We start from the raw sequence: 106268 nt of genomic DNA, 5'->3' as shown, positions 1-106268 counted from the left end.
TTTTTTTTATTTTTTTTTTATTTTTGGATAAAGTACAGAAGGGTAGAACATATGTCAGGTTGCGTTGCTGTGTCCCTGCTGTAGAGACTCACCCTTCATTTGTTCTGGTATCCATTGTCACTGGCACAGGTATTGATGGGAAATCTAATGTTTTGTAGGTCTACCAGTTCTGGTGGCAGCTCTGTCTTAAGGGTAATCTCAGCAGAGCACAGACCAAAAAATAAAATTTGACAGGGATTTTAACAATTCCTTCTTTTTTTTTTTTTCCAAAATGGATTGTCAACATGGTAGTAACTTGGGAACACTATTTGACCCCACACTTTGTAATGTTGTGTTGTGCACTCACCTTGGCACTTAGTGCAATGTGTGTAGTTAGCCATAGGATGCTATACAGGTCCAGGGCTATGATCGATTCCTATGGTTCCCAGACCCTAAAACCCATTTGGGGGTATGCCCACCTTGATGAGTGAAGCCTGCACCCTTAAAAGGACATGGAAAGGTAAGATAGGTTTATCTTGTTATGAGAGCAGCCTTATAGCAAGTATGAGAATGAATACCTTTTGTTTGCAGTTCACTTATTTAAAGTGGTTCTCCATGTTTAATGTCCTTTTTAAATAGTTTGTTTGGGCCAAGGTGGCCCAAATTAACTTTTTTACTGCAATAAGATTCACTTGCTGAGCACGCTGCATTAACTGTGCTGTAGCCTCAGGTACATACAGTGTACAATGCTGCATTCCAGTAGTGGAATGGAAACTTCCCCTCTTACTCACAAAACAAAATCAAGTCAGTCAAAGCTTCCCAAGAATGTCTGAGTGCCGCTCAGCCCACCTCTGTGAGTGAGATGGTTAATTCACATCCCACTGCTGCAACACAGCGCTGTATACTGTATGTAGCTGATGCTACATACAGTTAATACAGTGTGCCCAGTAAGTGGTGAGGTAAATAGTTAGTTTGTTTGGGCCAACCTGGCCAAACAAACTAAAAGGATGTTAAATGTAGAGATCATCTTAAAGAGGAAGTAAACTGCTGCTTTTTTGTTTTTTTTCTTGTCTGCAAAACAAAGGCATAATGTGCTAGTGGTGCGTCGCATACTAGCACATGTGGCACTTACCTGCAAACGAAGCCCTCATCGTCCCAGCTGGAGGCCGCATCCATCTTCGCCCTTTCTTCCATGTCCGCGGACTCCAGCTCTGTGACTGTCCACCGGTGCCATTCGTGACTGGCTCATAATCGGCGCAGTATACAGTAAATATTTCCTAAACGGTGCAAGTTTAAGAGATTTACAGTACCTATAGGTAAGCCTATAATAAGGCTTACCTATAGGTACAAACAGAGGGAAGTTTACTTGCACTTTAAGTGATACCTGAATCCCAGGATTGTCCTTCTGCAAAAACTGTCGGGAAACCAGGAATGTTAAATTAGTTTATGCACTTATTGACTGTTAAAACTTTTTCAAGTTGGAGGTAAAATTCCACCATTCAGAACTTAGTCTCAGGTGGATGACTAGGCATTGCATCACACCACAGGTCACGCTATTATCACAGCCTCCAACCACAGCCCTCATAAGGTACTCAGGCACTTCCTCCCGCCTTTTTGCCAAAGTATGGTCAACACCTGGATTCCTGTGTATTTCTCTCCAGGCAAGTTTTTACCCGATTTCTGCAACCTACTCCATGAGGAGTACTCCGATGGCAATGGCAAAAATTCAGACCCACACTCGCTCCTGCCAAAGGTGCAACTGATTTTTAGCTCTGCAAGCAACAAACATTCTTATTTGACCAAGGCAGATTTCTCTGCAACTCTGTCAGTTGCAAAATGCCAGGCTCCTTCTCCATATACACCTTTTCTGAGTCTCTCCCATTCTTAAAGTATCCACCGCTCTACAAGTGGTAGACACAGAGGAAATTGAAGAGGACCTAGAGTCAGTGCTAGAGAAGGCAGCAGAAGAATTCTACTTCAGGCTTCTTTACACCTGATACCCTAGCTTCATGTAAAATGCTTGCCAATATAGACATGCTCACTTCTGCTGTGTGCAAAAGCCTCAGCATTGTTACACTTGAGCCTATCCCATCTTGTCATTCCCCTTTGTAAATATAATCAGGTATTTTAGATTGATAAACCGCCCTTCAAACCAAAACACCTCCACCGCGCTCCCTATCCTCCACAGATAAAAGTAAAAATAATGTGAGTATAGTAAACCGTGTGGTGAAAAATCTCTCCACAATCAATGTGAAGCGGCCCCTTTCAATTTATGGTGCAACAACTAAATATTTGATCAAGGGTGCCTGTGACTAACACACTCCACACACAGGCATCCAGGAAAAAATAAGAGGCGCTTTGATAAAGTGTACTAGTGCCTTTAACACAGTGATGGTGTGACCCTCTATATGTGTTCTATACACTATCCCAGAGTTATCTGATCTCACTCTGAACAAATCTATAACGATAAATGATAAGCGTACATATCATAACCCTATAAGTGTGCAAGTGTCCTTAACACAGTGATGGTGTGACCCTCTAGATATATATTTCAACACTCACATGCATAGACAATTAACTATACGTCTCCAGTGTTAAATAAATGGAGTCACCACATGTACAATCCGTATAATAAAGTGCAATAAGTCCCAACATTAATAAAAATAATAATCAGTCCAAAAATAGACGTGACATCACACGTGATAAAAAAATGTGTCCAAAGCAGGTGATATTGACTCTTGATCTAGGTAAAGGTGATACTGTGTCTCTTCCACCTTTCCCCTCGTGAACAGTGATTCCACTCCCTCAAGAATTGCACTCACCGACTTGTTTTGCCAGCATTTTCATGCAAGGCAAAAATCGCTTAATTACCACACACCAGGGTAAAAGGATCAATCGTTGTTCCACAGTGAATGTATAACATGAGGTCTACATGAAAAAAATAAATGCTCCAATAGTGTAAACCAGCAACACACATTTATTAAAACACTGCAATCTTCTAACAATCCACTCACATTTAGAACAATAAAATTCAGCCAGAGTAAAGTGCAGATCACATCAGACCAAATCCAGTGAAACCAAACATAACAAACGGTCACGGCGGACCCGAGGTGTGCTGATGCCGATTTTCGATCTAACCCCTCCCTTGATGGTCCTCTGTGCTGCTGTGCAAACAATGCTCCCTGGGGCGTGGCTGTGAGACGTGACGCACAGCGCTGTTAACTACACTATAGGAAAGGAGCATTAAAGGCACTAGTACACTTTATCAAAGCGCCTCTTATTTTTTCCTGGATGCCTGTGTGTGGAGTGTGTTAGTCACAGGCACCCTTGATCAAATATTTAGTCATTCCCCTTTTGTGTATTAAGAGGCCTGGAAAGTCTCAAAACACATTCCTCCCCATTCATGCGCAAAAAGAATGGGCAACTTATGAGGATTCGAGTATTTCTTTCCTCTGTGCATGCAGCCTTTGGATGCAAGGTTCTTTCAGCAGCATTCTGAGTTGGGTCTTAGACCCTTGTTTCGTTTGGCCTGTTGTCACTGCTGTGTTTGCCTTGTTCTTGCCCACCCTTCTGATTCATTGCTTGGGGATGTCCTAGTGTCTATGAATATCTAGTCCGTGTCCTGTAAAATGAAGATGTAATTTTGATTTGCCTCTAAATTCCATAACTTGGAATATACTATGGGACACAGGACTCCCTCCCCTATGTTCCTGTGTCACTCTGCATTGCTTGTTAAAAACCGGTCTCGCAGAGTGTGGGTACGCCCAGGGGGGCGTGTCCAGCAAAGCTTTTCCAGTGTCCAGTCACCTGAATGTAGCCCTATAACCCAGGGTCTATGACTTTCCAGCCTGTGTCATGTACTGTACTCCAGTATATGGTGTGATATTGGGGTGTTTAGCTCAAGTGGATAGATGCATTTTTGTGCAGTGAGTCTAGATCAGACAGGCATTTATAGTTAAGGGCCTGGTAGCCCATGTTTATTAAAGGGGAAAAAAACAAAACAAAAGTCCATCCAGAAATCCCACGCAGGGATTTAACTTCATTAAGCACTCCATAACTGAAAACATACCAAGCCACCTGGCTCTCTTGTCAGCAGTTCCTCTGCTTGCTCTCAACAGAGTTGATTCTTTCGAGCCCCCTGGACTCACTGGCTTCCATAGTCTTCCCGACTCTCAAGGCTGGCCAGCCTTTCCCAGTCCCTGGGCAAAGAATCCCCCTTACATGGGCTACAGTCTCCCACAGGGCAGACCACTCTCCAAACACAGTTTCCTCCACCTTCCTTCTCTCACCAGTCCCTCGTTATATGGGCTGTGTGCACCTGGGCACACACCCTGCTGGCTATCCACAAGACCCAGACACAGGGTTGGAGATCCTGTCCCACCCAAGACTCTGAAGGATCTCCAAACTACACAGCCCCATCCAGAACTAGCAAGATCCGGAGAAAGCTGCCAGAGCAGTCCTCTCCTTTTCAAACCTATGCTCTGTAGCTCTGCAATCCACAGATACGCAAACTCTGTGTCCCTTTTTAACCCCCTTTTCCCAGAGACAGGGACTCTCCCTATTACAATGGCTATATACCATTTATACAGTAGTGTGAAAAAGTCTTATGTGGGTGTGAAAGAATGCTGTAAATTTCAGAAATAGAAGTGTTGATTATTTTTTTTTTACCAATGAACAGAAGAGAAATCAAATCAATATTCCGTGTGACCACCCTTTGCCTTCAAAATAGCATCAATTCTTTTAGGTACAATTGCACACAGTTTTTGAAGGAACCGGGCAAGTAGGTTTTTCCAAACATCTTGGAGAACTAACCACAGAACTTCTGTGGATGTAGGCTGCCTCAAAGCCTTCTGTCTCTTCATGTAATCCCAGACAGACATGATGGATACGTACCTGCCTGTATTTCTCAGCATTTAGGACACTGTTGATCCTGACCAAATCTCCAACTCTGTTTGCAGAAATGCAGCCTCAAACTTGCAAGGAACCTCCACAATGCTTCACTGTTGCCTGTAGACACTCATTATTCTACAGCTCTCCAGCCTATTGCAAACAAACTGCCTTTTGCTACAGCCAAATATTTCAAATTTTGACTCCTTGGTCCAGAGCACCTGCTGCCATTTTTATGCACTCCATTTCCTATGTTTTCAGGCATAGCTGAGTCACTCAGCCTTGTTTCTGTGTCCTATGCATGAAAACATAGGAAATGGTGCAGAAAAATGTCAGCAGGTGCTTTGGACTGATGAATCAGAATTTGGTGGCGGTTCCTTGCAAATGGAGTTGAAGATTTGGTCAGAATCAATGGTGTGCTCAATGCAGAGAAATATGGGCAGACACATATCCATCATTATCTTGTGCTTCCAATGGCACTGCCCTTTTAAGATACCCACTCACCAAAATACATTGACCTCTTATTTTTCAGGTTTAAATGCGCATCAGGATATAGGCTCCTCACTCTCTCTCAAATCCACCTCTCTTGTTCTCAGCGGGTTAGGGGTTATTATTAGAGTTATGTCACACTGGCAGATCTTCCTTCTTGTGCACACCTCAGGAAGTGTTCCTAAAAATGGGCCACCCAAATATCTCTATATCACTCCATAATCGCCATTAAATCACATTGACCTGCTTTTAGACTAGTACAATTTTGTTTGAATGTTTTAGTTTTAAGAATATTCATTTGATGATTATTTTTTACCGCAATGATAAGAAAATTTAAAGAAGCCGAATGGAAATTTGTTCACCAATAAGCACATTTCTAACAGTGACTGGTTTTCATTTGAGAATGTCCATTCAGGGGGGCAGGAGGCAGAGCCTAGCGGAGCAGACATGCATTGTTAGAGCTCCACACCGCTGAGGAGAAAAGAGAAGGACAAAGCGGAGCCTGCAGGCTCAAAAGGTATCCATTTGAACCTTTTTGCCCCAGGGAACAAACTGTGAAAGTTTGGGCAGGAAATATGGTACTGGGAGGAAACCGTGGCAGAAATAAAAATCACCTCACAAAGAGCTCACAGGCACTCACTGCAGCTGAAGCAGCTCCAGTCACCTCACAAGATACAGCATCAGGGCGCTCTCACAGACAGAAAATGTCACAGCAAGACTCTCCATTTGAGTCAGATACAGAACAAATCCTCTCACAAACTTCTCCACAAGCCTCCTCAGTATCCCCAGTAATATTATTACAATTTGAAAAGATGCTTCATAAGGCTTTAAAACAAACCTCAGACCAAATAACAAAAAGCCTAACCAAAGAAATAAGAGAGCTGGGAAACCGCACCGCAGCCTTAGAAATAAAAATGGATGAAATTGAAATTACAACCCAAGAAAATATAACAGAATTGGAACAATTAAAAAAAGAGAATTTAATACTTCAAACTAAGCTCGAAGATTACGAAAATAGAGCCAGACGTTCAAACTTGCGCATAAGGGGAATACCTGAAACTGTGACAGACCTGCAATCTACTATTACTGCTCTATTACAAGAACTAAAGCCAGATATCCCTATTGAACGTTTAGAACTGGACAGAGTACACAGAGCCCTCACAGCCAAAAAGAAAGATGGACCCCCACGTGATATAATCACAAAATTTCATTATTACAGAACGAAAGAACAAATACTAATTTCTGCAAGAGAAAAAAAAGGAACTTAATTTTCAAGGACACAATTATCAAATTTTTGCTGACCTATCCCAACTTACTATTACTAAAAGACGATCCATGAAACCCCAACTAATGGAACTGCAACGCCACAACATTATGTATCAATGGGGCTTCCCCTTTTCAGTCAGATTTAACTACCAAGGTACAATTTACAGAAGCAGATCAGCAGATGAACTACAACAAACCCTTTTAAAATTAAATCTGACAGAACCCACAAGCAGCAACACCCCCACATGCAGAAGAATGGCATCATCTTCACCTTCAGGCAGCACCCAGAAAATTTCAGAACAAAATGGGAATCATCATTCTCACAAAAGAGGCCGTTATGCCACATCATCCATGGACCAAGAAGATTCAATGGACTGACATCCTAATTCCTGATATCTCTTCATTTATTATACTAAGAGATGGTTCTCTATAAAAAAACCTATATTTATAACTGAATGTAACTGCATTCTGATAGTCACACACTGTATGGGATCATGTTACATTCCAGTTATATTTCTTATTACTTCTGATTCATATAGCCTTAGAATATATAAGTGAAATAAGGAAATTCTTGTTCAGTTATATATTATCAGGTAATAACAATAGATTTATTACCTTTTAGGACAAATATGTTCAATAATCCAGAAGTAATGGAAGCTTTTTCTTTCTTTTCTTAAAACAAATATATTATTACCTAACTAGTTCCTAGAATTATGTTTTTGTTTATTCTAATCTGAAGCAATACAACCTCAATTTTATGAGTTAACATATCTAAACAGTTACATATGAATAAAATATGTAATTGTTTACTCTAAAAGGGTTAAAGTCCCAAAATGATTCAAACTATCTTCATCAATACCAAAGTTATTAACAGTACCTTTCTAACTGAATTATTTAGCCTAGGGCAAGACTAACCATATACAACCACCCTGGAATAAATAATTTCAACAAAAACTATATTCTGCACTCCAATTAACCACTTGCCGACCGCCGCACGACTATATACGTCGACAGAGCGGCACGGGCAGGCAAAAGGACGTGTATGTACGTCCTTGCCTGCCCGCGGGTGGGGGGTCCGATCGGACCCCCCCCCCGGTGCCTGCGGCGGTCGGCAAATCTCCCCCGGCGATCGGAGGTGAGGGGGAGGCCATCCATTCGTGGCCCCCCCCTCGCGATCGCTCTCAGCCAATGGGATCATTTCCCTGCCTCTGTATTGTACACAGAGGCAGAGGAAATGATGTCATCTCTCCTCGGCTCGGTATTTTCCGTTCCGGGTCGAGGAGAGAAGACTGCAATGTAAGTGCACCAACACACTACACACAGTAGAACATGCCAGGCACACTAAACACCCCGATCCCCACCCAATCACCCCCCCCCCCCGTCACAAACTGACACCAAGCAGGTTTTTTTTTTTTTTTTTTTCTGATTACTGTATTGGTGTCAGTTTGTGACAGTTACAGTGTCAGGGCAGTGAGTGTTAGGCCCCCTGTAGGTCTAGGGTACCCCCCTAACCCCCCCTAATAAAGTTTTAACCCCTTGATCACCCCCTGTCACCAGTGTCGCTAAGCGATCATTTTTCTGATCGCTGTATTAGTGTCGCTGGTGATGCTAGTTAGGGACGTAAATATTTAGGTTCGCCGTCAGAGTTTTATAGCGTCAGGGACCCCCATATACTATCTAATAAATGTTTTAACCCCTTGATGGCCCCCTAGTTAACCCTTTCACCACTGATCACTGTATAACCGTTACGGGTGACGCTGGTTAGTTTGTTTATTTTTTATAGTGTCAGGGCACCCGCCGTTTATTACCGAATAAAGATTTAGCCCCCTGATCGCCCGGCGGTGATATGCGTCGCCCCAGGCAGTGTCAGATAAGCGCCAGTACCGCTAACACCCACGCACGCAGCATACGCCTCCCTTAGTGGTATAGTATCTGTACAGATCAATATCTGATCCGATCAGATCTATACTAGCGTCCCCAGCAGTTTAGGGTTCCCAAAAACACAGTGTTAGCGGGATCAGCCCAGATACCCGCTAGCACCTGCGTTTTGCCCCTCCGCCCAGCTCGGCCCAGCCCACCCAAGTGCAGTATCAATCGATCACTGTCACTTACAAAACACTAAATGCATAACTGCAGCGTTCGCAGAGTCAGGCCTGATCCCTGCGATTGTTAACAGTTTTTTTGGTAGCGTTTTGGTGAACTGGCAAGCGCCAGCGGCCTAGTACACCCCGGTCGTAGTCAAACCAGCACTGCAGTAACACTTGGTGACGTGGCGAGTCCCATAAGTGCAGTTCAAGCTAGTGAGGGGGCAAGCACAAGTAGTGTCCCGCTGCCACCAAGAAGACAAACACAGGCCCGTCATGCCCATAGTGCCCTTCCTGCTGCATTCGCCAATCCTAATTGGGAACCCACCACTTCTGCAGCGCCCGTACTTCCCCCATTCACATCCCCAACCAAATGCAGTCGGCTGCATGAGAGGCATTTTTATGTCCTCCCGAGTACCCCTACCCAACGAACCCCCCCAAAAAAGATGTTGTGTCTGCAGCAAGCGCGGATATAGGCGTGACACCCACTATTATTGTCCCTCCTGTCCTGACAATCCTGGTCTTTGCATTGGTGAATGTTTTGAACGCTACCATTCACTAGCTGAGTATTAGTGTAGGGTACAGCATTCCACAGACTAGGCACACTTTCACAGGGTCTCCCAAGATGCCATCGCATTTTGAGAGACCCGAACCTGGAACCGGTTACAGTTATAAAAGTTACAGTTACAAAAAAAGTGTAAAAAAAAAAAAAAAAAAACACAAACAAAAATATAAAATAAAAAATAATAGTTGTCGTTTTATTGTTCTCTCTCTATTCTCTCTATTGTTCTGCTCTTTTTTACTGTATTCTATTCTGCAATGTTTTATTGTTATTATGTTTTATCATGTTTGCTTTTCAGGTCTGCAATTTTTTATACTTTACCGTTTACTGTGCTTTATTGTTAACCATATTTTTGTCTTCAGGTACAGCATTCACGACTTTGAGTGGTTATACCAGAATGATGCTTGCAGGTTTAGGTATCATCTTGGTATCATTCTTTTCAGCCAGCGGTCGGCTTTCATGTAGAAGCAATCCTAGCGGCTAATTAGCCTCTAGACTGCTTTTACAAGCAGTGGGAGAGAATGCCCCCCCCCCCCACCGTCTTCCGTGTTTTTCTCTGGCTCTCCTGTCTCAACAGGGAACCTGAGAATGCAGCCGGTGATTCAGCCAGCTGACCATAGAGCTGATCAGAGACCAGAGTGGCTCCAAACATCTCTATGGCCTAAGAAACCAGAAGCTACGAGCATTTTATGACTTAGATTTCGCCGGATGTAAATAGCGCCATTGGGAAATTGGGAAAGCATTTTATCATACCTATCTTGGTGTGGTCAGATGCTTTGAGGGCAGAGGAGAAATCTAGGGTCTAATAGACCCCGATTTTTTCAAAAAAGAGTACCTGTCACTACCTATTGCTATCATAGGGGATATTTACATTCCCTGAGATAACAATAAAAATGATTAAAAAAAAAAAAAAATGAAAGGAACAGTTTTAAAATAAGATAAAAAAGCAAAAAAATAATAAAGAAAAAAAAAAAAAAAAAAAGGCACCCCTGTCCCCCCTGCTCTCGCGCTAAGGCGAACGCAAGCGTCGGTCTGGCGTCAAATGTAAACAGCAATTGCACCATGCATGTGAGGTATCACCGCGACGGTCAGATCGAGGGCAGTAATTTTAGCAGTAGACCTCCTCTGTAAATCTAAAGTGGTAACCTGTAAAGGCTTTTAAAGGCTTTTAAAAATGTATTTATTTTGTTGTCACTGCACGTTTGTGCGCAATTGTAAAGCATGTCATGTTTGGTATCCATGTACTCGGCCTAAGATCATCTTTTTTATTTCATCAAACATTTGGGCAATATAGTGTGTTTTAGTGCATTAAAATGTAAAAAAGTGTGTTTTTTCCCCAAAAAATGCGTTTGAAAAATCGCTGCGCAAATACTGTGTGAAAAAAAAAAATTAAACACCCACCATTTTAATCTGTAGGGCATTTGCTTTAAAAAAATATATAATGTGTGGGGGTTCAAAGTAATTTTCTTGCAAAAAAAAATAATTTTTTCATGTAATCAAAAAGTGTCAGAAAGGGCTTTGTCTTCAAGTGGTTTGAAGAGTGGGTGATGTGTGACATAAGCTTCTAAATGTTGTGCATAAAATGCCAGGACAGTTCAAAACCCCCCCAAATGACCCCATTTTGGAAAGTAGACACCCCAAGCTATTTGCTGAGAGGCATGTCGAGTCCATGGAATATTTTATATTGTGACACAAGTTGCGGGAAAGAGACAAATTATTATTATTTTTTTTTTTTTTTGCACAAAGTTGTCACTAAATGATATATTGCTCAAACATGCCATGGGAATATGTGAAATTACACCCCAAAATACATTCTGTTGCTTCTCCTGAGTACGGGGATACCACATGTGTGAGACTTTTTGGGAGCCTAGCCACGTATGGGACCCCGAAAACCAAGCACCGCCTTCAGGCTTTCTAAGGGCGTAAATTTTTGATTTCACTCTTCACTGCCTATCACAGTCTCGGAGGCCATGGAATGCCCAGGTGGCACAAACCCCCCCAAATGACCCCATTTTGGAAAGTAGACACCCCAAGCTATTTGCTGAGAGGTATAGTGAGTATTTTGCAGACCTCACTTTTTGTCACAAAGTTTTGAAAATTAAAAAAAGAAAAAAAAAATTTTTTTTTTTGTCTTTCTTCATTTTCAAAAACAAATGAGAGCTGCAAAATACTCACCATGCCTCTCAGCAAATAGCTTGGGGTGTCTACTTTCCAAAATGGGGTCATTTGGGGGGGGTTTGTGCCACCTGGGCATTCCATGGCCTCCGAAACTGTGATAGGCAGTGAAGAGTGAAATCAAAAATGTACACCCTTAGAAATCCTGAAGGCGGTGATTGGTTTTCGGGGTCCCGTACGCGTCTAGGCTCCTAAAAAGTCCCACACATGTGGTATCCCCGTACTCAAGAGAAGCAGCAGAATGTATTTTGGGGTGCAATTCCACATATGCCCATGACCTGTGTGAGCAATATATCATTTAGTGACAACTTTGTGCAAAAAAAAAATAAATAAATTGTCACTTTCCCGCAACTTGTGTCAAAATATAAAATATTCCATGGACTCAACATGCCTCTCAGCAAATAGCTTGGGGTGTCTACTTTCCAAAATGGGGTCATTTGGGGGGGGTTTGTGCCATCTGGGCATTTTATGGCCTTCAAAACTGTGATAGGTAGTGAGGAGTAAAATCAAAAATGTACGCCCTTAGAAATCCTGAAGGCAGTGATTGGTTTTCGGGGCCCCGTATGCGGCTAGGCTCCCAAAAAGTCCCACACATGTGGTATCCCCATACTCAGGAGAAGCAGCTAAATGTATTTTGGGGTGCAATTCCACATATGCCCATGGCCTGTGTGAGCAATATATCATTTAGTGACAACTTTTTGTAATTTTTTTTTTTTTTTTTTTTTTTTTTTCATTATTCAATCACTTGGGACAAAAAAAATGAATATTCAATGGGCTCAACATGCCTCTCAGCAATTTCCTTGGGGTGTCTACTTTCCAAAATGGGGTCATTTGTGGGGGTTTTGTACTGCCCTGTCATTTTAGCACCTCAAGAAATGACATAGGCAGTCATAAATTAAAGACTGTGTAAATTCCAGAAAATGTACCCTAGTTTGTAGGCGCTATAACTTTTGCGCAAACCAATAAATATACACTTATTGACATTTTTTTTACCAAAGACATGTGGCCTAAATGTATGACTAAAATTGAGTTTATTGGATTTTTTTTAGAACAAAAAGTAGAAAATATCATTTTTTTTCAAAATTTTCGGTCTTTTTCCGTGTATAGCGCAAAAAATAAAAACGGCAGAGGTGATCAAATACCATCAAAAGAAAGCTCTATTTGTGGGAAGAAAAGGACGCAAATTTTGTTTGGTTACAGCATTGCATGACCGCGCAATTAGCAGTTAAAGCGACGCAGTGCCAAATTGTAAAAAGTGCTCTGGTCAGGAAGGGGGTAAATCCTTCCGGGGCTGAAGTGGTTAATGAAACATCATTTTGATGTCTTTTGACATAGCACTTCTCTCCTGTAAGCGGAAGATCCGTGTACCCCCATTAGCCCTCCTCATTCTCCCAACCATATTATGTGGGAGTGTGACGAAGGCACTTATTCCCCTGAGAGAGATATTAATTCTCTTTCACGGGTAAATTGTGATTACTTGCAAAAAATAATTTATACAATGTATCATCTAATCTCATATGTTCTTTGTTTACTCTTTACTCCAGAATTCACTGGTTTCTTTTCTATCTATTCATCTCTTCAGTCCACACAGGTTGATCAGCGCAGTCAGCTCTGCATAACAAAAAGTAAGTCAAAACTATTTGATCTATTGCCATGGCACCACTGAATATACTTTCCCTGAATGTTCAGGGAATAAATGTCCCTCAAAAAAGGACCAAAGCCTTCCGTACTTTCCATAACAAGAAGGCTCACATAGTATGCCTCCAAGAAACACACTTCACCAAAGATTCTACTCCAAAATATATTTCTCCTTTTTATCAACAAATTTACACGGCTTCTGCCTGTACCAAGCAAAGGGGAACTCTAATTGCATTTCACCGATCCACACCATTCACCTTATCATCAGAAATTAAAGACCCAGAAGGTAGATACCTGATACTCATGGGTTATATAATGGATACAGCAATCACGGTGATTTCCTACTACGCTCCTAACAAACAACCTACACCATTCCTCTCACATATATTACAAGTGATTAATACACACAAAATAGGAACAGTGATAATGTGCGGGGATTCGAACCAGGTCCTCCTCCCATTTCTAGATAAATCACCTTTTACACCATCCAAAGTAACCTCTAGATTACCTTTTTCTCAACTTCTTTCCAAATACAATCTGGTAGATTCATGGAGAGAAAGTAACCCAATGAAAAAGAAATTCACTTATTTCTCGCACCCTCATCAAACCTTCACCAGAATAGATCATATTTTTCTAACAATAGGAATGATACCAGAAATTATTGCATCAGATATAATTCCGATTCCGTGGTCTGACCATAATGCGGTATACACTACTATAGCCTCAGCCATACCAAAAGCACATGACCCAACGTGGTACTTACCGGACATAATGCTCAAACACCCACTACATCAGATGGCCATTGAACAAGCTTTAAAGGAATACATATCAATTAATAATACAACAGACATCTCCCCAATAACACTGTGGGAAGCTCATAAGCCTGCCTTGCGTGGTACAATACAAAGACAAATGGCACTATTTAAACGGGAACGCAAAAATCTAGCAAAAAAACTAGAACTCAATTTTAATGCAGCCTACATATCATTTCAAGATAATCCATCTCAGAGTACAAAATCTCATCTGGAAAAATCTAGATTGGAATACGATCTATTTCTCACTGAGTCAGTTGATAAATCCCTCAAACGCTCCAAACACAATTTCTACATGAATACAAACAAACCAGGTACATATTTGGCTCGGGCATTAAATTCAACTAACAAATCTTTCAAACCAATACGTTTGAAATTATCAAAAAATGTTTACACTTGTAATCCAGTTAAAATAGTCCATAAATTTCACTCACATCTCGCAACTTTATACAAGACAAACAATGAATTTAATCCTACAGAGGCTGAATCCTTCTTCTCAAAAATAACCTTACCTGAGTTATCTCAGAATCAAAAAAGCAGTTTGGATGAGCCTATAACTATAGATGAAGTTGCTAACGCCATAAAAGACCTAAAACTTAACAAAAGACCAGGCCCAGACGGCTACTCGGCTTTATACTATAAAACATTCTCAGAAATACTCTCTCCCATTCTCACTGAAACTTTTAACAAACTTCTAGATGGACATTCTTTTCGGCAAGAAACACTAATGGCAATTGTTTGTATGATCCCAAAACCCTTTTCTGATGATACTTCCTGTGTGAATTATCGGCCTATCTCTCTGTTAAACCTCGATATTAAATTATTAGCAAAAATAATAGCAAAACGCCTCAATAGCATTATAGGAAAATTAATACATAGAGATCAAGTAGGCTTCATGCCAAATAGACAGGCAGGCGATAATATACGCAGGGCAGTGTTATTGGCACATATTGCTAAAAAACGGAAAATCCCTTTGTTTTCTATCTCTCGATATTAAGAGGGCATTTGACACAGTATCCTGGCAATATATGCAATATTCATTACAAAAATGGGGTTTTGGACCCCACTTTTTAACATGGATCAAAGCATTATATAATAAACCCAAAGCCTATATAAAATATGCTGGATACAAATCTGAAGCCTTTAATATCGAAAGAGGTACCCGACAGGGTTGCCCATTATCTCCCTTATTATTTGCCCTTATACTCGAACCCATGGCCCAATACATCAGAACAAACCAAACTATAACTGGCATTGAAGTAGGAGGTATTACACACAAATTATGTATATTTGCAGACGATATATTACTTTTTCTATCATCACCACAGGTCTCTGGTCCTAACTTAATACCAGCTCTTGATGGATTTGCAGCCCTATCCGGTCTTATGATTAATCCTAAGAAATGCCTAGTGCTTAATATTTCACTCACAAACATGGAATTGATCCCGGCTAGGGCTGCACTCCCATTCACATGGGCAGAAAAATCAATCCCATATCTTGGAATTCATTTAACAGCATCTCATTCTGACTTATTCTCAACCAATTATCCTCCTGTATTAAGACAGATCACAAATCTAATAAAACAATGGTCGCAACTTCCTTTATCCTGGATAGGGAAGATTAATGCAATCAAAATGACTATTCTACCCAAATTGCTTTATCTATTCAGAGTCCTCCCTATTCCAATTCCTTCCTATTTTTTGAGAATAGTACAAAAAAGAGCAACTTCGTTTATATGGGGCTCTTCTAAACCACGTATACCTATACACACACTACATCTTCCCAAAAATAAAGGAGGCCTGGGATACCCTAATTTTACTAACTACTACAGAGCAGCACATTTGGCCAGTCTGTCCAAATACCATGCAAAACAGGAAATCCCATTATGGGTATTTATAGAGGCTTCAGAAAATGACCCTCTATTAATATCAAATTTATTATGGCTTGATCCTAAAGACCGCTTTAAAATTCATAATCCCATAACTAAACACTTCCTATCTCTCTGGGATAAACTAAAAACCAAATATCAGTTACAATCTCCACACAATCCTCTCCTTTCTTTTATCAGAAATCCGGCCTTTTATCCGGCATGGATCTACCCAAATTCTTTTAAAGCTTGGACAACATCAGGCATTCAGACACTAAATGACTTCATAGCATCTAAATCATTCCTTTCATTCCCATCGCTTAGAGAAAAATATGATCTACCAAACTCTGAGATATTTAGATATCTCCAAATCAAAAATTTCTATACACCATTCCTAAAGGGGGATACACCATTATCCCAATTATCCATTTTTGAATCAATCTGTACAAAAGATCCATTTGCTAAAGGTACAATTTCATCACTTTATAATCAATTATATGGAGTAGCAAATCTTAATAGACCCTCTTACGTTCAGCGGTGGGAGGAGGACCTGGGACGAACTTTAGAAGACACGGACTGGTCAAACATATGGCTCACATCTAAGTCATCTTCACCCAACATCTTAGCACTGGAGACAAATTATAAAGTCCTAACTCGCTGGTACCTTGTACCCGCTAGAGTGGCAAAATATTCACCTAATACCTCAGCTCTTTGTTTTCGAGGATGCCCAGAAATAGGCACATATTTACACATATGGTGGACGTGCCCAGTAATCCAAACCTTCTGGAAGGAAGTCTTCGTGATTGCATCTAAAATATTTAAAAAAATAATACAACCAGATCCATATTTAACTTTACTTAATCTAAAACCAGCATGGTTAACACTCTCTCAATTCAAACTTATGATCCAACTAATAACGGCTGCAAAACAAACAGTGGCCAAGGCATGGAAATCTCCTACATTGGTACTAGCAGAAACAATTCACAGAATGAATAATACAATGTCCCATGCTAAGATGGTAGCCATCGATCAAAATCAAATTCCAAAATTTGAAAAACTTTGGCATCCTTGGATAAAACAACAGTTCCTGTCAAACTTCAATGACTCTGTCCTGTTGCCATGGTAACAGATTAAATGACTTACAGAGACACCCATTCTAAGGCTTCAAAGAGAACTAAAAAGAATAATAAACTGACGAGCGGGACAACCTTGTGGACCATACCTCTACCTTTCAACCCTTTTTCTTCTTTCTCTTTCCTTTTCTCCACCTTACGATTAAAGCTCATTATCAGAATTTATTTGACCTATATACACTCTACTTGTAAACAATATGTATAGTAGGTATAAATCATTTAAATACCTACAAAAGTAACTAAGGAAATGATATATATCTTTAATTTAGGTTTACGTGAACCCAATGTTTAATATTTGAAATTTCATGATATTTACCTATATAAACCCTACTGTAAAACAATGAGCTTACTTTATAGATCCTTGTAAACTTACTTTATGTATCTTTATAACATTGTATACTCAATAAACTTCTTTTGACAAGGAGAATGTCCATTCATTCCAAAATTTAAATGTTAAAGGGCAACTCCCAAAGAGAAATCGTGCCTAGAGGGATGCAGGCCCTGTCACTTTTCTCATTAGAGCCTTGCAAGTGCAGCAGCTGATTGATAATTCTAAAATCACTTCCAATACAGATTTACTTAGCACATGGACACAAACGACTATTACTTCAAAATAACAAAAGGTAGGAACCTGTAACAAAGTGTGTTAAAATCCTTGCGATGCACATAGATCACCCAGAGGGGAATGTGTTTCACCACCACCCCCCCCCCCCCGCGCAAAAATGAAATTTAACAGGTTCCCAACTGGCAACCGGTTCGCGCAGGGGAATGGCTCCCCTGCGCGAAACCCCGAACGGGTACGAGGTTACTTCAAAAGTCGCCAGAGGGTAAACACACAAACACCTGTGCTGTCGGTGGAGAGGTCGTTTGTTCCTAGTAAGTAGGAACAGAAAAATGTCTCCCCTCCTACTCAGTCCTATCCCCATACAGTTAGAACACACTGAGGGAGCACGCATTTAACCCCTTCCCTGCCAGTGTCATTTACACAGTAATCAGTGCATTTTTTATAGCACTGATCGCTGTATAAATGTCAATGGTCCCAAAAATGTGTCAAGTGTCCCATCTGTCCGTCGCAATACTGCAAAAAATCGCAGATCACCGCCACTAGTAAAAAAAAAAAAAATAATAAAAATGCCATAAATCTTTCCCATAGTTTGTAGACGCTATAGCTTTTGCGCAAACCAATCAATATACGGTTATTGCGATTCCCCCCCCCCCCCAACAAAAAATATGTAGAAGAATATATATTAGTCTAAACTGTTGAAGAAATTTTGTTTTTTAAAAACATTTTTGGGGATATTTATTATAGTAAAAAATATTGTGGGGTTTGTTTGTTTTTTCTCCAAAATGTACGCTTTTTTTGTGTTTAGCGCAAAAAATAAAAACCGCAGAGGTGATCAAATAGCACCAAAAGAAAGCTCTATTTGTGGGAAAAAAAGATGCAAATTTTGTTTCGGTACAGCGTTGCATGACCGCGCAATTACCAGTTAAAGCGATGCAGTGCCAAATTGTAAAAAGTGCTGTGGTCAGTAATGGGGTAAAACCTTCTGAGGCTGAAGTGATTAAAAGCTATTTTTTTTTTCTTTTTTGCAGATGATAATATTTATATAAATGTTTGTATGAGTCTATAGTGTATGGCCAGTTTGAGTTCCATCCACACTGGGTGGGATCTGCATTCAGCAGGTTGTTCAGATTCCACTGCCCTCTGTCCCCAGTTCCACTTCTGTCCTAGAGCAACACTCTGCAAGTAACCAGAGGAAGCTCCAAAAAAGTAAATACTCCAGTGGCCTCTACCATACCTCCCAACATTTTGAGATGGGAATGAGGCACACTTACTAGCAAACCTATGTAGGCATAGGCCACACCCCCTTTAAGGAGAATTAACCAAAAAAAAAAAAGATTAATTAAATTCACAAGGGATTTTTTTTTACCACTACTATTCCTTTATATTGGCTTTTTAAATTTACAAATGCATCAATTTAGAAATTGGATGAAAGGTTTAGCACTGGGAAACACTTTTTTTAAAGATACAAAGTGCATTTTATATACAGATCAGACCAAAATGAGGGGGGAAGAAGGACAGAGGGACATTGCTCCAAATCAGGGACAGTTGGGAGCTATGGTCTCTACTATTTTTAGTTAGTGATCGTTAATATCATTTTGGTCTGCTTGCCAGTATTTTTTGTTTACTTTATATCATAGTTTCTTCTTTCTACTGGTGTACTTAGAAGTTTGTTAGATTTGCATTGGTATTGTGTACAAAAATTTTGAGGAATACGTGTTTCATTTAGAACACGAGACGTTGGACTAACTTCTACCAACTTTACTGAGATAATTTATAAAAAAAAAAAAAAAAAGTTTTCACCTTGCTTGCACAATCGTAGACATGAATTGTTCTGCTGCTCCAGTCTAATGCTGGCCATACACTATACAGAAAATCGGCCGAACCCATTTTCGAAAAATGAACGTTCGACCGTGACCGCAAACGATCGTGCCATCATATAATGACCGATAAATTGTTCAGTGGACATGAATAAATAAATTTTTGTTCGTTTTTTTACATATACCTAGTGCAGACAGTTCGGACGGGAAACACATTAACCTTGCAATTTATCGTACGTTCGGCAGAAATTTTCCAAACTTCCCGTTCGTTTTTTTACCACAAAAACGTCACAAACGATTATCGATTTGTGCCCATTAACTTGCCGAAAAACGAACGAAGTGTCTATACGAACGATTTTTCGGCCGATTTTTCGTATAGTGTATGGCCAGCATAACAGTACCCTCTCCCCAGACATACAATGCTGCTATCCAAATGTGTCCCTGCTGCTACTCCATCCCAAGTACAGACAGGAAGTGTGATACTGGCTGGATCACCAGGTAAAAATGTATTTTAAAAAAAGCCTAAAAAATAAAACTAATACAGCAACCATGATTAAAGTGGAAAGTTGCCTAAAAAAAAGCGAAAAGGCAGGATTTTTACTGCAGAAGAGATATGCTATATCTCTTCTGCATTATAGTTACTTGCCTGTCTGCACTGAGCTAAGTAAACGCAGCTTGGTGTGAGATTTTTTGACAATGCCAGGATGACTGAACTGCACATGGGTGGGAGTGTCTTTATCTCGGCCCACCCAATGGAAATGGATGGGGATCCATACCCTGAAGCAGCCAGGTTTAAAGTAGAACTACAGGAAAGGTTTTTTTTTTTTTTTTTTGGACAGAGTAAGCAAGGTTTATAACCCCTGTAAGGTTTATTTGTCCCATTGGGGAGATTTACCCTCACTTCCTGTCCCATAGCCAAAACAGGAAGTGAGAGGAAATTCTTGCAAACAAGGGGATCTCTCTAGCTTACTAGAACAAGTGTCCTCATAGCAAGATTTCCCCTCGCCTTTGGAGACCACTCTTTACTTTGCTCTTTTTAAAAGTTCATCTATGTCACCCAGGGATGCTCTTTTTAACCAGTTGCCGCACGCTGATATACGTCGGCACAATGGCAGCGGTGGGCAAATGGGCGTACCTGTATGTCCCCGGCTATAGACATAGTCACAGCGTGACTCTATGTCCGCCAGTCTCTCGGCGATCGTGTCACAGAGCCTCAGAACAGGTAAGTGCCTATGTAAACAAGGCAATTCCCTGTTCTGGCTTGTGTCATGACAAAGATCACTGCTCTCTGTCATTGAGAGCGGTGATAACTGTCATGTGACTTAAAGCCCATCCCCCCACAGTTAGAATCACTCCCTAGGACACACTTAACCCCTTGATCGCCCCCTAGTGGTTAACCCCTTCACTGCCAGTGTCATTTACACAGTAATCAATGCATTTTTATAGCACTGATCGCTGTATAAATGTGAATGGTCCCAAAATAGTGATAAAAATGTCTGATGTGTCCGCCATAATGTCGCAGTCCCGATAAAAATCCCAGATCGCTGTCATTACTAATAAAAAAAATATTTAAAACTATCCCCTATTTTGTAGACGCTATAACTTTTGCGCAAACCAATCAATATACGCTTATTACCATTTATTTTTTTTTTTTTAACAAAAATATGTAGAAGAATACATATCGGCTTAAACTGAGGGAAAAAATGTTTTTTATATATATATTTTTGGGGGATATTTATTATTGACGCTTTTTTTTTGTTTATAGCGCAAAAAAATAAAAACCACAGAGGTGATCAAATACCACCAAAAGATCGCTCTATTTGTGGGAAAAAGAAGACATCAATTTTGTTTGGGTGCAAGGTCGCACGACTGCGCAATTGTCAGTTAAAGTGACGCAGTGCCGAATCGAAAAAAGTGCTCTGGTCAGGAAGGGGGTAAAATCTTCCGAGGTTGAAGTGGTTAAAAAGAGCAAAGTAAAGAGTGGTCTCCAAAGGCGAGGGTCTGTATACTGCTGTACAGTGGCAAACATTGAACGTGAAATACCCCTTCGAGGGGTGAGTATCTCCGGTGCGTGCAATACCTATAGGGGGCACTGTAAGAAGCACCAGCACAAAGGATACATGATTGAAGAGCACCTGTCACTTTTTGAAAAAAAAAAACGTTATATTTATAAAAGGACTGTATACATCAGTTGGTTCACGTTAGCGCCAGTCGCTTTAAGACTGCACTTTTTTTCACAGGATGCCTATGGATTTATGTTAAATTATAGGACCCACAAACCCACAAAAAAAAAAAAAAAAAAAAAAAAAAAAACAACCTGCAAGACAAAAGCATAATGAGTTCGTACGAATAGCATACTAGCTCATAAAATGCTCTCCTTAGATTGAAGCCCCCACAGAGGTCCTCGTACACCACTCTGGCCGGCGACATCGCTCCCGGAGTTACTTATGGGTATCACAGGCTCTGGCGCTGTGATTGGCCAGAGCCGCGATGATGTCTCTCGTGCGTGCGGGAGCCGTCGGCAATGGCATACTAGCTGAAGCAACGACACGAACAAGCCATCGCTTTAGTGCGCATGTGCCGGTGACGTTTAGGAGATATCCGGGGTAGCTACGGGTAAGCCTTATTATAGGCTTACCTGTAGTAAAAAGTGGATTGTAAGGGTTTACAACCACTTTAAGGGCGGCTTCACACTGCCCTGCTGCACTTTTGCTAAAGCACAGCTAAATTGCTTTTTTTTTTTGTGCAGGTTAGCTGCCCTTTCCCATAAACTTCTAAGAGGTCCTGTGCGTTTGGTGTGGTTTCAGAAAGCTCACCAAAACTTCTGCATGTTGCATCTTTGACATGCTTTCTGAAATCACACCAAAACTGATGGACATCATAGAAGTATATGGGAAAGGGCAGCCAACCCGCATGAAACCCTCGGCTTAGCTGTGCATTGTCCAAAGTGCAGTGGAACCACACCGGAGCAGTGTGAAGTCACCCTAATGCATTCCCTGCATTAAAGTAAAAATGTCCCACTGCTTGTTCTGCTCCCCCCAAACACTTACCTGACTCCCCAACCAATTCAGTGCTATCTCTTCTGCAACAGAGCTGCTCCCTATTCCTGCTCTTATGGGAGACACTGAGAGCAGCGGGAGTCTGTCAGTCAAATCTTGTGCAGAAAGAGCAGAGGGCATAGCTGAACTGCACTGTGTGTGTCTAGGGATGCACACAGCCCGTCTCCGGAGTATGCCCACTCACTAAGCTGTGAGCTGAGGGGGCATTTGGAGGAGAGAAGCAGTGGACAGCACCAGACTAGACTCCAGAAGCACACACACACACACACACACAACAGGTAAGTGAACATCGCTTTTATCTTAAAGAGAAAAAAATATATATCTTTAGTCCTGGTTCACACCAGTGCGGCTTTGAAGTCACGCTACTTCAGCAGGAATTCAAAACTATCAGTGCGATTTCATATGCAGCTTGCTGACATCCGTGCGACTTCATTTAACAGTTGTCAATGCAAGTCGCACCTAAATAGTGCAGGAACCTTTTTCAAAGTTGCTGCCACTTGATCCCAGCAATTTGAACGGCTCCATTGCTGGAAATGGGGTGTAACTTGTGCGACTTTGAACTGTCAAGTCACACTGGTGTGAACCAGAGCTAAATATCAATCTGAAAAAAGATGTCCGGGGACGTAAGAAAAATAAACATACTGTACACCTAGATGGCTGCAGCATCAAACCAAAGCTGCAGCTACCCCTGCTGGCTTTACACTGAGAACTGAATGATCAAACACCATTGATTGCTCAGTTCTCCACTCTGAGCAGAGAGCCGTGACTGACAACGTCCCTCTTCTTTGGGTCACAGTAAGGTTTTCATCTCACCCCTTTAACCACTTCAGCTCCGGAAGGTTAACCCCCTGCATGACCAGGCCATTTTTTTTTTTGCAATACGGCAGTGTGTTACTTTAACTGATAATTGTGCGGTCGTGCAACACTGTATCCAAATAAAATTTATGTCCTTTTTTCCAACAAATAGAGATTTCTTTTAGTGGTATTTGATCACCTCTGCGGTTTTTGTTTTTTTGCGCTATAAACAAACAAAAAAAAAAACAATTTTGAAAAAAAAACAAACTATTTTTTACTTTCTGCTATAAAACATATCCAACAAAAATGTAAAAAATCTCATTTCTTCATCAATTTAGGCCAAAATGTATTCTACGTATTTTTAGTAAAAAAAAAAAAAAATCCCCAATAAGCGTATATTGATTGGTTTGCACAAAAGTTATAGGGTCTACAAACTATGGGATATTTTTATTTATTGTACTAGTGAAGGCAGTGATCAGTGACTTATAGCGGGGTTACGACATTGCGGCAGACAAATCGGACACAAAGCGTTCTGTCAGGGGAGGACAGATAGATGGTCTGTTCCTAGTGATTAGGGCGGGTGATCTTTCTCCCCCAGTCACTACATTTCCCCCACAGTTAAGCATTCCCTAGGGAGGGGTTTCTAACGCCTTGATCACCCCCTAGTGTTAACCCCTTCCCTGCTAGTGACATTTATACAGTAATCAGTGGCTATTTTTTACCTCTGATTACTTTAATAATGTCACTGGTCCCAAAAAAGTGTCTAATCTGCCTGCCACAGTCCCACTAAAAATCGCTGATCACCGCCATTACTAGTAAAAAAAAAAAATAATAAAAATGCCATAAATCTATCCCCTATTATGTAGATGCTATAACTTTTGTACAAATCAATATATGCTTATTGCGATTTTTTTTTTTTACCAAAAATATGTAGCAGAATACATATCGGCCTAAACTGCTGAAGAAATTTTGTTTTTTTACATAATTTTTGGGGATATTTATTATAGTAAAAAAATATTTATTTTCAAAATTCTCACTTTTTTTTTTTTGTTTGTTTTATAGCGCAAAAAATAAAAACCGCAGAGGTAATCAAATGCCACCAAAAGAAAGCTCTATTTGTGGGGAAAAAAGGACGTTAGTTTTATTTGGGTACAGCATCGCATGCCCGCACAATTGTCAGTTAAAGTGACGCAGTGCCGTATCTCAAAAAATGGCCTGTTGTGAAGGGGGTAAAACCTTCCAGTCCTTAAAGCGGTAATAAACCCGCTGTCTTTTTTTTTCCCCCTACACCTGTAAGGGAAGAGGCATAATGAGCTAGTATGCACCGCATACTAGCTCATTATGAGATACTTACCTTAGAACGAGGCGCCAGCATCTCACCCTGTCCACGCCGAGGGAGCTGACATTTGCCCTCGGCGTATCTTCCGGGTATCGCGGCTCCGGCGCTGTGAGTGGCCGGAGCTGCGATGTCGTCACTCCCACGCATGCGCGTGGGAGACTTCTGTCCAGCAAAGTCCCAGCGGGCTTTCAGCTGAGAATCCCCTGTGCGCATGCGCCGCTGCAGTCAGCGGCTCATTGCGAGGGAAATATCTCTTAAACCGTACAAGTTTAGGAGATTTTTTTTTACCTACAGGTAAGCCTTATTATAGGCTTACCTGTAGGTAAAAGTTTAAAAAAAAAAAAAGTATACAACCGCTTTAAGTGGTTAACATCAGGTACGGTATTGGCTAATTCTGATAGGTACCGGCAGTCGTGGGGGCGGCGCTGTGCTTCACAAAGCCGACATGGATTATCTCCACATATCGCTGGTCTCCTATGTCACTTCCCTCTGTACGTGAGGTGACGCTAGTGGAACAAACGTAATGACGTTTGATGGGCGTATCTCGGTTGCCCGGTGGATGACAGTGGGATGAACCGGAGCGAGGAAGGGGAACGACATAGCAACATCCGGGATCCTGGCAGGAATTAGCGGTCAGTGAGAATGCTATGTGGGGAGGGGGCAGTCTGTGAACTCGTACTCAGCACGGATTGGGGCAAACCATTGTTATAGAGAGGGGGGTTGGGCACCGGGGTGAGCGCTGCACATAGGTGCTTGTGTATATGTGGTTTACCGTAAAGCGGCCAGGGGGCGGAGTATCCGTTCCTCCAACACACACACACACTCTCTCCCCGTCCTGTCATCCCCTTGTACGGAGTAGTGGAGGGGCTCTTCCTCACAGGCCGCCGGGCTCATTAGGATGGCTGTGACACTTTCTCGGCATACAGCGCGCACGTTCAAGACAAAGAGGCCGAAGCGGCCTGAAGACAGCGTTACGTGGACGTGATGACGACACGGGCCTGGAGAGGTTCTGTTCTGTTTGTTTCTTGCAGAGAGAAGCTCTCCCGGCACTGATGTGCTAGTGCCTGTCAGTACTGATCACCTTAGTCTGTGCTTATCTGTCAGTACTGATCACATTAGTCTGTGCCTGTCTGTCAGTACTGATCACATTAGTCTGTGCTTATCTGTCAGTACTGATCACATTAGTCTGTGCCTATCTGTCAATACTGATCACATTAGTCTGTGCTTATCTGTCAGTACTGATCACATTAGTCTGTGCTTATCTGTCAGTACTGATCACATTAGTCTGTGCTTATCTGTCAGTACTGATCACCTTAGTCTGTGCTTATCTGTCAGTACTGATCACATTAGTCTGTGCCTATCTGTCAGTACTGATCACATTAGTCTGTGCTTATCTGTCAGTACTGATCACATTAGTCTGTGCTTATCTGTCAGCGCTGATCACCTGAGTCTGTGCCTATCTGTCAGCACTGATCACATTAGTCTGTGCCTATCTGTCAGCACTGATCACCTTAGTCTGTGCCTATCTGTCGGTGCCGATCACTTTAGTCTCTGGCTGCCTGTCGGTGCCGATCACTTTAGTCTCTGGCTGCCTGTCGGTGCCGATCACTTTAGTCTCTGGCTGCCTGGCAGTGCTGCTGAGTGACGATCACTGTAGTCTCTGGCTGCCTGATGATTTGACTGGGACCAGTGTGTTCATGTTTTAGCTGACTTACACCTGGCAGCCAAGTACAGGAATATGGAACAACTGTTATCATATAGAAGCACAACTGTCACTTTCTGTCCTCTTGATCAGTTTACTTAGTATCACATTGCTACCAAGTCAGGTTTCGTTTTCAAACTTCTGCAGTGTGAGGTCATTGCAGTAACTGCTCATATTTTACTGCCCCGCAAATAAAGCTAATTAGTGACATTTACTAAAACTGGTAATACACTATACAATCGGATTGTACAGTCTCATTTAGATTTACCAAATCTATATAATATGAGGACAAACCTAAATGTAACCATCTCCCGCCTGGCCATATTACAGTACGAACTGATACGGTGAATATCATGACGTTTTCACCTTTACGTGGCTCATACATGCCCTAGGGGCCATGCAGCTGCGCTGTCTGTGACCCACTGGGGGAGAATTTCTAAAACTGGAGCACACAGAAACTAGTGCAAGCTGTGTATGGTGGCCTGTCAGCTTCCAATGTCAGTTTGTTTAGTTAAGCTTTGACAACAAAATCTGGGAGCTAATTGGTTTGTATACAGAACTGCGCCAGTTTTAGTAAATTAACCCCACTGTGTCCACAAGACACAGCCGAACAGAGATCCTTGTATTGGGCCACTGTGCGTGGCCCTGGTACCAAGTGATCACTGTCACCAATCACAGCAATCACGTCAGTTGTAAACAATGGCTTTCCTTCATAGCCATTGTGTACTATTTTGATGCACTCTGTGATTGATCAAAGTGGTTGCATGGTACAGGACCAATCACAGCAGATCTGGCCAATCACAGCTATCACAATTCGTACACAATGGCACATGAATAGATGCTATTCAGTTTCACAGTGTAAAAAGAATTGCTCCTACACTGACCATCATATCGTACAAAAAAAAAAATCCTGATCACCTTCCCAGAGCAGTATAGTGTCACTAGTATGGTGACATTGTACTGCTCTAGTGAGAGTATGTTTAAAAAAAAATACACATTTTATTTAATTTTTCAAAAAAAATTGTGACAGAAACGTACAACTTCAAAAAACTTGCCACGTCTCTTACTAAATACCTTGGACTGTCTATTTTCCAAAAAGGGATAATTTGGAGGGTATTTGTACTGTCTTGGCATTTTAGGACCTTAACCACTTCAGCTTTGGAAGATTTACTCCATTCATGGCCAGGCCTTTTTTTGCGATACGGCACTACGTTACTTTAACTGACAACTCTGTACCCAAATAAAATTTGTCCTTTTTTCCCCCAAATAGAGATTTCTTTTGGTGGTATTTGATCACCTCTGCGGTTTTTATTTTTTGTGCTATAAACAAAAAAAGACACAATTTAAAAAAAAAATAAAAAAAAAAAATTTTTTTTGGTTTCTGCTATATAACCTACCCAATAAAAAAATTTAATAAAAATCAAATTTCTTCATCAATTTAGTATGTGTTCTACTTTTTTTGTAAAAAAAAAAAAAAAAATCCCAATAAGGGTATATTGATTGATTTTGCACAAAAAGTTTTAGCGTCTACAAACTATGGGATATTTTTACTTTTTTTTTTTTTTTTTTTTTTTCTAGCAATGGCAGCAATCAGCAACTTATAGTGGGACTGCAATATTGTGGCAGACAAATCGGACACCTAACTGACACTTTTTGTGGCCCAGTGACACTAATACAGTGATCAGTGCTAAAAAATATGCACTGTCACTGTACTAATGACACTAGCAGGGAAGGGGTTCACATCAGGGGCGATCAAAATCAAAGGGTTAAATGTATGCCAAAGTTGTGCTTGCTAACTGTGGGGGAGGTGTTTTGACTAGAAGAAGGTAAAGATCAGTACATTCCCCTCACAGAACAGCGGTCTGCCTTGTTCACATAACCAGACTGCCATTCTGCCTGTTTCCTGAACGATCGGCAGGTCCCGACGTACATCGAGTCCGCCAGACCCGCTGATTGGCTCCTGCTGTGTCCAATCACAGCGGGAGTGGGTCGCCGACGGTGCACGCCCCCAGACCTGGAAGTGTCAAATCACGTACTGGATACGTGATCTGGCACAGAGCGGACGCCCTGCTGCAGTTTATGTGCGTGGGGCGGTCTGCAAGATGTTAAAGAGGAGTTCCCATTAAAAAAAAAAATTAAAAGTCAGCAGCTACAAATACTGCAGCTGCTGACTTTTAATTGGACACTTACCTGTCCCAGGGTCCAGCGATGCGGGGGGTCGAAGCCCCGCCCGTCTCCCCCTCCATTCAGCGGCGCCGACATTGCAACTGTGGGCGCCGGGCTGTGGCTTCACAGCCGGGCACCCACTGCGCATGCGCGAGCGGTGCCGTGATTGGCCGCTCAGTCATTTGGGACCTGTAATAGGTCCCAGATGATTGACAAGAGGGAGGGAGCAGAGCTGAGCCCTTCCTGTGCCGAGGGGAAGTGATGTCACCAGCCCAGGCACTGAAAGAGGCAGACTACGTGGGACCCCCTAGCAACAGGCATTTAGAGGTGAATTAAAAAAAAAATTCCAAATTTTTTTTTTTTTTATTTTATGCACATTCATGTATTTTTTATTTTTTTTGGGTGGAACACCACTTGAAGAAATGACGACATCAGGATTGATCAATTTTCAACAGTTTCATAGTTTGTAGACTAACTTTTACACAGACTAAATAATAAATACAGATTTGGGTTATTTTTAGCAGAGAAAGTTACCAGATTATTTATTTTTACAGAAACTAAGAAAAACCTGTTTTTTTTTTCAAAATGTTAGGTGTTTTTTTTTTTATCTATATAGCAAAAAAGTAAAAATAAATAGTGGAGATTAAATTCCACCAAAAGAAAGGTCTGAAAAAATGCTAAAAATGTAATTTGGGTACAGTGTTGCATGACTGAGTAATTGGTATTCAAGCGTGACAGAGCTTAAATCTGAAAATTGGCCTGGGCAGGAAGTGGGTGAAAGTGTCTGGTAATCAAATGGTAAATGGCATCAAATCAGACAGACCCTTGCACCACATAGCTTTTTTTTCTTATTAAACTGCTCTACATAGTTGATGGAAGATCTAAAGGAGATTGTATAGTGTATGATCAACCTAAGGGTCATCATACACATTACAGTCTGACAATACAATTTGTGCGCGCACACTATCGGCTTTTGCTTTACTAAAACCTTTGAAACTTTAGAGGCAACTGGGCAGGCCCTTGCACTATATAGCTGTTGGTGGATCTAAAGGAGAATGTGCAATTGGATTGTAATGTGTGTGTGTGTGTGTTGAGTTTAAGACTGGAGCAGCAGTGCATGGCAACTAATCAGCCTCTAAGCTTTTAAAATAAACGATAAAGGCTAAGGCTGGCCATACATGGTTGCATTTTCTTTTCAAAATCAGAAATTTTGTGCATTTTGTGATCCGATAGTACCACGATTGATTTCGAAATTCGACCAACCAAGCCTTTAGTTTCACCTCCTGTTGCTATAGAAAATAATTTTCGTGGCTGGGAATCATCTTTTCCTTCTGGGAATTTTCTTTTCTTGCACATGCGCATTTCTTTTTTGATTACATTTCTCGCACGATTCTCCCATCATTGATTAGAAAATCGTTTGTTTTTCAAAACATTTTCAACATGCCCGATTTACTTAAATTTGATGACCGCACGAAAATCGGCTGTTGCTGCAGCCCACTAATGGTGGGAAATTTGAACGAAAATTCTTAGATAAGATTTTCGAAAGAAAATTCTTTCGAAATTTGACCCACGTTAGTCTACTCTCTGGAAGGTCTCAGGACCTTCCTAACCCACTTGTATTGAGTTGTATTGATATAACTGTACTGTCCCTCTTTATATTGTAAAGTGCTGCACAAATTGTTGGTGGTTTGTAAATCCTGTGTAATAATAATAATAATAATAAAGTCCACCTTTAAAAAAAAAAAAAAAAAAAAAAAAATCGTCTATTTTCTGCAGGGGAAAAAAAATGCGTTTTTTTTTTTTTTTTTTTTTTTATTTCCCCAGAAGCCTGCAAAATACTGCGTCCACGATCAGTGGATAAAGGGTGCAAAGCCGGGGCTCCTGCAAGCTCTTTCTCCATCTCCTTGCCTGTACAAGAGGTACAGACTTTCAGTTTGAGCCTGGGTTCACACTGATGTGGCGTGGGACACAGCATGTAATTTGCACAGGAATTGCAGCACATTCCTGTGCGAATTACATTCAGTGTCTCTGGGATGCGATTTGAGCCATGGATTTGTATGGTGGAAAGATGGCGTTTAGCCTTTAACTGAACAGGCTGGAGAAGATGGGAGCCAATTGTTGAGGATTCACTCCAGATTCTGTCTGCTCCAATTTTAGTAAATTCCCCGTATTGCCTGCTGAGACAGATATTTTATTTTTATTTTTTTAATTTTTTTTTTTTTTCGTTATTCTTAGTTAATATCTAAATGTTCATACATTTCCTGCTTTGAAAGATGAACTCCAAGATAGAGATGTATGTATGTGTGTGTGTGTGTGTGTATATATTATATAAAAAAAAAAAATGCGTGAATGATGGTAGTTACATTTACTAGCGTGCTTATATTTGCTCTCACCTGCATTTTACTTGCTCTCATTTCTGCCCTCCTTTGCCCACAGATTTCTGGAACGTCACAGGTCCCAGAAGGCTGTGGGACCATTCAGAAGACACAGCGCAGCTCACTCATGCGCAGTGGGAAGCTGGCTGTGAAGCCTCAAGGAATCCCAGCCAACTTCCCTTAGTAAACATGCCGGCCTTGGGGACCCGAAGACTGGTGAAGAACCAGCCCAGGTGAGGACGGCGCGGGATCCATGGACAGGTAAGTATCTTTTTATTAAAAGTCTGCAGCTTCAGTATTTGTAGCTGCTGAATTATAACTTTTTGAGGAGAGACTTAATCCCCTCTCTATGGACTACTGGTTCACAGATCTTATGCAAGGGATGTGTATACATATTGGCTGTGGGATGGGGAATTCCTCAGCTGCCTATAATTGGCTATCCACAGTGACAACTTCCTGGTGGGATAGCTCATGAAGGTTTGAACTCCTGTCTGAACATGCCAGAGCTCATTTTTGCTCCTCACCCCCATCCAGCACTGCAGTTACCTTTACTTATGTTTGCTGTGATTTTTGCCCAACTTGCATTTAGATGTTGACTAACCACAGTGGATGCTGTATAGTAGACCTGATAATCTTGATTGGTATTTTGGCACTATTTTTCTTCTGATTTGTTGAGTATAGCTGATTCTTTGTAGTTAATACGATTTGTATTTCTTATGTAGTCGGCTGATGCTATGGTTAATATATTTACCAATACAGGTCAAGATTTTGTGTATATGTTGGACATAGCTACACACAACTGTACTCAGAAGATAACTTCTCTGCAACCAGCTCTAAGTTTACACTACATAGTCTAGTTGTAATTTTAGCTTTATCTCTGAAAGACGTCACCAACATACATGTGTTTTCATGAAGAGGGTGGAGAAGCCAGAGGGATACAGGCAAATGAGGCCCAAGACATTCCCAGCAAGCACATATACTGGCAATAGCAGACAGATGCTGCTGGAAATTCGTGAAAGCCTCCGTCATCTTCCTAAACCATCAGATGCTGCTAAGGTTGAACAGCCACTTGCCAAAACTGAAGATCCGAGGCAAGGAAGGAACCCACCCAAGTTTGTCACATATCATAAAGCCCTGGCTGAGATTCGCAACTCCCTACAGCCTTTTAAAAATTCCTCAGGAAATGAAGTCAATAGAAAAATGCTTCATGATCTGCAGACTGCTGGATTTGATGAGGTAGAGCTGGTAATTATTGAATTATTAATGTGTAATTTATCTAAGATGCCAAAGGCCTCATTCAAAGCTATCTATTAAATGTTGTTTTTGCCTAAAGCAGACCGTTACATTTTTCATTCTCCCACACTGTGCTGGGGGGAGCTGCTATTTTACGCTTTTTTACCTTTAAAGTGGTTGTAAGTAAACCCTTGCATATACCCAGTTAAGTGACTAGCTTCGGGTGATACACACAGATGAAAAAGCCTTCCACATCAGTTGTACCTGTTTATCTGCAGCAATTCAAAGTCCAGAATGTATAAAGCTTGTCTGAGATATCAGAAAAAAAGGGGGCAGAGAGCTGACATTACACACTGCAGAGCTCAGTTTGGAGAGCTCTGCCAGGTGATTGGAGGGAAGAGACACAACCCCTTGTACACAGGAACAGAGCTGAGGCTGCCAATCGGCTGGAGCACTCTCCCCTGTCACCTTTTTTTTTCTCTTGGTGTCAGGAAAGATTATCAGAAGTGATAAATGTTGATAGCAGAGGTATGAAGCAGCAGGCAGAAATTACATTTTGTGCTCTTAAATGAGACAAGAGGAATATGCTTATTTCATATTTGATGTTTACAACCACTTTAATGCGTAAAACGCATTAAAGTAAGAAAACCTTTTGCTTTTTAAAACCACTTTAGGGTTTGGGCCTTTTGTCATCCTCAGACTGGCTGGTCTTAACCCCTTCCCAATATCCACCTCTCGGCCTTTAAGGTTTCTAAAAGCCGGGAGGGGTGCATTCAGATGATGTGACCGCTGTGATTGGCTGTCAAAGCAGTCACATGATTGGAAAGCTTCCGATCGCAAGTATGCTTTGGGAACTTACTGATACCCGCTGGCTACTGTGCTGGGATCGTGCAAGGAATGCACTCTCAGCAATGTAAGTTGCTTACACAGGGCCACGTGTACGCGTCCACTCGGTGTTAAGGCCCACCTGCCGAGAGGCTGCATATATGTGTATTGTAGGCGCCAAGGGGTTAACCTAGTGGACCTTGTGTCCATTTTTCCCTTAGGGATCGTTTTTAGGGCTGGTAACCCACCCAGTGTTTAATTTTATTGACCCTTCTTGGTTTTGATCTGTTCTAGTTATATTTCTTGACCTGTTGATGGTTTTCTTTAGCTCACAGCTTCTGTTGTTGAATCAGTACTTCAAGGTAGTCCCTTTCTTTTGGCAAAATTCTTATCCAGGTCTGAGCATTAGATTTATCCTCTCACCTCCCGTGGGTCATTAGCCATTCCCCTGCCCTGTAGGTTCGGATGTAGTCAGTGGATCTTCGGGTTGTTGCAGACAGTACCTGGTTCTGTCTTGGATCTCTGTGTCTCTTGCCTGTTGCTCCCTGCTGGACTGCTTTTGATATCCCATTTGTTTCTGAATTCATGAATTGTGCTCCAGTCCTCAGTGAAGAAAATTTAAAATTTTAGCACTTCTCATGAAATTTTTCTCTTGAAGTCCATTGAGGGACAAAGGTACTGCTTGCTTGGTCATTAAGATGAGGTGGGTTATACAGGGGCTGGCTGGGTTTAAATTGCCATAGAAGTAAAACATTTCAAATTCAATTATTTTGTTAGAGAAGGGGAGGGTCAGTTGTGTGATTTTATTAATTTTTTTTCCCAGCTGTGTCCTATTGTGGAGATTCCCCTTCACTTCCTATCCCATAGCCAAAACTGGGTCTTCTTAAGGGGGACCCAGTCAACAATTAAAATCTGACAGCTTTTCTAATCACTCTCCACTCTATAACTAAAAATGTATTCTTTCACTTTCTTGACCCTGTATATTTATATTAGAAAAAAGTTTGGGTATTTGTAAATCAATGGAGTTTAAAGTTAAACTCATCCTTTGTAAATCAGCTTCTATAATTTTTTTTTTTTTTTTTTTTTAAATAGGATATGGTGGTCCGAGCCTTACAGCAAACAAACAGTCATAGCATTGAAGCTGCAATTGAGTTTATGAGTTATCAAGAACCCTATCGAGAGCCACAAGTTGCTGCTGCAGCAAGACCCCTGCATTCTGGCATGAAACCTCCAGGTGGATGACGAACGTTAATTTCTTGTGTGTCTGTATGCTCTGGACGAAGCATCAGCAATACAGTAGTTCTTTTGCTTTTCATGCATTAATATTGTGTGTACTTACACCTACTTTTCTTGGCATGTGCAACAATGCTAAGAGCTCAGTACTTTAGGCATTGTTTCTTATGGTCGGAACTCATGTGCAGAGTTTTGTACCTGGGAGTGCCAGAGGTGATAGCCATTGTGCTGACTAGTGGTGCTGATTGAAGGGCTGTCAGTCTGATTCTGGCACTAGAGTGACCTAGATCAGTTCAGGCTTTTCAGATTTTGCTGGCTACATGTGTGTTTTTTTTCTCCCAATGTGAACATTGTAAAAAATGCCTTCCACAAGAAGGCATGATTATGCCACCATAGGTCAAGAGGGGAGTGTAAATGTGTTCTGTAGTCATAGGATTATTCATTGCATAGGCAAAATATAATTTTGCTTTTTAAATATGGAATCCTTGTCTCCTGTGTATATTAAAGGTAATACTATGGGATTTCAATGCCACCAGCTGCTGTAATATAGATTTAAAGTACAGTATTTTTCCCCACAGATTCTTTAAGGATAAGTTCACCTTTTTTGAATAAATAAATGCCCATATTCTTGCAGGGAAAAGCATGTGATTTTTTTTTTTTCATAGGAGCCTGCAGAGCATTGCACGCATGATTAGTGCATTGCATGTGCAATGTCAAGCTCCTTCACACATTGCCTGCAGCTCTAATGCCCATAACTTTGTATGGGTTTTCTGTTACAGAGCTGTAGGAAGTGTGAATGGACTACGAGCGTGCTGATCGGCACAAACGCAGTCCATTTAGGACTACAAGCCACAAACTTCCTTCCTTCAGGATGATAAGCTCATGTGACCGTCCTGGAGGATTCCTGGAAAAGGAGTTTTCTGGTAATAACTATGTTATGAATGTTTTTCTCATTCACAGATTCTTTGGAATGAATGGGCTGTGGGGGCAGAACCCTGAACAGCTGCGCTGTTTTCAAAATGACAGAAGGTGCTGGGACAGGATCCCGGTGAGGATGCAACCGGCAGCATGCGCTTCCTGGGACACAGTGAGAGAAACTGATGTTCCTCCCACTGCGTGATGTCAGAAACCTGAAGCAATGAGAATTTTGTCACTTCCGATTTCCATCTCATGTAACCGGCTTGTGAGAGCATCTGATCAAACCGATCTCGGTTTAATCAGATGCTTTAGTCCAGAAAGAGGACCTGTCATGACCCATGTTCATCCCTTGTGATAGCAATAAAGTTGATCCAAAAAAAAAAAAAAAAAAGGGGACGTTGTAAAAAAAAAAAAACTAAGCAAAATAAATAATATTTTGTTAAAGCGCCCCATCCCCACATGCACATAGGTCCTGCACGCATATATAAATAGCAATAGCACCACACCCGTGAGATATTGCCGAAATGTCAGAACAAGAGCACTAATTCTAACACTAGGCCTCTTGTGTAACTCTAAGCTGGTAACATTTACAGGCTTTTTAAGCATTGCCTGATATTTTTAGGTACTGTAGTTTGGCTCCGTTCCACGGGCGTAAGCAATTTAAAGAGTGACGTGTATCTATTTAGCGTAACATCAGCTTTTATATTTTACCAAACCATTGGGTATTGTGTAGTGTTTTTGTGCATTTAAAATTCAGTGTATTTTTTCCCAAAAAATTTTCCTTTGAAAAACATTATAGAGAATATAACGGTGGGTGTTTATGTCACACAATATTTGCGCAGCAGTTTCTCAAACGCAATTTTTTTTGGGGAAAAAACACTATTTACATATGCTTGCACAACTTACTTATGTGTTCGCCTTTGTGCGCAAGCACGGGGGGACATGGGCACTTTAAATATTTTTTGTTTTTGTTTATTTTATTTAAAAAAGAAATTTGCACTGTGTATTTTTTTTTTTTATCTCTTTTGTTGCTATCAGAAGGGATGAACGGCATCCCTTCTGATAGCATGGGCCATGACAGGACCTGTTTATGGAGAGTATATGACACAAAAAATGGTCCAGTAGAAATCCACTGGGACCACAGCACTCCACAAAGCAGCCCTTGAATGGTTAGGCGAAAACAAAATGGTAAAGCCAAATGGTTAATTTGTGACCTCAGCATGGTAGTATAGCATTTAATAATCTCAAAAAGGAAGTGTGATACCACAAATCAATATATAGTTAAAGTGTTTGTTAACCCAAAAAAAAAAAAAAAATGATCCTGTTCCCCTAAAGCATGTTTTTCAGCGCAGTGCCTGTGCTGTGTCATTTGGCCCCCTGTAAAGCTTAAAAAACCTGGCTGATCCTGCCAGTTTCTACCTTCACCTCTCTGCGCTGACTCCCATGTATCAGGGCTGCAGAGCCCTGACACCGAAGTCATCAGTATGTGCCTCCGTCATCCGAAGCCTGCTCTGTGTCTTCTGTGTGCTCTCCCCCCTCCCCTGTCTGCCTGATGGCTCCCTGATCCTCTCCTGCTCAAAAAAAAAAAAAAAACTTCTTTTTTTTTTTCTACAGTTCCCTCTGATATAGATCAGTAAGCTCCCCAGTGAATGTCTTTTTTTTCAAAATGTGCTGTATAATAGCTTACATCAGAGCGTCATTCAGCGCTGATGTGACTGCCCACCGGTCTCCTCCCCTCCTCTCTTCTTCTCAACTGACGTCAGCGGGGGTTTCCCAGCACCTCCACCTGCAGCTATCGCATCGGGACAGGAGAACAGTGGGCAGTCAGCTGAGCGCCGAACGGTGCTCTGAAGTAAGCTATTACAGTGGGAACGGAAAGTATTCAGACCCCCTTTAATTTTTCACTCTTTGTTATATTGCAGCCATTTGCTAAAATCATTTAAAGAAGTGGATGTAAACCCGAAATTTTTTTTTTTATCATGCTGTAGAGTATAAGATTTCCTATTATTTGAGCCCAGTCTTGCCACACAGAGTTAATCCATCTCTGAGCAATCCTCTTTTATTGTTCAGTGAGAAAAATCTTGACAAACTGAGAAAAACTTTGTCAAATCCTCCCCCTTGCTGTGAGTGACAGGTGATTTACATATCTCGTGCACTAGCCTAAGACACAGGCATTATTTTTTAATTCCCTCCCACTCCTTTCTTCAGCAGCTCTGCAAGGATTGGCTGTTCCACATCTCAGCATGATTTGGCATGCTGAAGTCATGTGATTACTTTCCTGTCTTTTCACTGGATGTTAGAGATCATAGCAGAAGTTCAGCAGAAGTTCAGTGTTAGAAATACACAGGAGAAAATGCATATTGACAAGGAGTGTAGAGGTGGGCGGGGAGTCTACTGACATCACGACTCCACCCACGAGCTCCAGACAACAGACCCACCCACAGAATATGCAGTTTTTCGGGTCTAATAACGGACAGAGGGGAGACATTTGACAGGTAAAGATACATGCAGGAGGCATGTATATCCTTATAGATAACCCCTATGGCAGTAGTTTAGAAAGGATGACATTGGGTTTACATCCACTTTAAGTTCATTTTTTTTTTTCCTCATTAATGTACACACAGCACCCCATATTGACAGAAAAAAACTGAATTGTTGACATTTTTGCAGATTTATTAAAAAAGAAAAACTGAAATATCACATGGTCCTAATAAGTATTCAGACCCTTTGCTGTGACACTCATATATTTAACTAAGGTGCTGTCCATTCCTTCTGATCATCCTTGAGATGGTTGTACACCTTCATTTGAGTCCAGCTGTGTTTGATTATACTGATTGGACTTGATTAGGAAAGCCACACACCTGTCTATATAAGACCTTACAGCTCACAGTGCATGTCAGAGCAAATGAGAATCATGAGGTCAAAGGGACTGCCTGAAGAGCTCAGAGACAGAATTGTGGCAAGGCACAGATCTGGCCAAGGTTACAAAAAAATTTCTGCTGCACTTAAGGGCACAGTGGCCTCCATAATCCTTAAATGGAAGACGTTTGGGACAACCAGAACCCTTCCTAGAGCTGGCCGTCCGGCCAAACTGAGCTATTGGGGGAGAAGAGCCTTGGTGAGAGAGGTAAAAAGAAACCCAAAGATCACTGTGGCTGAGCTCCAGAGATGCAGTCGGGAGATGGGAGAAAGTTGTAGAAAGTCAACCATCACTGCAGCCCTCCATCAGTCGGGGCTTTATGGCAGAGTGGCCCAACGGAAGCCTCTCCTCAGTGCAAGACATGTGAAAGCCTCCATGGAGTTTGCTAAAAAAACACCTGAAGGACTCTAAGATGGTGAGAAATATAATTCTTTGGTCTGATGAGACCGAGATAGAACTTTTTTGGCCTTAATTCTAAGCGGTATGTGTGGAGAAAACCAGGCACTGCTCATCACCTGTCCAATATAGTCCCAACAGTGAAGCATGGTGGTGGCAGCATCATTCTGTGGGGGTGTTTTTCAGCTGCAGGGACAGGACGACTGGTTGCAATCAAGGGAAAGATGAATGCGGCCAACTACAGGGATATCCTGGACGAAAACCTTCTTCAGAGTGTTCAGGACCTCAGACTGGGCCAAAGGTTTACCTTCCAACAAGACAATGACCCTAAGCACACAGCTAAAATAACGAAGGAGTGGCTTCACAACAACTCTGTGACTGTTCTTGAATGGCCCAGCCAGAGCCCTGACTTAAACCCAATTGAGCATCTCTGGAGAGACCTAAAAATGTCTGTCCACCAATGTTTACTACCCAACCTGACAGAACTGGAGAGGATCTGCAAGGAGGAATGGCAGAGGATCCCCAAATCCAGGTGTGAAAAACTTGTGGCATCTTTCCCAAAAAGACTCATGGCTGTATTAGATCAAAAGGGTGCTTCTACTAAATACCGAGCAACGGGTCTGAATACTTAGGACCATGTGATATTTCAGTTTTTCTTTTTTTAATAAATCTGCAAAAATGTCAACAATTCTGTGTTTTTCTGTCAATATGGGGTGCTATGTGTACATTTAATGAGGAAAAAAAAATGAACTTAAATGATTTTAGCAAATGGCTGCAGTATATCAAAGAGTGAAAAATTTAAGGGGGTCTGAATACTTTCCATCCCCACTGTATACAGCATATTTTTATAAATTACATCCACTGGAAAGCTTACTGATTATATAGCAGAGGGAACTGTAGAAAAATAATTTTTACAAAACAAACACTTTAATACACAAATGAAAACTGTTTAGTGGGTAGCCAACATTTTTTAATTAAATGCTACACTGACAGGTGGGTGCTGCAACCTGCAAATCAGGAGGGGATACTCCATCTAGGATGCACACAATAACGCTTTATTAAAAAGTTGTAAGTTGCACTCATGAGCAAGTAGGAGACAGGCGGAAGTGACAAGATTCGCAGCATCGGGGCTTGGCGTCCGACCATAAGAGAAGCGGACAGTGACAATAAAAGAGTAGGTCGCCGGGTGTCACTGTATAGAAGCCAGAACTCATCCAGTGGGGAAGCGTCTGCGATGACTGAGGAACGTCCTCTTCCACCTGTTGCCGACATCACACAATGAACATGCACAGTCAGTGGATGCTTCAAGCTATCAAGCCAGTCAAGCTGATGAAAAGGTGACTTGGGCACCCTGCGGAGGAGGACGTTCCCTGTCATCACAGCCGCTTCCCGATTAGACGGATAAGTCCTCACTTCTATACAGCAACACCCTGCGCCCTACACCATCTCTTTGGCTGTTACCGGTCAGCTTCCCTTATGGTCAGACATTGAGACTGTCTTCCACTTGCTCTTGTAAATGCAACTTACAGTTTTTCAAAGTAGTGTTTGTCTTATATACTACACTATGGTGGCCATTGCACCAATTTGCTCTCTCCCCTCTTTATGGAGAGATCTGCAGTCTTTTAATCCCCAGATCTCTCCTCCTGCCTGCCAAAGTAATTGATCAAACTAAGATCGGTTTGATCAGATGCTTGTTTACGACAGTAACAGCTTGTTTACATGAACACGAAACAAGTGACAAAACCCACATCGCTTCCAGTTTCTGAAGTCACATAGTGGGAGTAACAACATCAGTTCCTCTTACTGTGTCCCAGGAACTGGATGCTGCCAGTTGCATCCTTACCGGGCTCCCCGATCGCATAGGAGAGCCCGGCGGAAGGAGGGGGTGGGACCCTTTTCTGCCACCTGTAAAAGTAATTCAGCAGCTTAGCTGCTAGGATTACTTTTACATTTGAAGGGAATCGCCGGCCCTAAAAAAAAAAATTATATCGTGATCATTGCTGCAGCAATGACTGAAATATCACTCTTCCTATCCAGCAATGTACCGGTACTTCGCTGGTCGGCAAGTGGTTAAACTTTAAAAATATATTTTTAAATTGAACTTCAGACACACAAACATTGATTCCTCAATAGAAACAAATGGTATAGTCCACTTTGTGTTCACCAAATTCCAAACCTTGGGAAGGTTGCATATGGAGTAGGAGCAGCAGTTTTTTTTATAGGAATCCCCTGTAATAAAGGTAAAGTGCATGAGTTGTTTTATGCTGGACTATTGCACATATCTAAAAGAAATAAACAAAGGAAATGAAGATTGTACAGGGCTCTTGTATTCATATAATATTTGTTTAACCCGTTTCAGCTGATAAATATAATTTAAAAGTTCCTTTAAAAAAATAATAATAAATAATTTATAACACCAAAAAATGTCCCATAATTTGTTGACATTATCTGGCATGTTTTATATATATATATATATATATATATATATATATATATATATATATATATATATATATATATATATATATATATATATATATATATATATATATATATATATATATATATAATATATATTTTTTTTTTTTTAACCTAAGCCTACTTGCTGTTTTTTTTTTTAAACTGCTGGCTTCTATAATGTAATCTATTGGGCTTTTAATTAAAAATATTTTAATATCAAATAAAAAAAAAAAAAAAACACAACATGTTCACTTTATTGCCTGCATGTGCAGAGTACAGGTTGACTTCAAGGATTTCTTAGTCCGCTGCTGCTTCCAAGATTGTGCCAATGCATATGCTGGCACATTTCTAGAATATGGCAGAGGCATCCATACACATTTGTAAATAGAAGAGGCAGCAAGGAAAAAAGATGAAGTCCTGCTCAAAGTTTTATACTTACTGCTTTTGTGCATATGATTAATACATTATTTTATAAAATCTCCTTACTCCTGGAAAATCAGTTGATGTCATTGCAGTTTCATAGGGTTTTGTGTGCATGTGCTTTTTCTAACCTTTTTTTAAAAACATTGTTTCTACAGGCAACATCCAGCATTCTGTGAATCGCAGGCAGAGCTGGAAGGGTTCAAAGGAGTCCCTGGTTCCACAGAGACACATTTCACCCTTATCTGATAGTGTTATCTATGGTGGATCAGAAATGCCTGGTTCCCAGTCAGAGATGGGAAGGCCATTATCTGGATCAGGCCTTCCAGCCTTTGCTCAACAGATTCCAGTCAATGGCCATAGAGTGAACCCACCTCCTCCACCACAAGTAAGAAGTGTTACACCACCACCACAACCTCCTCCTAGAGGAACTACTCCATCACCACAATCTTGGGAGCCCAACTCCCAAACAAAGCGTTACTCTGGTAATATGGAGTTTCTTGTTTCCCGCATTTCCCCATTCCCACCTGGAGGTTGGCAAGAGGGATATCCATCTTCTAATATTAACTCTGCACAGATGATGAACCCACAGCCTCAGCCACAGAGACCTATGAATGCTGTTCCTGTTGGAAGACAACCCATTATCATGCAAACCTCTGGCAACAGCAAGTTTTTTTCGGGGAGAGCTGGCATTCAGAACGGTAATGGACAAACTGAATATATAACACATCAAGCGGGTAATGGTGTTGGAAGACCACAACCTCCACCTTATCCTATGTCAAATGGTCAAAATAATACTGCATTGCAGATGCAAGGCAATAATGTACCAATGTCCCCTTCTGCTTATAATAATGGCAATTTGCCACAGTCTGTACTAGTACCAAATAGAAATAGCCACAACATGGAGCTATATAACATGAGTATTCCAAACCATCCAACTTCTTGGTCTCAGTCCACCTCTACGCAGTCACCTCCTGGGAATCATGAGATGCCATCATGGCAGAATAATATTCCGGTTAGGTCCAACTCTTTCAATAACCCAATGGCAGTTCGCCAAGTGCATCCTACTAATTCACAAGCTTCTGCTACAACTGTGACTGCAATAACTCCTGCCCCTATACAGCAACCTGTAAAGAGCATGAGGGTTTTAAAGCCAGAACTTCAGACTGCACTGGCACCAGCACATCCATCATGGGTAACCCAGAATGTACAAGGAGGGCTTTATTCAGAAGGAATCCCTCACAACAGTCCTTTGTTGCCTACCCAAACAGAAGCACCAAATTACCAAGGACCACCACCACCATACCCAAAGCACTTGCTCCAACAAAATTCTCCCAGTTATGAAACTGGACAAAAATCCAACAAAGATGATCTGTCTCCAGGAACTTCTAATTTTCAGGAAGAAGGAGAAAAGGCATCTGAATCAACCGTGGAAACCACTGAGAAAGAGAAGAAACAAATAACTACATCACCTGTGCCAGTCAGGAAGAACAAGAGAGATGAAGAGAGAAGGGAGTCTCGCATCCAGAGCTACTCACCACAGGCTTTTAAGTTCTTCATGGAGCAACATGTTGAAAATATTCTAAAGTCTCACCATCAAAGATTGCACCGCAAGAAGCAGCTGGAAAGCGAGATGATGCGAGTAAGTGCCATTTTCTTATGTCTTTTAAGAGTTTCTACTTCGTTGTATGAAGCCAAAGTGTATTCTAGTCCATCGATAACAGCAGAGACCACTTTTATATGCACAAAATCATGACTGTATCTAAGGGAGGGTTATGACTAGGGTTGCACCAATACTGAGTATTTTCACGAGTACTCGTGAAAATGCTCCAATACCCGAAACTGATACCTTTGTGGTGCTATTTGAGCACATACAAAATTCCTGTCCGAATCGCATGCTGTTCCCCCACCGCTCCTGTGATTCAGTGGCAGAGGTACCAGGGTTGCAAAGGTCATACTTGCGACCAGACCCTGGAGTTCCGCCACTGTGGGGGGAGGGGGGCCAAGGCAGGAAGGGGGCCGCTGCAAGACAGACCATGGAGCACATCACAAGTTTACTCTGCACAATCTATGGCTCTTCAAGTGGAAACTTTGCATCTAGCAGGGAATTCCATGTGAGACAGCTCCCCCAGCTGGGAGGGCTCAGAGGGCACTCTTCCTGGGTTCTGATCTGCCAGCAGCCATGTGTCAGTGCGATAAGCCAGGGAGGTGTCCGCTTTATTTCCCGGTCCCTCTGCAACAGGTGTGAGCTCACTGACCGCTGTGTGTGTCAGCCTATGGGTGTCCCAGCTTCTAGGAAATGTCCCTGGCACTCAGCAAAGTCTTTCCACTATGAGTCTTTCTCCTCCATCTGGGAGGGACTGTAGTACGAATCTCCAATACAAGCAGATTGTGTACACTTTACTGCTCCACCCACAACTCCTTGTGTCACCCGTCTGGAATATACCCACAATTCAGACTGTGGTCACTGCAAACCAAATCAGGGATCACTTCACTACTGTCACCTGCTGCTTCACCTCTTTTTTTTTTCTATCTTTCTTTCTTTCTTTCTTTCTGCTCTTCCGCTTATGCAGAGCGGACACAGCCCATTCTTCTCTATGGGTGGTCAGATGTAAACGGGACCACCTGCCCATTTACACACTACTGCCATTGGGAAAAGCTCTCTGTCTCTCTCTCCTATCTAATTCCCCCATTTTTCTTTCTTTCTCTCTTGGGCCGCAGATTCCTAGGGAGTGGCCCTGGGACTGATCGAGAGGGCTCCTGGACCAGTGGGGTTAGGGGGGCCCTTGCTTGGTTTCTTGCACTGGGGCTCTAAAGGTTCTAGTTACGCCTTTGGTGTGAACCCAGGCTTGTCATAGTGACTTCAGCCTGGATTCACACAGTAGTGGTGCGGGAAACCGCATGCGATTCAGACAGGATTTGCACCACATTCCTGTTCAAATCATATGTGATTTCTTTGCAGTGTGATTTGAGCCCATTCATTTTGTATGGGCTCCAGTCACACCGCAAAGGTATCAGTGAGTACTTGACCAAAAGTATCGTTACTCTTACTCGCAGGTAAAAAAAAAAAAATGTATTGGTGCAACCCTAGTCCTAACCCCTGTCAGTTTTTCTTTTGCTATCTGTGTCCCACTGGTGTCCCCATTGAAAGTTCTCACCTCTGTTAGAGTTCTGACGTCAACACAACATTTGGAATTTTCTTTTACTTTCAATGATAATGGCAAACATGACATCAAGAGGGAGAATCTCCATACGGGGCACAGACAACAATAAAAACCTGACAGGTGTCCTAATTCATCTCCGCTCTATCCAAAACTAAAAAAAAAAACTCTCAAAAAGGTTGTGAACCTGTGAAAACACTTCTACCAACATAAACTGGCCAGTCACAAACCAAGCTGACACCTGACTGCAGGTGCCCACCCTTTATCAGAGCAAATTGAGCACTCAAAGAACATTTGGCCAGGCAGTGTCACTATACTTTCCGATAAATTTATTTATTCCTTGCAGTAGGGATTTGTACTAAAACAAAATGAAAATGCAAGTTCCCTTAGGATCAGGCATAATTATACTATACCATTTCAGACAACTGGCACCAAAAAATAAAAATATACCTAGCTCTCCTGTTTAACCGGTTGCCGCCAGCCCACAGTACACTTACTGCAGACGGGTGGCACAGCCAGGCTAGGCAACGTACCTGTATGTCATGGCCTTCCTACCAGGTTTGCTGCAAGCATGCATGCGCCCCCTGCCCACCCGTGCTGTGATTGGACACAGCATGAATTTTCAGCCGATGTCCGCTAATGATTTATGGCTGAAACCTACTAATTGGCTGTGGAGTTCTGTGTTGACAAACACATAGAACTTTGTACACTGACAGCGATCTGGCTGTTTCTTCTCCTTGAAATCAACTCTGAGTTCAGGGAGAAAAAGCAGCCAGATCTCTAAGGCCCCTTTCACACTGCCGCGACTTGAAAGTCGCACGATTTTGCAGCAATTTCAGAGATTGCTTGTGTAACCTTGAGGTCTGTGCACCTCAACTCGAATTAGAGTCAGACCGAAGTCGATACCACTTGAAGTCGCACAGATATGAATGGTTATCACTGGGAATCATGGGGTATGACTTGTCATGCAACTCTGATGTCCAAAGTTGGAGGAAAAGTCACACCAGTGTGAATAGGGGCCTAAGTAAATGCAACACACATTACACTTGTTAGGCACACAGTTGGCCCCTTGATGTTAACCCCTTCCCATGTTAGTACAGTGTACAGTATTCTCACTGATCACTGTATTAGTGTTACTAGCGACGTCAATGTCCTTCCCAGCCAGTGTCTGTTAGTATCAGATTGTCTGCCAAACTATAAGTCTCTGATAACCGCCATTAGAAGTATAGCGTCTTTAGCTGCGCAAATTCCAGTGTATTTATACCATAGTATGTAGATGCTATAAGTTTTTTTTTTTTTGTTTTTAACTAAAGACATGTAGCAGAATACATTTTGGCCAAAATGTATGCAGAAATTTGATTTTATTGGATATGTTTTATAACAAAAGGTAGAATGTGCATATATATAGTATCTCACAAAGTGCGTATACCCTCACATTTTTGTAAATATTTTATTATATCTTGTTATCATGTGGCAACACTGAAGAAATGACACTTTGCTACAATGTAAAGTAGTGAGTGAACAGCTTGTATAACAGTGTAAATTTGCTGTCCCCTCAAAATAACTCAACACACAGCCATTAATGTCTAAACCGCTGGCAACAAAAGTGAGTACACCCCTAAGTGAAAATGTCCAAATGGGCCCAAAGTCAATATTTTGTGTGGCCACCATTATTTTCCAGCACTGCCTTAAAGCGGAGTTCCGCCCAAAAAAAAAAAAAAAAAAGTCACCAGCTACAAATACTGCTGTTGACTTTTAATAATCAGTCACTTGCCTGTCCCACGGTCCAGCGATGCGGAAGAGCGAAGCCACGGTCGTCTCCCCCTCCTCTCTGTGGCGCCGGCATTGTCACTGTGGGCGCCTGAGGCACTGCGCATGCGCGAGCCGAGCTGTGACCGGCCGGGCAATCATCTGGGACCTGTGACGTGTCCCAGATGATTGCCGAGAGGGAGGGGGGAGAGGTGAACTTTCTTGCGGTGCTCTAAAAAGAGGGTTTCTGCTCCCCTCCCCCCCCAAAAGAAAATGACACGTCAGGGGGTCACCTTCCCTTAGAGCTCTTTCACGCGGGGGCGGCGGTAAAACGCCGCTATTATTAGCTGCGTTTTACCGTCGGTATGCGGCCGCTAGTGGGGCGGTTTTACCCCCCGCTAGCGGCCGAGAAAAGGTTAAATGCCACCGCAAAGCGCCTCTGCAGAGGCGCTTTGCCAGCGGTATAGCCGCGCTGTCCCATTGATTTCAATGGGCAGGAGCGGTATACACACCGCTCCTTCACCGCTCCGAAGATGCTGCTGGCAGGACTTTTTTTTTACCGTCCTGCCAGCGCATCGCTCCAGTGTGAAAGCAGCGGCACTTTCGGGTCGGTTTGCAGGCGCTATTATTAGCGCAATAGCGCCTGCAAACCGCCCCAGTGTGAAAGGGCTCTTAAAGCGGAAGTTCCATTTTTGGGTGGAACTCCGCTTTAATCCTTTTGGGCATGGAGTTCACCAGAGTTTCATATGTTGCCACTGGAGTCCTCTTCCACTCCTCCATGATGACATCACAGAGCTGGTTACATAGTAGGTGAGGTTGAAAAAAGATACAAGTCCATCAAGTCCAACCTATGTGTGTGATTATATGTCAGTATTACATTGTATATCCATGTATGTTGCGGTCGTTCAGGTGCTTATCTAATCGTTTTTTGAAACTATTGATGCTCCCCGCTGAGACCACCGCCTGTGGAAGGGAATTCGACATCTTCGTCGCTCTTGCAGTAAAGAACCCTCTACGTAGTATAAGGTTAAACCTCTTTTCTTCTAATTTTAGTGAGTGGCCACGAGTCTTGTTAAACTCCCTTCCGCAAAAAAGTTTTATCCCTATTGTGGGGTCACCAGTACGGTATTTGTAAATTTAAATCATATCCCCTCTCAAGCGTCTCTTCTCCAGATAGAATAAGTTCAGTGCTCGCAACCTTTCCTCATCACTAATATCTTCCAGACCCTTTATTAGCTTAGTTGCCCTTCTTTGTACTCTCTCCATTTCATCCTTCCTGAGGACTGATGCCCAGAACTAGACAGCATACTCCAGGTGCAGCCGGACCAGAGTCTTGTAGAGCGGGAGAATTATCATTTTATCTCTGGAGTTGATCCCCCTTTTTAATGCATGCCAATATTCTGTTTGCTTTGTTAGCAGCAGCTTGGCACTGCATGCCATTGCAGAGCCTATCATCTACTAGGACCCCCAGGTCCTTTTCCATCCTAGATTCCCTCAGAGGCCCCCCCCCCCCACCCCCCAGTGTATAGTTTGCATTCATATTTTTGCCACCCAAATGCACTTTAATACATTAAACTTCATTTGCCATGTAATTGCCCACCCCATTAATTTATTCAGATCGTTTTGCAAGTTTTCCACATCCTACAAAGAAGTTATTGCCCTGCTTAGCTTAGTATCGTCCGCAGGTACAGGGATTGAACTGTTTACCCCATCCTCCAGGTCGTTTATGAACAAAATAAACAGGATTGGTTCCAGCACAGAACCCTGGGGGACTCCACTACCCACCCCTGACCATTCTGAGTACTCCCCATTTATCACAACCCTCTGAACTCACCCTTGTAGCCAGTTTTCAATCCATGTACTCACCCTATGGTCCATGCCAACGGACCATATTTTATACAGTAAACGTTTATGGGGAACTGTGTCAAATGCTTTTGCAAAATCCAGATACACCACCTCTACGGGCCTTCCTTTTTTTAGATGGCAACTCGCCTCCTCATAGAAGGTTAATAGATTGGTTTGGCAAGAACAATTCTTCATGACTCCATGCTGATTACTGCTAATGATACCGTTTTCATTACTAAAATCTTGTATATAGTCCCTTATCATCCCCTCCAAGAGCTTGCGTACTATTGATGTTAGGCCAACTGGTCTGTAATTCCCAGGGATGTATTTTGGGCCCTTTTTAAATATTGGTGCTACATTGGCTTTTCTCCAATCACCTGGTACCATTCCAGTCAGTAGTGGATGTTAGAGACCTTGCGCTCCTCCACCTTCCATTTGAGGATGCCCCACAGATGCTCAATAGAGTTTAGGTCTGGAGACATGCTTGGCCAGTCCATCACCCTTACCATCAGCTTCTTTAGCAAGACAGTGGTCGTCTTGGAGGTGTGTTTGGGGTCGTTATCATGTTGGAATACTGCCCTGCGGCCCAGTCTCCAAAGGGAGGGGATCATGCTCTGCTTCAGTATGTCACAGTACATGTTGGCATTCATGGTTCCCTCAATGAACTGTAGCTCCCTAGTGCCGGCAGCACTCATGCAGCCCCAGACCATGACACTCCCACCACCATGCTTGACTGTAGGCAAGACACACTTGTCTTTTTCTCCTCACCTGGTTGCAGCCACACACGCTTGACACCATCTGAACCAAAGAAGTTTATCTTGCTCTCATCAGGCCACAGGACATGGTTCCATTAATCCATGTTTTTAGTCTGCTTGTCTTCAGCAAACTGTTTGCAGGCTTTCTTGTGCATCATGTTTAGAAGAGGCTTTCTTCTGGGACGACAGTCATGCAGACCAATTTGATGCAGTGTGCAGCGTATGGTCTGAGCACTGACAGGCTGACCCCCCCACCCCTTTAACCTCTGGGGCAATGCTGGCAGCACTCATATGTCTATTCCCCAAAGACAACCTCTGGATATGATGCTGAGCACATGTACTCAACTTCTTTGGTTAACCATGCCGGGGCCTGTTCTTAATGGAACCTGTCCTGTTAAACCACTGGTACCATACTGCAGCTCAGTTTCAGGGTCTTGGCAATCTTCTTATAGCCTAGGCCAGTGTTTCTCAACTCCAGTCCTCAAGGCGCCCCAACAGGTCATGTTTTCAGGATTTCCCTCGGATGAAACGGCTGCGGTAATTACTAAGGCAGTGAAACTGATTAAATCACCTGTGCAAAATAATGGGAAGCCTGAAAATATGACCTGTTGGGGCGCCTTGAGGACTGGAGTTGAGAAACACTGGCCTAGGCTATCTTTATGTAGAGCAGATTTTTTTTTTTTTTTTTTTTTTTTTTTTTTCAGATCCTCAGAGAGCTCTTTGCCATGAGGTGCCATGCTGAACTTCCAGTGACCAGTATGAGAGAGTGAGAGCGATAACACCATTTTAACACACCTGCTCCCCATTCACACCTGAGACCTTGTAATACTAATGAGTCACATGACACCGGGGAGGGAAAATGGCTAATTGGGCCCAATTTAGACATTTTCACTTAGGGGTGTACTCACTTTTGTTTCCATCAGTTTAGACATTATTGGCTGTGTGATGAGTTATTTTGAGGGGACAGCAAATTTACACTGTTATACAAGCTGTACGCTCTCTCTTCTTTCTCTCTACATTGTAGAAAAGTGCCATTTCTTCAGTGTTGTCACATGAAAAGATATAATATATTTACAAAAATGGAGGGGTGTACTCACTTTTGTGGTTAAAGCTACCCAGTTCCCCCACTCAGCTGCTTTTTTACCCAAGTCTCTCACCATTGGCCTGCCAATGTTTTTACATCCATACTCTGCTGTTGAGTTGCAGGATGATGCTAGGGGGCAGTTCGTAGATGCATTGATTACTTGATTCTAGCTGAATTTACCTGTCTCTTCCTTTTTTTTTTTTTTTTTTTTTTTTTTGTGTTGGTGTCACAAAAACACAAACTTGTTATATCAGTAATGTAACAAGTGATTATCAAAAATAAGATAACTTGACTGATCTTTAAGGAAAAAGTATTTTCATTTTTTTTTTGTTTAGTTTGCTACTGACTCCACCATATAGTGCCTACATGCAGTTGGTCTTGTGTTCTATGGAAATCACAGTTAAAGTGTTACGAAACCTAAAAAGTTTTTTTGCTTGATGCATTGTTTGCGTTTAAGGTAAAAAAAAGTCCTCAGCTTGACCTGGATTACAAGAACTTTGACAGCTGAATGTCTCCCTCCCATGTATTAGTGTAAAGCTTGCCATATACTATGCAATCTGTTTGTACAATTTCCTTTAGATTTACCAAAACGATGTAATAGGAGGATCCACCTGAACAATCTATTCAATTTGTATTAGATCAGACTCTTGCACTACATAGTTGATGGTAGATCTAAAGCACATTGTACAGTTAGATTATTCTGAGGCAGGTGTGGTCCACAGAAGTAAACACGCCCTTTTCTGTGATGCAGTAAGGCAGTGCATGATGGATATGATGTTTCCTGGATTGTCACATGATGCCACAGTCCTACAAAAAGCATTTTTTTAAAATTTTGAACTGAGAGGTGAAGATTAAAAGTGCCGTGGAATAGGTAAGTGAGAGATAAGCACATTGGGATGGCCTAGGCAGGAATTATTTTAAAGAAGACTTCTTTAATAAAAAAGTGAAATTCTACCCGAAAAGGTGAACTTTTAATGCTTTCACACTTATGCAATAGTAATGTTTGTGAATTGAATGTATTGATGAAAGAAAATGCTATATCAGACACAGTGAATTTAAGTAGTACAATCCATCTGTAAAGTATTCACAGCGCTTCACTTTTTCCACATTTTGTTATGTTACAGTCTTATTCCAAAATGGATTAAACTCATTATTTTCCTCAAAATTCTACAAACAATACCCCATAATGTCAACTTGAAAGACGTTTGTTTGAAATCTTTTGCGAATTTATTAAAAATAATCCATGCTCATAAGTATTCACAGCCTTTGCTCAGTACTTTGAAGCACCTTTCGCACCAATTTCAGCCTCAAGTCTTTTTGAGTATGATGCTACAAGCTTGGCACACCTATTTTTGGTCAGTTTTTTCCATTCTTCTTTGCAGGACCTCTCAAGCTACATCAGGGTGGATGGGGAGCGTCAGTGCACAGCCATTTTCAGATCTCTCCAGAGATGGTCAATCGGGTTCAAGTCTGGGCTTTGGCTGGACCACTCAAGGACATTCACAGAGTTTGTCCCGCAGCCACTGCTTTGTTATCTTGGCTGTGTGCTTAGGGTCATTGTCCTGTTGAAAGATGAACCTTCGCCCTGCTCTGAGGTCCAGAGGGCTCTGGAGCAGGTTTTCATCAAGGATGTCTCTATACATTGCTGCATTCATCTTTCCCTCGATCCTGACTTGTCTTCTAGTTCCTGCTGCTGAAAAACTTCCCACAGCATGATGCTGCCACCACCATGCTTCACTGTAGGGATGGTATTGGCCAGGTGATGAGCAATGCCTGGTTTCCTCCACACATGATGCTTGCCATTCAGGCCAAAGAGTTCAATATTTGCTTCATCAGACCAGAGAATTCTGTTTCTCATGATCTGAGAGTTCTTCAGGTGCCATTTGGCAAACTCCAGACAGGCTGTCATGTTTCTTACTGAGGAGTGGCTTCTGTCTGGCCACTCTACCATACAGGTCTGATTGGTGGAGTGCTGCAGAGATGGTTGTTCTTCTGGAAAGTTCTCCTATCCCCACAGAGAAACGCTGGAGCTCTGTCAGAGTGACCATCGGGTTCTTGGTCACCTCCCTGACTAAGGCCCCTTCTCCCCGATTGCTCAGTTTGGCCAGGCAGCCCACTCCAGGAAGAGTCCTGGTGGTTCCAAACTTCTTCCAATTACGATGATGGAGGCCATTGTGCTCATTGGGACCTTTGCTGCAAAAAAGAAATTCAGTACCCTTCCTCAGATCTATGCCCCGATATAATCCTGCTTCGGAGGTTTACAGACAATTCCTTGACTTCATGGCTTGGTTTGTCCTCTGACATGTACTGTTAACTCTGAGACCTTATACAGACAGGTGTGTGTCTTTCCAAATCGTGTCCAATCAACTGAAGTTACCACAGGTGGACTCCAATCGTGTTGTAGAAACATATCAAGGATGATCAGTGGAAACAGGATGCACCTGAGCTCAATTTTGAGTGTCATGCAAAGGCTGTGAATACTTATGTACATGTTGTTTTGTTTTTTAATAATCTTGCAAAGATTTCAAACAAATGTCTTTCATGTTGTCATTATGGGGTATTGTTTGTAGAATTTTGAGGAAAATAATGAATTTAATCCATTTTGGAATAAGGCTGTAACCTAACAAAATGTGGAAAAAGTGAAGTGATGTGAATACTTTATGATCATCTGACTTTTTAACACTCAGGCTTAAAGGTGGCCATACACTGGTAAAATTTTGTTCAAACATTTTCCTTTTAAGAACATTTACTCTCTAGTCATTAGCTGAGTCAGATTTGCATTCGAATTTGACAACAAAACAAGAAACTTTGAAGGAGCAGAATGGGGATTTTTTTTTTTTTTTTCAAATAGATTTGAACAGTGAATATGGTTTTCATTCAGGAATTCATTCCAAAATCAAATGTGTTTTTTTTTTTTTTTTTTTTAGTTTTTTTTTTTTTTGTGTTTTTAGTATGAGAGTCTTCGCACAACTGTTTTGTATGGAAATCTGCTATTGCATAGCCAGCTTTAGGTTTGCTTTACTTTACACTTGAGTAAATAAGGCCTGTTGACATTTAAAATTTCTTGATGCTAGACATTTCAACAAGTTTTGGCATGTGCTGTAGTTTATCTAGGATGAATTATTACAGGGGCCAACCTGGGATACTGAAAGCAGAATTAAGGGATAGTCTTTGAAAATGTTGCCCTTATTATTTAGTGTGAAGAGATCAAAATGGATCATTTACTGCATATTATGAAGTGCATTAAAGATGAGTGTGTGTGTTTTCTTAAGGCCGTTTCACACCATGAACCTCGCTGGAATATGGTGTGGGTTCCTTCACATATGATCTGGGTTCAGTATGATTTCAGCTTATTTGAGTGTGCTGAAATTGTGCAGGACCACATCAAAGCATTGAATGTGCTATTTTACAAAATGCAGAGCAACTGGATTGCAACTGAACTTGTGTTTGGGGTGTTGTTAGCATTGTGCTGATATCTGCTGCAGATCGCAAGTGCAGTGCATTTTGAACACAGTTCAGGAATCTCAAATGTAACCTGATTTCCTAAATGGTGTTCTGGTGTGAACTGGCCCTTAAATCATACCCTTACAGCAGTGGTCATCAACCCTGTCCTGTGATGTATTTCAGTTATCTTGCAAACCTGGCCTGTTAGTGGGCCCTGAGGACAGGGTTGATGACCACTGCCTTACAGCACACAGGATTAAGTATTCTGGAACCAATATGTTATACTACAACCTTCAGAAGAAGTGGACACTACAAGCAAACCCATAAGGACAGCCCAAGATACGCCCCTGATTTCATCCCCCGCCCCCCCGCTCTCAGCATGCCTCAGTTTTTTGCTAGACATCTCTTTCTTGGCTCTGAGGGAGGCAAATCCTGTTCATTTTTTTTAACTGGTCATTTTTTTCTTCTATCAAGATGTAGTTGCTGCACAGCCACTTGGTGTTCCTGTTTGCAGCCGCCAGAATGGTTCACCTGCTCTCGGCGCTGCCGTGGTAGATCATGCCTTATCAGGAGAAAGATGCAGGGCCAGCCTGATGGATCATAACCCTAAGGGGGTGGGGGACAGCCCCAGGGTCCTGCTGGCTCATGTTTGGCTAACAACACAGAGTGAGATTGCAGTGTTTTCCCTGAGGGTCCTGACAAGGTCAGTCTGGCCCACCGCCTTCCTCAGGGGACTTTCTTAACCCCTTTTGGGGGAGACCATTTTCCCCTTGTTTGCCATTGGGAGAAATTTTCTACAGAGTCAGAATTTTAAGGGTCAGGTGTCTGCCTTTTTAGAGTCCTTGGCTTGCCGGCAGACCCCCTTCTACCTCTCCCCCAGAGTCTCGGAACCTCTAGTACCAGCTGCTGTTTACCATTCAGTGAACATTTCTTTTTCTTTACTTTCATGTCTCTTCCATTTTTTTTTTTTTTTTTTCTTTTCTTTTCTCCTTCGTTCAGCCTATGGTCAATCATCACTGTCGCCTAAACTTATCTCTTGTGACGATCATATTCCTGTTAAGAGTATCGAACGGTGTATGGATGTCTTGACATTGTGTTAGAATCAATCTTAATCGTTATGGCACGACTAAACTGACGATCGTCACAATTTTCACGTTATTCTGTGAAAATTAGAAAAACTTTGAATAAAAACTATTGAAAGTTTTTCAGGGACTCTCCCTCTTCATTGGCTGAGACCATGGCAATTCAATTTCAACCATAGCCAGTGTGGAGAGAGGGGGCGGCACCAAGCCGTGGCGCTGTGTGCGAATGGATACACAGAGCAGCGCTCAGAAGTGAGCCTGCTTGGGTGCCCCATTGGAAGCAGCTTGCTCTGCGGGCACACGACAGGAGGGCAAGGGCCAGGAGTGCTTGCGGGGGACCCAAGAAGAGGAGGATCGGGCATGTTTGTTTGTTTAAAATTGTAATATCTCTTTAAATGTCCCTGATGATTAAGGACCCCATAGATAAATGTTTAGAAGCCTTTTCTAAAGCTCTGTTCATCCTTGTAGACCTACCATGCAACCTGCTTTTGCAACCGTGTCCATCTACTAACCTGTTTAGTCTAAAAACCATACCTTGGGGTCCTGGTTCTATACATGTGGGACAATGGGTTATTAGATCTACAGTATTTTCAGAATGGGCCTCCTTTTGGAACAATTGCAGAGGACCCTTATGGCTTAAATTTTGTTCTGTGAAGCTTCAGTGCAAGTAGCATCTCTTGAGGATGCCTTTCAATGGGGAACATCTTTTCAGTCACTCTTGACTTTTTGACATTTTTATCAAGGGAAAACACGGTGGGAACAATACCCTTTTGCCCCAGAAAAACATAAACTAAATAGAGCTTCTTCTGTTTCTTTCAGGCTTTCAAGGCCAAGTCTGGAATCTAGTTCTGCTGTAAGCCCTGGGTCCCTAAGTCCACCAAACCAATGGCAAGTCCTGCTCACAAGAAAAGGCTCCAGCAGTTGTCATAGTAGGGGAATGTCTTTTGGCCTTCACGGCTATCTGGTCCAAGGACATTTCAGATGCTTGAGTCTAAAGCATTGTTGCCATGGCCATAAACTAGAATTTTGATCCCTGCCTTTACCCCACTTCATGTAGTCCAACTTGCCAACACCTTTGAAAAGATTGGTGGACATCCATGCTCTTCTGAAGCAGCTCTTTTCCCAAGAGGTCAGAACTTTGGTGCCAGGGGGGGGGGGGGGGGGGGGGGGGGGGTGGCTTCAAAGGTTTCATTTCCAACCTGTTCACTGTGTCCACAAAGCAAAAGGGGGCATCCAACCCAAACTGGATCTGAAGATTCTCAACTGAATTCTCAGGTTAAAAAAGTCTACATGGAATCTATCCAGTCAGTCATGGTTTCCCTTCACCTGGAAGATTTTTCTGGTCTCTGTGTACTTGCACACCCCTTCTTCATGGTGCATCAACTCTGCGTGCAGTTTTTGCTGTGGGCTTAGGACATTAGCAATTTGTGGCCCTTTCTTTCTCCAGAAATCAATGCTGGATCCACCTCATCGGTTGGAGTATATGTGTCTGGTTCTGGATACAGTGTTGTCCAAGCTCTTCCTTCCAGAGGTAAAACCCCACACTCTCCACTCCATGCTCACAGTAAAGGAGCAAACCTCCACTTTTACATGAGGGTTTTGGCCTGATGGTGGCCCTTCTTCAAGGCAGTCCTATATGCCCTGGTATCATTTCAGACCTTGGAAACGCAACATTCTGGCAGCATGGGAGAGGTTGGCTCAATCTCTGACTGCCGCATCCATCTGGGAGGAGTTCTCAGACAAATGCCATGGCAGTGACTAGCAACAGCCATCAGAGAGGAACCATAAGTCTCACAGCTCAAAGGAAAGCAAATTTTATTCTCTCATGGATGGAAAGTCATGTGCCAGCCTTGTCCGCCGTGCACATTCTGAACATGGAAAAGTGTAGGTAGACTTCCTCAGTTGTCAATGTCTGGACTCATGAGAGGGGTCTATTTTTTTTGCCTCAAGGTGTCTTTTTAAATCTCTGTTGAAAGTGGGGGATAATGGATGTGGATTTTCTGACTTCCAGGTTCAACAACAAGCTGGACAGGTTTGCCTCCATGTCCAGGGATCTGATGGTCCTTGTGATGTATGCCCTAATGACTCCATTGATTAGTTAAAACTGCTGTATGCCTTCCCTCCCCTAAAACTCCCTGCCTTGCTCTGCTTTGTACTCAGAACCTCATCAGGCTTCTGGCTGACACTTATGGGCCCTCTCAGATCATTTGAATCTTCTGTCCCATGGACTGGGTTAGCACCCTGCTTCTTGGTCGCTGGCTTTAGTAATGGCTTGGCTATTGAAGACCAGGTCCTTAGCACTGGGGGGCCTACCTAGTTCACTTATCCCTATGGTCTTAGACTATCAAGTCCACTTCTTGCAAAATCCACCATTTGAATCTGGAAAGCATATTTTTCATGGTGTGAGGCAAGAAAAATTCAACCCAAGAAGTACTTGGTAGTATGAACCTGTCTTTTTTTTTTTTTTTTCCTCCAGTCTGGTCTGAATTTAACATTTGGCTTGAGTACAATCAAGGGTAGATTTCAAATCCAGAAAGAAAGCGCCTCTTAAGTATCATAGGTTTATTATAGTATTAAAAGCATATAAAAGCACTTACATTAAAATTGACAAATGGCAGCTTCCATAGAGAAGGATAGAGATGGAGTGTGCTGTTTGTGGGGGCAGAGGTATACTTGTTGACTATGGGAATTGCCAGTATGCCCTGGCCTGGTGTAATAAGAAGAAGTAACAGTACTATCCCAAAGCCATGAAAGACTCCTTGACCCTAAGTAAGGGCTATTTAAGCTTCCTGGTTTGCTGTCCTCAATACACTTGACAAAGGAGCGCGCATGCTCGTTACGAGCTTCGCGCATGCTCAGAAACGCGTAGTGATCCCCAGCGAACCTGAACGACCCAAGTGACGTCATCACCCATATGACCTGTCGGAACGCGGAAGTGACTCTCTCACCTCACCGCTTACACAGTCGGCGTTCCGGAGCGGAGGTCCGCGGGCATCCGCCCGGCATACATCGGCCCTACATCAGCCCTACACTATTGGAGTTTATGACACACACTGGGTTTAGTTCTCTATGGAAGCTGCCATTCGTCAATTTTAATGTAAGTGCTTTTATATGCTTTTAATACTATAATAAACCTATGATACTTAAGAGGCGCTTTCTTTCTGGATTTTTTATGTACACATGGAGAGCTGACTTCACTCTACAGGAAGCTGCCCTTGGTATCTCGGCTGCACAGATCTCCCTGGCTCCCACATCCATCCATCCACACTACGGATGATTCACATATTATAGACCCTTTTTTTCTGGACTATTCTTATGGACCATTGTTTACCCTCTCTATAGAATATTTGACCTATCATCCTATAGATAGAGAGAGATATATATTTAGATACTTTTGTTAATGTTATTTTACTGTTATATCCACGGACTTGAGCGCTGTTACATCTTATAATTTAAGGGTAGATTTCAGTCCTATCAATTTCACATTTAGAGAATGCTTTACCCTCACTCTCTTGTGAATGCCTTTGCGTAGTGTGTTGGTGATATTGTTCCTCCTGTTCACTTCCCAGTGACTTTTGTGGGATCTCAACCTGGGTCTGTCAGCTGTTCAAGCCTATAAGGGATATTCCTCTGTCAATCCTTACTTTCAAATTAGCCTTTCTTGTTGCCACCAATTCTGCGAAGCAAAAAACGTTGGTGGTCTAAACCTGCAAAGAACCTCTTCTCATACTACACAAGGACAAGATTGTTTTTGAGGCCTCTTTTCTTCCGAAGGTGGTTTCTTCCTTTCACCTTAACCAGAGCATTGTTTTACCTTCTCCCTGTCCTGATCCTAAAGTGACTTTGCGTCCTTGTTTTGTGTTACAGCTCCCTTTCATCAGTCTGACTTTTTTTGTTTTCCCCTGAAGTTAAATAATAAGCAGGCTGTCCATTATGGTGACATAATGGACAGTCTGCTCATTATTTAACTCTGGCTAGATAGATTTGATTTGTTAGCTCATCATTCAAGCTTATGAACCCAGGGGCACTGTGCCTTTTTTTTTTTTTCATTCACTAGATCAGTTAGTGCTTTGTGGGCTTTTCAGCATCAGCCATATGTTTATTTGTAAGGCTTACCACTTAGTCTTCCGTTCTTATGTCCGTTAAGCTTTACCATGTGGATGTTCAGGCCTCAGCTGATGCTGGTTTCGGTCTTAAAAGAGAAGTATGAACAAAGCTTTTTGTCCATATTTCTCTTCTGGGCTCACAGGAGTGCATTTACTTTTACACTCCTTTGACCCAGAATCAACCAGCAGACTGCTGTCAGCTGATGTCACAGAGCCACTCCAGGCTGGAATATTATTGGGATCCAACCAGATACCTGATTACTATCTGGCTCAGCCTCTTCGCATTAGGTTGAGAGCCAGAGCCAGCTGTTCCTGCCCCCTTCCCAGCCCAGCGCTCTAGTGAGTGCTGAAGGGGCAGAGCTCTATGCTCCTGAAAGACCGAGAATTCAGCGATCAGCATTCATGTGATTGCTCAGTTCTTGGGCTTAGAGTAGGTGAAGGACAACTGCAGCAATAGCCAAGTCTGCAGCATTAAGGTGAGTATAGATGTATGTTTTGATTCCCATACTTCTCCTTTAAGGTTTTCTAGGTGGTCCTGTAGGCTGCCCTGTTAATCTGTTGATTTGTTCCTTGTAGGCCTGTTTGCTTTTCATTTGCTGTTGCCCACTACTCAGTTGGACTGCTGTTGGATATTCTGTTCATTCTGGAATATTTCATCCTGTATCCTGTACTGTACAATTTGGTAAAAAAGGATTTTTGTTTTACCTGTAAAATCCTTTTCTAAGAGTACATTTACAAGACACAGTTCCCCTTCCCTCTGTTCCTCTGAACCACACCTATCATTGCTTTCTACTAAGCCAATGCATACTAAGTGCAGAAGGGCTTATGCTGGGCTGTCCTTACTGCTTTGCGTGCTAGTGTCCACGGCAGATAGTGAAATTATATCTCACTCCCAAATACAGTTCCTTGAAAAAGTATTCATACCACTTGAAATTTTCCATATTTTGTCATGTTACAACCAAAAAAGTAAATGTATTTTATTGGTATTTTATGTGATAGACCAACACAAAGTGGCACATAATTGTGAAGTGGAAGGAAACTGATAAATGGTTTTCAACATTTTTTACAAATTAATATGTGAAAAGTGTGGCGTGCATTTTATTTTCATGTCCGGTGGATCCTATTTACTAATTAGGTGACTTCTGAAGGCAATTGATTCCACTAGATTTTAGTTAGGGGTATCGGAGTAAAGGGGGCTGAATACAAATGTACATATAGGTGATTTGCCTTCCGCGGGTGGGGGGTCCGATCGGACCCCCCCCCGGTGCCCGAGGCGGTCGTCTTTTGTCCCACGGCGATCGGAGGTGAGGGGGAGGCCATCCGTTCGTGGCCCCCCCCTCGCGATCGCCGCCGGCCAATCGAATCATTCCTTTGCTGCTGTATGCTAAACAGCAGCAAAGGAAATGATGTCATCTCTCCTCGGCTCGGTAATTTCCGTTCCGGCCCGAGGAGAGAAGACAGGTATGTGAGTGCACCAACACTACACAACACAGTAGAACATGCCAGGCACACAAAACACCCCGATCCCCCCCGATCACCCCCCGATCCCCCCCCAATCACCCCCCCCCCCCCCCCCCCCCGTCACAAACTGACACCAGCAGTTTTTTTTTTTTTTTTTTTTCTGATTACTGCATTGGTGTCAGTTTGTGACAGTTACAGTGTTGGGACAGTGAGTATTAGCCCCTGTAGGTCTAGGATACCCCCCTAACCCCCCCTAATAAAGTTTTAACCCCTTGATCACCCCCTGTCACCAGTGTCGCTAAGCGATCATTTTTCTGATCGCTGTATTAGTGTCGCTGGTGACGCTAGTTAGGGACCTAAATATTTAGGTTCGCCGTCAGCGTTTTATAGCGTCAGGGACCCCCATATACTACCGAATAAATGTTTTAACCCCTTGATGGCCCCCTAGTTAACCCTTTCACCACTGATCACCGTATAACTGTTACGGGTGACGCTGGTTAGTTTGTTTATTTTTTATAGTGTCAGGGCACCCGCCGTTTATTACCGAATAAAGGTTTAGCCCCCTGATCGCCCGGCGGTGATATGCGTCGCCCCAGGCATCGTCAGATTAGCGCCAGTACCGCTAACACCCATGCACGCAGCATACGCCTCCCTTAGTGGTATAGTATCTGAACGGATCAATATCTGATCCGATCAGATCTATACTAGCGTCCCCAGCAGTTTAGGGTTCCCAAAAACGCAGTGTTAGCGGGATCAGCCCAGATACCTGCTAGCACCTGCGTTTTGCCCCTCCGCCCAGCCCACCCAAGTGCAGTATCGATCGATCACTGTCACTTACAAAACACTAAACACATAACTGCAGCGTTCGCAGAGTCAGGCCTGATTCCTGCGATCGCTAACAGTTTTTTTGGTAGCATTTTGGTGAACTGGCAAGCACCAGCCCCAAGCAGCGTCAGGTTAGCGCCAGTAGCGCTAACACCCACGCACGCACCGTACAGCTCCCTTAGTGGTATAGTATCTGAACGGATCAATATCTGGTCCGATCAGATCTATACTAGCGTCCCCAGCAGTTTAGGGTTCCCAAAAACGCAGTGTTAGCGGGATCAGCCCAGATACCTGCTAGCACCTGCGTTTTGCCCCTCCGCCCGGCCCAGCCCACCCAAGTGCAGTATCGATCGATCACTGACACTTACAAAACACTAAATGCATAACTGCAGCGTTCGCAGAGTCAGGCCTGATCCCTGCGATCGCTAACAGTTTTTTTGGTAGTATTTTGGTGAACTGGCAAGCACCAGCCCCAAGCAGCGTCAGATTAGCGCCAGTACCGCTAACACCCATGCACGCAGCATACGCCTCCCTTAGTGGTATAGTATCTGAACGGATCAATATCTGATCCGATCAGATCTATACTAGCGTCCCCAGCAGTTTAGGGTTCCCAAAAACGCAGTGTTAGCGGGATCAGCCCAGATACCTGCTAGCACCTGCATTTTGCCCCTCCGCCCGGCCCAGCCCACCCAAGTGCAGTATCGATCGATCACTGTCACTTACAAAACACTTAACGCATAACTGCAGCGTTCGCAGAGTCAGGCCTGATCCCTGCGATCGCTAACAGTTTTTTTTGTAGCTTTTTATTGAACTGGCAAGCGCCAGCGGCCTAGTACACCCCGGTCGTAGTCAAACCAGCACTGCAGTAACACTTGGTGACATGGCGAGTCCCATAAGTGCAGTTCAAGCTGGTGAGGTGGCAAGCACAAGTAGTGTCCCGCTGCCACCAAGAAGACAAACACAGGCCCGTCGTGCCCATAATGCCCTTCCTGCTGCATTCGCCAATCCTAATTGGGAACCCACCGCTTCTGCAGCACTCGTACTTCCCCCATTCACATCCCCAACCAAATGCAGTCGGCTGCATGAGAGGCATTTTCTTTATGTCCTCCCGAGTACCCCTACCCAACGAACCCCCCCAAAAAAGATGTTGTGTCTGCAGCAAGCGCAGATATAGGCGTGACACCCGCTATTATTGTCCCTCCTGTCCTGACAATCCTGGTCTTTGCATTGGTGAATGTTTTGAACGCTACCATTCATTAGTTGAGTATTAGCGTAGGGTACAGCATTGCACAGACTAGGTACACTTTCACAGGGTCTCCCAAGATGCCATCGCATTTTGAGAGACCCGAACCTGGAACCGGTTATCGTTATAAAAGTTAGTTACAAATAAAGTGTAAAAAAAAAAATATATATATATAAAATAAAAAAAAATAGTTGTCGTTTCATTGTTCTCTCTCTCTCTATTCTCTCTCTCTATTGTTCTGCTCTTTTTTACTGTATTCTATTCTGCAATGTTTTATTGTTATTATGTTTTATTATGTTTGCTTTTCAGGTATGCAATTTTTTATACTTTACCGTTTACTGTGCTTTATTGTTAACCATTTTTTTGTCTTCAGGTACGCCATTCACGACTTTGAATGGTTATACCAGAATGATGCCTGCAGGTTTAGGTATCATCTTGGTATCATTCTTTTCTGCCAGCGGTCGGCTTTCATGTAAAAGCAATCCTAGCGGCTAATTAGCCTCTAGACTGCTTTTACAAGCCGTGGGAGGGAATGCCCCCCCCCACCGTCTTCCGTGTTTTTCTCTGGCTCTCCTGTCTCAACAGGGAACCTGAGAATGCAGCCGGTGATTCAGCCAGCTGACCATAGAGCTGATCAGAGACCAGAGTGGCTCCAAACATCTCTATGGCCTAAGAAACCGGAAGCTACGAGCATTTTATGACTTAGATTTTGCCAGATGTAAATAGCGCCATTGGGAAATTGGGGAAGCATTTTATCACACCGATCTTGGTGTCGTCAGATGCTTTGAGGGCAGAGGAGAGATCTAGGGTCTAATAGACCCCAATTTTTTCAAAAAAGAGTACCTGTCACTACCTATTGCTATCATAGGGGATATTTACATTCCCCGAGATAACAATAAAAATGATTAAAAAATATATAAAAATATATTAAAAATAAGATAAAAAAGCAAAAAAATAATAAAGAAAAAAAAAAAAAAAAAGCACCCCTGTCGCCCCCTGCTCTCGCGCTAAGGCGAACGCAAGTGGCGGTCTGTCGTCAAACGTAAACAGCAATTGCACCATGCATGTGAGGTATCGCCGCGAAGGTCAGATCGAGGGCAGTAATTTTTGCAGTAGACCTCCTCTGTAAATCTAAAGTGGTAACCTGTAAAGGCTTTTAAAGGCTTTTAAAAATGTATTTATTTTGTTGCCACTGCACGTTTGTGCGCAATTTTAAAGCATGTCATGTTTGGTATCCATGTACTCGGCCTAAGATCATCTTTTTTATTTCATCAAACATTTGGGCAATATAGTGTGTTTTAGTGCATTCAAATTTAAAAAAGTGTGTTTTTTCCCCAAAAAATGCGTTTGAAAAATCGCTGCGCAAATACTGTGTGAAAAAAAAAAAATGAAACACCCACCATTTTAATCTGTAGGGCATTTGCTTTAAAAAAATATATAATGTTTGGGGGTTCAAAGTAATTTTTTTGCAAAAAAAAAAAACTTTTTCATGTAAACAATGAGTGTCAGAAAGGGCTTTGTCTTCAAGTGGTTAGAAGAGTGAGTGATGTGTGACATAAGCTTCTAAATGTTGTGCATAAAATGCCAGGACAGTTCAAAACCCCCCCAAATGACGCCATTTTGGAAAGTAGACACCCCAAGCTATTTGCTGAGAGGCACCATACTCACCATGCCTCTCAGCAAATAGCTTGGGGTGTCTACTTTCCAAAATGGGGTCATTTGGGGGGGGTTTGTGCCACCTGGGCATTCCATGGCCTCCGAAACTGTGATAGGCAGTGAAGAGTGAAATCAAAAATTTACACCCTTAGAAATCCTGAAGGCGGTGCTTGGTTTTCGGGGCCCCGTACGCGGCTAAGCTCCCAAAAAGTCCCACACATGTGGTATCCCTATACTCAGGAGAAGCAGCAGAATGTATTTTGGGGTGCAATTCCACATAGGCCCATGGCCTGTGTGAGCAATATATCATTTAGTGACAACTTTTTGTAAATATATTTTTTTTTTTTTTTTGTCATTCAATCACTTGGGACAAAAAAAATAAATATTCAATGGGTTCAACATGCCTCTCAGCAATTTCCTTGGGGTGTCTACTTTCCAAAATGGGGTCATTTGGGGGGGTTTTGTACTGCCCTGCCATTTTAGCACCTCAAGAAATGACATAGGCAGTCATAAACTAAAAGCTGTGTAAATTCCAGAAAATGTACCCTAGTTTGTAGACGCTATAACTTTTGCGCAAACCAATAAATATACGCTTATTGACATTTTTTTTACCAAAGACATGTGGCCGAATACATTTTGGCCTAAATGTATGACTAATATTTAGTTTATTGGATTTTTTTTATAACAAAAAGTAGAAAATATCATTTTTTTTCAAAATTTTCGGTCTTTTTCCGTTTTTAAAGCGCAAAAAATAAAAACTGCAGAGGTGATCAAATACCATCAAAAGAAAGCTCTATTTGTGGGAAGAAAAGGACGCAAATTTCGTTTGGGTACAGCATTGCATGACCGCGCAATTAGCAGTTAAAGCGACGCAGTGCCAAATTGGAAAAAGACCTCTGGTCCTTAGGCAGCATAATGGTCCGGGGCTCAAGTGGTTAAGAAAAGGATTTTACAGGAAAGACCAAATGCATTTCAGTGGTCAGATTAATTCTTGTGATCCGGTCAGAATCTAATGTTCCTGGCATTTTATGAGCCAATATTTTGTTATGCAAATATGCTTTCAGCAAATCATTGGGTATATATTTAAAAGGAATCTTTAGCTGTTATTTTATTTGCTGTTTTCACTACATTTCCTCCTCAGTCTATTTCTTCTCTTAGCTTTTCTATCTTTCTCCCTTTTTCCCTACTCACTAACAGATTTAAACAATTAAGGTTGGAGCTTGGCTGAGCTCTTCAAACCTCCATTACTGGGTAGGCAAGTAAATGTCAGCGCCATGGTGCTGTGTTAACAATGGCATGATCTTATTAGGCCACTGCATGTAATTAAAAAAAGCATGAGGTTGTCACGAAATCCTGCACAATTAACTAACAGACTGAAGGCCTGATCTATATATTTAAGCTTGTGAGTACACATTTTTTTTTGCAAAACCATGTAACTACTTATTTTTACATTGTGCATCCGTAAAATGTATAAAATGTGGGATTTTTTTTTTTTTTTTTTTATATTCACCTATTCCCATTTCAATTTGTTCAAAATATTTATATAATATGACTAAGCTATGCTTGACATTTTTTCTCAAAGCTGGGCAACATGTGGTCTATCATGAAGCCAAGTATGTTTGTTACAGAAACCTTTATTATCTTCTCAAAAATAATGAAGAAATCTTTTATGAGCATCTCAAATTCACGTAGCACAGCAAATATCAATATTTGCATGTGCAATGTAAAATGGCTTAATAAAAATTTGTTTTGTAGTGGTTCAACCGTTCACTCACGACTATCAACCCCATTTCCCTTAGGGCCAATGTCCAAGGGCTTTAGTGGGTAAATACAGCTGCTTTTATATGTCTAAAGTCTTGAAAGGGGAGCAGTTGTGAAGCCAACAAAATCCAGTTGACACTGGCCTTTTAACAGGTAACCACAGTAAAAAAATTTATAACATTGAAGACTAGTTTGCGTTTTAATACTGACTTTCTTAATGTTTTCTGTGACAAGCATGCTCTGCATCATCACTGTTACCAAATATTCAGTGCTAAAATCATGTAGTGGCATGGTTATATTCATTTCAACATATGTCCAGACCTAATAAACCTAGGAAGGTCTTACTGGAATTTGTTATCTTACAACATTGCTTTCCATTAGGTGGGACTGTCATCAGATGCTCAAGACCAAATGAGAAAGATGCTATGTCAGAAGGAATCTAACTACATACGACTTAAGAGAGCCAAAATGGATAAATCCATGTTTGTAAAGATCAAGACTCTCGGTATCGGTGCCTTCGGAGAAGTGTGTCTAGCCAAAAAAATAGATACCAATGCTTTGTATGCAATGAAAACTTTAAGGAAGAAAGATGTCCTATTGCGCAACCAGGTAGCACATGTCAAGGCTGAAAGAGATATCCTGGCTGAGGCAGACAATGAGTGGGTAGTACGACTGTACTATTCATTCCAAGACAGAGACAACTTGTACTTTGTTATGGATTACATTCCAGGTGGAGATATGATGAGCCTTCTGATTCGTAAGGAAGTCTTTCCTGAGGATTTGGCCCGATTCTACATAGCAGAGCTCACATGTGCAGTGGAGAGTGTTCATAAGATGGGTTTTATTCATCGTGACATCAAGCCTGACAACATCCTTATTGATCGAGATGGCCACATAAAACTTACCGATTTTGGTTTATGTACTGGTTTTCGGTGGACCCATGATTCAAAATATTATCAAAGTGGTAAGCATTGATGTAAAAAAAATTTAACCAGAAGCTAACCTTGCTACATTATTAAGTGAAAGGAAAGATAGAGTACTCAATGAAATAAGACTACAATCAAGTAGTAACATAGTTCTCTTCATACATCTGTAATGGTGATGTTAGGTTACTAAAAGCAAAAAAAAAAAAAAAGTTATTGGAAGAGTTGTTGGATTAAAAATATGAACTAGCATAAAATAGTAACCAGAGACTTAACAGAACTAAAGGAAAAAACTTTTTTTTTTTTCATTTTGGCTAGAGTAAGTAATATATAACACCTGTCAGGTTTTTTTAACCCTTTTGTGCCCCATTAGGGAGATCCCCTAATTTCCTGTCCCATAGCCAAAACCGGAAGTAACAGGGGAAAAAAATGTAGGCAGATGCCAGGATCAAGTTAACTAATGCTGTCAAATTTAGTATGAGCCTTTAGGCATCTGTGATCTCTGATCATTAAATACACACTGAAAAGGAAGTGTCCAGGTCCTTAGTCATTGCTAAGAAAGGAAGTCGAGGTATATGGGATAGGAACTGTAGGTACATACTGTGAAAAATAACCAGATGGCAAACATGATAGAGTAGAGGTACCATGGGGAGATTACTCATTCAAGATGAGTTATCCAATCACTAATGTCAGTAATCTAGGGTTGCCATTTTTTGTTCCTTTAAGAGTATATTAAGGTGATAGGCGGCATAGATTGTGTCTTGAAACTTAAATTTTTAAGCTTTCCATTACAGTAACTTTTTTTTATTTTTATTCTTTTTACCATCCAGATCTTTTCAAGATTAATTTATTTTCAAAATTAGCATCTTTGCAGAAAAAATATAATTTCTTGTACTTTTTTTTGCTCAGGTGACCACCTACGACAAGACAGCATGGATTTTAGTAATGAATGGGGAGATCCAGCAAATTGCCATTGTGTTGACAGGCCAAAACCACTTGAGTGGCGTGCAGCAAGACAGCATCAGCGCTGCTTAGCTCATTCTCTTGTTGGGACCCCGAATTACATTGCACCAGAGGTTTTATTGGGTACAGGTATGGAATATTTACACTCCCTGTCTTGTTGTTCAGTAAAGTGGAAACCTATCCTGCGTCTGTGTTTACATTTACTTTAACCACTGAAACAAATATATCTATAACTGAAATCTGTAGCTGGTGCAAAATTTGCTTTTAGCCTCCTATCCCTCAGCTTTTTTTCTGCATCCAGTAACAGATTCTTTTTTTTGTTTTTTTTTTTTATAAATGGCAGCAATTTTTATTGTGTTAATGTCTTTCTACGGGTGCAGATCCAACCAAAGTTTGGAAGTCAATGGTTGTTTCTCTCTTATTGTAGGATATACACAGCTTTGTGATTGGTGGAGTGTGGGAGTTATACTTTATGAAATGCTTGTTGGAAAAGCTCCTTTTCATGCAAGCTCACCACTGGAAACGCAAAGGAAAGTAAGTTGAAATTTATTTCTTTCTCAGTCTTTTGCGTTACAAACTAAATAAAGGGTAGTATAAAGTTTGAGTAATAAAAAATTTAACGTAGAATTTCAGTTTCCAGTTCACTTTAAATAGTTTGTTTCGGATAGGCTGCCCATACAGTAAGCAGTGCTGTGTACCGGCAGCAGTACGGCAACTTTCCCATCTGCAGCCAGAACTAAATGTACGGCATGGGTGCTTTCCACCATTCAAGAGAAGCCTTATAATTTTTATCAATGAATACAAGGCTTCCTCTGATTGGCCCTAGATGGAAATCATGATGACATTCACCTGCCCCTCCACCTCGGCCAATGAGAGGAAGCATTGTGTTTATTGGTGACACAGGAAGTCATTTAACCCGGAAGAGGCCCGGCACTGGATCAGTGAGCATTTTAGCCTGTAGGGGCAGCATCAGCGAAACAGTGAATATTGTAATTAGTGCTGCTTTTTATTTTCTGCTCAGGTTTGCCAATTTAATATTTCCTTCATTCCAAGCTTTAAAGTGTCATGTAGTTCACAAAGTTCAGAAAGCTATGAATTGTATACCTTTCCTCTCTTCCCTTTTTTTTTTTTTTTTTTTTTTTTTTTTTTTTTTTCTAAATTTTATTTTTTTTGGCATGCATTTTCTAGAAGAAAATGGTAGTGGTAATGTACTATCCTGTGACCTATTGGCACCTGGGCTGATCACACAGGAGACGTGTAGCCAAAAGAAGCTTTGGCCATTCTTCTCCTTTTTAGGAATTTATTTTTAACCTCACAATTATGTATGTTTTTACAACATTGACATTATTCTTACTGTAGTTCCTGTTAAAGCATATCATAAACTGGTGACACAGGTGAGTCAAGCGCCAATTACTGCCTCAACATATTTTGAAACCCTTCAGAGATAGAAATACAGAAGCTGCTAACTTCATTCTAAAATACTAGTTGTTCAACTGTGCCAGTGTTCAATGCTTTGTGTTACTGACTTGGAGCAAGCATGCAGATTAGAAATTTCAAAATACAGACCTCTTGATCTGCCAAATTGATTTGTGGTACTAAAAATTTTGGACCAGCATGGCAAAACATGTTTAGGTGGCGAGATCACCAATGTCAGCATAGTAGAGTATAGTTCCTTTTATGCACAGTGCATTCTGTGTCTTTGCCCTTTATGCATCATTTTTGTTTTTTAGGTAATCAAGTGGCAGACAGCATTACACATTCCCCCTCAAGCTAATCTTTCATCAGAAGCTTCTGATCTAATTGTCAAACTGTGTCGAGGCCCTGAAGATCGTTTAGGCAAGAATGGAGTTGATGAGATTAAAGCTCATCCATTTTTCAAGACTATAGACTTTTCTAGTGACTTGCGTCAGCAGCCTGCTTTGTATATTCCCACCATAACACACTCTACAGACACTTCCAACTTTGACCCAGTAGATCCAGACAAACTCTGGAATGATGAAGAAAAAGATGGAAATAAAAATGATACCCTAAATGGCTGGTACAAAAATGGCAAACACCCTGAACATGCATTCTATGAGTTTACTTTCAGGAGGTTTTTTGATGATAATGGACACCCATACAACTACCCCAAACCTTTTGAAAATGATTATGACGACACAAAGGACGATGGCTACAAGCAAACTGATACTGAACATAGTAATAATATTGGGAAGAGGCCACCAAACAGGGATTTAGTTTATGTATAAAGTCAACACATGCATTTATAAAGTCTTTCAAATCCGGTGGTTTGTTTTGAAAGACCTGTATAAGTAGCTGGATTCTGCTACATTGGAAGCCTCTGAAAAAAGAAATCTGTGTATTGAGCGCAGCAGCTAATGGTGAATTCAAACTTCAGCGAGAGATATAATTATGCAGTAGTTGTCCATGCTCATTACTGAAAACCAATGCTGGAGAGTTTGTGGCCACTGACTTAAAAACTAAAAGAGGACTTTTTTCTTATCTGAGCACCTTGTTTTTACCATTTTTTTTTTTTTTTTTTTTTTTTTTTTTATTGGGCACACAGTAGAGTTATTAATAGACTGGGAAGTCTAACTTAATTTTAAGCTGCAAAGGTACAAATTTGCAAGACAATGATGGACATTTATGTAAAAAAAAGTTACATTAAGCCCCTTAACAGCTATATATCAATCCTATTTATGTAATTGCAATATTTATAAACCATTGTAAAGAATATTTGAATTGATATATTTGATGTGGATCTTCTAAGAACATTGGAAGATAAGGCAGTAAGATGTGCAGGTCATTATAGCTGATCACAACACTAATTTCTACCAACAGTTTCGATTAGATGTAGATAAATTCAAAGTCCACCCAAGACTGATATTTAGGCTGATTTGGGCTTTTGCCATGCTATGTATTTTCAACTAAAGTAAACTAATTCTTGTCTAAATCCTATCAAGATAGCAGTGGCTCTAATGCGTAAGTTCACCTTTAGCTTAGCCACTGAAACTAGAAAAGGAGCGCAGTTTAAATGGGCTACAGTGGCTGCTACAGGGTGCACACTTGTAGTCCCCAGCCCGTCCTGCAACCGACAGGATAGAGGGGCATTGAGGGGGCCAGTGGTTCCTGCAGAGAGGCCCCTTTTTATGGCTGCATATGTAATGGCAAGCAGGCACAATATTTGAAAATAGGAAGCACTGGCATGTACCATAAAGGGGATCTGGAAGTGCATAGGGGGCATTTCTAAAATTGTTGCTAAATGTGAACTTGCGCTTTAGTGAAGGTAGGAGGCATGAGCTTCATTTATGGGGAACTTGCTCCATTAGACCAGGAATGGTATCAGTAGCTAGCAGCTATTTCAGTCTACTGGCATTCACCCAGTACTGAATTCTCACTTTTTGGGTGGATTTTAGCTTGGAACAGATTTGTACAAAATACTTTGGACATAAAAAAAAAAATTATTTTTGTACTATGACACAAAGAGTAAAAATATAAATCTTACTGCATTAAATGAACATCTTTCAGTAATGGATATATACCATAGTGTAGTATTTTGTACTATACTACACTGAATTTGTATTATATAACAATTGATAGTTTATTTTAAATTATGTCCCGGTCCTCTGAATCAGCTGAAGAAAAACTAATTCAATAAAACTTTTACTGTTTTAGAAAGAAAAATTGTATATGCATAATATGTTTAGTACAGTTCAACAGAGAAATAAAACATTACACCAACATTCTTTGTACACATCAAGTGCTCAAAGCTTTTAGCCAACTTCTTCTCAAGCTTCAACAGTGAGCTTTTTCTGGTAGAGGAACGAAGACAGATGACTTCTTTTCCCTAACAGGCAATGAGCGACTCTTTTGTTGGTAGATTTATTGAACTTGGGAAAGACTGCTGCTTCTCTCTTCAGTTTTTGCTACAACCTGTTCTCGTTCTCTCTCTATCTCTCTTGTTCTCTCTCTCTCGTTATATAATAATAATAATATATATATATATATATATATATATATATAAAATATATCTCTGAATTTGACACTAGCCAAACATTCAGGGCTCATTCACACATAGTGCAGTGACTTTTTTTTCTGCACTGGATACATTCCAGTCACCGCAAGGGCGCATAGAAAACAATTGTTAGGAAAAAATAGAAAGCAATTGTTCTCATTTACCCTGCAATGCAGCTGGGAGGTGCAGTGCACAGAAAGTCACCACACACTGCACTGCTGTACTGAGGCAGGAATGAAGTGCACTTCAAATACAGTTAACAAGTAAACAGTGCGATGTGCTGAAACACACATGACACAGTCCCCTTACCGAAGCTCACAGCTGTGGGCAGTATGAACAAGCAATCGCCACAATTTAAAACCCTTGCACATGGAAGATGCATCTGCATTCAATGTTGGGTGAATGTCCTATTCACTGCTGTATAAAACTTTTTCTTCTCTCAAAATTTTGGAATGTCAAACTTTTATAAACTGGAGAAGCACCTAGTGAGATTCTATAGTACAAAAAAAGTATTTTTGCTAACTTTTTGAAATGTTCCCTTTTGTTTACTTTTTTAATAATATTAAACCCAAGAACCAAAAACGGAATATAGTGCAGCTTAACAATTCTTAGATGTGGTGGCTGCAGTTGTTTTTTCCTTTTTTTTTTTCCTCTAGGCTTTCCCCTCTGTTTTTACCTGGTGATCTGGCCAGTAACACACCACTTGTATTAAGAGTGCCCCCACTCTGGATGAATGAGCAACAGAGACACCTTTTGGACAGCAACATTGTCAGTCTAGGGGGAGGGTAGTGTAAGATGTACTAGCAGATTTATATACATATATATATATATATAATATATCTCTCTATCTATCTCTAAGAGATAGAGATATATATATATATATATATATATATATATATATATATAATTATACACACATATACAGTGATTCTTGTAAGCGCCCCTGTGAGTGGTAAATGATTTCTTTCAGCATACTTTAACTGACATTTGCAGGAGAGCTTGTTCTGTTGAAAAACAGACTTATTGGCTAGATCAGACCTAAACACACACATGTCTAAACATTATATCATTGCTGAGGCATTTCCACTCTATACATATAGAGGTCTTTCCAGGTATGCCCCATTTTTCATTCATTACTTCATTATTATAAATTAAAAAAAACAAAAAATGATGTAGAACTGTATTAGTATAGAAAACATCGTTTTATGTATTGATTCAGATGTCACCTCCAATTATTTAAGTGTATACTTATGAAATTATCTTACATTATTAGATGCTATACCAGGGGTACCCAACCAGTGGCCCGCAGAGCCCTCTGATGTGACCTCCTGCTCTGGGATGGCAGGTCGGCATGCCCAGATCGCGGGTTGCCAACAGCCATCCCAAAGCATCAGTGTTGTGAATGGAGCCGGTAGTAGAGGAAGCAAGTGGCTGCAGAGCAGAGCCACATAAGCCGATGCTTCCTGTATAGCACCGGCACCTGTTACAGGTGGAGTGATACCAAATGTACTCTGCCTGGGACAGCAACAGTTGGCGATACTTGAATGGGAAGACTTATTAAAGGTCAGTATATTACTAAAATCAACCTGGTGCATGAGTTTTGGTGTACTTTCAGAAAGTGCACCACACCTGCAGGATATACAATGCCTTGAAAAAGTATTCATGCCCCTTGAAATTTTCTCCATTTTTTTTTTTCATGGTACAACCAAAAACGTAAATTTTATTTTATTCGGATTTTATGTGATAGACCAACACAAAGTGGCACATAATTGTGAAGTGGAAGGAAAATGATAATTAGTTTTTCAGATTTTTTTTTGTAAAAAAAAAAAAATTGAAAAGTGTGGCGTGCATTTGTATTCAGCCCACTTTACTCTGATACCCCTAACTAAAACCTAGTGGAGCCAATTGCCTTCAAAAGTTACTTGTATAGTAAATAGATTCCGCCTGTGAGTAATTTCATTTCCGTATAAATACAGCTGTTCTGTGCAGCCCTCAGAGGTTTGTTAGAGAACCTTAGTGAACAAACAGCATCATGAACGCCAAGGAACACACCAGACAGGTCAGGGATTCTGGAGAAGTTTGGGATTTTTTTATTGTTTTTTTATTTACACATCGCCCTGTTTATTTAATGTGGAGAATTTTAAAGCAGGATTAGGTTATAAAAAAAAGAATGTCCCAAACTCACAGAGCACTGTTCAAGCCATCATCTGAAAATGGAAAGAGTATGGCCCAACTACAAACCTACCAAGACATGGCCATCCACCTAAACTGGCAGGCCGGGCAAGGAGAGCATTAATCAGAGAAGCAGCCAAGAGACCCAAGGTAACTCTGGAGGAGCTGCAGAGATCCACAGCTCAGGTGGGTGAATCTGTCTGCAAGACAATGATTAGTCGTGCACTCCACAAATCTGGCCTTTATGGAAGAGTGACAAGAAGAAAGCCATTGTTGAAAGCCATAAGAAGTCCCATTTGCAGTTTGCAAGAAGCCATGTGGAGGACACACCAAAAATGTGGAAGAAGGTGCTCTGGTCAAATGAGACCAAAATTGAACTTTTTGGCCTAAAAGCAAAACTCTGTGTGGCAGAAAACAAACACTGCACATCATCCTTAACACACCATCCCCATTGTGAAACATGGTGGTGGCAGCATCATGTTGTGGGGATGCTTTTCTTCAGTGGGGACAGGGCAGCTGGTCGGAGAGATTGGAAGATGGATGGAGCCAAATACAGGGCCATCTTAGAAGAAAACTTGTTAGTCTGCAAAGGATTTGAGACTGGGGCAGAGGTTCACCTTTCCAGCAGGACCATTCCCCTAAACATTCAGCCAGAGCTACAATGGAATGTTTTAGATTAAAGCATATTCATGTGTTAGAATGGCCCAGTCAAAGACCAGACCTAAATCCAATTGAGAATCTGTGGCAAGAGTTGAAAATTGCTGTTCACAGGCAATCTCCATCCAATCTGACAGAGCTGGAGCTTATTTTGCAAAGAAGAATGAGCAAAAATGTAATTCTCTAGATGTGCACACTGGTAGAGACAAACCTCAAAAGACTTGCAGCTGTAATTACAGCGAAAGGTGGTTCCACAAAGTATTGACTCAGGGGGGCTGAAAACAAATGCACGCAACACTTTTCAGATATTTATTTGTAAAGAATTTTGAAAAACATTTATTATTTTCCTTCCACTTCACAATTATATGTCATTATACTTTTTCAAGGCACTGTAATAGAAGTCTATGGCAAAGTGCAGCTTATTCTAAGGAAAGCCACAGGTGTACTGCGCTGCACCCGTGGTGCGGCTAAACTGCAGCGCATTAGTGGGAAACCAGCCTTAGGCCCCTTTCACACGATCTGTACAATCGGGTCTGCCTTTCCGTTTTTTACCTACTTCCAATCCGATTGCTAAAACAAAAACAGAAGGGGATCCGTCTCCTTCTGTCTGGACGGATTGGAGGGCCCATAGAGTAGAGTGGGCTGTGTCCGTGTCCGCTCTACATATGCAGAGTGAACACAGACGTGTTATCCACCCGCTCTGCTCATTGTGGCCCATGATCGATTACCAAGTCGCTTAAATGGCCTTCCCCCTTCAAAAGGTTGGGCGCCCCTGTACTATACCATACCCAGATATGCTAAAAAAAAAAGCAATGTTTTAAACAGGATAACATTTCAACAGAATTTAATGTGGTCTTGGCCATGCCCCTCCTTTGTGGTATTCCTGCTTTGTGGTATTTTATTACATAAGTGTAATGCTTTATACTTACATCTGTGCAAATGGTTTTGCACAGAGCAGGCTGGAACCTCCTCTTCTCGGGTCCTTCTTCACTGCTCCTGACCCCTCCCTCATGTCGAGTCCCCCCACAGCGAGCAGAGTCACAGTTCCGTGTGTTCACTTAGACACAGAGCGCCGCCTGGCCCCACCCCCTCTCTCTTCTGATTGGCTAACTGACTTTGACAACTGTGGGAGCCAATGGCGCCGCTGCTGTCTCAGCCAATCTGGAGTAGAGTCCCGGACGGCTAAGACACTTGTGGACCACTGGAGAGAGACGGGACTCAGGTAAGCAATTAGGGGGTGCTGGGGAGGCTGCTACTCACAGAAGGTTTTTTTTATCTTCATGCATAGAATTTAAAGATAAAAAAAATCTTCTGCCTTTACAACCACTTTAAGTGAAATGACTTGCACACTGGCCATAAAATTGCATTGTGTGTGTAGATACTTTATCAGTGATGGAATTTTGTGTTCTCTGTACATATTGCAGGGTGTCTCTACCCAGCTGCAGATTTGTATGAGCTTTTTCAGAGCCTTGTTCCCACAAGCTTCAGATACTGCTCATGTATAGCAAGCAGTATTTGGTAGTCTTTTATCCAGGGAGCAGCAAGAGCCATAGGCTTATTTCATGTTGCACAGATTCTAGTAACCACTTTATCAATATATAAGCCAACTGAAGCTCCCAAATTCTTGTCCAATTCCCTTTCATAGCAAACCTGTGCTTTAACAGAAATGTTAATAAGTAAAGTTGCAGAGTATGTGCCATAAGGTCCATACTCCTTCCTGCAGCTTTTCGGTTATCTTCTATGTTTTAGCCCTCAGTTTTCAGGGTAATGGGAGAAAAGGCACCCCTATCCCATAATGCAGCACCCAGTAAATGGGTGTTAGATAGCTAGACCTAGATAACTCACGGATTGAGGTTGTAAGCAATGCTTAAACATGTGCAAATATCACATTCTAAAAAGCTAACTATACAGCTTTATATTTGCAGTAAGGCAAACCTGTGTGGACAAAAAAATGGAAGTGGTCATTGCTGACTGTTATGTTCTGTGGTTATCGTTTCTGATCCTACCTAGTAAACCATTTCCTAGAAATAGCTTGATGTCAGTGGGGTCTGAAATGTGACCATTTGCCCGTTTTGCTTATTTCTAGTTAATGGCTCGCTATTTACTGAAGCCTGATCTGTTAAAGACAACAAGTCAGCAGCTCCCTAATTTCTACCCTCACAAGCTTTTTCCTAAAGCACAGGTTTATATTAACCATTTTATCTCTGGTCTGGAGTGGTGAGTGCATCTTTTGGTTGCCCTGCTTGCTGTAGCTTTAAAGCCAAATTTTTTTTTTTTTGGTCCTGGATAGAGTATTGAAGGTTTAATGTGGAACTGTTCTCTGCATACCTGCACATTATAGCAGAGCTATCTCATACCTCCAACACTGGACAGCTCTTCATTTGCTGTCACTGTCATCTTCTCCTTCCGCAGCACATTAAATAATTTGGGTCATTTGGCAGCCATTGATGTAATATTTGTGCAAGAGCACCGGAGTTGGGTCATCTTGTAAGAGTTGTAAGTGGGCTAAGAGTGTGCATGTGTCATCTTCCCTCTGTCCTGTTTTTTTTTTTTTTTTTTTTTTTTTACAGCTATCAAATTCTGAATATCTCATACTTTTCTGTCCCAGTCACATTGATTATCTGGTCAAGTATGGTGCATTTCTCTAAGGTGATACAGATCACAATAGAGACCCTAATCCCTTCCATCCTCTATCCAAAACTAGATATAAAAAGCATCAAAGTTCATTAAATGGAAAATGTAAAAATAAAATGCCACAAAGTATGTGGAACTGAAATAATGTCAAGCATATATAGCATAAGCAAAATATTATTTAAGGGTCAATATTGTCAAGCATGATGTTGCTGGAGTCTGATGGGCCAAGTACTGTTCTTCCTATTTCATTCTCTTTATTATAAAGTCCTATTGGATGAGGTGGATACAATGATTTCAAGCCTGAATTCCTAAAGAAATACGGAAACTGACAGTTTTTGGTGAACTGATTCATAAAAACTCAGCATGCTTAGACAACATGCTTAGATTATGGAAGCGATATTAAGTACTTCTGGTGGAGCAAGGTAATGTTTTATTACCCTTCATTATCATGTCTTGAACAGTCTGTCAGGCTTGGTACATGTTATAAATTAGCCTCAGTCATTATCAGAGCTAAATTAAAAATTGAAGGGTACCATCATCGAAAACAGTAAGTATAGAAGGAGAGGAGGGGAATAGGGATAGTTGCTTAAGCTGTCTACTATGGCCTTCAAAAGGAAAAAAAAATGTCTTGGCACCAACCGCAGAGTTTGATTATTATAAAATATTAATTTATTACATATAAAAACATAAGTCACAACATTAATTATCATAGCAATAGAGGAAGGTTGTCAATACAGCAATACAATACTTGTAGACTTCCAGACTGATTACTGGTTCAAGAGTATGTTCACAGATTTATACAATCCTCAACAGTTTTGCAATCATAGTACCACTTCTTCAGGAGAATAAATCTATCAAATAAATGGTATGGATCAACAGTCATAAGAAGTATATAAACCTCATATAGGAAAAAGGCAAGGTGCGCCAATCTAAGTGCAGTATCAAATGCAACTTTATTGGATAAATATGAAAAAGGAACGGCCAAATGGCTGCTCGCAAACACTTAATAGGAGTTGGGCATGTATACACATGTAGGTTGTCCATGGGAAAAACTGCAGCTGCTCACAGTGGGTGGTCCCAAAGATGTGTAATGCACTGGAAGATGTTCATAGGCAATCCATGGTCTGCAGTCCTTGGCCAGTGGAGACACTACCGTAGGGGGTGCAGGAAAGCCCAGATGTCAGCAAGGCTGTAAGCTGTTCGTCTCGGACACTGGAAGCAGGAACAGCGGAAATGACGTTTGGAGATGACGCGTTTCAATGCATCCGCATTTTCTTCAGAGATCTGAAGAAAATTCCTTTTTCATATTTGTCCAATAAAGTTGTATTTGATACTGCACTTAGATTGGCACACCTTGTCTTTTTCCACATTGTCTTCCAAAGTTGTTGCTTCTACTCTCAAGGGAGCTGCCGCTGGTACATATCGTCACTTCTATTGAACTTTTAATCATCATTTGGGACTCTCCTCTTTTTATATGTGTATGTGTTTGTATATACACATGATCCTCCCATAACTTTATATACATACACCACGGTTTTATACAGCTAGTTTTGGACATTATTATGCACACATAATTTTGATTGCTTTCCAGGTTGGGTTGTTTTTTTGCGCCATTTCTCCTTTCTGTTTTATAAACCTCATATAGTATATCAGACAGCGTATACAATGGGTATAACAAAACAGCGAAAAACAGTAAAGGGCATAGCTGCTTACCAATGACTCTATGACCAAGCAGATACATCAGCCACCAAAGGTCCCCCCCATGGCAGACATGGGGGATTTATGCAGAGAGTAATTAATCTGGGTTATATATATATATATATATATAGTGGGGATGGAAAGTATTCAGACCCCCTTTTCACTCTTTGTTATTTTGCAGCCATTTGCTAAAATCATTTGAGTTCATTTTTTTGCTCATTAATGTACACACAGCACCCCATATTGACAAAAAAACACAGAAATGTTGACATTTTTGCAGATTTATTAAAAAAGAAAAACTGAAATATCACATGATCTTAAGTATTCAGACCCTTTGCTCAGTATTTAGTAGAAGCACCCTTTTCATCTAATACAGCCATGAGTCCTTTTGGGAAAGATGCAACAAGTTTTCCACACCTGGATTTGGGGATCCTCTGCCATTCCTCCTTGCAGATCCTCTCCAGTTCTGTCAGGTTGGATGGTAAACGGTGGTGGACAGCCATTTTTAGGTCTCTCCAGAGATGCTCAATTGAGTTAAAGTCAGGGCTCTGGCTGGGCCATTCAAGAACAGTCACGGAGTTGTTATGAAGCCACTTCTTCATTATTTTAGCTGTGTGCTTAGGGTCATTGTCTTGTTGGAAGGTAAACCTTCGGCCCAGTCTGAGGTCCTGAGCACTCTGGAGAAGGTTTTTGTCCAGGATATCCCTGTACTTGGCCGCATTCATCTTTCCCTCGATTGCAACCAGTCATCCTGTCCCAGCAGCTGAAAAACACCTCCACAGCATGATGCTGCCACCACCATGCTTCACTGTTGGGACTGTATTGGACAGGTGATGAGCAGTGCCTGGTTTTCTCCACACATACCGCTTAGAATTAAAGCCAAAAAGTTCTATCTTGGTCTCGTCAGACCAGAGAATCTTATTTCTCACCATGTTGGAGTCTTTCAGGTGTTTTTTTAGCAAACTCCATGTGGGCTTTCATGTGTCTTGCACTGAGGAGAGGCTTCCGTCAGGCCACTCTAACATAAAGCCCCGACTGGTGAAGGGCTGCAGTGATGGTTGACTTTCTACAACTTTCTCCCATCTCCTGACTACATCTCTGGAGCTCAGCCACAGTGAGCTTTGGGTTCTTCTTTACCTCTCTCACCAAGGCTCTTCTCCCCCGATAGCTCAGTTTGGCTGGACAGCCAGCTCTAGGAAGGGTTCTGGTTGTCCCAAACGTCTTCCATTTAAGGATTATGGAGGCCGCTGTGCTCTTAGGAACCTTAAGTGCAGCAGAAATTTTTTTGTAACCTTGGCCAGATTTGTGCCTTGCCACAATTCTGAGCTCTTCAGGCAGTTCCTTTGACCTCATGATTCTCATTTGCTCTGACATGCACTGTGAGCTGTAAGGTCTTATATAGACAGGTGTGTGGCTTTCCTAATCAAGTCCAATCAGTATAATCAAACACAGCTGGACTCAAATGAAGGTGTAGAACCATCGCAAGGATGATCAGAAGAAATGGACAGCACCTGAGTTAAATATATGAGTGACACAGCAAAGTGTCTGAATACTTAGGACCATGTGATATTTCAGTTTTTTGTTTTTTTTTAATAAATCTGCAAAAATGTGAACAATTCTGTGTTTTTCTGACAATATGGGGTGCTGTGTGTACATTGAGGAAAAAAATGAACTCAAATGATTTTAGCAAATGGCTGCCATATAACAAAGAGTGAAAAATTTAAGGGGGTCTGAATACTTTCTGTCCCCACTGTGTGTATATATATATATATATATATATATATATATATATATATATGTGTGTGTGTGTGTGTGTGTGTGTATATATATATATATATATATATATATATATATATATATATATATATATATATATATACACACACACACACACATAAAAGGGTGTTTATACAAATATGGACTAATAAAGGGAAGGGAAAGGGAAGAAAAAAGCAAGAAGTGAGGTAGGGAAAAAGAGTGAGGGAGAAAGCAAGGGGAGAGGGAGAGGGGGAGGTGATGAGGAGGGAAGGAAGGGCAAGAGGGATGGGGAAAGGAGGGAAGAGAGCGGAAGGGGTGGGGGAAAGGAAAGGGGGAGGGAAGGAAGAAGAGAGAAGGAGGGAAAAACAAGGGGGAAGGGAGAAAAAAAAGAGATGGGGGAGGAAGGTCCAACATGTAGTAAAGTACGTACCTATCTTTTCACACTGAGTGTGTGAAGTAATGCCCAGGGGGAGAGAAAAACCACAGACCAAGAACAATTCTGCTTCACTTGGGTAACAACAAAGGTGGATCACCTTGATGAACTTGCTGTTCAGCTGCTATGCTGCTGTGTCTATCCAAATGGATGGTACTGCAGCCAAGTTTATCTGCAAAGCACAGTAAAAGTTGCACAGCGTCGCCGGGAATGAGGGCGTGTGACATCACTGGGCCAGACCACCCGCACTGCGCATGCGTGAACCACGCTGGAGCGGAGCGCACGCGTGCCATGTAAGTCAAATGGGTGGAGAGCCCAAAACCACAATGGCACAAGCACGGAGTGGCCTGTCAGAAACAGACTGCCCCTGCCAGGGAAGTCACATGCCCGCCAATGCGGGGAAAGAATATAGTGGGTGAGTAAGCCAGGTAGAGAGTCATCTGAAGAGCCTAAATATATACAATGGGTGGAGTCAAATGGGTGGAGAGCCCAAAACCACAACGGCACAAGCATGGAGCGGCCTGTCAGAAACAGACTGCCCCTGCCAGGCAAGTCACATGCCCGCCAATACGGGGAAAGAATATAGTGGGTGAGTAAGCCAGGCAGAGAGTCATCTGAAGAGCCTAAATATAAACACAAACACATTTTTCACAATTATTGTACATAGATAGGCTACTATAGTAGTCCTACCAGAGATACTGATAGCTACATATTATTAAAAAGAAACTGAAAACAAGGGGAAGGGAAGAAGGAGAAAACTATAATTCTAGAATGAAAATCAGCAGCCAGACGATCGTCAAGTAAATGACAGCACATGGTATCCAGGGACAGGGGACCAATGAGGCATTGATTTCACCAACCTAGGGGAATAGGGGAGGATAGGAAAAGGGAAAAAAATTAGGGGAAAGGGAATAACCTCATAAAAAGTGTTTATATGAGTTTGTTTCGTTCAAACCTGGGGGGTAGTGTCAATCCACATCATTTCTGTTTGTAGTATGGATCTATCCCAATCGCCCCCTCTTGGGCTCAGATGGACAACCTCTAGGACAAAGAACCTCACTGCCATTAGAACAAACTTGTGGTGCAAGCCATTTTGGCGGCCTACGGTAGTTCGTTAAGCCATTGCCAGAATAATATAAATGGTCTCCTATCCTTTGGTGAAGTTCGCGGACAGTTTTGTACACATAAAATGCGTTACATTTACAGGTCATCAGGTAGATCACCCCCATAGTACCACAGTGTGAAGGGGTGCAGGGGACTAGAGTGACATGTTGAGGTTTAGGGGTGTGATAAAGCAATTAATTTCTAGTGCGTGCTAAGGCTCGATTAAAAGCCTTCCTCACGTTAGCACGAGAATATCCCCTTGCAAGAAGGCGATCTCGTAAAGCATTGGCTTGTGTTCTGAAGTCTGATTCCAGCGCACAATTCTTTCGCAAGCGCAGAAATTGTGCATACGCTATACTACGTATTTAGGTTGGGGGGGCACTAGAGGCATGCAGCAAAGTGTTGGCAGCGGTGGGTTTACAATAAAGATCAGTTCCAATGGTCCCACCCGTATGTTTGACGAGAGTCAGATCCAGAAAGGGGATCCGCCTATTGTCAAAACTAAAGGTGAAACTCAGGTTAAATTTGTTAATGTTCAGTTCAAAGCCCCTAGTGCCCGTCCACACTATAAACAAATCGTCAATATATCTGTACCAAAGTAAAATATGATCAAAAAACGAAGACAATTGCTCTTCAGAGGTTATAGCTTGTTCCTAACCACCAAGATACAAATTATCATATGAAGGAGCACATGATGTCCCCATAGCGACTCCTTGAGTCTGTAAGTAATATTGATCATTAAAGATGAAGTCGTTTTTGGTAAGTATGAAGAGCAATAGTTGCAAAATGAATTGGTTCAAGGGCCAAGACGTATGTTCCTGTTCCATCAGGAAAGATCCAGCCGTCCGGATGCCCTGCTTGTGGGGGATACTCAAATATAAAGCTTTGATATTGATGGCCACGAGCAGGGTGTCCGGAGGGACCTGGATCCCCTCGATGTGTTTCAAAAGATCTGTCGTATTTTGTATAAATGAGGGCAACCCATGGTCATGTGGCATTAAAAAAAGCATCCACAAATTTTCTAGCATTGTTAGTGACCCAATCCTAGAGACTATCGGTCTTCCGGGTGGGGGGTCCATGGACATTCTTATGGTTCTTGGGCAACGCGTAGAAGGTGGGAGTATGCAGAAATTTGGGAATCAAAAAATCCAAAGTATCTCGGTCAATCAAGCCTTACAGATAGGCCACCGTACATAGGTCTCTTAGCTCACTGGCAAAAGTTTGAGTATAGGTGGGGGATAGGTCTATACAACTTATGGATGTCTAGGATAGTGTGGCTGTCAGAAACCATGAATCAGACCGAGACAGAAGTACAGTTAATCACGCTAGTTTAATAATAATAAAAAAGTAAACCGAGTAAGCGTAGTCAATACATAGCCAGAGTTCAGTAACCAGATCGGGTAGTCAGCCAATGCCAATGTCAGAGATCAACGTAGTAGTACAGCAAGCAGGATCAAGAGCCAGAAGGGACGTCAGCCAAGCAAGTCTTCACAGAAACGCAGGAGAAAGTCTCAGAGATGTGACCAAAGGTGAAGGCAGAGATGAAGTGAACTGGACGGCTTTAAATAGGCAGGACTGACGAGCAGATCATCAACAGCTGAGTCACTGTGAAGAGAAAGGAGCTGGCAATTAGCCAATAGCTGAGTGGCCAGCTCAGAGAAGGAAGGGCTGAGCCCAGCCCTGACAGTACCCCCTCCTCAATGACCCCTCCCCCTCGGAGGACCACTGGGCTTGAGGGGAAAATGTCTATGAAAATCATGGAGGAGGACAGGGGCATGTACGTCCAAGGATGAGACTCAAGAGCGTTCCTCCGGACCCTGCCCCTTCCAATGCACCAGGTAGTGATTCTCAACCTGTATAGGGTGAGGACGTGGCACCGAGGTGGTAAAGTGGTAGCAGACCAAAGGTTTCAATAAGGAGACATGAAACACATTAGAGATGCTCATACTAGGAGGAAGGTCCAACGCGTAAGCCACTGGGTTAATCCTGCAAAGGATACGGAAAGGCCCAATAAACTGAGGTGTGAACTTCAAAGAAGGAACACGAATTCAGAGGTTGCGAGACGACAGCCAGACTCTGTCCCCAACCTGGTAGGAAGGCGCAGGCAGGCGTTTGCAGTCAGCATGGAGTCTGTACCTATCGTTAGCATGTCGCAAAGCCTCCTGGACTAGTGCTCCAGTGGAACGAAGACCACGGAGATGCTCCTCTAACGCAGGAATACTCTGTGGAACAAACGAGGCAGGCAACACAGAAGGTTGGAAACCATAGTTCGCCATGAACGGGGACAGACAGGAAACTGAATTCAAGGCACTATTGTGAGCAAACTCCGCCCACGGTCTGACCAGTTGTTATGATGGTCAGAAATATAGCAACATAGGAATTGCTCCAAGGACTGATTGGCTCGTTCTGCGGCCCCATTAGACTGCAGGTGATACACAAAAGAGAAAGCTGAATACCCAACTGTGCAGAAAAGGCTCGCCAGAACCGGGACACAAACTGACTACCCCTGTCTGAGACAATCACCTTGGGTAGCCCATGTAAGTGGAAGATGTCCTGAGCAAAAATAAAAGCCAGTTCCTTAGAAGTAGGCAACTTCTTAAGTGGAATACAATGCGACATTTTGGAGAACCGGTCAACCACCATAAGGATAATTGTGTTGCCCTGAGAGTTGGGTAACTCCACAATGAAATCCATAGACAGGTGGGTCCATGGCCTCTCTCCATTGGGTATGGGTTGTAGGAGGCCCACTGGAAGGTGTCATGTAGTCTTACTCTGAGCACACACGGAACAGGCAGCTACGAAGGCGGTTACATCAGCACGTAGACTAGGCCACCAGAATTGTTGGGAAATGGCCCAAAAGAGTTGAATCTTCCCAGGGTGGCCAGCAGCCTTGAGAGAATGGTAAGTCTGGAGCACGGCAGTACAGAGACTCTCGGGAACAAAGCAGCGGTCACAAGGTTTCTCAGGAGGAGTATCGACCTGAGCTCCAAGAATTTTGTCACCCAAAGGAGAAGACTGGTGTGAACCGTAGCCAGAATACGATCAGTATGAATCACAGGAAACGGAACCGACTCTATCTTGGAAGTGGAGGAAAATTGTCGTGACAAGGCGTCAGCCCTTACATTCTTAGTACCGGGTAAGAATGAGACAATGTAATTAAAACTCGACAAGAAAAGAGCCCATCGTGCCCTTCTGGGAGAGAGGGGCTTGGCCTCAGACAAGAATGTGAGATTCTTATGGTCAGTAAAAATGAGAACCGGCACAGTGGTACCTTCAAGGAGATGTCTCCATTCTTTCAGGATAAAATGATCGCCAACAGCTCTCTGTCACCAATATCGTAATTGCACTCTGCCGGTGACAATTTCTTGGAAAAGTAGCCACACGGATGCATAGCGCACTCAGAGTTAGGACGTGGAGACAGAAGGGTGCCAACTCCAGTCTCTGAAGCATCAACTTCTAGGATAAAAGTCAACGTAGGATCAGGGTGTGCCGACACAGGTGCTGAAGCAAAGGCAACCTTGAGACTCTCAAAGGCCTTTATGGACTCCGGAGACCAACTCTGTGGGTTACCGTCTTTCCTGGTCATATCAGTCAGGGGCTTAACTAGAGATGAGAAGTAACGAATAAACTTCCGATAATAGTTGGCAAAGCCAAGAGGATGTAAACCCACTGGTCGAGGCCACTGTAGGACCGCTGAAAGTTTCTCTGGGTCCATCGAAAAACCAGCAGTGGAAATGACATAGCCCAGGAATTTCACCTGTTCACAATGGAATTCGCACTTTTTCAATTTACAATAGAGATTGTTCTCTCGTAGTCTCTGAAGCACACGACAGACATCTGTGTGGTGGCTCTCCAGGGACTTGTAAAATATAAGGATATCGTCGAGATAAACCACCACACATAACTGCAACAAATCTCGGAGGACATCATTAATGAACTCCTGGAAAACTGCCGGAGCATTACAAAGGCCAAAAGGCATTACGAGATACTCATAATGACCTGATCTGGTATTAAACACAGTTTTCCACTTGTCGCCCTCCTTAATCCTGATGAGATTGTATACCCCTCTCAAATCAAGCTTTGTGAAAACCGTTGCTCCCTTGAGGCGGTCAAAGAACTCCGTAATCAATGGAATGGGATAGGCATTCTTAATCGTGAAACGATTGAGACCCCTATAATCGATACAAGGTCTCAGTTCACCACTCTTCTTCTTCACAAAAAAGAAACCAGCACCAGCAGGAGACAAGGATTTGTGGATGAAACCACGAGAAAGTGCGTCTGCAACATACTCCTCCATGGCCTTTTCCTCCAAGACCGACAAAGGGTAAACTCGGCCACGAGGGTATGGCACCAGGTTGAAGGTCAATTGCGCAATCATACGACCGGTGTGGAGGCAGTACCGGCTTGACCTTTGTCAAAGAAATCGCTAAAATCGCGGTACTCCTCCGGCAGGGAGGAGAGTGAAGAGGTGCACAGGACCTTGGGTACCCTCTGGAAGCATCTCTCACTGCACTGTGGCGACCAGGACAGAACCTCAGCACGGAGCCAATCAAAAGAAGGGTTGTGCCTCTGTAACCAAGGATAACCAATAACCAGCAGAAACTTAGGTGAGGAAATAACTTGGAATTGGATTATCTCATGATGAAGGGCCCCTACGGCCATGGACAACGGAGCAGTCACATGGGCAGGCTGTAGAGGTCTCCCGTCAAGAGCCTCAATGGCAAGTGGAGCATCAAGCAGCTGCAGTGGAATCGAGTGCTTCGATACAAAGGCGGCATCAATGAACAGACCTGCAGCCCCAGAGTCGATTAGATCCTTTATCTCGATGGATGACTCAGCCCAAGACAGGGTAACCGAAACCAGGGGCTTATCTTTCTGGGAAACTGGAGACAAAACAACGCCACGTAAGGTCTGTCCATGACAGGACCTCAAGGTTTGGGCGTTCCCTGGACGGGTAGGACAAGCCTTCAAAAAGTGACCAGCATGGCCACAGTAAAGGCACAATCTCTCCCTCCTCCTAAGGGCTCTCTCATCCGCAGAGAGGCGCGTGAAGCCCAAGTGCATGGGTTCATCTTCACAAACTGACTCGGTACCAGGAGGCATGGGAGGTGAGGGAGGCAAGGTTGGGACTGCAAAGCTTGGAGACAAATGTACAGGAGGCTTGCACCAGCGCTCCTTAAAAGAGAGTCTTTCTCTGAGTCTGGAGTTAATGAGGATGGCAAGTGTGATCAACCTCTCCAGCTCAGTGGGTATATCTCGGGCTGCTATCTCATCCTTGATGTTATCCGAGAGACCATGAGAGAAGGCAGCCATGAGGGCCTCATTGTTCCAAGCAACCTCTGCTGCCAGAGTACGGAATTCAATGGTGTAATCGGCAACAGCTCTCGTACTCTGTTTGATGGACATGAGGCTCTTGGCAGCAGAAGCGGAGCATGCGGGAACGTCAAATACCCTTTTGAAGGAAGCCTCAAATTCAGGGTAACTCAGGACCACGGGTTTTTGCGTTTCCCATAGAGGGTTTGCCCAGGCCAAGGCTCTCTCAGAAAGCAAAGATATCACGAAACCTACTTTGCTTCTGTCCGTGGGAAACGCCTGGGGCAGCATCTCAAAGTATATCTCAACCTGGTTAAGAAACCCTCTGCATTGAACTGGATCACCCCAAATTGATGGGGAAGTGGAGCGGAACCAGACATGCCTCTTATAGAGGTAATACTCGAGACGAGTGCCTGCACAGAGACTGGAGCAGCAGCAGGGACGACCTGCAACACAGGTTGTACCGGAGCAGCCATAGTGGAAGATTCCAGGTGAGCCGTGCGACTCAGGAGCGTTTGTAACGCCAAGGCAAACTGATCCATGCGGTGATCCTGGTCATCCAATCTAGAAAACATATTACCAACAAGTGGACTGACTGCATCTTCTGAATTCATGGCCTTTGCCTAGTGTCAGAAACCATGAATCAGACCGAGACAGAAGTAAGTTAATCACACTAGTTTAATAATAATAAAAAGGTAAACAGAGTAAGCATAGTCATTACATAGCCAGAGTTCAGTAACCAGATCGGGTAATCAGCCAATGCCAATGTCAGAGAGCCAGAGATCAACGTAGTAGTACAGCAAGCAGGATCAGTAGCCAGAAGGGACGTCAGCTGAGCAAGTCTTCAACAAGAACACAGGAGAAAGTCTCAGAGATGTGACCAAAGGTGAAGGCAGAGATGAAGTGAGCTGGACTGCTTTAAATAGGCAGGACTGACGAACAGATCATCAACAGCTGAGTCACTGTGGAGAGAAAGGAGCTGGCAATTAGCCTACAGCTGAGCGGCCAGCTCAGAGAAGGAAGGGCTGAGCCCAGTCCTGACAATGGCACAACGCTTGATAATTAGTATGAATCATTATTTTTGATTGAAAATGTATACTTTATTTTGCAAGAAAATATACAAAAAACAAATACTTAAACAGGGTACATTCAGTACTGCGACGCAGCGCATAAATACACTACATAACAGTACATTGCCAAGCATACAAATAAATTACATTCATCCTGCGGTATGATGCCTAATGTGTTGTGCAGAGTAATAATACCCCGAAACATCACATCATGCATGACGCCGCATTACCCTGAAAGCAGTACTTCAAAACCATTTCACAAAAAATCCGGTCATACAGTCAAATAACATTCAAATGGGCAACGGGTGTGATGGGGGGGGGTGGAGGAGGTGGGGTAGGGGAGGGAGTAAAAGAGTTCACAGGCCCGAAGCTTTATTTGAACTGCCAAAGGATACACGGGGGAGAGGGGGGGGTGGGGAAATCTTCAGACCTCCTCTTCCTCCTTGAAGTCCATCAGGTGATAGTCTCTGAGCAGACTGTGAACCAGTCTGCGACAGTCCTCGATGGACATCCTCTCCCGCTGGTGGATGAGGCGCTTTCTGGCGCACCATAAAGTGTCCTTAAAGCAACACAGCACCCGCCAGGCACCGTCAATGTCCTCCTGTGAATGAGTTCCACAGAAGAGTCCGTTCAACACACCAAAGTGTGTGATTGCAGTCTGTGGCACAAAGTCTTTGAGCTCAGGTTCCAAGGCCCTCAACAGGTCCTGTGCAAAGGGGCACTCCCAGAAAACATGCAGAGCAGTTTCCTCCTGGATGATGCAAAAGGGGCAGTGCCTGTATCTGCACAGGTTTCTGGCATGCATGAATGTCCTGAGTGGCAACCCCCCTTGGATTGCCATCCATGCCAGATCTTTGTGCCTGTTGGTGAGTCTCTTTGAAGAAACATTCCTCCAGACCACTTTACAAGTGGCTGAAGGGAGGCCTGGAACAGTCTCAACAATGTCCGATGCTCTGATCAACTTGTGGATAGTTTTTGGCTTCCACAAGTCGGGCTTCACTCCATGTAGCCCCAGCTCCTTAATAAACTTGAAGGTGTCCAAGTAGTACCAAGGGGTGTCCCAGTTGTAGGGGATGGAGCTGTCCCATTTGTCCCAGCCCAGGGTCCTCCATAGAGGCAGGAGGAAAAAACGGGACATAGAGTTACCACCAGAGTCCACAGTTCTGTCCACCAATGTCCTGCGGATGCAGTTACAAGCAAAGCACACCCTCAATAGTGTAGCGATGTCGGGCACGCCCTTACCGCCCTTGAGGGGTTCCTTGAACATAACCGCCCGCTTCTCTCTGTCCATTTTGGAGCTCCAGATGAAGTGAAACACCGCCCTGGTGATGGCCTTACAGGTGTTAACCCGAGGGGGCCAGGCCTGGGCGAGGTACTGCAACACAGGGAGGATCTCGCTGCGGAGTACCAGTGTTTTTCCTTCGATGGTGAGTTCTCTGAGGCTCCAAAGTCCAAACTTCTGTCGCATCTTTGACAGTCTTTCTTCCCAGGACTTCAGGGCTGCGCCCTCAGCTCCAAACCAGACCCCAAGAATTTTGATGAAGTCCGTCTTGATGCTGAAAGGAATTGGTGCAGAAGAAGGCAGGAACCACTTTCCGAAGAGCATGACTTCTGACTTCCCGCAGTTGACCTTTGCCCCTGAAGCTTGGCCGAAGTCCTCACAGGTCTGGGCGAGTGTGTCGATGGAGCGCCGATCAGCACAGAACACCGTCACGTCGTCCATGTAGAGTGAGCACTTGACCTCCCGTCTGTCCGGTCCTGGTGCGGTGATCCCTCTGATCTCTGGGTTCCGTCTGATGCTTCGGGCGAAGAGCTCTATACAACAAACAAAAAGCAGAGGTGAGAGAGGGCAGCCTTGTCTGACCCCAGACAAGATTGGAAAGGGGTCAGTTTTCCAGCCATTTACCAGCACCAAACTAGAAATGTCAGTGTACATTACATTTACATACGAACAAAACATTTCCCCAAGACCAAACCTGCGCAGAGCTCTGCACATAAACTCATGGGAGACACGGTCAAAGGCCTTCTCCTGGTCAAGGCTGACCAGGGCCGCGTGCACACGGCGGCCATGAATGTACTGGACCGTGTCCCGGACAAGCGCAAGGCTGTCCACAATCCTGCGACCAGGAATGCCGCAAGTCTGATCCGGGTGGATGATCTGTCCGATGACAGACTTCAGCCTGTTGGCCAGGACTTTGGCGAGGATTTTGTAGTCCACGTTCAGAAGAGAGATCGGACGCCAATTTTTAAGATCCGATCTCTCCCCCTTCCGCTTATACAAAATCGTGATCATCCCCTCCCTCAGTGACGGAGGCATTCTGCCCTCCACCACCATCTCCTCGTACAGCTCGAGCAGGTCCGGGCCCACGAGATCCCACAGTGCTACATAGAGCTCAACTGGGAGACCATCGCAGCCCGGGGTCCTGCCCCGCCTAAAGGATTTAGCGGCAGAGTGCAGCTCCTCCAGCACCAAGGGGGCGTTGACGGTTGATGAACCTGCAGGATCAATTTGGTTAGAGATACCTGACAGGAACCTGTCGGCCGCCTGTGTGTCTGTTTCTTTCGGGGAGTAGAGGTTGGTGTAGTAGTCGCTGACCACTTGCATCACAGCCTTCTTCCCCTTCTGGAGTGTTCCGGTCTCGTCGCGCAACTCCGACAAGGGTGTGTGTCCTGAGTGAAGTTTCCTGAAAAAGAAAGAATTACACTTCTCACCTTTCTCAAGATTCTCCACCTTGGCACGGAAGACAATGTGCCTGGATTCTTCCTCGAAGTGTCCTTTCAGGCTCCTCTTGGTGTCCTCCAGGTCCTGCCTAACGTCCCAGCCACAGTGCTGAAGGTCCTGCAGGGACTGCAACTGACGCTGCAGTCTCCTGAGTTCCCTCCTCCTGGCACACACACGCTGGCGTCCCCTTGCCTGAAAGAAGCTACGCAGCTTAACCTTCACAAACTCCCACCAGTCACTTACTCTTCCGAAGAATCTTTTTTCCTCCGTCCAGGTGGCATAGGCTTCTCGGAGTTCCCCCATCAGTTCCTCGTTTTCCAGCAGGGTGCTATTCAGCTTCCAGGAACCCGGTCCGCGGGCAAAGCCCTCGCCCAGGTCACCCCGAAAGTGAATAGCCCTGTGGTCAGAGAAAAAGCAGGGGACCATGGAGAACTCACGATGCTTGACTGTTCTTGAAGTGAGCACGAAGTCAATCCTGGAACGCACAGATCCGTCGGGTCGGCACCACGAATAGTTCACGGTCCCTTTCCCTATGGATCCCACGGCGTCCTGCAAGGAGGCCTCCGAGATCATCTCCTTGAGCAGCCTAGAAGTAGCATCAAGTTTTGCATATATGCTGGAGCTGCGCCCATCCTCCTCGATCGGACAGTTAAAATCACCGCCGATCACTACTGTTCTGGTGGTGACAAGTTGGGTCCGCAGGGTCTGGAAAAGTTCCAGCCGCGCATTCTTGTCTGGGGGGGCGTAAACGTTGATGAGCCTAACTGGCTCTTCCACCCACGAGCCGTCTATGACCAAAAGACGGCCACAGACTAGCTCATGGATAGAGTCAACCGTGAAACGCCCACCCCTGACCAGGATGGCTACGCCTGCAGACTTGCAATCGCCACCCCCGGACCAGTAGGAGGGACCCAGGGTCCACTGGGAGGACAGATGAGTGTACCTCCTCAAGGGAGGAAGGGCGCACTCCTGAAGCATGTAGACATCACTCTGCTGACTTGAAAGAAAGGTCAGGACCGCTTGCCTTCTAGATGTATCCTTGATACTCCTCACATTAATGGAAAAGATTGAGATCTCAGCCATAATGAAAAAGGGTATTAGTATGAATCATTATAATGATGTTGCCACCTTTGTCTGATGGTTTGACCACCATATCGGTACATTTTTGAAGAGATTTGAGTGCTTGCATTTGTCCCCTATTGAGATTGGGGAGAATTTTTTGCCATGTTTCTTTTTTGAGGTCAATAATGGATTGGTGCAAGAATGCCCAAATGGCAGGGCAGGTCAATAAATCTGTAAATTGACGGGACTTCAATTTAAATCTATTGATGGGCTGGATAGGGGCCTGGGTTTCCACTTGAGATTTACTGTAAGGAAGAGAAGATGACAAAGTGTCATCAGTAGCGCCCTCATCGTAGAGCAGCATCAGGTCACGTAAGGCCCAAAACTCTTCCATAGAGAAGTGTTTGGTTCGCTCAATGAGCTTGCAATCAAGATTAACTTTCTTATGTTCCTTATCAAAAATAAATTTGAATGTGAGGTTTCTAGCGAAAAGGTAAAGATCCTTAATCGTTTCTGTAACATCAAGGGGATCTGATGGGCAAAACCCTAGACCCAGTTGTAAGACCGAAAGCTCATCGTCAGAAAATTGAAGAGGGGTTAAATTAATAATGTTTAGCTTATTGTCACTATGGGAGTGTTGGGTGAAGAAATTTTAGTGGCCTTAGAGGTCAAGAGTGGAAATCCCAGGATTTTGGGGATAGTACCATGTAGGGTAGAGGAGGGGGGAGCATTACAGCCACCTGCGGCCTGATTTCCTGCAGGGGTGGGTGTTGGTTGTGTTTGTGACCCTTTAGGTTGTTTGGTGGATTTTTTACTTTTATTGGGAGCCATAGGTGGAGTGTTACCACTGTAGAGTAATCTTTTTCGTGATGAGTTCAAAGTGGATGTATCTGTAGTGCATGGTCCTGTTTGTTGAGAAAGGGAGGATGACAGAGAGGAATCGGATTCAGTATAGTCGGCAGTAGCATTATGGGCATGGTTATTTTGTGGGGGACCCCGTCTAGCAGGGTTTCTACCAGTCCACTTAAATGCGTATCCGTCTGCAAAAGCCATCTTGTCTTTGACAAATTTACTTTGTTTTCTCATGAAAATTTCTTAATTCATCAATTCTAATCTGTCCTTAATCACCTGCCATTTGGCAGAAAAAGTCGTAGTGCCGTTAAGGTGTTCATATTGTGTGTTCAGGCGATCGATTTCGCTGTCCAATAACATCATGTCATTAGTGTATTGAGTGATGAGTGATCGCATTAAGTCTATACTGCATGTGGTGAGTGTTTTCTCCCATGATTTTTTTAAATCTGGGGAGGGGTCTTTAATAGTGGGAACGTGCCAGTGCAAGTGGGATTTTCATTTCAAGAGGTTAAACATCTTATTAAAAAACAATATATATAAAACACAAAGCGCTGTGATGCTAAATAGCTGATAATTACACATGAAACCAAGTGAGGCTGCTATCAAAAGAGAGTGTTTTCAGAGTCACTTAAAAAGAATAAATAATGATATTTGAAGCGCTTCACAATGTGCATGAAAATGAATATATAAGAATAAATATAAATAGTCAAATAAATCCAGCGGTGAGTAAAAATTCCTATAAAATCCAGCAATCAAAATAGTGTAAAATTATTAAAAATTAGTGACACCAAATGTGTAAAAAATTCACATAAAAAATCCACATAAAAATAAATATATAGGGATGTATTCAGAAGGTTCAATTATACAGGTGTAGAATCCTGATTGGTATAGAGCTTTTGATCACTAGCAAAGCTGTTTAAAAACACTTGCTTAATTAAGGTGCTCATTGATAGTACCAATGTGTTTTTTGCTTCTATTCACAACCAATGTGGGAATCATAAACAGGCAGATAAGAGAAAAAAAACAATCATTGTGCAATAGTTAGGATACCAAGGTACACAGGCAAACTTCAATCCACTCACGTGTGCCTTATAATGATAAGGCATATGCAGGTTTTACTATAGCAGTCAGCCGCCTTAGACAGGAGCAGATTCACTGCAGTACACTGTGTGAAACTGCTGATCTGCACAGAGCTTCCTTGGCTCCTCCCACGCGTTACATCACAGTCACGTGACTTTTTCACGTGACTGTGATGTAACGCGTGGGAGGAGCCAAGGAAGCTCTGTGCAGATCAGCAGTTTCACACAGTGTACTGCAGTGAATCTGCTCCTGTCTAAGGCGGCTGACTGCTATAGTAAAACCTGCATATGCCTTATCATTATAAGGCACACGTGAGTGGATTGAAGTTTGCCTGTGTACCTTGGTATCCTAACTATTGCACAATGATTGGTTTTTTTCTCTTATCTGCCTGTTTATGATTCCCACATTGGTTGTGAATAGAAGCAAAAAACACATTGGTACTATCAATGAGCACCTTAATTAAGCAAGTGTTTTTAAACAGCTTTGCTAGTGATCAAAAGCTCTATACCAATCAGGATTCTACACCTGTATAATTGAACCTTCTGAATACATCCCTATATATTTATTTTTATGTGGATTTTTTATGTGAATTTTTTACACATTTGGTGTCACTAATTTTTAATAATTTTACACTATTTTGATTGCTGGATTTTATAGGAATTTTTACTCACCGCTGGATTTATTTGACTATTTATATTTATTCTTATATATTCATTTTCATGCACATTGTGAAGCGCTTCAAATATCATTATTTATTAAAAAACAACTTAACATCTTCATCCGTCTTTTGACCTGTCAGACATGAAGTCTGAATGCTGGTCATAAACCCTGTCCAGTCAGTACCAAGAACTTCCATAATATTGACAAAGGGTCAAGTATGCCGAAAAATTAATCTAAGGGTGTTAATAATAATATTAATAATAATATTAGAGGAGAAGAAAATATATAAATAATGTTTAAAACAATTTAGTGAGGCTAGTAGAACAGGCCAGTGTCTGTGGAAATAGACAGCGGGCAACTTCACTTGACAAGGTGAAGATGACTCCTCATGTCTAAGGACATCGGTCTGAAAAATAAGGCCACTGAAGGCCTGGGTGTGTTATCCACCCAATGATAGTATAGAATATAAATTGGCCTCAATCATTATCAGAGCTAAATTAAAAATTGAAGGGTACCATCATCCAAAACGGTAAGTATAGAAGGAGAAGAGGGGAATAGGGACAGTTGCTTAAATTGTCTACTATGGCCTCTAAAAGGAAAAAATGGACTATCTCGGCACCAAAGACAGAGTTTGATTATCATAAAATATTAATTTATTACATATAAAAACATAAGTCACAACATTATTTATCATAGCAATAGAGGAGGGTCAATACAGCAATACAATACTTGTAGACTTTTAGACTGATTACTGGTTAAAGAGTATGTTCACAGATTTATACAATCCTCAACAGTTTTGCGATCATAGGACCGCTTCTTCAGGAGAGTAAATCTTTAAAATAAATGGTATGGATCAACAGTCATAAGAAGTATATAAATCTCATATAGTATATCAGACAGCGTATACAATGGGTATAACAAAACAGGAAAAAACAATAAAGGGCATAGCTGCTTACCAATGACTCTATGACCAAGCAGATACATCAGCCACCAAAGGTTTCCTCTGCAGCAGACATGGTGGATTTATGCAGAGGGTAATTAATCTGGGTAATATATGTATGTATGTATGTATATAAAAAGGTGTATATACAAGTATGGGCTAATAAAGGGAAGGGGAAGAGGAGAAAAGCAAGAAGATAAGTAGGAAAAAAGAGCAAGGGAGAAAGCAAGGGGAGAGAAAGAAAAGGGAGAGGGGGAGGGGGGAGGAAAGGGGGGTGGGGGAGTTGTAGGGGAAGGGGAAGGTGATGAGGAGGGAAGGAAGGGAAGGAAGGGCAAGAGGGGATGGGGAAAGGAAGGAAGGTAGGGAGGGAAGAGAGCAGAAGGGGTGGGGGGGGGGGTGAAGGGGGAAGGAAGAAGAGAGAAGGAGGGAAAAACAGAAGGGGGGAAGGAAAAAAGGAAGGTCCAACATGTAGTAAAGTAGTACCTATCTTATCACACTGAGGGTGTGAAGTAATGCCCAGGGGGGAGAGAGAAAAAACAGGGACCAGGAACAATTATAGTTCACTTAGGTAACAACAAAGGTGGATCGCCTTGATGAATTTGCTCCCCCCCCACCCTTCCTTCCCCTATTCCCCTAGGTTGGTGCAATCAATGCCCCATTAGCCCCCTGTCCTTGGAAACCATGTGCTGTCATTTACTTGATGATCGTCTGGCTGCTGATTTTTAAGCTAGAATTATAGTTTTCTCCTTCTTCCCTTCCCCTTATTTTCTTTTTCTTTCTAACAATATGTTCCTATCAATATCTCTGGTAGGACTACTATAGTAGCCTATGTATGTACAATAATTGTGGATAATTTGTTTGTGTTTATATTTAGGCTCTTCAGATGACTCTCTACCCGGCTTACTCAGCCACTATATTCTTTCCCCGTATTGGCGGGCATGTGACTTCCCTGGCAGATGCAGTCTGTTTCTGACAGGCCGCTCCGTGCTTGCCCTGTTGTGGTTTTGCTCTCCGCCTATTTGTGGTTCACATATGCACACTGTGGGTGGTCTGACCTGGTGACGTCACGCGCCGTCATTCCGCAACACTGTGCTTAGCCGTATGGGCAGCGCCTGACGCCATCCGGGTTTGGGAGCTCATAAAATTGCTTGTGCCCGCTTGTGGGCTGTGTGGACGGTCCAGCCCAGGGGGGAAGCCTCAGACCTATGCAGCAAAGTATGTACCTAGCTCCTGCACGGCCTTGTGCTGGTCTCTCAAGCCTCCAAGAAGTCATTATGTTGCCATGCAACTTTTAATCTGCTTTGTAGATCAACTTGGCTGCAGTACCATCCATTTGGATGGACACAGCCGCATAGCAGCTATACAGCAAATTCATCAAGGCGATCCACCTTTGTTGTTACCTAAGTGAACTAGAATTGTTCCTGGTCCCCCGCCCCCCGGGCATTACTTCACACCCTCAGTGTGATAAGATAGGTACGTACTTTATTACATGTTGGACTTTCCTTTTTTCCTCCCCCCACCTCTTTTTTTTCTCCCCTCCCCCCCTTCTGTTTTTCGCTCCCTCTCTCTTCCTTCCCCCCTTTCCTCCCCCTTTCCCTTTCCCTTTTCCCTTTCCTTTCACCTCCCCCACCCCTTCCGCTCTCTTTCCTCCCTACCCTCCTTCCTTTCCCCATCCTCTCTTCCCCTTCCTTCCCTTCCTTCCCTCCTCATCACCTCCCCCTTTCCCCTAAAACTCCCTCCTCCCCCTCTCCCTTTTCTTTCTCTCCCCTTGCTTTTTCCATCACTCTTTTTCCCTACTTTTTTTCTTGCTTTTCTCTTCCCCTTCCCTTTATTAGTCCATACTTGTATATACGTGTGTGTGTGTGTGTGTGTGTGTATATGTGTATATATATATATATAGTGTGTGTGTGTGTATACATATATATATATATATATATATATATTTATTTATTTTTTTCCTTACCCAGATTAATTACCCTCTGCATAAATCCCCCATGTCTGCCACGGGGGGGAACCTTTGGTGGCTGATGTATCTGCTTGGTCATTGGTAAGCAGCTATGCCCTTTATTGTTTTTTACTGTTTTGTTATACCCATTGTATACGCTGTCTGATATGAGATTTGTATGCTTCTTATGACTGTTGATCCATACTATTTATTTTATAGATTTATTCTCCTGAAGAAGCGGTCCTATGATTGCAAAACTGTTGAGGATTGTGTAAATCTGTGAACATACTCTTTAACCAGTAATCAGTCTGGAAGTCTACAAGTATTGCATTGCTGTATTGACCTTCCTCTATTGCTATGATAATGTTGTGACTTATGTTTTTATATGTAATAAATTAATATTTTATGATAATCAAACTCTGTGGTTGGTGCCGAGATAGTAATTTTTTTTTTTTTCCTTTGGAGGCCATAATAGACAGCTTAAGCAACTGTCCCATTCCCCTCCGCTCCTTCTATACAGGCTGGTATATGCATTGCCTCAATTTTTCAGTTCCACCTTTTGTTTTCTGTTATTGATGGTTCCATTGGATTTTAAAGCAAATGGTAGCTTTCATTCAAAACATGGTTATTCCATTTAATGACATTTAAACTAGTTTATTTTCTGACACGTATTTTCATGCATTGCCCATAGCAAGCAGACATATACTGTTTTTTTTTTTGTTTTTTTTTGTTTTTTTTTTATATGACAAATTATACAACCAAAGAGGAATTTTTCATGATTTCTATGGACAAAACAAACCACTTTGACGCATATTTGCTTTCGCATACTTCATTTGTCTAAAGCAGTGGTGCCCAACCTTTTGAGGAACGAGGACCACTTTAACGACTTGTTAACCGGTCGCGGGCCACAATGAGCAGAGCAGGCAGATGACAGGTCTGTGTCCACTCTGCATATGCAGAGCAGACACGGACACAGCCCGCAACTACTCTATGGGCCCTCTGACCTGCCCACGGATCCCCTTCGCTTTTATTAAGTAGATCGGATTGGAGATAGGTGGGTGTAAACGGACACAAGTCAGTTTATATCTGCTGCTCTTTAGAGGTGAATGGAGAGTGCGATTGGGTCCACCTGAAAAACAGACAGTAGGACCCCATTAGAGTGATTGTGTGAAAGGGGCCTAAGGCTACATTCACACTGATGTGAATGTAGCCTTCAGCCTCAACTGACCTGTCTTCACTTCTTCTTCAAGATTCCTGCAGGTATCACTGGCTGCTGCTGTCCCCCAGGCCAGGTATGGCTGGTGGCTGCTGCTGGCTGTCCAGGACTGGTACTGCTGGTGGGTACTGCTGGCTGGTTGCCGACCCTCCATCCCCGAGCATCAATGTGACAGGAGCCAGCGCTAGAGGAAGCATGCGGCTGCAGAAGAGAGCAGACCCGATGCTTCCTATATCGCACCTGTAGTACATTTGGTATCACTCCGCCTGTGACAGGAGCTGCTGCTATACAAGAAGCATTGGCTCTGCTTCCTCTAGTGCCAGCTCTGTTCTTCACACCGATGCTCAGGGATTGCAATGATGTGTATGCTTTATGTTATATTTCAAGTTCAATTGTTATGCCTGGTTCCTTATACATGTTAGGAAACAGTTAACAGTTTTAGTCATGTGATCTGGGGGCAGGGAGTTGTGGTAGTTGTAAGATGGATTGATGGATGTACTACTCACCCCCCCCCCTCATCCCCCCACACACAGTGCAATGTAGATTGGAGGATCCATCCTCCTCCTTACCTCTCCATGGCCTCATCGTCCATCACATCAGGGCTCTCCCCAGCACCGGGCAGACAGTATTGCAGGGGTCCCCGCCATCCAGCTGCCCCTTAGTGTCCCAGCTGCTGGGAGGTCAGCTAGCAGCCACTGCACCTCTCCCATGTCCAGGGCCAGTGCTACCACTTTGCAAACTAGGCAGCCGCCTAGGGTGCACTGCTGCCTTGGGCACCCGGCCACTGGTGTTCCTACTCTCTTCTCTCTGCAGCAAGCAACTAAGTCTCAGCATCAACAGGCAGCCGCCGCTCTGTTCGCACATAGTGTCAGAGGCGCAGTGGCGGTGTAGGACTGTGTCTGTGTTCCGACTCCCCAATAATGGAAGCAAGCAAACATTAATTGATGGGCACTGCATTGATGGGCTCTGGTGAGACTGCATTTGATGGGTGCTGGTGTGCTGCATTTGATGGGCACTTAATTAAAAGGTGGGGTATACATGGGCAGGGCAAAGGGGGTGGAGTCAGGGGTGGGGCCAAAGGGGGCGGCAAAATGAGGTTTTGCCTAGGGTGTCAAAAATCCTTGCACCAGCCCTGCCCATGGCCACCATCTGCTCCGAGTACCGCCCCCCTTCTCTGCTGTTTCACATGTCACAGTGCATTTGCCAGAGGGACAGGCTGTACCAAAGTAGTCCTGGGGCAGGGGGAGCTGGAATAGGGTGCCGCAGAGAGGAATGGCCAAATTTGTCCCCAGAGGTAGGGGTAGGGGGAGGCGCTAAGCTGCAGCACAGACCCTTTGGATGGCAGAGGAATAACTTTACACCCCCCTAAATGTCACACAAGTGACTGCCTGGCTGGGGGATTCCCCCCTTATCCTGGCGGCATGCCTACAGAGAGGGCTCGGCGTGCCGTAGGTTTGCCATCACTGCCCTATATAATTTATAAAGATATTAAAAAAGTAAGGGTCCCAGCACTAAACCTTGGGGTACACCACTGATAATCTTAGACCATTCAGAGTAATGCCCTGTACACACGGTCGGATGTTCCGACGGAAAATGTGTGATAGGACCTTGTTATGGGAAATTCCGACCGTTTCCGACTAGTTTCGTCAGGAAGACTTTTTCAAAGAGCATCAAGAGAAAAAAACTAGAGAGATGCTCTTTGAAAAAGTCTTCCTGACGAAACTAGTCAGAGCACGATACCACGGCAACCGTTATCACGTGAGGACGCAGTGTGCTTTTAGCCTGAAGCTTCAGACACGAGAGGGAGGAAGTGCGGAAGTCACATATTTTCCATCAGATTTTCCGACACAAAAAGTTTGAGAGCAGGCTATAAAATTTTCCGACAACAAAATCCGTTGTCGGAATTTCCGATCGTGTGTACACAAATCCGACGCACAAAGTGCCACGCATGCTCAGAATAAATAAAGATTTGAAAGCTATTGGCTACTGCCCCGTTTATAGTCCCGATGTACGTGTTTTACGTCACCGCGTTCAGAATGATCGGATTTTCCGACAACTTTGTGTGACCGTGTGTATGCAAGGCAAGTTTGAGCCAACCTCCATCTTTTGACTGAAAAAATCCTAGGATTTTGCTGTCGGAATGTCCGATCAATGTCCGACCGTGTGTACGGGGCATTAGAGTCATTAACCACTACTCTCTAAATTCTGTCCTTTAGCCAATTTTCTATCCATTTACAAATTAATCTTTCCAAGCCTGTAGACTTTACCTTACACATTAGTCATGTGTGGGGAACTATATTGAACGCTTTTGCAAAATCCAAGTATACCACGTCCACAGCCACGACTCTGTCCAAGGTTTTACTGGCCTCCTCATAAAAGGAAATCAGGTTTGTTTGACAACTTCCATCTTTCATGAATCCATGCTGTCTGTTGCTTAAAATATTTTTTTCCAACAAAAACTCGTCTATGTGGACTTTTATTAAACTCTCCAGTATCTTCCCGACTATAGAAATTAAACTAACAGGTCTATAGTTACTTGGTAAAGACTTTCATCTCTTTTTAAATATGGGCACCACATTGGCCCTGCGCCAATCCAGTGGTACTATTCCTGCTATTAAAGAGTCCCTAAAAATTAGATACAATGGCTTTGAAATGACAGAGCTCAATTCTTTTAGGATCTGTGGGTGGATGCCATCTGGTCCAGGTGATATGGCTGCATTCATAGTGAATATCTCCTAAACGTGCACCATTATTATAGACTTACCTGTAGGTAAAAACGACCAAGGGAGGTTTACTACCGCTTTAAGTATATTCTACAGTATACACAAAGGGGCACTAAAAACATGGCTCAACTGTGTTTTTAAGGCACCTAGGCCCAACCCCTCAAAACAAATTACTGCAAATGAGACATATTATGGCCACTGATATAAACCTGACATAGGTACTAACCCCTCACCACTTTACCCAAATATTTAAAAAAAAATATCTTGCGATGTTCCCTGATGGGTATTAATCGTTTGCAAGAGCCCATAAAGCACTTTATTTTTTATTTTGACATACTGTATCTAAAAGTAGGGATACATTCCCCTGAAAGTGTTCACTTTTTACAGCTGTGGCTGATCTTTTGACTATCTGTCTTTCGGGAGTGACGAATAGCGGGTCCCTCGCTGTGCGCTGTTTCCTTTTGCTGATCGCTACATCACTACTGTGTCTTGTGGGTTTCTTTAGGGGAAATCACAGCACTCGGCTTAGGACACACTATTGTACACACCCAGAAATGATGGATAGCAATTGAAATTCTTTTGCTTTTAGTTTTGAAAGTGATTTTGTGCACAGAACTCCCAGGCTGAAAGGCTAATGCCCATGGTGATTATTTTTCCACCACAGTGGAAGGAAGAACATGCCCACCACTAGGTCCAGGGAGGTGAGCTACCACATCAGATGCCTGCCAGTGGGCTGTAACTAGATTTCCCTGTTCACAGACAGAGATGACTTGTCCCATGCAGAGAGGATATTCCGCTGTAGGATACCACTTAGGATAGGATAACCCAGGCAACTTCCTGCTGTGGTCTTTTGGGCCCCGTGACTGAGGCAACTTTGGGTGGTTGCAAAGACCAGGAGGAGGCACCTTGGATTTAAAAGAAGAGTTTCAAAGCAGGGAAGGAAGGAGCCCTTTTCCCTGTGGATTCTTTTCCTTACAGACATGGAAAAGATTGATACTTTTACCCCCATGGCTTTTTTTTAGGATTTTGCCCAGCACCCCACCAAAGAGATGATTTGCTATCAAGAGCAGGAGGAACAAATCTTTTTTGAAGGTCTAATCTGCTGTTTAATATTTAAGTCATACCACCTAAGGTGTTATGACAGAAAAACAAATATGTGACTTTAAGGGACATGAGTCTAAATCTGTATCACATAGAAATGTAAATGCCAGGATCATTTGCTTTAAAAACTCAAGATGTGGAGGGGTATTTTGCGTAATCAGTACCTCAGCATCTCAAAGATATTGCCCAGTCAGTCCTAACAATTTAGGAAAATATAGTCAAGGCCAACACAGACTGCATCAGCGTGCCTCCTAATGAATACATGGAATGTGACAATTCTACTTCCTAGTTGGTTGGGTCCTGGAATGAAGGTGTATACTCTACCAGAAAGGCGGTCAGTTAAGGTATGACACAGATGGGTACACTGCATTTGTATTAGACTAATTTTCTGAAAATTCCCCCTTGAAGGAATAAAGGACTGAAAAATTATTTGGAGGAAAGAAAAGCCTGTCCTGATGCTTCCAATTCTTCCATATAAACTAATTGAACAAAAAGGTTGATAGGAAAAAAAAATCTTCGTGGAACACTTAGGTTTATCTAATCCCAAACCAGCCACCTTGCTTGCCGCAGCAGCAGATGAGTCTTCCAAATTTAAAAACCTGTATTAGGGCCCAGACTGTTCTTATCTGTTTGCAAACTAGCATGACTGATAGCTCATCCTTACTAATTGAAGGTAAGGATTCTTCTCCGGAGATAGGCTCTAAAGAGAAAGCTATGTTGGGCTCCACATCTCAGACTGGCATCTCTGGACCCTCTGGACTTGTCACTTGGCTGCATTAAGGCCTCATGCACACTTTAGCTCAAAAATGCCTGTTTCACAGGTGGTTTCCTTTTTTTCTGCCTCTAAACCCTCCTCCATGTAAGCCTATGTGTCCATGCACACATACAGTGCTCAGCATAAATGAGTACATAAATGAGTATACCCCTTTTGAAAAGTAAGATTTTAATCAATATCTCAATGAACACAAGAACAATTTCCAAAATTTTGACCAAACTGAGTTTTATAGAACATTTGTTTAGCTCATTACATGAAAGTCAGGTTAATAATATAACTTAGATTACAAAACCTTCAAATTAGTTGATGTAAAAATACACCCCACAACAAAAACTACTACATCTAGTATATTTTTAGGACAGCACCAAGTCGTCTAGGTATCGAATGAAAAAGTTGACGACTTAGTGCAACATCTATCTTTTTCCATTCTTCAAGAACGACCTCTTTTAGAGCCTGGATGCTGGATGGAGAGTGATGCTCAACTTGTCTCTTCGGAATTCCCCATAGGTGTTCGATTGGGTGCAGATCAGGAGACATACTTGGCCACTGAATCACTTTCACCCTGTTCTTCTTTAGAAATGCAACAGTAGCCTTAGATATGTGTTTTGGATCATTGTCATGTTGGAAAAGTGCGTGACGACCAAGGGCATGGAGTGATGATAGCATCTTCTCTTTTAATATAGAGCAGTGCATCTTTGAGTTCATGATACCATCATTGAAATGCAGCTCCCTGACACCAGCAGCACTCATGCAGCTCCACAGAAGGACACTGCCAGCACCATGCATTTTTTTTGTACTCCTCACCTTTGTGACGCCATACAGTTTTGAAGTCATCAGTTCCAAAAACATTTATCTTGGTCTCATCACTCCAGAGTACAGAGTCCCAGTAGTCTTCTTACCTTTCTGCATGGGCCCTGGCAAATTCTAGGCAGGCTTTTTTGTGCATGGGCTTTAGGAGAGGCTTCCTTCGTGGACAACACCCATGCATGCCATTCCTCAGCAGTGTAAGCCGTATTGTGTCACGAGAAACAATCACCCCAGTTTGGCTTTCTACTTCTTTAGCTAACTGCAGTGAACTTGCATGGCGATTTTCCTCAAATTGATTTTACTGTTGTGGGTTTAGTAACACTTCACCTATCTTATAAAAACGAATTATTTTCTTTCTCAGGCCTTGTGACATTTCTCTTCCATGTGGTGCTGATGCTGACAGAATGTAATGGGAAGGTGTTTTCTTTGTTAAGTAACGCCCTTTTATAATCACCTGTCTGCTGGACACCTGTTTAATGAATAGACTCATCTGTAGTTGAATTCTTGTTAATTAGGATTTTGTTGTCTAAAATCTTTCAGCTTTGTTCCTAAAGCCTGGTACACACTATAAGTTTTGCTGGGTTGCACGAAAAAAAACTGTCAGCTCCACTCGGAGCCACTGTACTAACTATGCAAAGTTAGTACAGCGATCTCCCCCCGCTGAGCTGTCGTGTTCTGACAGGGGGACGCCCCCCACCAGAACACTTCGAACAGTGCTCTTTGGCTAAGAGTGCTGATCGGAAAACACGGTCGGCTGCTGGATTTCCAGCATGCTCGTTTGACAGAAGCCGGCCAAAAGTTTGACAGACCGGCATACACACAGGCCAAATGTCGGCCATTTTTTTTTTGATCCAGCCAATGTCTGCTGACATTCGGCCCATGTGTACCAGGCTTAAGACTTTTGTAGCAGGTACCTCTCCAGGCTGATTGAATCCACAAAGGATAGGGCTGCCTGCTGGCAGCTGGGTGGGCTCCCCCCCCCCCCTTTCTCTCCTCTCACACACACAGACGCACAGAACTGTTTACTTTGTAGCCTTCCTATTGGAAGAGACTGAGCCCCAATCATCAGGGAACAGCAGCAAAGAACTGTGGAATATGAAGTCCCAGCACAAGGCAGTCTGACTGACTGTGTGAAGGGGCAGGAGTGCAGAATCCCAGGCTGCACTGCAGAGAGTCAAGAGGATTGTGGGAGAGACTATAAAAAGCACAGGGCTGACCAGGCCGAGAGGCCTTGTTTCCTGGATCCCATCGGGAGAGCAACCCTCTGTTGCTGTGTGAGGGGATTGCGGCCTACCAAGGGGCACACAGTCTGCAGCTCCAGCCCAGAGAAACAGAACCAGCATGCTTCCAGAAGGACGCTCCGCAGCTGCGCGGAATGTCACAGAATCGGCCGATTCAATGGGTCAGAGACTGAAAGCCATCGCGACACATCTGCAGCCAGGAGAATTGGTTGATCGCTCTTTGGAGGACCATTGAATACGTACAGGTCAGGATTGGTGAGGGGTCTTTGCCCAGGCCTTGCCTTCCATAAAACACCACACCTGAATACTGTGCACAGACACCTGTTATCTGGATCACATAGAGGAGTGCTATATCACAGCACCAGCTATTTTACATTCCTTCTCATTACCCTGTTACATTGAGGGATCCTTGTCCACAGAGCTCCTACATGCCGGTGAAGAGAACAAGTGCAAAGCTTTGCTCCTAGAACATTATTGTTGTTGCTCTTAAAGGGGACACGCCACTGGTGTTTGTATTACTTCATTGTGTGTGTATTGGAGGTACTATAGGCCAACCTGGGTTTCCCCTTTAGCCATAGTATTCTACGTCAATCAATAGCTTGTTTGGGGAGTCCATTTAATCTGTGTATGTTGTTATTATTCTTTTATTGTTGCATAGTGTTATTGACTGTTTTGAGTACTGTTTCAACCAAGTCCTGGCTTCTTATACAGGACTTGGCTGACTAATATTACTTTAAACTTTTCTCTGGTCAAAGTAAACTTGAGAGTGCAGAACTGAGTTTGTGTGTTATTACTGGGTTATTCCATTAATCACATTGCTAGGTGTGCGAGAGAGGCTGGGACAGTTCTTTGGGTTTGAAAGGCAGCGTAACGGACTGAACAAACAAAAGCAGCTCCTTCGGGGGTATCGCTATACTTTCATTGGGGTGTATTCATTTTTGCAACATGGTCTTGAATTAATTTGTTAGGAAAAATACTTTTTTGCGTGTGAAAATGAACAAATCTTGGTTGCAATCAATGGCTAGCAATTGTGAGAGTATTTTGTAGTATAGTATCCCATAGAAAATGTTGATCCTGAAAGAAAAGTAAAGGTTTTCTGACAAATCTGTTGGGGTGTACT

At 42.6% G+C, this 106268-nt stretch overlaps 1 protein-coding gene across 2 annotated transcripts; it reads left to right on the top strand.

Moving 5' to 3' along the window:
- Window positions 1-24953: 24953 nt before the first annotated feature.
- LATS1 (large tumor suppressor kinase 1) lies at window positions 24954-70898 on the top strand. 2 transcript variants are annotated; one of them, XM_073627451.1, is made up of 8 exons: window positions 24954-25099; window positions 31470-31955; window positions 33861-34002; window positions 41274-42757; window positions 65669-66251; window positions 67120-67302; window positions 67601-67707; window positions 68904-70898. In XM_073627451.1, the coding sequence occupies exons 2-8, from the start codon at window positions 31620-31622 to the stop codon at window positions 69417-69419; spliced, it is 3351 nt and encodes a 1116-aa protein (XP_073483552.1). In that variant the 5' UTR covers window positions 24954-25099; window positions 31470-31619; the 3' UTR covers window positions 69420-70898. The 2 variants fall into 2 exon arrangements, with proteins under 2 accessions (XP_073483552.1, XP_073483553.1); XM_073627452.1 differs by having other exon boundaries at window positions 31470-31946; window positions 68904-70897.
- The last annotated feature ends 35370 nt before the right edge of the window (window positions 70899-106268 follow it).

This window comes from Aquarana catesbeiana, linkage group LG04 (genome assembly GCF_042186555.1).
Source record: "Aquarana catesbeiana isolate 2022-GZ linkage group LG04, ASM4218655v1, whole genome shotgun sequence".
In the NCBI taxonomy this organism is placed as follows: Eukaryota; Metazoa; Chordata; class Amphibia; order Anura; family Ranidae; genus Aquarana; species Aquarana catesbeiana.
The sequence above is the reverse complement of the archived record's forward strand: the minus strand, read 5'-3'. Positions and strand labels throughout refer to the sequence as shown.

Coding starts and splice junctions, on each gene's coding strand:
- LATS1 (XM_073627451.1), top strand. CDS start 31,620: ATGAAGAGGGTGGAGAAGCCAGAGGGATACAGGCAAATGAGGCCCAAG. Junction 34,003..41,273: donor TTCTGGCATGAAACCTCCAG/GTGGATGACGAA, acceptor TTGTTTCTACAG/GCAACATCCAGCATTCTGTG. Junction 67,708..68,903: donor CACTGGAAACGCAAAGGAAA/GTAAGTTGAAAT, acceptor TTTGTTTTTTAG/GTAATCAAGTGGCAGACAGC.